At 36.2% G+C, this 144,179-nt stretch overlaps 2 protein-coding genes across 5 annotated transcripts; both read right to left on the bottom strand.

The window, feature by feature from the left end:
* Nucleotides 1-24,118: 24,118 nt before the first annotated feature.
* Nucleotides 24,119-87,735, bottom strand: LOC149564495 (QWRF motif-containing protein 2-like). 4 transcript variants are annotated; one of them, XM_089818035.1, is made up of 9 exons: nt 87,340-87,735; nt 86,954-87,164; nt 84,197-85,739; nt 47,854-48,134; nt 39,158-39,277; nt 25,794-25,910; nt 25,567-25,656; nt 25,231-25,344; nt 24,119-25,147 (listed from the first exon to the last, which is right to left on the bottom strand). In XM_089818035.1, the coding sequence occupies exons 3-9, from the start codon at nt 85,593-85,595 to the stop codon at nt 25,022-25,024; spliced, it is 2,247 nt and encodes a 748-aa protein (XP_089674161.1). In that variant the 5' UTR covers nt 85,596-85,739; nt 86,954-87,164; nt 87,340-87,735; the 3' UTR covers nt 24,119-25,021. The 4 variants fall into 4 exon arrangements, with proteins under 4 accessions (XP_089674161.1, XP_089674162.1, XP_089674160.1 ...); XM_089818036.1 differs by lacking the exons at nt 86,954-87,164; nt 87,340-87,735 and adding an exon at nt 86,061-86,747 and having other exon boundaries at nt 25,231-25,338; XM_089818034.1 differs by lacking the exons at nt 86,954-87,164; nt 87,340-87,735 and adding an exon at nt 86,163-86,457.
* A 39,045-nt stretch (nt 87,736-126,780) lies between these two features.
* Nucleotides 126,781-127,087, bottom strand: LOC149564496 (S-adenosylmethionine synthase 1-like). The gene has a single exon (XM_089816190.1). The coding sequence runs from the start codon at nt 127,021-127,023 to the stop codon at nt 126,781-126,783; it is 243 nt and encodes an 80-aa protein (XP_089672316.1). The 5' UTR covers nt 127,024-127,087.
* Nucleotides 127,088-144,179: the final 17,092 nt, after the last annotated feature.

Consider the following 144,179-nt stretch of genomic DNA (forward strand, 5'->3'; position numbering starts at 1 on the left):
ATGAGCTGCAAGTAAGTTTATTTGAAGTAACATAATTCAAGAATCTCCATCGAGCAAGGTCCTAAACTACCCAAAAGACTCATGATGATAAAGAGAACCCACCTGGCCATACAATGTGGGAGAAGGGAAAAGATGAAAACACGATGGAGATACTTATCACTTGAGGAAGAAAGGACCAACTAACTTGACCACACTAAACACAATACAAGCTAATTTCCACTTTGCAAAATTGGTACATGGTGAAAAGTGGGGCAACAATTGGCTCTAAATGGGGACTTGGGTAGAGTATGCCCAAGCAAGGAACTTAGAATCTCTGGTTTCGCAAAAGAATATAAAAGGTGACAACACAACAAAAACTAAAACAAAACAAGGAACAAGGAAAAGAAAACAGAAAGGAGAAGTCTAACTAAGACACACACAAGACACTAAGCCTAACTATAGTATAGTACAAGGGTTACCTATTTTCAATTTGCAATTTGATAGAGCTTGAGATCTTGACCATTATAAGTCAGGGGTAATACTTCACCATCTTCATATGCCAACTTGAAAGAATTGTTTTTGAATGCCTATTGAATTCTAAATGGACCTTTCCATAGAGCGTCAAACTTATGCATTCCTTTCAGAGCCTTTCTTTTGTCCCAAAGTAGTACCATGTCTCCTACCATAAATTTTTGAGGTCTTGTTTTCTTATCAAAGAGCTCTTTCACTCGCATTTGGTGTTGTGTAATGTGGTCTACAATTTTCCTCCTTTCTTCTTCAAGTTTTCTCAAATATAGAATTCTCTTCTCTAGACCATCCTTATAAACATCATCTTCGATTACTATTCTAAGTTTTTTTGTGGCTAATTCCAGAGGTAGAGGCAAATTTGCTTCAGTTCCATAAACCAGTTCAAAAGGGGATATACCAATTGCCCTCTTGGGTGTTACTCTATCTGTCCAGAGTGCCTCATGGATCTTTTTGTGCTACGTCTTATGATTACTTGAGACTAGCCTCTTAACAATATTAATTAAGTTCTCATTGCTAGACTCTACCTGTCCATTCCCTTGAGGGAAATAATCAGATGAATGACCAAAGGTGATCCCATACTCAAAACAAAAATTAGTGATTTTGATTGAAGAAAAATAAGATGCATTATCCATCACTAGTTTAATAGGAACACAAAACCTGACCAAAATGTTCTCCTTTATGAATTCGCACACTACCTCAGAATTAGTCTTCTTGTAGCTTTAGCTTCTACCCATTTAGTGAAGTAGTCAGTGGTAGTTATTATATATTGATGACCAACACTAGAATAGGAGTAATCGGACCAATGAAATCAAGGCCCCATTGTTGAAAAGGCCCTTCAATGATAACAAGTCTCAGTGGTAGAGCAGCTAATTGAGGGTGTCTAGAGAACATCTTGCACTTTTCACACGTTGCTACCTAGGCATATGTGTCTTTAAACATCCCAGGCCAATAATAGCACTACCTTAGTATTTTAAATGTTGTGACTGAAGAAGAGAAATGTCCTCCACAAGCTTTCATCGTGAAATGACTTCAACAGCTTTTCTTGTTGTTGTTTATCTACACACCTAAGGAAAGTACCATCAATAGCTCTTTTGAAAAGCTTACCGTCCTAGATCACATACTTAGCTGCTTTTAGTTTAAGGTCTCTTCTTTGATTTGCATTTAGGCCCTCTAGACATTCACCATACGTTAAAAAGTAAGAGATATTTTCAAACCATGGATCGTAGAGACCTACAATTAACACCAATTGCTTCTCACCTGATTCTTATAACTCTCCAGTGATTTTTTTTTTTGCAATTGCCTTGCATAGAGCATTCCCTCTTATTAACTTGGTAGGTTTAATCTCTATATCATATTCTTGTATTTTTGCTACCCATGCTCCTCTAACATTGCAACCTATATCATGTTGCATCAATACACTATTTAAAGCTACATCTAGGACAAAAACTATTGAATGTGAATGCAGGGTATAAAACCAAAAAATTTCAAGAGCCTTGACCACTGAAAAAGCATGCTTTTCAATTTGTGAATATTTGAGTTCATGGTTCTTTAAAGGTATGCTCATAAAAGAAATAAGGGCGTGTACTCCTTCATCATTCTCCTGCATAAGAATAGCTAACAATATATGTTCAGAAGCATAGCAATAAATGATAAAGTCTCACTTATAATTTGGATGGCACGGTACCGGAGCATTAGCAATAGCAGTTTTTATATCATGAAAAGCTCGCTTTCCTGCCTCATTCCATTTCAAATTTGAATTCCCCTTCATCATGTCCACTATATGTTTAGTAGTTTCCATGAAATCAAGCACAAATCTTTTGAGAAAATTCACTTGCCCAAAGAAAGATTTAACCCCTGTTTTGTTTGAGGGTAGGCTCAATCTTTGAATAGCTTCTACTCTTTTAGGGTCAATTCTAATGCCTTCCTGGGACACTATATGGCCAAGGAGCTTTCCTTTTGTCACATAGAAAATTGACTTATTTGGGTTGAGAGATATTCCATGCTCTCAGCACCTTTGTAAAACTTTCCTCAAATCTTCCATATGATCTTTTCTTTTTCTCGAGAACACAGTGAGGTCATCTAGGTATATGACTATGATTTGGTCTTTCAAATCAGCGAATGTCTTACTCATGCACCTTTGGAATGTAGCACCAGCGTTGATAAGTCCAAAAGGCATTCTGCGATATGTAAATGTACCCCAAGGGGTAGTGAATGTCGTCTTATGTTGGTCTTTCTCTTCTATTTCAACCTGACTATAACCTGAGAAATTGTCAAGCATAGACATCATTTCAGATCCTGCCATTGTTTGCAATAAATAGTCCATATTAGGAAGAGCAAAGTTATCTTTCAGGGATGCTTGATTTAGGTTGCAGAAATCAACATAGATTCTTATTTCTTTGTTCTTCTTTTTGACAGGTACTATATTGGCTATCCAAGTGGAATGATGAATGGGATAAATAATTCTTTCTTTTAACATCTTATCTACTTCTCGAAAGATGGCATCAGCGACTTTAGGATTATAGTTCCTTTGTTTCTGCCAGAAAGGGACTACGCCAGGCTTCAGTGGAATTTTGTGTTTTACCTTCCCATTTATATATCTTTTCAAATCTTCATAGCTCCAAGCAAAAATATCTCTATATTCCATAAATAGATTCTTTGTGGCCTCTTTCTCTTCGAGTGAACAACACTTCCCAATGTTAATCAGTTTGGAATTATGAATATCTCCAATGTTAACTCCTTCATATTCACCCATTGTTGGCCCCTTTTCTGCTCTCTTCTATTTTATGTAAGCATCATGTCTATTAAACAATTTTTCTAAGGCCACAAAATATGGGGGAATAATGTTACCTTTCAACTAAACTTCCACATTTTGGCTCTATTCTTTCTCTGCATCAAGGCTTTAATGATTACTTCCATTGGATTCTTGCTCAAAGCTAAACTTGTCATTCTTAAGGAACATCTATAAACTTTTATCATCATTGAAAACTTGCCATGATTATGTGTTATCTAGAATGGCAGATTGATACACAATTTTGATCTGGTACTTCTTGTCTTGGAAATCTAGGTGAGGAAGTAATAGGGAGGCAGAGACAGCTAAGGAATCAGCTTTGGTATTCATCTCTTTTGGAACCGCTTCAATAGAGAAGGCATCTAGACCTTCAATCTCATCCCAAACTCTATTCTTGTAATTCTTCAGTATGTGATTTTTAACAAAATACTGCCCTTTTACCTGCTTTACAATAAGCTCTACATCACCTTGGGCTTTTAAAATCTTTATTCCTCTTTCTTTTGTTGTTATTATTTCAAGTAATAAGGCCTCATATTCTATAGTGTTATTTGTATTCCCAAATTCTAATTTGAAAGCCATAGGTTCAGGTTCTCTTTTGGGGGATATCAATAATACACCAGCTCCAGATCCTGAAGAGGCATAACTTTCATCAAATTCAAGCGTCCATATGCCTGGTACATCTTTATTTTCATTGGAAACTTTATCACTTTGATTTTTCATCTATTTGTTCTTTTGGGTATTCTTCAGTAAACAACATATAATTTCCAAATTCTAATTCTTGATATGGGATCTGAGCTTTAGGATCATCTAATTTCAACACTATGAACTTTTCCTTTTCTTCAAGTTCTAATTTGACTTTCTTATTTCCAATAGGTATTACTACTTGGGACCAGTCTAGTTTTATTTCTCCTCCTAAGTCACGACAAAAACTTCTACTTAACAGAAGTCCATAGCTTGTTGGGATATCAGCTACTAGGATAGCCAATAGGAGCTTCTTTTCTGGATGTGAAGCTAAAGCTACCTAAGAATATTTAATCTATCCAAGGGAACTTGTTTGGCATCCATTGAATAGCATCTTCCATGCACTTTAGTAAGATTGAGACCCAAAGCTTTAGCTACAAAATAAGGCATAACATTATCAGATGCACCTGAATCTATTATACAATTACTGAGTTTACATCCATTGATGTATAATGAGATATAAAAAGGTTTAGGATTTTGCCCAGGAGAGGTTGCTAAAACTGTGGAATCTTCTTGATTAAACAAATAGATGTCAAGGTTTCATCTTCTTTTTCAACCATTATGTTACAATTAGCATCTGATGTGTTTCCTTTAAATCAGTCTACCAGTCTTTTTAATTCGGAAGGATGTGACTTTAAATAATCAATAGTGGAAATTTGAATTTTTGACTCTTCAAAAAATTGAATGAAATCAAAGGATGTCTTATCCTTACCTATTTGTGAAGTAGATGCTCCTTGATCAGTATGTACATTGCTCGTTGAAGGACTGAAGTCATTCTTGTGAGTGTGACTAGAGGTTTGATTCTTTAACCTTTGTCCACAGGTAAGCACTATGTATAAAGTTCCATCAATAGTTGTGTAACACTCACCTTTTGATTCAGAATTTGATTTGTATTCTAAAAATAAATTTCCAGAGTCGCCATTTGAATAAGAATCAGGCTCTGAACAAGGAGCCGCAGTGTTTAATTCATTAGTAGATAACAACTGCATCATACGGGCAATCTCTGGACAATTCTCACTTTCATGATCTATGGTCAAATGAAAGACGCACATATTTCCTTTTTTCGATGCTGCTTCAATTTGCAACCTAGGTGAATTTTGATAATTCCACTTAAAAGAGTTATTGAATCCGAGTAATTGCATGCTTCTTCATTGCTACTAGTTCATTAGACAACTTTTGAATCATCTCTTCTGATGATGTGGTATTACTAGAACTCCCTTTAGTTTGAAGTTCTCATTTCCATTTTCCCACAAAAATTAAATCACCCTCACATTCAATCGCTTTCTTTTGTGCGTCAGCTAGATCAGTGGGATGTGCTCTTCTCAGATCATAATTGATATCTAGAGGCATAGCACTAATAAAGAAAGTTTTTAAATTACCAGGTGTGGGTCTATCAGCAGTAGGAATTTTGCTATTAATCTTATTGAATTTGGCAACGAAATTCCCCATGCTCATAGTTGGTTGCTTCTTAATTGAAGTCAACTGTGTTAGCAAGGCATGTTCATCTTCCGTAGTTTTTAATCTTGTCTCAAATTCAGTTCTCATTGTATCCCAATCAATTATTGAGCTGTCAGCTAGATGATAAAACCAATCTGTTGCACTATCTATGAGGGTTTCTACAAACAATCTTACAGCAACATCTTCATGTCCCACTCCTAAGATATGAGTAGCCGCAAAGAAAGCTTTAATGTGTTCATTAGTAGTGACTTTCCCATCACCTAAAAATTTAGGAAAATTCTTCCTTGAACCAGCCAAGAGTGGATGGTAAGTGTTTAGCACTAACGGTCCTATTGCCACGGCCCATGGAGCAGCCATAATTGTTCTAGTAGTATATAGCGAAAAATTAACAACTGGAGGGCCAGTAACTCTGTGAAGTGCTAACACTTGACAAGTGGAATGTGAAGTGTTGGCGTCCTAATTTCTAATAGGGGAAGGGGGTCTACTCTAACTTTTACCTTCACCTTTCCTCTTTGGGACGTCTAAAATAGGAAAGCCAAGCTCTGTAAGTTTATCAAAGGTAGGATCATGCCCACCCTATTCCTTGGTACTTCTGAGGAACCTAAATTGTTCCAAGATGTTGGGTCTAGTTTATCTCTAAGCTTATTGTCTGAATTGTCTTTTTGCTCTCCAGATATCTCTCCTTTGAATAGCTCTTTCCAAGGCTTCAACTCTTCTTTCTTCTTCCTCTAATACCTAGCTAGCGTTTCGATAATGTTCAGTGTTCCTTCTGTGTCCCCAAATGAATGTGTTAAGGGATGAAATTATGTCCTCTTGGTCGTCTTGAAAACTAAGGTTAGGTTGGAGAACTGGGATTATGTTTTCATGAGGTAGTACCATTTTCCTTCATGACATAGGCTTTTTGATCAAGCGAATGGAGTCACCAAAATTCTGTTGGTAAACAGATTTTTTCTTTGGATTTGACCCTTAAATACCCAAAGTTTCTAAATAATATCTAGTTACAACAGTTGAAAAGCGCTCTGTAGATAAATGGGCTTTTCTCTGAGTTAATAGGTACAACTCCCTATGATAGATTTTCAGTGAATTATGTTTATTCCTATCATCTAATTGAGGGTGTGTTCTTAACCTGAGAATAGTAGAGGTATAACCAAGCTAGACCTAGGCAAGATCTAACTCAGACAAACAGAAGTTTTTAATAATCTATTTGGTTTTATGCATCCACACATCTTATGAATTCACAAAACTTCCCATGAGCTAAACTACAAAAATTGAAATCTATACTTTATTTGCTAAATTGATAACATTTAAAATTCCTCTCAGAACAAACAATGACAATACTTATTGTGTTAATTCATTGTATAAAAAATAGGGGAAGAAAAACTCTATTTCTTCCTCGTTCCAATCCAAACCATAAGAGAAAGATACAAACTTAAAGCCAACTAAAACAGAAATAACCAATATAAAATACACTCAATTGTCTCTGTAACAAGAAGTATTTCACACCAAAAAAATTTCCAACCCCTCATTAATCATTCAACTTCATATATATAGAGTTTGAGAGATGATCGTTACAATAGGAATTTTAATCAATTCATCTTCTGAGGATGACAAATGGCAAGATGCCAGTTTTTCGTATTACAAAATTTACAAAATTTGCAAAGTTTACAATAGAAAATGAAAAGGGGACGTCAACTAATTCACTTGGACTTCTTTCCTTTTTCATTTTTCACTCTATACGCTTTCGTAGCAACTATAATTGGAATCATTTCTTTGTGATTAGGCACATGTACATTACTGAATCTTACGAGCCACTTCGAATACTCTCGAGCAACCTCCTTCACTACATTTAGTTGACTTGTCAATTCTTCAGCAGCCACGTGTACGCATCCACCAAGCGTATGTAGCTCTGTCACTCTATTTTGACTGCTTGAAGCCATTCCCGATAGGTTACTCAAGTACATGGAGAAGTTGTTCTTCATTACTTACACTCCAATAAAAGCTTTCCCTTGACCGCTAGTTTTTGGATCAATGTGTAATCCTTTCATCAGTTCAAATGCCCTGTCTTGAGTTATCTTCACTTTATCTCCTATTTCATTGAGTCCTTCTTCAGCTTCTTGAATCATCTCTAGCTTGAATTGCATACCCTGAAGCCATTCAAATAGAGGCTCAATTCCTTTCTTCAAAATTTTCACTTCAACTGCCTCCTTTGCCTTCATTTGGATGATCATTTTCAAGAGGAAAATGCACTCATCATATCTTTCCTTCTCCGTGGCCAAAGTGTTGTGATTAGATATGATATTATCCTTCTCAGTTTCCAATCAAAGGATAACATTCCAATTTGATCGATCAAAGCAACTCCATCTGTATTGAGTTTCTCAATCCATTCTTTTCTGATCTAGCCAAAATGCCTATTTTTCAGAAGTTGTGAGATGAAAGCTTGCACTTCTTCTGCTGTAGGGTTCTTAGTAGCAGGCACACCAGTAATGGTTGCCAATGGGACAACTAACTGCCTGATAAATCTTTTCAATTCTTCTATCTCGGCCTTCATCTTGATTTTTGACAATTTGAGGCTCTCTAGTTGTTCTTCTATCACCTCATTACTTGATCTCCATAGGCCCACCTTCGTATCATGTCTAGCTTCTCCAAGATCAATTGAATGTAGATTGAAATCATCAAGCGTCATGTCTTCAATTCTCCCTGCTTTGTTTGGCTTTGTTATCTCCTTGGTTAAGTGTCCTGTTTCTGGATCTTCGCCAAGTATTGATAGACACAGTATCTTTTGCAGGGATACTCTCCTCTTTTCTCTTTCTCTTCCTTTCTAAGGTGTCTTCTAGCCAGGACTCTATACTAATCACTTTAGAAGCAGCCCCAAGTGACTCTATACTGAACATTTTCTTCTTCACTGAAGTCACTGCCACTGTAGTTGCAGAAAAAGGACTCTTTGGATCTTGAAAAAGAAGCCTAGATGAACTCAGAGCTTTCTCTTCCCCTTGAGTTTCCTTTGTAGCTTCATCAAATTTAGTGGACTCACTGCTACTGCTCTTTTCATCCTCGATCTCTACTATCTGAATGGGGGAACCAGTTGGCTTCAAAAGAGGAGCGCTTGCAGATGGACCAGGGCTATGATGAGGAGATGGAGTTGGAGTAACATGAGGAGATGGAGTTGAAGTAATGTTAGGAGGTGAAGTTGGAGTAATGTGAGGAGGTGAGACTAGAGTAGTAATACCATCTTTTGGCTCTTCAGTCCTCTTTTCTTCGGTGCTAGCTTGGGCTCCAATAACTGGTAGAGGACCACCCTGGCAAGTTGGAGCTATTGAAATGTTTTTCTCCGAGGGTTGATCACCTCCTCTTGCAGATTGAGCAGGTCCTTGAGCAGCTGTAGTTGTAACACTGGGTGTGGCACTCTGAGAAGAAGTAGGAGTAGCAGCAGCTAGAGAAGCTTTAGTCTTACTCTTACTCTGGCCCTTTTTTGTTGTCCACTCAACCCATTTCCTAGTCCTCTTGATGATCTGAGCCATCATAACATCAAAATCTTCCTCTATGTCCACATAGGGTTCAGAACTTATAGGAATATTACTTAGTTTAGTCAAATATGTATTGTTATACATATTTTTCCCATCATCTTCTAGCCCTTCCACATCTAAGTTAATGCCATATGTCTTTATTTGATCCACTGTCAATCTAACAAAACCCCTATCTCAACTCTCCAACTCATCTTTACAATCCGCCCAGTAATCTTCTATGGTAGTTACATGCTTGATTACGCTTCCAATTTGAAGCACATCTCTGGCATATCCATTAGGATCAAACATGGGCCTTACCACTTCATATTCTTCAAGTCTATATTTTTTCTCGAATTCCTTGAGCATGTTCTTAGCATCGGATCGAAACTCACAACTGTAGGCCCCAACTTTCATGGGGAATTCATACCCCTTCTTCCTCAAACTAGCACTCAACGTGTTCACTTGAATTGCTTGCCTCACGATCTCAATGAGTACAATCATGTCATTCGAGTATCTAGGAAGCTTTAGAGGAAATCCATCAAACGTTGCAAGAAGAAAATAAGACTAATGACCACCATTGCTTCTGGACTGAATCTCCACTTCGGATATCCTTGGAGTTCCTTGCATATTCTCATTGTGAATGCATCATTTACCCGGATATACTCCGCATAATTATTCTACAACTGCAAGCATGGATAAAATTTATAGCTTTTCACATCTTCAGGAAAATTCTCTATTTTGGGGAGTCTCAGCCACAATTGTAGGGAAGCCAACATATATATCAAGAAAGAAGACATATAACATGATTTGTAGAACTTAGCCGCACTGAGAGCCCTAGACAGATGTTCACTTACCTCATACACCCAATCAACATACTGTGTATCTGAGCAAATAATTTGCACCAAAAAGAAGTATTGTTCTACAAAATTAAGGGCTTCTACCTCACCTTTAAGTCGATGCAAGAGGACTAGAATGTCTACAATCTTAGGCTTGAGATCAGTGCCGAAAAGGGTTTTAGGGACCTTACTCTTAGCTCCCCTTGGCTTTTGGAACCAAGTGTTGTAGTTGATGAACGATCAACCCCAAACTCCCAAGAATCACCTACATGCAAACACTTGTTACAGAAGAGAGAAGCAAAAAGCTATGGAGGCAAGAATTGCCAGATCCATAGATGAGACATTCTTGATGAGCAAAAAAAAAGATTGCTAATATCAATAATGAATTCTCAAGTTAATGTTTACAATGAGAGATCATCCTTATAAAGGAGATCGAAACCCTAAAAAAGGTCTAACGTAGATTGCATCAAAATAATTAATAAAAGAATTAATTATTAGATGTTTAAAGTTTAGCTTAAGCAACTATAGTTAATTAGGAAATATCTAATTACTCTAACACCCCCCCTTAAGATAAACTTAGGGAGTAGCTAAAAACCTAGAAACTACTACTAAAAGTAGAAATGGGTCCCAACAAACAAAGCTTGATGAGGTACCCAAGCACAACCAAATCTCTGTAAAGAGGAGAAATAGAAAAAACCACATGGGAAAAACTCTACTCCAAAAAGAGATGGAAAACATGCTGAAAAGAAACTAGTGAAGAACTAAAGAAGCCTCCAAACTAGGGAATGTCCCAGAAGATAGGAACAAAATATGATCATGAAGAACATCACTGAAGCATGTAGAAGCTGCAAAGCTCTGTCAAAAGTAACTACTACTGATCTGAAAAACCTCCATTGAAATAGAACCTGACCAGGTAGAGAAGACTATAATCTGCATTGAATTAGGAGGCACACAAAGGCAAACAACTAAACTCGAAGATACAGATGGCATGAAACACTAAAGCCTGAAGAGTTGATCAATCGAACCAAGGAAGCATGAGAAACAACAGTAGAATCCCCCCTAATGTAGACAGGGAGAGGTGACAGGAGAACTGCAAGTCAAGGAACCACGATCAAGATGCACAAAAATAGTACATATGTGTGTACTAAGGCGATCAATCTCAAACACGTCATGAGGCTAATGTTACGGAAGGGACACTCACTGGACAAAGAAAGATGGAAAACTAAGGCGAACATCAACCCCCCCATGGCACTTTATATGAGTAGTGCATGTAAAATAAGGCACAAGACATAAGGAATTCCAAAAATATAATAATCTCTACGAGTGTCCTTAGATGACACTGCTCGAATCAAAAGGCAAACAAAGGCAAACAACTAAAACGAAAATATAGATGTAGTATGGCACTTTATCTCAGTGTGTTTGCAAGAATGCATACAAATGATGTCTAAATAGACTAGAAGAGACATAAGACTAGTACAATAGATAGTACAAGTCATGACAAATTATCTGAAACAAAAAAATCGATCGCCAAACTTGAAACAACCAAGTTATCCATCAGAATGCAAAAGTGCAAAAGATTGAATAGAATGTGCTTGGAGTAGAATCTGAAAAAAAATGACCAGCATCACTAAAAAGAGGTTGGAAAGACCTTTCCAACGATATAAAGAATTCCCAAATCGAAGATCAAATGCTCAAGATATGTCTCCCAGAGTGCAAAACTAAACTCTGGACTTTGACAGTAGAAAAAGCTATCAAAACAGCATCAAAATTGAAAACTAACTATACCACTATGACGGGCTCAAAACCAACTTTCCGTCAATATCTCATTTGCAAAAAACAAAGTTTGTATGCCCGAGCTATGAGCAAAAAACCAAATGTAGGTCCAAACAGAGATCGAGGAAGTGATAGGAAGTGGTGATGCAATGCTATCATGAAGCTGACGTCAGCAAATGACAAGCCCAAAGTTGACGGTCAAATGGCTGTCGAGGCAAAAAGATGCCAAAAAATGACCCTTGTTGAAACGAAAGTTCAACCGCCAAAAACAAAAAGCCGAACACAAGGCTGGTGTCGAATTAAAAACCGGTGGCCAATAAAAGTCGTGTGTTTAGAAAAGATGAACTCCAAATCCAAGAAAGTCACACAAAGACTACCAAACTCCAAGTCACAATTACTGTTTTAATGTGGTTGGGTGAAAGGTAGTGTCAGTATAATAGATGCAACTAGAGTTGTGACTGGGGTATAATGCCAATCAGATGCCAATCACCAAAAAATAAGTAGCAGTTATCTCCAAAAAACTGATGTGAAAATACCTAAATCATGCTCAATCAGAACCATAAAATCTCTGGTCGAAAAGAGCTCCAGTAATCATGCGAATTATCAAAGAATATGCAGTCCAAATCATGGTGCCAAATCACCATGAAAAATAGTACAGCCACCAATGGAAGGAGAAATCGTTGTTAATGGGAAACCACCAAATGTAGACAAAACTGCCCATGAACAAAACACCATCAAAAGAGGCAGAAAACCACCCACTGAAATATGACCCACATACTATGCAGTACGCCAAAGGCTCTACACTTGTCTTTCACAATGATAAAAATTGCATGCTTTGCTGAATAGAGAAGTTTTTCCTCTCCACTCAAGGTGACATGTCACTCTAACAGTAGATGCATCCATCAATTTCAACAACCTCCATGCCGATAACAATAATACCAAGAAACATCAATAAAAGTCATGCCCAAGATAGCAGATTTTAGAGTCCTCTCCACATTATTCGCCGCCATTGATATTTCCAAAGCACAAAAAGCGCTGGAAGTACAAAATACAAACCATCCTTCAAAATAAAGCACGCACCATGCAAAAGGAGAGGAAGGCGGTCAAAAGAGGTTTTCGGGGCACGAAAAGTGTCGAGAACTACATAGTGATGATTTCGGGCGGAGACACCAAGACAATACCTGAAACAAAAAACACACAAGCTTCCTGCAAAAATGCAGATCCCAAACTTGGCTTAGAAGCCAACAAGCTTAAGAAACAAGGACGCTCGCAGAATCACAAGAAATCAAACTGCTGCAAAAATATCTTCATCGACCAGCAATGAAAGAGCACTTCGAAGACTCCAAATTAAAACTGCACAAAGTTAAGCCTCGAAGGCTAGGCACTTGAAATTCCATGCATGTGCAGAAGGCCCAAGATAGGCCCAAGGCATGTGGTAAACCAGCCAAGGAAAGTGCTTCACCAATGCATAGTGTGCCAAGTCAAAGCGAAAAAAGCTATGGAGCTGAGGGACTCCAAAAAATTGCAAATTTCAATACTGGAACTGTAGACCCCTGTAAAACCAGTCCCAAACTCCCAACTAGTTCACCATTTAGAGCCACAAACTGAAATCACAAATCACATGCCAAAATACATGTAGAAGAGAGGAAGGCAGCCGGAAGAGGTTTTTGGGGCATGAAAACCAAGTCTACCCACACCATCATTTCCTATCTTAGCAAACTCATCCTTGGGTCAAAATGAAGACTAACAAACAATAGGCAGCGGCCTGAAAAATGTCTAAACATGGCTAAACATTCAAACAAACAATGATATTGAAACTGTCACTCATAGTGAGAGATTCTATGTGAGAAACCAATCCAATAAAGTCGAGTCCACCATAGACACATAGACCAAAAACATCGATCTGCTCCAAAAAAAAAGGGCCAGTTTGCTTGCAAGTACAAACTTCACCTTGTTTTGTGTGTCTAGGTCAAAACGCCATGGGTGCAAAAAAAAATTTGCCTCACATTTCAATAGCATCCAAACTAGATGTATTTTATATGGAAATGGGGGTTTTTGAGCACTTTGAGTTCAACAGTGATATCCATTTTTGCTCAAAGTGCCTCAAAAATCAGTAACCCCCCAGATCCAATAAAAAAATGTTGAAAGCTCAGATCTAATGCCAAATCTCTCATGAACATAATAGGGGCATGAAGATCTAGAGCTCTGATACCATGTTGTAGTTGATGAACGATCAACCCCACAGCTCCCAAGAATCACTTGCATGCAAACACCTATTACAAAAGAGAGAAGCAAAAAGCTATGGAGGCAAGAATTGCCAGATCCATAGATAAAACATTCTTGATGAGCAAAAAAAAAGATTGCTAATATCAATAATGAATTCTTAGGTTAATGTTTACAATGAGAGATCAACCTTATAAAGGAGATCGAAACCCTAAAAAAGGTCTAACCTAGATTGCATCAAAATAATTAATAAAAGAATTAATTATTAGATGTTTAAAGTTTAGCTTAAGCAACTAGAGTTAATTAGGAAATATCTAATTACTCTAACACCAAGAACTCGTGATCTCTTTTCACCACACCATCTTCTTTAGAGAGAATTCAAACATAGCTCCTCCAATTGTTAATTTAGATAACTACTCTCATTCTAGAATCCGCAGGCAGTTCACTACCGCTTACCTATCAATTGAGATTAGCATTGTTTGATCTAGTAGTAAGATTTGTTTTGTATCCAGATTGTAATGATTGATGCATTCAATAATCAACTCTGGAGCTTGTATTGCTACTAGAAATTCGACTGCCTCTACTAATCTACTTCCTCAAAGTTTCTCCGTTATGGGGTGAATTGGCTCTGTCCTCAGTCTCCTTTTGAAGTCTTGCATGTGAAAGAAACGGAGTGAAGTGTCTGTAATATTCTACCATGTTGACATAACTCCACCCAGCCCATCAAAACCAGTAAATCTCTTGGCCATCTTGTCTGATATTGAGGTGAACTGAAACTCAACAATTGCAAATAGTGCCAAGAGTAAACCCTATAACTCTGAAAGTTTTTGAGAGCACTATTCAATACAATGGCATAACAGTTTAATAGAGAAAGCAGTAATTTGAAAATCTGTTATGCTTATATTTATATAAGAACCCTTAATCTGTTTGTTGATTTTCATGATCTGTGCCACACAAGTGAATTTAAGGATAAATTCGTCGAATTAGTAAATGTGAGGGTTCTAACGGAATTTTTCCCTATCTTTTCACTGTTCCCGTTGGCCCAACGATAACTTTCTTTAATTACAGACTTACTTTCCCACTTTTACCCAATTTCGAAGAAATAGAAACAGAGTACTCCTTGGCAAGAAATCTGCCTGACTGGATTCTGTTTAAAATACCTTCACAAACTCAACTGATTTGCTTCAATTATCTTTCCCAAAAACATCTCATGATCAATTTATACAATTACTATGCTTGTAGGAATGATTTTCCATTACATGCGAAAAATTGTTGTCGAGGGTAGAAAGTCCGTGGAGAAGGCGATTTCCACTTTTTCGCTTTTGTCCTTGTTTTACTTTCTTGCCCTAATCACTTTACTTGAAGCCTTTGGAAAATATAAAAATGGCTTCACGAGTGAAAAATGGGACCCACTAACTCACTTTACCCTTTCACAAATGCCTTTTCGAAAAACTGACTTCTTGGTTTGAAACCCGCCGAGGTGAAGTTTTTTTTGAGTTTTCCACCAATCTTTTTTTTATCATCTTAGTGAGTTTTGAATGATTCTCGACGTGTAAACATGGAAATACTTGAATGATTTATCGATAACATAATCTGCCTCTCTTTATTTAAGCTTGCAAACCACATTTGTAAATCTCGGCGGAGTTTCACCTTAGGAGTGTGAAAACCCGCCAAGGAGAAGACGAAACTAGATTTTTCGTCAGTTCTACATTCTTTATGTTCAGAACAAAATGAATTGCAAGTAAGTTTATCTGAAGTAACATAATTCAAGAATCTCCATCAAGCAAGGTCCTAAACTACCCAAAAGACTCATGATGATAAAGAGAACCCACCCAGCCATACAATGCAGGAGAAGGGAAAAGATGAAAACCCAATGGAGATACTTATCACTTGAGGAAGAAAGGACCAATTGACTTGACCAGACTAAACACAATACAAGTTAATTTCCACTTTCCAAAATTGGTACATGGTGAAAAGTGGGGCAACAATTCGAAAAAAGTACTCTGTATTATTTTATATATTTGTTCTATATACATAACTATAAAATGATTGTTAGGAAAGAGCCCACAACACATTGGTAAATTGTGAGACTCTCATTGGGGAGGTCTTGGAAATAATCTAGGCTTTAGCGGATTATCTATTAAAAATTTATAAAATGATTGTTAAATTTAAATCATTTTTTTGTCATTTCATTAATTTTTGTAGTTGATATTGTATTAGCATAGATTTTGATAATTTTTATTAAGCCAATACGGTTAGGGTGAGAACTTCACTTCCAAAATTAGTTTTTATGATAGAAATGTTGTAAACCCTTTTCCTTTTTTTATTTTGTGATGATGTAAATCCTCATTTTTAAGAAATTTTAGAGTTTCTAGCCTTTCCTTCCTTTCCCATTTGCAAGTTTCTAATTTTTTATGTATATCTATTAAAAAAAAAAGGTTTTAAAAGGTCCTATAAAATATATTTCTAATATTTCAAGTTCATTATCTTTATCCAACTCTAGAGAGAGAATTTGGCTGGCTAGGATTGTGATCTAACTATTGCACCTACTTTACAATATTAAGTATAAATAATGAGAAAAGCTAATTGACTGGTTGTTGAAATATCCCAAACGGATATTGACCCAATGTCTTTCTCAAAATATCATTCTAAACATAAACATATGATGTTGCATTATTAAAACCCAGTAATATAAACCATAAGAAATATCCCCAATAGATATTTATCTAGTTTCTTTCTCAGAATAATATTCAAGATTCAAACATATGAAAATACATTACAAACCAACATATATAACCAGTAAACTCTCATAAAATTCCTTAAAACATGTTATTGCATTATACAACAGCAATACAATAACTGACATTCAAAATCCAATCTTAAGCACTATTTTATAGTCAAATTGGAACACTAAGAGAAGAACCTGTATGCACACGTGAGACATGTGATATGACATCTCCATGAACAATGGGTTTGCATCCACTATCTACTAGCATGAGGGGCTACGTCCTCACACTGGCTGAAAGCTTAAGCTTTTTGAATAACACTCGCAAGAGAGAAACTACAATTTGAATCATAAATCAAAATATGCCTAAATGAATGAGCCTCTCTCCTTTTAATCCACAAGGTTGTAACTCTTCAACTCCCCTCCTAGCTTTTCGTCTTATCCCTCCTTGTCCTTTTAACCCACCTTTAATATTAAATTGCCCCTTTTTATTCACGCTCTCATAGGCAATTTTAATATTATATGAATATGTCTTTAAATATTCTAATGTCCCAAAAGGGGATATTACAAATCTTCTCTCCTCAAGATTGCTTGTCCTTAAGCAATCAGTACCAAGATCCAATATGAATTTGCAAGTAGCTTTGTAGCCAATCTGAAAACAAATCCTGTCATACTACGAAGCAAGGTATCAAACTACAACCCATCCATCAACCAAATCCCTAGATCCCATGTTAATCTATGAAATATCGTTACATCTGTAGATTGTACAACTCTAACTATCATCGCATTTAGTCTCAAACTGAGTAGAACTACAATAAAATCCTCAACAAGCCATAGATACATATAGTCAATACCTAGATCCCAAACCCTATTGTCATGACTAGCTGATATGATGAGATAGAAATGTACCCAAGAGCTATATATGACCCAATAGGTGGTGATGACCCAATCTAAATAGATGATGCAAGAAACAAACTACTCAAAAACTAAAAACAACACCAAGGGCACATCAAATACCAAATTGTCATCATTAGTCTGGAGAACCTTTGAGTACATAGGTTCTATGGGTAAGAATGAAGCTGAAAAACCATCCCCTATGATTGAAATATAATTCTCATCAACTCTCCACCAAGATCTATTCAATGGTTGATGTAAGAAATCCATCAACTCTAGTATGGGTTGCAATCCAAAACCATATTTGGACTAATCAAATGACAAGCGACAGTAGTCAATTCACCACTCCCATCTTTTGACCAAGATTCACCGCTAGGAACTATAACTAGATCCAAATTTCTCAAGTCTATATCATCCTCTTCATTGCAATCAAAAGGAATGCCCTCATTTATCTCAAAAAGAGGATTATCGGAAGTCCAATCAGAATCCACTTCAAACATGGGGTTGTCCATAAGTTGAATGTGATCTAAAAATTTGATACTTGGTCTTTTGGGATAGTTGTCCAAGTCATAAGTCTATTGAATACTATCAAGTTCCTCAATTACTTCTTGGAAAGACTCCTACCTCTCTTCACCCTCGTGCTCCTAAAAATTATTTGTGATACTAACCTGATCTTCTGCTTCTTGAAAAGCAATCTGAGTATCATCCAATGTCTCATGAGCATACTTAAGCTCCTTGTTGAGCTTCGTAATCTTATTCCTTTCTTTATTCAACTTATCAACATTTATTCCAACAACCTTAAGTATATAATCCCTATCAGAAAGCTTTGCAAATAATCTAATTTCAAAGTTTCAAGAGTTGTTCTGACAACCTACAAATCAGCAACAAGTCAATCTCTTTCCACTCTCCTTACAGCCTTCCTATAGAGATCCTCAATCATCTTGTGAGTACTATCATAACGTACCAAAGATGCCACAACCATGTCTTCACTAACCTTTAGTTGGTTCTTTAAGACATGCATCTCATTATTGTCATGTGATACAACTTAACTTATTATAGTGTCACCTTGGACTATTTATGGAAGTTAATATCATGCGTATAAGAAACATCTAGTTCATCATACAAGGACTCCAATGTGATATTACCTTGAGTACAACTCGCCTCATCAACATGTTTGTCAAAGCTAACCTCCAAATCACCAACATAGAAACTTGTATGCTCCTTATCCACATCTAAAATCATTGTATCTACATTTTCCCTTGTGCTAGTGTGAATTTCATTTGCACCCTCTTCATTATTACAACTCTCACAAATAGGATCGGTGGTACTAGTGTCCTCAAATGTCAAGCAAATTTGTGTCTGCCTCATAAGAATTCCTTTAACTTGTAAGCCCTTTGAATTCTTCGCTATCAACTACAAAACTTTCTTCATCACCACATCATTGTAGGTTGTTGTAGGAGACATTATTCACATGATCTCATTGAGGCAAGAAGAAACCATGAGGTTAACCTGTTTATCTAGATGCTCCATAAACCTGGGCTGGACCAAGGTCACCATTGAGGGTTGTAAGATCCAATTTAAAAGTCTACAATCTGCCTACTCTACTTGGGTTAGATAAGCTTCTATCTCTTCCAGTTTGGAGAGAACATCATTTGAAGACTTCATTCGTTCTAATTGCAACCCAAGTATCTATAGCCAACCCAATTATTTTACTTTCTACAAGTTTCTTAGTTGAGGGTTGTTGAATGTATTGTTAAATTCCTTTGAAAAAAAAACTTCTTTTTAGATCTTCCATTTTTCTGGAGTTTGAACTCCACAATTTTATCTATTCTATTCTTTGTAATCTAAATTCTTTGACTTAGAGTCACAATGATTTATATGAAATCCCAACACTTACTGGTCATCCGAAATTACTTCATGGATTTTGAATAATTACTTCATGGATTTTGAATACTAAATATATCCAAAGTTGGGTAGATACTTGATTCAGATTATACAGAATAACACTTCTCTGTATCAACATGACATTACAGACTTAAGTAATGACATACTTGTTCTAGATGATCGCAGTCCCTGATAAGTGTTGTGTTGGCCTTGAGGCTTAAATGTGGCATTAAGAAAACTCAACATAGGGCCCCAATTATTCAAAGTAGGCCTCTAAATATCCCACGCAGACCCTCTAGTGTTCAACACAGGCCCACGGAACTGAACACGGCTCAATCAAATCACAAATGTTGCCTCATATGGTGGACGATAGCCTTCCTCCTACATTCAGTTCAAACCCCAGTCTGGAAAACACAGGGGTGTGAGGTATAACCACGCCAACAACAATCTTGATGCCAATAATCAGGAATTTGGCATTCTCAAATACAGTAACAGCTCTAACAAATTGAAGATGTTGGACATCCAAGATGAAACAATTATTGCCACCAAATAGGGAATCGTTTAGTAAAATTATGAAAGCCCAGGTGTAGAATACTAGGCGTCTAGATGCAACAATGTTAATACAAATTGCATTTTATAACAATGACAACATTTACCAATCTTCTAGCATCAAACCCTTCCAAGTTGCAAGCATTGTTCACAATCTTCCAATAGATGATAACCTTGATAGTCAAACTCTAAGTTCATGGAGCCTCCACCATTTTCAAAGAACTACAACTCATTTGAGAGCAATTTAACTATTCTTCATATATACCATCACTCAGTCGTACCAAGATAGATAAATAATGAAGTCACATAACCTATATATGAAACTCTTCACTGTTATATATTTGACCTTCCAAAAATAGCCTCTAATATTAATAGAAAAAGCACACCATCATGCTACCCGTTCAGCGTCTAATAAAATTACTCCAGCTATGCTTCAATAAGCATAACCATTCAATCCTCTATTGAAAACACCAACCAAAAATCTCTACTACCAAAAATAAACTTTATTTGTTGAATATAAAAAGGGTGAAAACTGATCCATTACCTTGAACTGACAATCATCAAGGCACTAGGTAAGACACATCGGTCATAACTTAAGCCACCACAACTATCAAGAAGACCCAATGCCATGTCATCACAAACCCAATATGAGGAGTGAATATCAAGCAACTCTTTTAATGGCAGGGAGAAGAGTAACCAATGACATATAGATGTAAATATGTGAATGATAAAACAGCTTGACGTCGGGCACCATAACACCATGGACTTGTGCGGAGACAATAACAAGAAGGAGTTGATTTACCTCACATGTATCTTACTGAGCATACATGTTTTTTGTTCTTAACAAGATATGAGTTATACTGCTTCTGTCGTTTCATTTCGATGAACTCCTTCCCCTGATACTCTACCAACCATAATCGCAATAGTCCAAAAATAGTTGCCAACCCGATACTGAGGACAGAGCTTAGAGATAAAATGTCTCTATATTTGTTATACACTAGGCAATACGAACATAGCAGTTTCAAACCAACCAGAGTTCCTTACATTTCCTTTCATGCTAGATGTGTTACACATTTGAAATAATTCCCCATAAATTATTGTTGTTTCCATAACTCGGCAATCTCCACTAGTTTCCACCAATATAGCTTCCGTGGCTATAATAATTTCATCTCTCATGCATCACCAAGAGCGTTACCAAGCAATTGGGAGACGACAAATTGGAAATAACCTCTTCCCTTGCATCAAACTTATTAAAGTTTTAAAACAAAGCTTGAAGCAGGTTGATGATACAAAGCTTGTGAAATACCCTCAACGACTATTGAATGGCTACACTTAATCACCTAAGTAGTTCCCGTACGACAGAAAACGGGACCATAGAAGAACTTTTGAATCTTTCCTTCCAAGCCGAGATGACAAATATAGATTTAATCATCCATGAAATATGAAATATATTATAGTCTTCATAAAATATTTGCCAATGATAGCTTCAATCTTTAAATAATCGAAACCTTATGATTTATTCTACTGGCCAAGAGTCACTGACGCAGATATAAAAATCTTCAATGTTTAGGTTCAAACTTACTTTCTTTGAAGTTCTAATATTTGAGTTGGGCCCTTGATTTCAAATATTACTAAGTCCTTTATGCAAATATAGAAAGGATTTTGAAACCTATGAACTGCGCACTTACTTTCTCTGAGATAACCTAACTCAAATATTGGAAAACATAAAGGATCTAAGATATAATGCCTAATTTATTAGAAGAGCCTGCACACAAACTTGATCCTTAGTCAGACCCAGCACAATAGTGACTAGTCGAAAACTCTCAACTATTTGTAAATTAAACTTTAAGAGTTATTAAAAAAATTGTCTCTAAAAAGGAAATTCCAATAAAATTCTGATAAATCCCTTTTCGAAAATTGTTTTTGAACAAACTCCCCATGATAGCAGGACTTATAGCTCTAGCAATAACATCACTTTATTTCTCACAAAGAAATACTCTACTCAACCTCTAAAAGAAAACAACTTTCAAAACATTTATCAGAAAACTTAAACCATTCAATTAAACCTTTTGTAAAATATTTATAATAAACAATTTCCAATAACCACACAAGACACGACTCTGATACCACTAAAATATCTCAAACAAATATTGACCTAATTTCTTTCTCAAAATATCATTTAGAACATAAACTTATGAAATTGCATTATTAAAACCTAGTAATATAAACCATAAGAAATATCCCCAATAGATATTATCCGATTTCTTTCTCAAAATAATATTCAGAATTCAAGCATATGAAAATGTGTTACAAACCAACAATATAAAACCAATAAACTCTCATAAAATTCCTTAAAACATGTTATTGCATTATACAACGGCAATACAATAACTAGCATTCAAACTCCAATCTTAAACACATTTTTACAATCAAATTGGAACACTAAGAAAAGAACTTGTAAGCACGCGCAAGACACCTAATGTGAGGTCTCCACGGACAATGAGTTTGCATCCAATGTCTACCAGCACGAGGGGCTATGTCCTCACACTGGTTGAAAGCTAAAATTTTCTCAATAACTCTTGCAAGAGAGATTGAAACCTAAATCATAAATCAAAACATGCATAAATGAATGAGCCTCTCTCATTTTATTCCACAAGGTTGTGACTCTTCGACTCCCTTCCTGACTTTTCGTCTTATCCTTCCTTGTCCTCTTTAGCCCACCTTTAATATTAAATTGTCCTTTTTTATTCACATTCTCATAGGTAATTTTAATATTATATGAATGTTTTTAAATCTTTTAATGTCCCAAAAAGGAACATTACAGTTATCTAGATTAACTAAAAGGTCACACCAAATTGTGAAGGCTCTTGGTGAGAAACTATTCTGCAAGATATAAATGTTGTCTATTTATTGAGGACACTCCAATATTGCTATATAATTGCCCCCAGTTCTTTCTTCTTTTTTCTTGCCCCGCTTCTCTTTTTTTAAATTTGTAAGTTTCCCTTGCCCAAATTAAATTGAATATCTTGTTCAAGTTATTTCTTCTTTTTTCTTGCCCCGCTTCTCTTTTTTTAAATTTGTAAGTTTCCCTTGCCCAAATTAAATTGAATATCTTGTTCAAGTTATTTCTTCTTTTTTCTTGCCCCGCTTCTCTTTTTTTAAATTTGTAAGTTTCCCTTGCCCAAATTAAATTGAATATCTTGTTCAAGTTATTTGATATAGTATTTCATTGTGCATCATTTAATATTACATTGCTACATCCCTCCACTTGGTGGCGGGAAACCTTTTCTTTTGCTGCCACGCGGTTCATAAGAGAGATAAGAACTGCTAAATGCCCTTCTTAACTAGCAATATTTCACACTCCCGCAACAAAAGGTTGCCAATAAAAGTGAAGAGCTTTCCCATAATCAGAATGACGAAAAATATTTGATCTTTATTTACTTTTGAGTTGGTGAGACTTGTGGCTCAAACCTTTCGCCAGTAGTTATTAATTGATTGAATCTAACGGCGAAGATACAAAATTCAACGTTAGAGGTGATGTTCGTTGGGGCACACACCAGAGCAATCTGATGTATTAGAAGAGCCTTCCATATCTGCACTGACTAGGACAAACAATATAGAGAAAATGCGCGACTACAAATAATGTTGTAGTAATGCGTGCAAAAAGAACTTGAAACGCCAATTTAACAAATTAAACAAAACAAAATTTTAAAAATGATGATGTTTAATTGTATGTCTGTATGATTGATTTTCTCCATAGTTTAACCAAAGGCACGTGTGCCAGGTGATCTCATTGTGTAAAGGCTGTACTGGCTGGGCACAATGCCCGTGCATCTCGAAAATGGCCTTTACTTTTTTATTGATGGATTTGCCTGAAATTGCCTTATAATTTTTTCCTTTGATGTAACATATTGATAAAATCTGAATACATTAATCTTTACCCATTTTGAAAGAATACTGGCGATAAAGAAAATCTAGGTAAAATGTATTATACATTACATAGTTGCAGCACTTAAGAATGTCTTGATAAGGCAATGCGATTGATATACTGCTGTAAAAAGGTGGTGGAAATTATGCTTATGTTAGATGAGAATTAATATTACGAAGAGCAGATTAGTCGAATCAAGTGTGTCCCAAAATTGCAAAGAAGTAAGGAATTTAAGTTGGGCCCAAAAACCAAGCAAATTATGACGTTTAATACTTTAAGAAATTAAAGAGTGATGAGAAGAAAAGCATGGGCTAAAACGTGTGATGCTTGATAGAACTTTGCCATGCATCCGAAACATTCCCATTAACAGTTAACCCGCAAGTATGCAGATTATTAGTCATTTATCTTGTAAGTGAACATGTATAATGCACCATTCTTGATTTAAACAAACCATACTGACTTCTTTTGAGATCTACAAATTCAAGGGGGCCATGCACATATATTTTATGCATCCCTTAATGGCTCATGTTGTCGGTTCAACAGTCCTTATATTACCATGTAAACATAACCATCACTTGGTTTGTTTAAACACTTCTGAGAGAATGCAAATTCATTATATGAAATACAATTGGATTTGCCCTGTAACCCATCAATATACCAGAGCATTGACGAGCATCCTTTCTTAGCTGCTTGAAAATGCCCACAATTGCACAGCAACGAATTGGAGCTAATATTTCATTTGCCTTTGGTTTTGTCAAGGTACATATGCAATAACTGCTAAAAAAATGTAGATAAGATAGTGCTAAAAAGCACTAGTCCTGGAGGTTTACAATAGGCCCAAGTCAAAATATGGTGACAAGACTCGCAATCTTCCGAAGTGCCCCGCTTACATGTAATATGTGAGTCTCAACTGATTTTTTGAACTGAGATTTTCAGAAAAAATTGTATACAAAGCACTGCGTAATGTATCAAGATCCCTTGTAAGGTGAGCATTAGAACAAGTTAATATAGACATCAAGAATCTTATGCACAAGGAAAAGCATGCAGCAGATTCAGGCTAACCATCAAACTATGTTACACTTCTTTTACCACCATTGGCTTCAGAATGTAAGATGTCATGTCTGCAACAAACAATGAATGCAGCTTCCATCTTCCAACATTTCCACCTCAATGCAAAAGCAGCATGATTAAAATCAAAACAACTGATACAGCCTAGCATATCTCCTTATATTGGCTATTGCTCTCTACATTCAACGGCAATGACACTGATGCTTGTTCTTTTAAGTATCTAGTCTGTTTTAGCTGAACTAAATGAGCCCTCAAACTAGATTCCTCAACCTGCGGAATTAAAAACTATTAGGTCCCTGCTAAGCAATAGACAAGACAAGCTGTAGGCCAAGGTTTATGAACTTGATCATTACCTCCATTGATACCGCTGTAGTTAATAAATCTGCACATTCTTCCAGCAATGATTTCTCTTGAGCCGCCACCTCTGCAAGTTCAGAAACTAGATGGTTTATACCCTCTACCTGCAGCTAAACAATAAGAGATTTAAATAAACATCTCCTAATTATGGTTATAACTAAGGCAAACAAACAAAAGAATTATAAATAAACTGTTGTGTGGTAACAAGCAAAGAAAATTTCTCTTGCACTCAATTTAGAACTCGTAATATTTGCAGAAAGCATCGTGATGTCTTGAAATCAAATTTGATCTAACCAGTTTCAATTCAAGATTGGCATGTAGCTTAATATTACCTTTGGTAACAACAAGCGGACAGATGAACCCATTGCTTTCATCACATCAACTGCAGAACTAACAGCTTCCTTCACTGCTTGAGTGTCAGCCTACACATCAATCCAACTAATATAAGGTTTTATCAAACTGCTTCATTACATCAACCTATGGCTGCATTTTGTAATTGTATAAATTCATTTGAATAATTTGAGGGAAAATGAATGCTTTACTAAAAAGCAATGTATACCCTTGCACCCCCAGTTACAGGAAGTCGAAGAGTAGTTGCTTCCAAAGCCTCAACAGCTCCTAACAAAGAACTTGTGTGATCTCTTTCTAGCATTGCCCATTCTTCAAGATATGACATCTGCATCAGACATCAAGATTAGCTTAATCAAACTTTGAAACAACAAATATTATTTAATTATTTAATCTTATATACTAATTAGTAATTTATGTCATAAAGTGCTTCTGCTACTAATCAGTAGTGCTCCACCGTGGGTTGATTTGCAGGGTCTGGGTTGTCCCTAGAGTGGCATAAAGTTGCAACCCAGGCACACAAATTTTGAACCCTTAAGAAGGGACTCTAATACACCAAAACTCAAATATCATAAAAAAACCCTTAACACATTAATAACCAGCCATTCAAGTACATATTATCAATATGTACATGCATTCGACCAGCAGAGATACAACTATCCTCAAAATCACCACTAAAACTACTCTCTTAAAATTTGATCAAATGACATCAAAGTAATTTTGTGTAATATATTCTAAACAGCAGAAAATCAATACATCATATCTAGATACATAACATGTGTAAATTCTATATTGAAATGTATCCATTTGAAAGACCAGCATAAAGAGGAATGTAAAGGATTTGAAAACATCTCTAGAATCTAAGAAGTTACATAGGTGGGCCAACTCCACAAGCCATGACAAATATTATAGTCAAATTAATTCGGGTAAGATTGATAGCAACAAAACAGAATTATTCCTTAGTTCCTTCTTAGGTTTGCATACACCCACATCCCTCTTCTCCTGCAGCTTGCTCTTTTCAGCTTTGTAAGATCTGCAATTGTTCCTTTTCCATATTCAAGCTCTCCCTGTTTAGCTTTCTATCACTCTAATGATGGATTGCAGAGTGTGATCTGAAACGTTGATAAAAAAAATTGAACACAACCTTAACTAGGAACATTAGCATCAGCTGTCATGGATTGTGGAGAACTAATATTCTTAATTTCTTCCCGTCTCTTCCCAACTTCCCTAATCTTCCAATTTGTTCTAAGAATACCCTAGCTGCATATCTTTTTTACAGCTGCTCTATTTTTTCACTTTTCCGAACTTCAAAATCATAATTGTAACTGCATTCCAAAATATTATTCATGAATATATTGTATTCAAAGGAAAATAAGTTTCAGCCAAGACAGAAACCTAGTATATTCCAACAAACAAATCATTTTATGCGTCTGAATAACAATTTTTAGAAAGCAGATGAATCAACTAAAACAAAATTTGCATCAAGCACGTGCCCGCCCTGTTAGTGTAATCTCCCAAACTGTCTTTTTAACCTCAAAAATTATATGCATGATGTTGTCCAGAAAGAGGATGGTACAGAAAATTTTGAAATTTGCAACCATTACCTGGCTATTTCATGAGTAGCCAGCATGGTGGTTCCTCAGGAAACATGCGAAATCTAGGCCTTACCTTAGTTGCTCTTGTATGATGCTGACTAGCGTTAAATATCCCAAATCTATCATCAAAGTAAAAGTACTACTAACTAAACTGGTTATTTGAACTTGTTAACTCATTCTGATATTACTAAGCATGAAGTCGTTTCCTTGAGTGATCTACCATGGACATGTTACAAACTCTAACAAGAAATACTGAACTGCCACAAGTTGCAGTGACAGGTCTTTTAATGATTGTCTGCAGCCAACTGCAATCTTGTCTCTATGTTCGTTATCTCCAACATAGCCCCAATTATAGTGTTATTTTGTGGTAGCTGCAGGAGATATTTCTCCTGTCAAACACCTCTACATAGCTGGCCAACCTATTTTGTCAACCGGCAGCATATATATACTTATAGACGATGTGATTCACTCAATCAACATTCATTCAATTCAATAAAATATATACTATGCTAGCAGAGCAGTAGTTTGAACTTCAGCAGCAGTTTGTCTTTCAGCATTAGCATTATCATTTGTGTTTTATCCAAAAGAAGCAGTAGCAACTCAATTGTACTCTGAATTTGTTCATCTGATTAAATATGTAGAGGAGATATATTTGGCTGGGTTTTTCACCCTCAAGTAGGAGGATTTTTCCAGGATAATTTGTTGCGCCTGTGTTAATCTCTGCGCATTTTCATTTCTGACCATAAAACTAATATGGTATCAGAGAAATCTTAAGAAAATATCAAATCAGATTTGAGCAAGAGGTCAAGGCAACTTGCTAAGGTAGTTTCTCGAGAATTCAAGATAGTGATCTGTGTCAAAGTTGGAGATAGACTTGAAGGTGCATCATACTTCAATTCGTGGAAATTCACAATTCTAATTGTCCTACAGGAGAACGATCTTCTAGTTTTCATGGAAAAAGACGTATCTGAACCAGCCAATAATACAGAGAAAATTCTACGGAAGAAAAATGGCACAACAGCTAAAAAGATCATGATTGACTCTGTAAAACGCCACCTAGTTCTGATGATCTCCAAAATGAAGATGGCCAAATATATGTCCAAAGTACTACAAGGATTGTATGCAATCAACAATTCAAGTTGAACACTTGCCTTGAGACAACAACTTTATCATATCAAGATGACTAAAGGAGAGTCGGTCATGTCGATCTTTATGAAGATTTCTGAATTGAGTGATCAACTAGGCAATATTGGAGATAATGTTGATGATAGAGCTCTAGTCATGTTGGACCTGAAAGGTCTTCCTCAATCTTGGGAGTCAGTTATTCAAAGAATTAGTGGAAGATCCAAGTTGCCCAAGTTTGAATGTCTTCAAGCTGATTACATTCAAGAAGAATCCAGACTGGCAATAAGAGAAAATGGGTGAAGCCCTCACAATCAAGAAAAACACTTACACTTCAAAGCTCTGCCATCTATGGAGATGATGGTAACTGATCTTGTGGAGCTTGGTCTCGAGCATGATGGCATATGCAAAGGCTGTGCGCTTAGTAAGAACATCAAGAGTCCCTTCCATAATACTGACAGTAGATCGAAAGGAATTTTAGATCTTATTCATTCTAATTTATGTGGACCAATATTTGTGACCCCCTTAAGTGAATTTTGGTATTATGTAACCTTTATTGATGATTACTCTCAGAGGACTTGGATTTTTTTTTTTAAATCTAAGATGTCTCCAGAAGTCCTTGAAAGATTCAAAGAATTCAAGGCCCAAGCTGAAAACAGTTCAGAGAAAAGAAAGTTCTGAGATCAGATAATGAGGGGGAATACACCTCCATAGTAATTTATAAGTTATTTCGAAAGCAAGTATCAAGAGGTACTTTTGTGGTCCTTACAATCCTCAGCAAAATGGTGTCGCCGAAAGGAGGACCACATATATAGTCGAGGCAGTCAAGGAGATTATTCATGATCAAGATTTCCAAAATCCTTATGGGCAGAAGCATCCAAAACAGTTGTAAATGTTCAGGACAGGAGCCCTCATTGGATATTGGGAAACATGACTCCTGAAGAGGTTTTCACACGTATGAAACCAGAGATTAGCCACTTAAGAATATTTGGCTCTATTGTCTATATTCACGTACCGAAGGATAAAAGATCAAAGGATCCTTCAGGCAAGAAAGGTATATTCGTAGGATATAGGAAACCTTCAAAGGCCTACAAAATTTATATTCCACAACAGAAACAGACTGAGATCATAAGGTATGATTCTTTTGAATAGAAAGTTGCCTTCAAAAGATCCAAGGAAATTACTGACTGTGAGGATCAGAAGGCTCCTCAAGATATGAACATATTTCCTGATGATACTAGTTTTAACATTCAAAGGGAGTTTGACGTACCATTCAAATCTACTGATCGAGTTGATCCTATAGGACCAACTGATGCAGTTGAAAATTTTGTTGCAGGTCAGAAAAGGCCTTCTGGTCTCAACGAACTATGAAGGAGGCAGAAAATTTTGTAGCTCCTTGAGGCACTATTAGAAAATGCAAGAGACCTCAGAAGTTCGTAATTTATATGGCATTAATGAGTCACATCATTGGCTCTAAACCATGGTTACCAGGAAACCCGTCTCCTACACCTGGAGACCCGTCTCCAAGACTCCCAGTACCGGAGACACGTCTCTAGGTACTGGAGACGTCCCCAAAAAAGTTTGGATGCACGAGGTTTTGGTTGCCATCTCCAAAGTCCCCCAACCAACAATTGATGTCTCCCACCAAAAATATTGAGCATAAGGCGTCATAAAACTCCTAAATCTTATCCTCTATCATCACCCCTTAAAAATTTGTTATTACTTATATCATATATGTTAGTAATTATAATGATAGCCACTATAGTTTTCCAATCAATTTGCTTAATTGCCTCTAGAAAGACTTGTCAATGATGTATAATTATTTCTTTATTAAACAACAATTAACGTCTCCAAGTACCCCCGTCTCCTATTTTTGAAAATTAGCCGTACCAGTACCAGTACCAGTCTCCAAGGTCTCCAAGTACCCCAGTCTCCTGGTAACCTTGCTCTAAACCTTCCAATTATGAGGAGGCATCAAACCAGCAGGTACGCAGAGATGCAATGACAAAAGAATCATTCAATCATTATGATGTATGGGATCTTGTTCCTAGTCCTGCAGAAAATTTTGCAGCTCCTCGAGGCACTATTAGAGAATGCAAGAGACCTCAGAAGTTTCTAGTTTATATGGCATAATGAGTCACATCATTGACTCTAAACCTTCGAGTTATGAGGAGGCATCAAACCAGCAGGTATGGAGAGATGCAATGACAAAAGAATATCATTCAATCATTATGATGTATGGGATCTTGTTCCTAGACCCGCAGGAAAATTTCTAGCATCTTCCAATTGGCTCCACAAAATCAAGCATGCAGCTGATGGTAGCATTGAGAAATACAAGCCAAGATTTATGGCAAGAGGATTCTCTCAAAAAAGGAGGCAATAGACTACGAGTTAACTTTTTCTCCCGTTGCACAATCACTTCTATTAGATCAGGCATTGCTATTGCAACTGCTAAGGGCTGGAAGTTACATCAAATGGATGTAAAGACTCTGTAATGTCCCCTACTGGGACCTTAAATATTTTCTCTATTATATATTTCTTTTTTGGCAGATAAATTTCATATATCTCCATATTTCTCCATTTCTGAATGATTATTTCTCAATGTTAATTTTTCTCTCTATACATACATACATATATATATAGTTTCTTTAACTCTTAGTGTCATGTCCTTTCATAAATAAGTATTATATTATATTAATAATATTATTGCATAACAAATTTACTTTATATTATTTTCTGGGGTATATTTACTTTATATATTAATAATAATATTTAGTTTAATATATTATACAATGTTCATTAACTATATCATTATTAATATTATTGCAATTTTATTGATTTATAATTTAACTACATTTAATTAAATGATTCTTATTTTGATGGGGATATCACAGACTGTATTTCTTAATGGTGCAAAGGAAAACAATTCAACAAGCCATGGTGCAAAGGAAAGCAATTCACGAGTACATTTGCATTGATGAGCAAATGGATAATATCCTCAACAGCCCTCTCTCCAAAGTGAAGTCTGCATATATCCGAGACAAGCTTGGGGTTGTAGAAAACATTGCCCTTGCTCAAAAGAAAACTCAGTGTCAGTGAGATTTGGCATTTTTCTGAGAAAGAGAAATATGCTTGCACATCTCTGAAACAGAAATATAGTTTGGTATACTTTTTAATGTCATGTTGTGAGACTCCATGACAATACATTTCCCTCCACAATAGAGTGCAGTCATTGTGGACATCATGTTGAGTGACTCCGTGATGAACTCTTTGACATCTCTGAGACTGAGATGTGTTCTCCATACATGGAAGTAGACATTATGGATGTCATGTTGAAAGACTCCATGACAATATGTTTCCTTCCACAAATGGGTGCTCCGACATCTCTGAGACTGAGATGTGTTCTCCATACATAGGAGTAGCCATTATGGATGTCATGTGGAGAGACTCCATGACAATATGTTTCCTTCCACAAAGCCATTGTGGACATCACGTTGACTGACTCTTTGACATCTCTGAGATTAAGATGTGCTCTCCATTCATGGGAATGCCATTATGGACATCATGTTGAGAGACTCCATGACTATATAATCTGAGAAATATCTCCTTAGCTAAGAGGGAGTGTTATTTTGTGGTAGCTACAAGAGATATTTCTCATGTTGGCCACCTCTACTTTGCTGGCCAACCTAGTTAAGAAGTCAACCAACAGCATATATATAAACGATGTGATTTTCTCACTCAGCATTCATTCAATCAGTACAATATATAGTACGCTAGCAGAGGGGAGTTCAATCTTCAGCAGCAGTTTGTATTTCAGCTTTAGCATTATCAATTTATGTTTTATCCAAAAGAAGCAGTATCTCCTCACTTGTATTCTGAATTTATTCATCTGATTATATATATAGAAGAGATATATTTGACTCGATTTTTGTCCCTCATGTAGGATGGTTTTCCTAGGATAATTTGATGTGTATGTTTTATCTCTGCTCGGTTACATTTCTGATCATAAAACTAACATATAGGATCAAAATAATCAAATCAATATACATACTATGTATACCATCCACAATACTCAATACAATACCTTTAACTCCCAATCAATGGGATACAGACTAACATCGTAATAATCCATTTTCAAACACAATAGCATCCAATACTCCTATACCCAGTAATTCCAATCTGCATCATATTCAATGCATTAGAGTGGGCAACATTGCAATCCTTGCAGTAGACTTTGGATAGTTTGGACGATTCAGAAGCAATAAACCCTATTATATAATGTTTGGAAGCAGAAGCTTTATGTCTTGGAATTACAACATGAATTTCTCTACACAAAGAGATAAAGACTGCCAGTCAAGCCAATGAAAGGAACCAGGCATACTTCAGGCTATAGGCCATTGTGTAAGGATAAGGCTGCCCATAAGTGGGATCTGGCGACCACATTTGATGCTATCCTCGTACCAACAAAAGCAGCTGCGGTCAGAATCCCCAGCATTAGACAATGATAATTTGCCTAAATAAACAAATAGGGAAATCACTTGAAGTGGCACCAGTATCACTTAAGTCTATGGAGATAAGGAAAAAGTTACACTAGTTTCATGCTAGCAATTGGGAACAAAGAAGAATTTAATTAAAAATTAAACCCTAATTAACCCAAAGGCCAGCAGTTGTCTGAAAAAGGTTGTTATTCTTTCTAAAACTAAATATATAATGGAGATCATTCCATGAGGAGATCAATCAATTGGAAGAAATATTTATGATTTTGCTGGTAAATATTACAGTCAGAGAGCATGCAAACCCTCCAATGGAAAAATTAAGAGATCTGAGGACAGAACCCCTTAACTTCTCCTCGGTACAAAAAGCCATAACTTGTCTACATATCAAGGACAAGCATTTACAGAAAAAAAACTGCAAAATTGGGAGCAGAAAAATACCAGAAAATCAAGATAAGATTATTTTCAAAATACTGTTACGGTGAAAAATCTGAATGTTAAATAAAGTTCATGATTTCGATTTGAGTTGTACTTAAAAATGCAAATGCAATAATCATTTTATTATTAAAAATATAGTTTTAAGGCAAAAATAAGAAATGTACTAGAAAGGGACATCACAAATGGTATTAGAGTGTTGATCCTTCCAGCCTATGAGGTAAAGCTAAAATGTTGGATGCATTCCAATCAAAGAGTTGAAAGTCTACAAATGGAAGAAAACATGGATCTTATGAAAGAATAATTGTACAAACTTGGGGCCCCTAAAATCATTAATCAATATCTAAGATTGTTAAATCATACAAAAAAAATTGTTCCTTTGATGTCCACTTGGAGGCACTAGAGTACTAGTTCCCAGCAAAAGAGGTCTACATCAATATATATGAAAAATAGCCGAGGAGATTAAAGAGCAATATCAATGAAAATTGTTAATTAGTAATTGCAGCAAAAGAGAGGTAGAATCAAAATCATAAGAAATTGCTAGAACCAAAGAAGAAGAGCCAATAATGTGTGTTGCAGATGTGTCAATAATTGCAAATGGTGTCCAAGAAACATCCATCAATTTTCAAATAGCAATGTAATTGATCCATGCAAAAATGATTTGCAAGGTACGGAAACAATTGGACTATGTGCTGAGTATGTGCAAGATATTAATTATGCTGTTGTGAGGAATGATTTGTCCAAGATTGACCCCCATAAAGAGGAATTGCAAGTTTATCAAGAAAACTACATGGAAGTTGACCCAGGTGATATTTGAACTCTCTTGAGACCAGCATGACCATAGAAGAACAATGGACATATTCACCATGCCATCATGCCATGACATTTGAGGTTAAAATGGATATAATCAACCCAGGGAGTTTAATGATAATTGAAGTAAAAAAAAAAAAAAAAATTAGTGGACACCTACATACCTTAAAATCAGCTTTGCACAAAAAGTGGGATCCTAGTTTTCACAACACTACCACAATTCATCATGATGGTGGTTGCTATCAGTTTAGATGTTAACAATGACAATCAAAAAGTGTGTACTTGTTACTAAACATACAAGGTCAAAATGAAATGAGATAAGAACTGTGATATTTCTAACTCTCTAATTAGAATATTTTCAGCATGTATGAACCTCGAAACTGAACCAGAAGAATATAAAATCACATGTAAGGTCATAGATGTGTGTCATGCTTCTAACTTGCATCTTCACATATGGGAAGCTCACCATTTTGCTTTGAAACAAAGAGATAGCCATGGCATCATGCACATTTTGGGCCAATCAAATCAGATCTTTGAATGCACAGTTGTCACAAAAAGGGGAACTGATTTTCAGATTAATGATTCTTCTACTTGGTTTCAAACATGTTAAAATTGCAAGGTGCATTTGTGTTGCTTCTCTCTAAGCAGGAGATAAAACTTATTTCAAATGACGGACCTTGCTGATTTCCAATTCTTGGTTTTGTTGTTGAGTTAATGGAAAATAACTGCAAATAAATCCAAAGAGTACTGGACAACAAATTGTCCTGGCACTTCAGATGAAGGTATCAACAATATCAAATTAAATGCCTACATTAGTAGCTTGGTTGAAGAAAGTATTGTAACAACAGTTCTCTAAGAACACCATTGTAGTACAAAGTCAGAAACAAGAAGCGTTACATGGTATTAATTTTTCAATTCCTGATACGCCAATGTGTCACAGAAGAAGCTAATTACACTGAAAGGGGATCCAATTTCTAAAGATTACAATTTTACAAAGTTGATTTGGAATGCTGGTAACTTCAAGTGTATCCTGGCTTGTGATTGTTTGAGGACAAGCAATCTTGAGCAGAGTGGAGTGTACTGACCCAATTTCAAACAAAATACCATACAGTACTCTTATACCCAACAATTTCCATCTGCATCACATTCAGCACATTCAAGGGGGAAACATTGCAATCCTTGTGATAGCTTTTGGATGGATTGGATGACACGGGCAATAAATCCCATTCTCTGAAGTTTGAAAGCAGCAGCTTTATGGCTTGGAGTTACATTACGAATGTGCTTCACAGAAAGATAGACTGCAGGTGTCAGAGAATTTCCCTGCCATTAGACAATGGTAATCTGCCATCATTAACAAATAAGAAAGTCACCAGAAGTGGGGCTATTATCATTTAGTTTATGGAGATAATCCTTAACGAAAAAGTGATGTTAGTTTAATGAAGAACTAAATTAAAACTAGACTATAATTTACCAAAGAGAAGCAGTTGCGTGAGAAAGGTTGACTCTTCTAAAAAAAATAAGATATACATGGGAGATTATTCCATTACTGACCTATACAGGTACTGCAAACCATCGAATCCTTGGATGTCACGATTATGAGTGGTAGATGGTACTTGGATCCCTGGATGGCAGAATTGCCCAGTGTGGGTATAGACCCTCTATGCTTGGTACTCTAGCATATAGGTCCAGTAGCAGTGAATAGAAACCTGGTGTACTGTGGTTGTGTTGCATTGGCAATTTATTACAGATGTTCATCTGCATGTTGAGTGATCTCCATGTGCTACTGATTGTCTACATTTGTATGCATTGGTTGGCATCAGTGTAAACCTATATTTCCTTGTAGGCTTGCTTCCTTGTTTGGGTTGTGTGACTACCTCCTAGCACAGTGTGGTGGGCTTGAGGGTTCAACATGGTCGGGTGCCATGACCAGCCTTGGGGACTGACATACAAGCAATGATCAGGATCAAGAGATGCCGTGCATCATGGAATGCTTCTCTATCCCTTTACTCTTTCCTTTTGTACTTATATGCTCATGTTTTACTTCCAATTACTGTATTTCATTTATATGATGTTTATAAGTGTAATAGAGTGTGATTGACCACAATATAGTGAATCAGGTTCTCCCCAGTGTGGAGGAATCATTTATTAGGCCATATGTTGGTCTCAGCACTTGTATTTTGCGAATTCTACCTTTCTGGGCATATGTTCAAATCTCCCACACATTCATTACTAGTAACTATATTTCGGTACTATGTTTCTGCGCATTTAAAACAGATTGTTGTTCCCATGAGTCTGGGTGAAGATGAATGTTATATTTGGTTCCCTTGTGTTCTTGGGAACATTTTGGTATATTCACTTCTTGTTTTTTGTCTTCATTTGACCTGGTTTAGCTCACTTCTCATTTGGGCTTAAAATGAACCTAGTGCAGTTGGTTGTCGAGGATTGATTGTCTCCTTTTGCGTAGTCGGGCAATGTTTGCCAGCTTGATTCCTCGAAGTTCATGGCAAGTAGTACAGCCTCTTGGATGTAACCATGGAGCATCATCATGCTATTCTGGTTGGGTGTTTCTAGTGGTTTAGGAAACCTTGGCAGTACTTGTAAGACTTCCACTTGTGTTCAATCATGTACCGATCATATTGTGTGTGTCCTTAATTGCATTGCTATGATGTTTAGATGATGCACTTAATGTCTTTGATGGCATTCTTATTAACAAAAAAAGAAAGTATTAGTGCATGTTTGACCCTTTGATCTAGGGGTTCCATGGCAGGGCATTACAAAAGCAATTATCAATATAGAATCAAAAACAGTGTTTCAAGGCAAAAATAAAGAAATAATCTAGAAAGGGACATTACAAACATGTTCATCATATATTTTCAAATATTCAATTATGTACACCAATTCATCTCCATTGTCATAATCACACTAGTACTTGTTAAGCCATTGCAATCTTGCCTCTTTGCTAGCTTTAATCTCAACACACAAAATGGGTCCGGAATTAGTCATGACATATGCATTCACACTAACTATTCATCATCCATTTTCCCAAATAACTTGAATCTAGACATGTTCAATGGAAAAATTTCCCAAATTAGATCTCAATGTAAAACAAATGAGCAGGACAAAGCCCGTGATAAGTCATCTACTCCCATGCTAACAAACCTTTCTTGATTCACAAAAGGCCTATGGTACCTGTTTGGGAAACGTTTCAATCTTATCTTCATGCTTACTTTTAACACCAGATTCAAACATAAATTTGGCTAAAATAATTCATATCATACTGATGCAAAATAGAGAAACCATCAACAATTACACTCAAGCAATATCTAGGATTGAGTGAAATAAAGACCATTGGACTTTAAAAAAATCAACAATGGCAAAAAGATGAGGCTTACACTTCAAAATTTCCAAAAATGTGTCAGAAATAAAGGTATAAACCACAAGGCAAGAGCAATTTTATTACAAGAAGGATAGAGGCCTAAAGTATTAAAAGAGAGAACATGTAGTTGATTACCTTCCATAAACCAATTGCTATGGTTAACAAAACTAATATATCACTATAGAAAGGGAGGGAGGAGGGGGCAAGGGAGGGAGAGGATGAGATTTGAAATCTACTTGGCACAACCACATTAAGGTTAAATTTGAATGGTACTATTGTAGGCAAGAAAACTTACATACATCACAGGAAGTAGGTAAATCTACCATATAGGATAAGGTGGTTCAACAAACATGGTTCTTATGCTATGATTGCAGTATTCAAATCAACAATTGCACTACTTGAAGAGATATTTAACTTGGTAAGATGTAAACCTAACCTTAAGGCTAATTTATTAGAATATTTTAAATTTTGTTTACTATTTTAGTATCTTGCTATTTTTAGCTAGCTTTGTAGAATCTTTTACTTTGTTGATATCCAAAGGTATCCTCACTGCACTTAGCATAGTTGAGACTTCACCCAGCATTTCCACTAGCACCTTAACTTGGGCTTTTTTTATTGCCAAGTTGGGGTACAGGAGGGCAAGTTGATCGATGGGGGCCCAAACATACCAAATGACCAGTTTAATCAAGGCGGAGAGAATCAACTTGGTGAACTACATGGGACGAACCCTAAGTCCTTAGCCAACTATGCCACCCCTTCGGGCTCTATAGAATCTTTTATTAATGGTCATTGTAGGTGTTTTATTTATTATTGTGTTTAAGGCTTCTAATTTAAGAGACTTTAGCTCCAATTTAAAGCTCTTGTAAATTGCTATATGTACCTCGTTCATTTCATCAATTAATCAAGCAATTTACGAAGTTTCATAATTTGTTGCCATTATGATTTTTAGGGAAAATTTGAGGACAGACTAGGAAGGGGACATCACATCCAATAGCTAAAATAGTATTGATAGCCTTAAAGACAAGTAGTTTTAATAGTATGACATCGTTATTGTTTACCACTATTACTATGATTGATTGAAATGTACTATCTATAAAATATTATTTTATGCCAAATGAGAGCACCATCAAAACATGACTGCCTGCACAACTATAGGTCTAACCTTTTTGGTATTGGCGGTCTTTTATGATACCTCAATAGAAGAATACTGATGTGGCATCATATTAGAAGATGAGGATCTGAAACCTGGGTTTAAGTAGTTGCCAAATAAGCTGCTATACAAAAACATTGAGTCATTAGAAATTGACATGTATGATTTTGAAAGGAACAACACTGGGGTGCACAACTGCTGGGTCCTTTTACCTATTCACATTTCCTTACATTATAACTTTTCAGAATACAAGCACTTTAATTCACCTTAACTCTATCCAAAATCAAGGTTTATATTCTTGCATTAATGAAATGACAAGCTACTGAGAATTTACATTGAACTAATCAAATGACAAATAAAAATGAGATCTGAACTAGATCAAATCTTCATTGCAACGAGTGATCAAACATGTTAGGAAGGCAAATATATAGGGCTTGCAAGAAAAATATACACTGGCTTTCTGCATACTTTAGTGCCAAGATTTGAAAGGCTATTAAAAAGGGAAAACAGGATTGAACAAGCCTACAGAAAAATTTAAAAGCGTGCATGCTCAAATGCTTACTACAAAAATATATATAGTGCGTTGAATCTTACTTGTCCTTTAAGAATGGAAGCAAGCTTGTTCTCCAGCCTTAATTGTTGCAATTGGATATTCTTCATTGTTACGGAATCTGCCAGCTCCGAAGTAGTGAACCACACATTTGAAAGTAATTTCTGAGATAAGCAAGAAAGAGTCAGCTCCTCAAGATGGTTGCAATCAAATTAGAATTGCTAAAACCATACTTTCTCTAACCAATTACAAAGTATACAAAAGTATTGAATGCTTTAACATAAACTAAATGCCAGATTCAGCTTTCTCCATACATACTCTTTATCTTACACAAATTGTTGATCCATAAAAATCCATAAACAGAATCATCAAACTCCCTCACTTCAAGACACTTCAGAATAGGCAGAGTTAGAAAGGATTTTACACTGATGGAATCACAAAATACATCACACTGGTTGCTTCAGAAACGTCAAGGTGGTTTGGAAATATCAAGATAATTATAGCATGTCCATGGTGGAGAAAAGTTTCAAATGGAAAACTCAAAACCAGCCAACATTTGGTGTTTTTCCCATTCTAAGCAATTGGAATTCTTAATCTTTCAAGCACATCACCAACAACAAAACCCTTTTTGGCAAAGTTAAACTAGTGTGGCTAGTTGTACTCCCAATGAACTGTACAAAGTTAAGCACACAATAAATTTATAAAAAGCCTTCTTGTCACTTTCTGCATTTCATAACATAGATTAAAGAAAAACTTGAAACAAACAAAATGTGTTGACAATTGGCTTGGTACTTGGTAAAATTATCTTACTTCTTTGCAACCTCCACAGCATATCAAAGTTCATACAAATACCAGAGTAAAACCAGACGTTATAGAAAGATTGTCTGCACCCATTTCAAAATAAAATGCATGCCCCTTAATAGCTCTATGGCTGACCATTTTATGGAACTTGCTGCATTTCATCACATGAAATGGCTTGGTACTGACAGACAAATTTCTTTCTTGTACAACATGTCCATACTCTTGCCAAGTTCTAAAAAATGACAAAGCTATGTTACCAGATCTGCCAGGGCACATACTAGATCCACAATCAAGTTTGGTCCACCCGCTGATATGTACAAGGCATGGGCTTGGGGAGGTGGATTTGTATAGGGCATATCCAGGAAAAACCTAGGGAGGATCCAAGTTGCCCCAGCCAAACCCAAAATGAACCTGTCAATTTTTCTGCCCTTCTATATCTTTATTTTTTTGTTAATTTTAAAACATTGACTTTGCTGTTCAAAAATTATGAATATGACATGCTGCCCCTCAACCTTGATGGGAGAACTGACTCTAGATCTCCTTGAAGTTGTGGGATATGGAGGCAGGGAAAATTGACTTAAACGCTTCCACTTTCCAACATGTTGCACTTGAGAAGTCGAAAAGTGGGTACCCTTTTAGAGCAAGTGGCAGTAGCACTGCTTGTGGTTCTTCAGATGTTCCTACATGATTTGATGTTGATGATGATGAGTTGAAAATGATATTATTATTTGAATTTTGAACTTGAAGTTTAAACTACGAATATTTTCTAGTATAATCATTTATGTTTTATAGGGCAATAGAGTTTATGGTGATTTTGTTGATTATATGATGTTATTGTAGCATTCTAAACTTTATTTCAGATTTTAGGTTACAAATATTATAGTGTGTCTCACTTTAACATGTTTTTTGTATGCATGAATCCAAAAGAAACCCAACCCAGTAAAAATTTTGCAATATCCACTAAACCAATCCAAGACCGATCCCAGAACCAGTAATTCAGCAACACAGTAAATAGCAAATACTAAAGAGGGAAATTTCACACAGATTATGTTGATTCACTCATAAATAATAGATATGTTTTTCAATTATTCTGTGACTGTGCCAGACATGGAAGCTGCTGCATTACATGACATAGATTGACTCAGCACTGGCTGCTAATGACTTGGCACTGGCTGAACATTCTCTTTCTTGTTCATCAACCCCCAGACTATTGAAAAGGCTTAGGGACAAAATAGTAAAAAACAATTCTTACAGAAATCTTTAAAAATGTGATTTATTCCAAATAATAGATATGCTTTTCAGCTATTCTGTGACTCTAATGACTCAGCACTGGTTGAACATTCTCTTTCTTGTTCATCAACCCCCAGACTATTGAAAAGGCTTAGGGACAACATAGTAAAAAACGATTCTTACAGAAATCCTTAAAAATGTGATTTATTCCAAATAATAGATATGTTTTTCAGCTATTCTGTGACTCTGCTAGTCATAGAAGCTGCTGCATTACATGATATAAATTGAAAAAAATGCAAATCAAACATGTAGCTAATGACTTTGTTACATCCTAAATTTTTGCTTAATTTAAATTAATCTTCTAGCCGTTGAGACTTCATGTGAAGCTACTTAATCGAAAAAGTTAGTTAGATAATTGATTCATGTAAAATTGATTTATCAGTAAAGTTGTTGAGATATTTGATTCATGTGAAATGGAACTTCGGTTATTAGATATTATTTCATGTGACATGTTAGTTAGCCATTACAATGGAAATTGAAAAATGTATATCTTAGAAATTGAAATGATTATGTGATATTTTATTTATATTTCAAATTATGGAAATATGTTATTACTCAAGAACCATTTCCTTTTTGCAGGAGCACAATGAAGGGGAGGAGAGTTGCCAAAATGGGAGTTAGGAATGGAAAACCCAAATCCACAATCAAACCATCAGGTATGAAATCTAACCACCTCGATCAAGGATGAAATGGCTAGACAAGCAAGAATGTGCAAAGGATGACCATGAGCTAACCTATTAAATTATAAAATTATAAAAACTCACATAAGAAATATTACCTTCATTATGTGGATGATCTCAGTATATCTTGCAAATTCTATCATGTCTTAGTATAATAATATCGTGTCTATAGTCATACTTGTGTGGGTATATAATATGTACACACACACACACACACACACACACACACACACACACACACATATATATATATATATATATATATATATATATATATATATATATATATGTTAAGGCTACTGAAACAAGCATGAATATAAAGAGGCAAAATTAATATATTATGGCATGAATGAAGATATTTGTTGCCACCGTTATTCTTTCATTTCGAACCTTGGCAATGGTTTATTTATTTATTTATTTGCCTTTAGCGGGCACCTTTTTCATATCTCTTTTATGGCATCAAGCTATATGTTCCATTTCTTCTTCTTTTTGAATTAGAAGGCCCATGCAAACGCTTTTCCACCTCAATCATTCTTGCGTAACTGAGCATGCACACAAGTGTCTCTTTGCTTATCTTGCTCGCCTCATTAAGGATGCATTATATACGTTGCCTCTCACCCCTCTCGGGTGGTTCTTCTGTGAGGCCTCGCCCCGACCCTACGTAGCCTTAGTTGTTACTTTATCTTTTTGTTACTCACGACTCGAGATATCGAGACATTATCTGATGCTTAGAACATATTATATTATTTCATGCTGTGTGATGTTATTTTCAAATAGTTGATGTCCGTCATTTAATGTTTTATGTTTATGAATGTTGATGAATTAATTAGAACGTAGGATTAACACTTGGATTAAGAGATTTTAATAGTTGAGAATTGAGAGAAAACCTGACTAATTTATAGATGTATGTTTTAATTTATGTGAATTTCTGATACGTATACATATATGTACATGTGATTTTACGGGACTACTGATGTGTGCAATGAGTGTGCAGATATTTTAGCCGAGAAACCCTACGGAGGAATAGAACTGATCTCTATCTGTTAATTTTGGAAACCTTGTCCTTGGATCGCTCCCACCTTGGTCAGCGCAGTATTGGGCAGTGCGCCATTTTGGGAATGCGCTGGAGTTTGGTTGTAGCTTGTGTAAGGTTGGGGGTGGGTAGTTTGGGAAAGGGGTAGAGTTAGAGGTTAGTTGTTAGGTAGTATTAATTTTAGTATTAGTTTTTAGTTGTAGTTTAGGTTAGTAATATGTTAGTTTAGTTTTAGATTAGTTTATTTGTTAATAAATTTAGTTAGATTAAGAGTAAGTTGCGTGTTATAGTGTTTAGTTTAGTTTTTTTTTTTTCAAATTAAATTAGTTTAAGTTTTAGCAATATGTTTTGTTATGATTTAGATAGTTGTCATTTAGATATAGTTTTGTATTATAATGTATGTTAGTTTTTACCTTGTCATTAGTTTTTAGTTAGTTGTCATAGGTTTTGTTTAATTTTTTTTAAATTAATATAGTTTTATTTTAAGTGAAGTTAGTTAGTTAGTTTCATAATGTAACTAAGTTGTTATTAGTAGTTAGTTAAATTTTTTTAAAATTTTGAGATAGTATGAGTTAGCATGTTAGTTACAAATAGGTTTTAATTTATTAAAATTATTTTAGTTAGTAGTATATATTATGTTTTATCGTTACATTATGTTATTGATTAAATTGTTATTACTTTTGAATTAGTTAAATTTAATGTAATTTAGTTAGTTTTATCATTAATGTTAATTTAATCTAAGTATAGAAGGGTTGTTTGTCTTTTTGAAATTAGTTTTAAATGGGGAATTTGTTTAATTAATTTTCTTTTCGTATACATTGTTATTTAAGTAAATTTCGCATATCATTATAAGTTAATGTAATATCATAAACTTTTGTCTATATCAACTTAATAACGAGAGTAGTAATTTAACAATGTTAAGAACCTATACCTAAAACTGTGAGCATAACCTTATCATCTTTGTGCATTTTTTTTTTAATTTTTTTTTTTTAAATTAATTAATTAATTAATGTGTGTTTTTGCCCTCGTAGTTTGGGCATGACATCTTCCATGCATTTTTCTTTCACAGTAATTCATTTTTGTTCATGCCATGTTTTCTCTGCTCTTTCCAAGCAAGAGTGTGACCATAATCAGCGACTGTCTCTGAATTAGCCAAGCTTGTGAGATATTCCAGCATTCCTTATACTGGATGGAATTGAAAGCTTTGGTAACACAAGCGAGAGGCATATACCTAATGCCATCACATTCATATTTCCAAATCGCACTTACCGATCTCAAGTCATGCAATACATTTTATATATTGTTTATCGTGCTTAAGTCATGCATTACATTTTATATATTGTTTATCATGCTTACGTCATGCATTTTGAACTTGCCACCTTGCCTCAGAGAGAAGGCTTCTGTATTTGTTTCTCCTTGGAATCCAAAATCGGGATGTTTCAGCTTGAGTATTCTTCTTTCTATTAAAAACTTGGTATAAGAAATGAACTATCTGGTTGTCGAAAGACCTTGCCTGTGATAGCGTTTTGTATGTGAAAGAACGTGTGTTTTTCTGTCAAAGAGTGCTAACTCATACAGAGATATGGTCAATATATCTCTGAGATGGGGTGCTACTCTATATGATAAGGAAATAATCAGAATGAAAGCTTAACTCATTTATGGTTGGGATACTTAAGGTCCACGATTAAGAGATTAAGCCCAAGGCAATTCTTCTCCTCTCTTCCCAATGCCAACGCTTGCAAAACACAAGTACATCAACATCTGCTTATTCTCTGGTATCTATTTCATGTTTTCGTATATTTAATTGATGTACATAATATCATGATGTATTTTAAAATATGTATTTCTTCTTTCTAGATGTCAAGAAATTAGATACATGAATTGCAAGTGAAATGGTAGTTTTTAACTGAATATCATGTGAACCTGATAGTTGAAAAGATCGTTAGTTCCTAGTTATTTGGAAATATAATTTATTGTTATCTACTATTGTCCCTTTCATGTGAAAGAGTACAATAACTGATATAACTGTAACACTTTTCAGTTGGTTAAGATTGTGATGTTGTTTCTTCTATTTTAATGGTTAAATAGTTTTCAGAAAATTAGTATGTTACAGACTTTGCACTGGCTGAAAATTCTCTTTCTTATTCATCAACCCCCAAACTATTGTAAAGGCTTAGGGACAACATAGTAAAAACAATACTTAAAGAAACATTTTTAAAATGTGATTTATTCCAATTAATTACCACCCTACACCAAATTTTCCAAGAAAAAACCTCTAGTTTTTTCAATTAATCAGTCAACCCAACTTTTTTGTTAAGAAAAGCATGACTCAATCACAACTGATCCCCAATTAAATCGTGACTTTTTCACAAATCAAAAGCTTCGATGAATTTCAAAAAAAATCATGATTAAATCATTTATATTTGTATATAAAACCTGCATTTCAGTCAATCCTGCTCATTTTAATGCCCATTTGTTTTGTATTTACAACAGTGATTTCAGCAAAAAGGTTGAAAAACACAGTGCATCCTAACTCAATTTTCACCTAATTAAATTCCAATTAATTAAGAAAAAGTCATTGTTTGGTTTGCAAGCAATTTGAAAAGAGATTTTTCTGCTTCATATAAAGAAACATCATAAACACTACTGTGTGGACCCATCCATCAATAAATATATGCCCTTTAATTATGATCATAAAACTTGCAGCATTTCATAGCAATGATTGGGGGAAAAAAAAACTGAATATGCAGACAGCTGGCATGCTGCTGACTGAATGTTGTCTTTCCCAACCTTAAACCTCCAAATCATTGCGAAATCTTTTAAATAATCATAGACATGCTACTATAAAAGTTAATGCTTCTCCTAAATATTATTACTAGAGTATGAGTGCAGAGCATCTGTAGTATATACATAGTATATGACAAACGAATGTAGGCCATATATTTAAGAGCACCAGGGAGGAGGTTTAGAGAAAGTATTCTACAAGTCAATAAATGACTGGAAAATGGAAGCAACTGTAGACTGGCAAATGGATGCAGCCATGGAAGACTAATTAATAAAAGAGTTTAGTATATACATAGTATATGACAACAGAATGTAGGTCAAATATGTAAGAGCACCATGGAGTAGGTTTAGAGAAAGTATTCTACAAGTCAATAAATGACTGGAAAAGGGATGCGACCGTACACTGGCAAACAGAAGCAGCCATGGAATAATAATAAGTAAAATTTAACACTGGCAAACGGAAGCAGCCATGGAATAATAATAAGTATAAAAATAGCAAAGGGAGAACAAGAGACAAGAAGAGATGAACCAAACTCTCGACAAATTCAATGAAAACTACCACATTAGTTTTCGAATTGGTGAAATTCAGAGCTTAAGCAAGACCATGGAGGTTTAAACTTTTTGTGATGTAGGAGCATCTTGGGGTAGTTGGCTATCCTGCATGATTAAGGGACTTGGTGGGGTTGAGTGGACCTATTTGGGTCTTGGGTAATTAATTTTGATGTATTTAATAAGTATTGTAAGCCTTTAAAGGCATTTGGTATTTAATTTCTGTTGGAGGCCGACTTGTGGCTCTTCAAGTATTTAATGTAAGGGATATTTAGTTTGTAGCTTATTGGGCTGACTTGTGGCTTAGTTGGGTATAAGTAGGGAGTGTGGTGAAGTCTTTAGTCATTATTCACTCATTTGGAGGAGTGAGTATGGGGAATAGCTGAAGAGCGAGTTTTTTCCTGAGTCTGTGGACAAAGCGCCAAATGTGAGGCAGTTTACAGTAGGATTGTGATTATTCATCCATCTTGGAGAAGAGGAGGTGATAGAGGAGGAAACTTTGAGAGGAGCTAATAGCTGAGGCTTGGGAAACAAGGAGATTGCTTGGTGGGCTTGCAAGCACAAGTTTAGATCTTCCTTGGAGGTTTTCTACCAAAGTGTGGATCTGGACTAGCTAGGGGTTTGGATTGAATCTCGAGGGATCTTGTAGAACTATTACTTGCTTTGTATTTGGCCGTAACTAGGAAGGCCTTACAGCCCAGCACATTGCATGTAATCAGATATTTTATGAATAAGGAGTTGTGATTTGGTATCAAATCTTGCATTGTTGTTGTGTCTCCATTGTGTGATTACTTGCTGGGGGTTAGGACATCTCCTTTGGGGATTCTCCTGCCTTGCACTTCATCATTTTGGCAGCAATATTTTATGAATGGCCTGTAAGGACACCAGCAATGTATTGACTAAGTCAGCATTCTTGTGACCTTGGACCGCACATTAAAAGCCCAGAAATTCTGCATTTCTTTGGAAGGAAAGTAGAATTAATCCACACAGCCCTTTGACCACAAAAGTAAAGCTTCAAAACACTGATCTTAGACTCTGAGGATAAAGTGACAATGATAAAGGATCGTTGCAGAATGCATATAGAAGCGCACAACATTAATAAATTTGCCAGAAATGAGTGAGACAGACAACACGTAGACAGATCAGATTATAATGATCAACATTTGGAGATGATAAGTGACTAAATAGAACAAGAATCAAACAGTTTCTTCCAACAGAAAAGGATTAAAAATGGTGGGTCAGAAAGAACCAATGATGAGCTAAGAAACTATTAGCATTGTTCAACAATGAGTAGACTATATAAAAGAACAGAACAATAAAAGTTAATTATCATATGTATAGTATGAGAAAGTTACAGTAATCATTGACGAACAAAAAGGAACAGTACAAAGAGCATTAAAAAGCCGTTTCCTGCCCTACAAATACACTTTTTAGTTACTTGTAGTGATTACGATATTTCAATATTAAGTAAAAAGCTTTACTGTGAAATTCATCTACCCAAGAAAGAAAAATGCATTACAACTAGGACAGCTTAAGATTATTAAAATAACAAACTTGAAACTGCTAAATTTCTAAGATATTAAAAATGGGTATAGAAGCAGACCTCTGCAGTAACTCTTTGTGCATTCATGGCAGCTTCTGCTTTTCCATTGACAAATCTCCATTGTAACAGTCTATTGTGAAGTATGCGCAAATTGTGGGCTTCTTCCAACTGTCCTGTCCCCTTCTTGCCCTTGCGTGTGTCAAGGCCAAAGCTGAGCATAGATGAGGAGTTGTGGGAACGGGTGTGCAGAGAATTTGCCGAAGGCAGTGATGGCGGTAAACGCATTCTTGTTGGACTGGGTTGGCTTCTTGCTGGAGATGACATTGAAGCAATCACCTTACCTGGGAGATGAGGTGGAATGTTATGTGGTTAGTTTTGTCATTTTTTTTATAAAATAATGAAAGTAGCTTAAGTAGATTTATCTTTAGAAAGAAGGAAAATGAGCTTCATTGAAGGTGTTTCACACAACAGATCAAATAGATTTGTTCTTAGGGAAAATTATCTTTGAAAGCATGTAATTTCTGCCATAATCAAAAGAATCTTTGAATTTTGAAACTAATAGACATTTAATGATATATTCTGACATGCTATTCAGTTTTAAAATTAATGAAGAGGCATATGAACATAGAATCTGAAATACCATTTATCTATTACACTAAAATTTTCCTGAATATTTTTTCACTTCTAGTTTATTATTGCTTCCTACAGCTTTACCAATATCAGAGCAGGCATGTTCTTGTTAGAATATATATTTAGAATAACTATAAGTTTCTCAGCCCTTCTAGTTAGTCACCATCTTTAGGTATCTTTTAAGTAATGACTTTGTTTGAAGTCCTGTGCAAAGTCTCCTATGCACTGGCGGCAGTTGACTAAGTATTCTTAGTGCACGGGAGTAGTCTTCATCAGATGCTGAAATTACTTAAGACTGAAGTTCAAGTCTTGAATTAGAAATTTTAGGAAAAGATTCGGTTCTATTTTGAGCATTGAGTTTTTGTAAAATCAAACCTTCAATTTGGTCTTCCTTTTGTTAAGTTAAACTGTGATATAGAGTTCAAAGTCCAAGAGCAGCTGAATAGTCTCTTGAATGCATTCAATCATCTGTTCAAGCAGAGTTTATAAGTTTACTCTGACTGTTCATAATGATTTAGAAGCTGATTCTGACTGTTGATAACTCCCATGTATGCCCTATCTCAGATCTGTAAATTGAGGGCGGAAGTACAATTCACAGAGAAGTCTTCTATTTTATTTTTCAGTAGTTGACTTCAGTTAAGATCTAATGAAATCAGAGATAAAAGTTTTAGCAGTAATTCATTGATTTTTATTCTGTATAAATAGATTCTAGCATCAACCTAAATTAGTTGTTTTAATAATTCAGTGTTATTTTGTAGGAATTGGATTAAAATGCAAAATCTACTTCCCCTGAATTAAAAACTTTATCATGATATCAGACGAGTTCACTGAACCCTTCAGTAAGGAAAAGAAACCCTTGAATGGATAGTAGAGCTGCTACCCATCAGAAGGAGCTGGAAGGTTTCAGAGGTGAGATGCCCATGCTCTGTGCTTGAGAAAGGCACAATGGACCTGTGGTAATATATAAAATCTTTGTTAGGTTGCTGATCATAGTTTGGCAAAACATTCCAGCACTACAGTATAACTACTTTCAGTCTCAGATATGAAAACATAATGGAAGATTCCTCTATCTTTGTCCCATGTAAGTGTTGGGCATAGATGATGTTGTTGGAACAAGATCTATTCTAAGTTGTGAAAACAGAATTAGAATCAGGAATGTGGGTACAGTATGCTAGTACAGTGAAAAAAATTGGGAGACGGTATATTTGGATATGACTGTACAAAAATACACTAAATTTAAAAATCATAAATATATATTTTAAATTAAACACATTGATTATATATTAAAATTAAATAACAAAGTTAAAAAAATATTTTTAATTAATAATTTTATTATTAATTATTCATCAATAAAAATAGTGTAAAATATATATTAATATGTTAAATATTAATTAATTTTATTTATGAACTCTATTGTTCGCCCCTTCCCTTGGCAAAGTGCATGCTACTCTTATTAGCGACAAAATCCATGGATTGCTCCTCCTGGCCCTTCGCCTATCAAAGTGACTATTATTCTGATTTTGCATCGCTTATTCAGATTCTCATAGCAGATTCTATCAAGAAAAACTGTGGTTCTTATTAATAATGCAAAGCAATCCGTTAAGGGTTTTTAATTTTTTGTTGTTTCAGGTGTGAAGAATTACTTGTTAAGGGTTTTCCAGAGGTCAAGAAAACTAACCTTACGAATTCCACACTGACTCAAATTCCAAGACATTTCATTCCCTGAATCGGCCTTATTTTCTAGGAATTCAGTAACTTAGGACCTATCTGACTTTGTGGCAAATCAAAATTGCAGCACCTACCAATTCCACATTATTTGCTGCTCATAAGAAGACGATCTTCAAAGTAAAAACATATCACCCTTTACTAACAATTCAATAACTTAGGATATATGTCACTTAGTTGCAAATTAAGTTGCAGCATTTACCAATATCACATTAATTGGTGCTCATAAAGAAGATGGCTATCGAATCAGTAGGTACTGCAACTTAATTTGCAACAAACTCACATGCGTCCTAAGATATCAAATTGCTAGAAAATAAGGCCAGTTCTGAGTATGAAATGTCTTGGGACTGGTATGTAAACAGTCAAGGTTCATTTAGTTTTGTCAACATCTGGAAAACCCTTAACAAATAATTCTTAATCATTCAATCACTCAAATCACTGAAAATACCAGTAATAAATAATGTTTGATGCTCTAGTCATCAAAGTATGAATATCGCTCAAGAAATTTTATTACAATATAAGCTAAGAGCATGCAGATGAGGAAGACAGATACAATAGATGCCTACTAAATAAAGATTACTGAGCTTTGCAATCAAATTAATGAGTTCTCTTCTTCTTGGCAACCTTTTGTTTGTGAGATTTTTGCCTAGAATAAGCTTCCTAAGTTTGAGAGCCTATGGTATGACTCCATCTCAGAGTTACAAGAGATGTTGAGACTTGTCTACACACAGTGAGTCTGGGAGACAAAGCAACCAAGTACTCACCAAACTTGTCAAGTGTAGGGGAATCCTGACTGGAAGACACAGTCACAGTGCTGTTTGACATAAGGCAAAAAAGGCATTTAAAAGAACTACCTAAAAACATTTGTGTCTTATATTTGTCCCGTACACCCTATCAGCACACGAAAGAACAAGGAAAAGAGAGAGTATTGAGCCAAAATTGGATTGTATTTTGAAGGGTTTTTATTTCTTGTAACAAAAAATTGAGTTTTCTTGCACATTTCTTTTTTTCTTTTATTCTATTTTGTTTTAGTGGACCAAAGAACAAACCATGGTTGTGTTTGTTTTTTTTGCTGAGCAAACCCTATGTGTTTTTGTAATAAAAGATCTAATTATATAATTGCAAACCCTACAGTTTCTTATGTGTAATCTCCCCAAGTAAGTTCAACTAGTTATGCATAAATGAATCTATGTTTACTGTAATTGGATTAACTTAATTCATACCATAAAGATAGCAACTATAGGTAAATTACTAAATAAGCTATACGTAAATTGAGAAGATCATGCTATTCCAGTTATTATTCCAGTCTAAGAGAATGCTGAGATGCAATAGGTTGCTTAGACACTTAACAGCTTTCCTTAAGGTTTTAGGGATCCATGCCCTTAAGCCTTTCTTGTACGTGTGCACAACGTGCTCGGGGACGCTGATCCCTATCCTATCTTGGGAATGACCTGTTGGCTGGATTTACACAGGCCTCTCCCTCATTGCATTCCTGCTCTTCTTCTCTAGCTTAAAAATAATAACTAGTTTGAGCATGGATGTTACTTAAGGTGAATGATTTGATCTTCCTCTTGTTTATCGCATAGGGTAAGAAGTTTAACACATGTATAACACGATTGAATTCAGAACAAATACTTTATTCATGTATGCACTTGCAGATTACAATCCGATTACAATGACTACAATGATCAATCGATTATAACTCATGATTCCAAAGTCCATCTCGGACATGTATATACCTTTCTGAAGGGGTGACTCAAGGGTCACGCGCCCGTTCGGATACTACTCCACCTGTCAGCTACATTATACATTTTACCGACAACATCATCCCCCCCAAAAAGAAAGGTCGTCTCCGAATGACAATTACAAAATATCTGAGACAAATTAGCAACAAAATACATTGATTGACTAACTGCAACAAGATAGATCTGTTTCTGTCGCATCACTTTCACATTCATCCCATGCCTGCACCAAACTGGTCTCCAAACCACATTGCATCTATAGCCTCTGCTAACACAATACTATCTCCTTAGCTGACCTTGATAGCCACTCGTGTTGCTTTCTCTGTTTCCAACTCCTGGTTACATTGAGCCAAGTGTCGCCATACTGCCTTCAATTGGATGATCAGCTCCTCTCGAGCTCTCTACGCATCCACCTCATGCCCAACACCTACTCCAAGTGCCTCCTCTGACACACAAACACTCATGCCTACAGCAGCAGCTCTAGGTCTCATCAACTAGTCACACTTTCCATGACTAATATCCGCAACGACTGGGGGTCTAGGGGGCAACGCCCCTAACGGGGTCGAGGGGCAGCTGCTTATGTCTACACACAAAATTGCATCGAACACACTATTTCTATCATTTTCTTTCGATTCCACACTCTTTCTGGCAACTGCTTATGTCTACCCTTCCCTTTGGCATCATGCATTACTCATTCCGAACTGTTTCAATCTGTCGTCGGTTCTTTTTTTTTTTTGCTCTTCCACTTCCTCTTTCCTGCATACTGTTGCCCTTTTGTAATTTTGCGAATAAATGTCACATTGTTATGGCAATTACTGTTCACAAATTTTGCCGACTTCTGTACTGTACGGCTTCTACAAATCCTGTGAGCAATTTCTATGGTACGGCTTTATTGGATTCAGCCTCCCAAGTGATGGTACGGCTTTAGCTGTAACTTTCCCTACTTAGTACGGCTTTCTGTTTAGCTCTTATGTACGGCTTGCTCCTCCTGCTTCCTGGCCACAATCTGTATGGCGAAATCTGCTTCTACTTGTTTGAGACCGTACGGTCATGTAAACTTCTTCTCAACTCTTCTTAAGGCCGTACGGCTTGTTTCCATTGCTCTCCAAGTCCGTACGGGATAGGGCCATATGGTCCTTTCTTCTACTTCATTATCAGTCCGTACGAGATATGGTCATACGGTCCTTTCTTCTACTTCATTTTCATTTTTTTCCATCACATAAGTCTTGGGTCCGTACTGGCATCTAGGGCCGTACAGTCATGTTAAATTTTAAGCTTGCTTTATTATTATTTCCAACATAACTCCGTTTGAGGCCGTACAGTCGTTCAATAAGGTCGTACGATCATCTAGGGGGGTCGTACAGTCATCAAAACTCTTACTTTGTTCTTATTTCCTCACTTTGCTTGCTTAGCTTTTTATTATGTTTATTATTTTTTTAATTTTTTAATAAATTAAACTATCCTAACTTCGTTTCAAAATATACACTCCCTACATATATACATTATTTACAAACATCTTTTCTTCGTTCAACTGTTTGTCGGCGAAGGATCCTTTGGCGAAGGATCCTTTCTTTCTCTATATATTTTCAACTTTGATCCATTTACGGCATCTGGTATTTCTTTTCCGTCTAGTGTCCACAATTTAATTGCTTCGTTATACCCAACTTCCCGTATCTTGTACGGTCCAACCCATTTAACTTTAAATTTTCCAAGCCTTATTTCATTTCGTCCATTATACTTTAATACTAACTGACCAAGTTGAAATCTGTTTAATTTTAAACGCTTCTAATGCCATACCTTCCACCTGTTTTGTGCAACTTCCATGGCCCATGCTGCATAGTTCTTATTCCTTAAGTACGGCCGCTTTCGTACGAGTACCGCACCTTCAGTTAATGGTATCCGGTGGACACATAGCTCTGGTGGTACTCCGTTTAAGTCCTTATACATCCAAGCAAAAACATCCTTGTACTCCATAAATATTCTGAATGCTGCTGCCTTTAATACTGGGTTCCAATTGTCTCCTACAAAAATGTTCTTCGGATTTTCCTCATCACCCAAGTTCATTGCTTTCACTGTCGGCTCTTTATACTTAATTGGTTTATCTTTACTGAACGTATGGGCAGGTGTTTCATCCACTTGCGCTTCTCCCTCCTTCAGTTCACTATACTCCCTCGGAAACTCATGGCCTTCTTTTCCTTCCTCGATACTCAAAATATTGCAGCTCGGAAAGACCTCATAATCTTCCATTTGCCAATGTAGCAATCCGTTTACTGAATCTAGGTCATCATCAGTTGACCCTCCTTCTATTCTCAGCACCCCTTAATCATCTGGTTCCATCCTCTTTTTCCCTTCGTTATCACTCTTGCCACCACCTTCTGAGTCCGACGACGCGGCTTCTTCTCCTACCATCTGTGTATGCAAATTGATTATAAATCTCCAACCTCCCTTCTCCATTGATAGGGTGTTCCTTTTCCAATCATGCTTTATCCTAGCTTGCACCAGCCACCCCCGTCCTAGGTTGGCGTCATACCCTCTTCTCTTTAATGGAATAACTACAAAATCCAGTAAAAATGGTTATGTCCCAATTGTTACCAGCTGCGCCATTAGAGTGCCCAAGGGTTTTATCCCATGTTGATCTGTTGTAAGTAACTGAAAGGTGGGTGGCCATAGTGTTGGTTGTCCAATTTTTTTTCAAATATCTTCCGGCATCACATTCACTCCCGATCCTCCATCTACTATTGTATCTGTTAGCACCATACCCAGAATGCCCATCTCCACCGCTGTTGGATGTCTACCTGTCGTAAGTGCTAGTAACATCGGATCTGTTGCTGCTGCCGTGGCTGTTTCCTTACTATCCTTTGCTTCCTCTGTCACTCTCAAGGATGGTGTCATATTTATGATAGTCGTACGCAACTGTGGCATGGTGAGAAGATCATTTAATTTAATTGGTACTTCCGTTTGCATTATCTATTTCACCATGTCTTGTTCCGCCAAGTTTCTTTTCGAAGTTTCAGCAGTGTCTTTTACTTGTGACTTCTCCGCTCTCATTTGCTTCTCTATCTCTGTTCGGGCTTTTTGTAACCTCTCCTTCTCTTCTTCCGCATTCGGATATTTTGCCTTCCTCGCCTGCTCCCGCGTGATTGCCAACACGTTCTCATTACTTGTTTTAATACTTAATAAATTTACGCTTTTCTTTGGACATTTTGAATCTTCATGGTCCCCTGGACCACACCATCTGCACAGTAGCTGCGGCGCCTCCTTCGTAGTACATTCCCTCACGAAGTGACCCCAAAGATTACATGCCCGGCACTATATCATCGGCCATCCACTCGCATCATATTGTATTCTACTCTGGCCTCCATTGTTATTGTTATTGTTTCCACCCCTTCCGCGTCTATTGTTATTTCGATATCCACCTGAAATTGCATCATTGCCCACGTTGTTGCTACTGTTCGACGCTTCCTGCATTAGTAACACCTGCTGTTGTCCTTTTGTTTTCAAGTTAAACGGGCACTCTTTCAGTGAATGCCCCGCCACTTGGCAAATGTCGCAAAACTGCTTCTTCGGGCATGAGCCCTTTGTATGGCCATCCTCCTTGCAATCTGTGCACCACAGTTCTCCTTTTACTGTATCCAGATTCTTTTTCAAATTTTTGAATTCTTTCATCATCTGCAACATGTCTTTCTGTAGCGCTTTCACCTTCTTGTTCGATTACTCATCACTACTACTCTCCGAGGATGCATCATCCGAATCAAAGGACTTATGTTTCTTCTTCTTACTCGTCTTCTGTTCGCTTTCCAAATCCATGGCACGAGTATATGCATCGGTGTACGATGACGGTGGTACAATCTTCATTTTCTTTTTAAGAGCCGGTCGTAGCCCCTCCACGAACCACCGTTTTTTCAACCCATCCACTGGTTGACTCTCCATCTTTCCGATCAATTCTTTCAGTCGTCTGGCATAGGTTCGGACTGTCTCATTCTTTCCTTGTTTGGTGCTGTAGATTTCTGCCACTATTTCATTATCATCTCGGAGTAATCTGAATTCTGCTATAAATTCTTTTTTAACATTCTCCCATGTATTAAGTTTTTGAGGACTAGTGTCAAAAAACCAATCTATCGCCACACCCCGTAGGATCGCTGGAAATTGTCTTACACAATCATCCTCATCTATCACACCATTTGCCGTTCATATGGTTTCACATGTTTTACAATGTCTGATAGGGTCTGTTGAACCATCACCGTGAAACTTGGGTAACTTTTCTTTAGGGCCAGCCATTGTTACTTCTCTTGGGTTTTGAGGTACTTGTGTACCCGCCCTGTTCTGAACTCCCGCGCTGTTCTATGCTCTCGCACTGTTCTGGACTCCCGCGCTGTTTTGTGTTCCTGCGCTGTTCTAAATTCCCGCGCTGTTCTGTGTTCCCGCACTGTTCTGAACTCCTGCGCGGTTCTGTGTTCTCGCGCTGTTCTAGACTCTCGCGTTGTTCTGTGTTCCCACGTTGTTCTGTGTTCCTGCGCTGTTCTGGACTTCTGCACTATTCTGGACAACAGTCATGTTTCCAACAACTGCATTGTCTGGTGAAATGTCTTCAAGTGACGTTCTATTCGCTGCCTGTATTCGTTCATCCGGTGTATCGGAAACGAAGAGATCCCTCCACGCTCGTGCTCCCTCGGCACTCCGAGCCGTGCGAGTTGCTTCCCTTCCGTTCGGACACTCTCCCCTCAGCGTATACAGGTTAAGGAATTCTTCCCGTGTTTCCTCCACCAAATTCAAGCGTTGTCGAGTTTCTTCCAGCAATTCCTCGGCACTCCTCAACCTACTAGGTGAGTGCACTCCCTTCGTTTGTGCCTCTTCACCCCTTCGGTGCCCTTCGACAATCTGCTGTAGTCTCTGTCTCCGTTCTGCTTGCTGTGTTAAAATTAATATTTCTTTTGTTGTACTTAGTTCATTCTTATCTTTCACCTTATTCCGATCTTTGTTTGGCAAATTCGACATTAATCTTTATATCATTCGTTCGTTCCAGGTATGTCTAGCAATGGCGCCAAATGTTTATCGCATAGGGTAAGAAGTTTAACACATGTATAACACGATTCAATTTAGAATAGATACTTTATTCATGTATGCACTTGCAAATTACAATCCGATTACAATGACTACAATGATCAATCGATTATAACTCATGATTCCAAAGTCCATCTCGGACGTGTACATATACCTTTCCGAAAGGGTGACTCAAGCGTCACGCGCCCGTTCGGATACTACTCTACCCGTCGGCTACATTATACATTTTACCGACAACACCTCTTTTATATTTTTTATTATTATGTATAACTAAAATTGACAATATGGTTCATACCACTCTCAGAGATACATGAAGCTCTGCCCTATGATCTGAATGTCTTCCTTCCTTGCTCAGTGAAAATGACTATGTAAGAGATCTGGCCATATTTAATGTACAGTTGCAAATAATGTGTAAGTAACTTATTTTCTTATATTCCTTCCACGATGCCACTGCTTTGTGGAGTGTGCTGTAGAGATGCTTCAGGTAAATCCAGAAGTGTTTTGATTTGTCTCTTATACCTCCCAATTAGAGCAACAGGATGCTAATCTTGAGGCATATCTTTCTGTCATACCCTTCCAGCACAACCATTCATTACAACTATTAATAGTTAATTATTCATTTATTTTAATCAAGGTTGCAAGGTACTCGTACCCACACCCCTGGTAATTGTACCCACACCGCTAGTACTCGTACCCAAGTACCAGGTACTCAGTGGAGAGCATCATAGCTAAGGACTTTGATTAAGATTTTTTTTTATTTTTTTTTTAAGTTTTTTGTTTGCGTATCAGCTTGTTGTTTATCAAGCTTAATTCAATACCTAATCAGTTTGAAACTTTGATACAATATTGATTAACAATAAACTTTATCACTGTTCAAGTCAAAAACTTATCATTTGCAATATGTCATTGTCATATGATTTATGATCTTCTTGCTCATGTTTAAAGTCTGCCTAGTCTGCCTTCTCTATCATGCATGTAAACATTGATCATATATTATTATTACAAACATATAGCAAATCTGAAACTGAAAACAATGCATTACATTTGCAAACTTTATCACTGTTCTTGTTATGCATCTAAACATTTATCATACATTATTATTATAAACATATAGCAAATCTGAAACTGAAAACAATACATTACATTTGCACACTTTATCACTGTTCTTTTTTTGAAAAACCATTGTCATGACTCGGAATTTCAGATTTTCTATAAATATAAAAGTATAATTAAAAATAGAGTTTGGCATACCCAAGTACCCCCGTCCCCTATTATGAAAAATAGTTGTACCCGCACCCGTACTGGTACCCTAAGTACCCCCATCCCCGTGCAACCTTGATTTTAATGATTTCTTTACTGTGATATTGGCGGTTGCTTGCGTGGATGATCCTACGTGCGTATGAGTTAGTGGTTTGCCTGTTATCATGCCTTTTCAAGTCACTTGTTTTTGTTATTGTCTCTCAACCCGATTATCATTAGTCCTATGTCCAGCTATAATGACAGGAATTCTTGATGGCATGGCATCTGACTATGCTGTTGTCCATATATGCCAAGACTACGTTACCTAATGGTTATGAGCATATTTTTATAGCTGTAGTTGACTGTAGAAAAAATATTATTTAATTCATATATTAATTAGCTTACTAATTGAGAGTTGCTTCAGAATAATAAGAATATAATTATTATTTCTTCAAACATTTTCTTAATAATGATATTTTCAAACTGTTTAATTTATTAATTGATATGTATAATTAATATATTTTTATTGACATTCTGGAGCTCACATTATGTTAATTTAAAGGAGAGGTAAATTGTTTTCATTGCAAGAAAACTTTTAAGGGGGGATGCATTAAGAAATTGAAATACCACCTTGCACATATACCGTGCTAATCCATGAAAACATGTGCCTATTCAGATTAAGAGTCAAGTGCAAGTTCAATTAGAAAAGTTTGAGCAGCAAAAAAAAAAAAATGAGACAAAAAGAGGAGATGGCAATCATTTGTGGAGCTGACGTCCTCTTGCATTCCTGTTACATCCCAATTTTTGACCTAACTTGAAATATAGCCGTTGAGGTTTGCATGAAGTCAGGTGGCAATTTAATTTGTTATAATCTGGCAAAATGGTAAGAAAGTTAGTCGTTATGTATTCAAGTGAAGATGACATGTTAGTTGACCATTAATCACGAATTCATGGAATTAAGAAGATGGTTAACCGTTGTGATTATTTAAATAATTTATTATGATGATAATATAATTTAACGGTGGAGAATTTCCTTGTAGGGAGCATGTCAATGGGGTGGAAGCATTGTCAAAAAAGAATTAGGCAGGAGCATCACCATCACTGAGCAGATGGGTAGAGGACCTAGCGACTTGGAACAGAATACATCTGCGGGACCCACATGAGTTATTTAATAAATAATTTTATTAAAATAATTGAGTTAAAATATAAAACGTATCTTAAAGGATTTTAATTTATCTTTTGTCATATTGTTTTTAATAATTATTTATATACGTGCATTTAAATATAAAAATGATTTGGCATCTTTATATTTTAATAATTTAATAGAGTGATGCTTTCATGTTCATATAAGATTATAATAATATTCAAATTATAAAAACAATTGAATTATTATAATTTTTGAATTACAACCTTCCAACTCTCTTTCCATTATTTTATTCTTTTCATTTTAATAATCTTTGTTTATAACTGATTAGACACTTGGCATGGTTAATTGATTTTATTTTCGGCAATTCGAATTGTCTTTCCAACTCCTCTTCAACTCCTTAATCTTTTCCCTCTTTATTTCTTTTTCATATATTATTGTATTTATGATGCATTCGAAGTCTTCTTGTAACTGAAGGGAACCGAAGAGTCAAGCTCTTTCTTTTTATTAGAGTCTCATAATCATATCAATCCATTCTTTTTCCATATCATTTGTTGCTAACAGAAGCTCTCAAGACGACTAAGTTTGAATTCGATATACATTACTGCTCTTACGTCCCCAATATTCCATCATAATCTCTACTGCGGGTCACAAGATAGAAGGAGAAATCATTTGCTCGACAATAGAGCAACCTGGTTTGAAGTAGAGGTGTCACATAAGACCTCTGTTAATCATGATTTTCCTTGTATTTGTTCCTTACGCTGTGTCTGTAGTATAAGTACAGAATACCACTTTCAATATGCAATATTTCATTTCGTGTTTCCTTTTTCCCATTTAAACATCAGTCGTATTTCCTTTGTATCAATAACACATAGTAACCATGACACTACTCTATGTGTGTGTGTGTGTGTGTGTGTGTATTTATTGATTGATTCAAATTCAAGGAGTTATTAAATAGATTTAAAAGCATGGAATCTACCAAAAATATTATTGATGTTTCTTAGCCATGATAGTGTATCAGTCATGCATAAACACAGAGGTGAAAACAATATCATGAAATCCAAACACCAAGGAATTCACCAGGCAATGATGCCAATGTAAGTGAAGAGGTGTTAAACAATATAGTGGATATAAACTCATGAGCACCTGGGAATCACTGGCATGGTAGTCTAAAATGGTGAGGAGGTGTATAGAGTCTGCACAAACAATTCACATGATTCTTGCTAAGTCCAATCTGATGCTTGTTTAATCTTTCTTTACTCTCATTTCTCATTGTTGTCCCAAATGTTAGTGCTCTGCTTTAACATTTACCTTAATGATAGTTCATGACAGAACAATGCTAATTTTTATTGTTCCATGTCTTTTACATATGAGTGCATCAGTTTTTGTTATGTTACGATTTCCAACACCAAGTAAAGCATTGTAATTTTTTATTTTTTGTCACTGAGTATAATATCTATTTTCAATCAATACATAATTATAGGTCAGAGAATGAATCAATTATGTTCCAACTCTTCTCTTTTCTGATTGGATATCCATCCTTAACCGGATAGACATAATAGTTGAGAACTATATATATTCTAGTTGTTGGTTTCCTGAAGTACATAAGAGATCAATCTTCAAGTATCCTTGAGAATGCATCGTTTATGAATTCAAATAGTAGTGTTTTAAAACCTAATTGTTTAAGTGAATCAACATCAATGCACATGCTATCACAATCTTCCGAACAAATCTAGAATAATATTAACACCAAGGAATTCACCGGTAGAGAAGCCATGAAATGGTGAAGAGGTGGAGATAATCTACAAGAATGTGGAAGAGAATTCAATTATGATTAAATTAATTTAAACATTCAATTTTGGAATCTTTAAAGAACATAATCATGTAATCACAAATTGAGAAATGCCAGATGCATGTAATCCTCTTGTATAATTAACAGAATCAGTTGTTCTAAGGATTCTGAACACCTGGGACTCACCCGGTTGTGTAACTAAGGAAAGGGGTGATGAGGCAAAAGAGAGGAATCTGTAATAATATGAATTAGTATCAGCTATGACATAACAATGTTTATCATTTCTAATATGAATAAATTAATAGCTCATGCATATTCTTGTTATTGCGATCTCTTGTTGCCAAGTCGTATGGTGAGTTAATTACCAGAAAGCCCAGTGGATGGCAAGATGTCCCCTATCTATTCCAGGTAGGGAGGGCCTTTCTCGTTAGAGATCGTGTGGGGATAGGTTGTGGTCCGAGGTTGGGTGGTTAAGCCCCTGACAATGTTTAACCTCTCCATAAGTTACCAAATGTGCATCGAACAAAGATAAGTCATACATTCAATTGGTTGTCGGAAATAGGTATTATCACTTTTATTTAGGAGGTAAGATTAAATTGAATTATTTCATTGTTACCGTTATTTTACATCTAGATGCAAGAAATAGATTTAAGGAATGTTTTCATTTAAATGAATAACGAATATAAGTATATTTTCTAATCTTGAGTTACTGTCATAATTAAGTAATCGGAAGAAAAGGAATTTGAAGCCCTAATTGATTAAGTGATAGCTAGAACCCTAAACGATACAGCGGTATCAAATGCCCTAATTGAATCCGTGGTAGCGAAAACCCTAAATGATACAGCAATATCAAAAGCCATAATTGAATCCGTGGTAGCAAAAGCCCTAAGTGATATATAGTGATATCAGAAGCCCAAAATGAACCGATGGTAAATGATGCCCTAATTGATACAGTGGTAAGTGATGCCCTAATTTTAATATATAGCGGTATTTAATTGTAATCATCATTTGATTATGAGATAGCAGTTTTTAGATGATAGTCGTCTTGTGAAATTGCTATAGTGTATTTGTGAACGAACCCAGGTGGTTGCAGAAGCATCCCTAATTTGATTTCGATCTCAGTTTTCCGAGGTATGTGGTTTATAATTTCTGTAGTAATTTCATTTGATGGTATTTCAAATTTTTAGTTAAGAAATTTTGTCTAACTGATTTTAACAGTAAATCTTATTTACGTGACCATGAATGATATAACTGTCTTCCTATGAAACGAAGTAATAACTGATTTTCTATGAATGTGTTAGTTGTTAATTAAGACCCAAGAAATCGGGATGTTACAATTCCTCCATTTTGCCCATCTTCAGGTGCTCATAAATGCTGGTGCTGGAGCCAGTGCCACTAGAAGTAGCAATGGAAGCATAGGACTTAAAGTTCATGCATCTAGTTTAGATTTGTATATTTCTCCGAGCACTGTTTGAGGTTTCCAATTGTCACTTGAGAGCTTGGGTTGGAACAAAGATAAACATGGTGCACTTAAAGTGCAATTCGAGAATTTTGGTTCTATTGCAAATTCCCTTCCATGCAACCACGTAAATCATTTTTTTATTTGTTTAAAAATATATAGCTTGATCCTTTGTCTCTTGAATTTTCATATTGAGAGGTATATCATATCTAAATTTGAACTCCAATGTACAATACTTATTTTATTAGTGTTAGGCCTTCTTATTGGCAAAACATGGTTAAAGGCATTACTATTTATAATAAAGGGCCTCATTTTATCTCGAAAGGTGGCTGATGTGAAAGCCACAACAAAGAAGCAAAAAAAGATGTGGACAAAGAAAATTTGCACCATCATGGCTAATAGCTGGATAGAAAAAGTAATAGAAGATTGCTAAAGTTTCTTATTTCTTCCTGTGTCGGCTAAGTGGTGGAGAAATTGTATTCTTGGAAGAGGGATCACAAGTTCAAATCCCACAAGGGTGTAGGGTATGTACGCCTTGTTTGTAGCACAAGTAAGTGCCTCCCACAAGGAGTACAAGATAGTCCCATATTGTTGTCACCGTATGTAAACCCAAAAACACATGGCTGATATTAGGGAGTATAAAAGGACCTTTCCTTATAAAAGGATCTTTCCTTTTTCCTTAGGTGATTGTCCTTCCAAAATTGAACTGATTTAGTCATTAATATTTCTACTTTGTGCTTAATTGAATCATTGATTTGGTTTTTTTCATGGTTACCAGGAGACCCGTCTCCCCCCTAAAAGATGCGTCTCGGAGACCGAGACGCATCTCGGAGACTTTTCGCGTCTCCAAAGACCTCAAAAAAGGTTGGAGACTTCATGACGAAGTCTCCTGAAGTCTCCCCGTCTCCTAATCCAAAAAGTGAAGTCTCCCCGAAGTCTCCTGATAAAATATAAATGTAAAATATAATATTAAATAATTTTATATATTTTAGCCCTCATTTAAATGTTTTTAATGCAAAAATCTAAGGTACTATATGAATTCCGTAACAACTGCTTGGTGATGTACGTCACCTACAGGAACACGATACAAGTCTAAGACAACATATTGGAAGCTGTACAGGATTGCAGTAAAGATCCCAAATCACATAAGTTTATGCGGCTGAGGAATTAGGGTGCAAAAACTGTTGTTAGTGCATTAGAAGATAGTATTACGTATGTTACAGAAATTTGATATGCAAATGCTTGATAATAGTATTATTCCTCATGAAAACCAAGCATCTATTTGCTGATAAAGACTTAGTGATAACAGTGATAGACTAGAGGTTTTATGTATGTTAACATGAATGTATTTGGTCCCATATTTCTGTTTTTTCAAGAGGATATCATGTTTCAGTTTGATGTATAAGTCGTATTTGTTATTCGTACCTGTTTATCTGCTGTTGGCAATATCCTAGTACCAATATAAGAATCTTTGTTAGTTGAATCTGTGTAACTGGAAAAAAAACACTATTACAAAATGATTTACTCCCTTTTAAACTAAGCAATCCCAACTCTTAGTTAGAAAATAGAAATCCTAAGTGTGTCTCTGTGCATGCATCGATGTTGAATAATTCAATAATTTTCACAAATTTTTTGTAGCAATGCCAATTTGTTAGGTTTTAAAATCTATTTCAGTAATGTACTTCTGTATCTGACCGCTTATTATTATTATAATCTTTGACAGTTTGACTCTATGAATCTATTTTAATTTTTAATGTGACAACACTAGTATTATTAATTTATTATTTACTTTAGTCTTTTAGTCTTACGGTATTACTATTTTGAAATTTTGAAATTTTGTATTTACTTTAAGTATTAGACTCTTTAAGTTTAAACTATTAAAAAAAAAAAATTCCGTCTCCAAGTACCCCCGTCTCCTATTTGAAAAATTGCCGTACCGGTACCAGTACCAGTACCAGAGACCTCAAAGTCTCCCCGTCTCTCGGTGACCTTGGTTTTTTTCTCAAGTGGCACAGCATTCATCATATCTATTGATGCATTGCAAAACACAAAAATGCTAAATTCTTTGCAAAGCTTGGAAGGAAGTCTTGGTTGAGGTGGTTGAAGAGAATGTGGTGCTAGTGGTTACAGAGAATGCGGCAAATTATGTTGCTGCCGGTAAACAATGTTTAAGTAATAATATCAGATTATTGATAGAGAAAAAAAATTATTTCCTTGGTATATGGTAACTGAAATATCTCTTGAATCTCCTTTGTGCTGATGTGAATTCTCCTTGCAAATTTATGTAATAGATCTGGGTTAGTGAACTTTAAGTATGAATGCTTGATTTGGATGGAGATGCAAATGTTTAAGTGTTAGTGACTGCTGCAACTTGTAAAAACACTAATGTGTATTCCAAGTGTTTGGGCAGATCACAATACTTATATGAAACATAGAGGCATATCTGATGCAAAGACATGTCTCTATGTGGCCTTTAGTCCACGTAGGGACATGTCTCTACATCAAACATGCCCCGTCACTGCTGTAGGTTCAATGTTGTTTCATGACAAACTGTAACTACTGTTAATGTGCCGTTTCAAGGCAAACATCATCAGTGCTTTAAAGTGTCACTTCATAACAGCATTACAATGCTTCTATGACTGTCCGTTACGGCCAACATAAACAGTCATCATATGGAAATATATGTTATCATGTTCAATTAACATTTCACACAGTTTATATATCGATACTTTTAAATCGATATTCAATATAAAGATAGTAGCATTATGATTAACGTTTATTAGATATCATTCATCCTTATCTAATATATATAGATAGATAGATATTTATGTATGTCTGTATGTATGTATGTATAATCTAATAAACATTGTTCAGTAATAATGAATGTATGTATAATGTATGTATGTATGTAAAATCTAATAAACATTAATCAGTAATAATAATGTTCATTGAATAAACATAATGAGTTCAAGGCCAATATATTGTTTAGCCAATTTATCTCATTGATCAAACTTATCTAACCAAAGCTACAACATTAACACTCTGTCTTAGCTAGGGGGGATAGTTTGTATAAACAAAACATTATATTCACGTATTGTTGGAGGAATATCATCTCAACATGATATTTGAGGCAATGGTGTACTTAAGGATAACAAAATTTATCCACCATTTTAGATGTTACGATATCATCAAAAGTATGGTACATTCATGAATATCAAACATATGATATTTAACCATACTTAATATCTTCTTTGGTATGTGCACTAGCATCACATCTCGTGATGCCTACCAAAGAAGATATCTGCTCATAGCATAATCATGGATACTATGTTTCATAGTATCCACCAAGATATATCTCAGTAATATAACTTATTGTAGTTGCACACCACTTAGTTAATTACATAAAAGAAATGAACTATCATGATCTCCCATATACATCACCCATATGACATTCATCATGATAGAAGATTAAACTATTGTTAAGGTTGTCAACTTACAATAGTAACCACAGTAAAACATCCTTGAAAGATCGTCACCTTTCATGATGTTCCTACAAAATCATGTAGTAACTCACATGATAAACAAAGAGTTTAAACATAAAACATCTTTAACATTAAAATTTATTAAGACTCAACCTCAAAATATAATTATATTTTTACCATACCAAGCTTACCTCTAAAGTGATTCAATTTTATTTTGGAGAGAGGTTTGTTAAGTTTGTAACCAGATAATCTACAGGTCTAAATGTGCAGACTGCACTTAATCTTCTCCATCTAAATATCATATGAATAGCATTTAATATATTCCTATAAACCTCTTGTGATAGGCAGTGACTTCTAAAGAGTGATTAATATTTTATGCTAACTTAACAATTATGTTAGTGGCTGATTAAGTGTTAACCATTTTTGTAAATCGCCAATTTCTGGGAGAGGTTATATGTGCCGACTTAGGAAGGGACATGTCCCTTTGAGGGACATGCCCTTTATTCATGATATTTAGGAGGGTATTGTTGTAGTTTTGAGGACACACAAATACATTCAAGTCTGCTCCCTCAAGCAACAATATCCAATCGATTTATTGCAAAGATAAAACTATTTTCAGATCAGAATAAAGTTTGACAATTACTTCATATATCGAAGTTCTAATAAGTTTATTTTCAGCAATAAAGGATAGATTACAAGTTTGATCAAAGGCACAGAATTTTCAGAAACTTTACATGGTATCAAAGCTCTGGTAGTCAAACCTAGGCTTTGCAAAATTCAATAATCAAACTTCATATATATATATATATATATATATATATATATATATATATATATAACGACTACCTCCTATCTTCAATGGCATATACAATCAGACCCGAGGACAGGTTTGATGGGAAAGAACACTTTGATACTTGGAAATTCAGAATCATGATGATTCTTGAAGAGAATGATGTAAAACAATTTGTTGATAAAGCATCCAAACAACCACCAATTGAACCTCATAAATCCATCTGGAGCAAAGAAATAGGAAAGCAATTCAAATCATATTAGATGGAGTAAAAAATGATATCATACCCATGCTTACAAAACATCAAACTACATTTGATATGATGAATGCATTACGAAATGCATATGAGGTCAACAATGCAACTAGGGTTCTCGCATTGAAAAGGCAACTAAATCACACTCAAATAAAGTAAGGAGAATCAATGAATTCTTACTTCCTAAGGATTGTCAGCATTAGAGATGAACTGTCAAGTATAGGAACCATTATTAGTGACAGAATTAACACTAATGGCTATAGATTGATTACCAAATTCGTGGGAGACTTTTGCACAAGGAATAAGTGCCAGAGATAATCTTCCTGACTTCAACAGACTTAAGAACAATTGTCTTCAAGAAGAATCCAAAAAACTAACGAAATGAGGGAAACTAAAAACAAAAGATGAAGAACTTCATGTTCTTAATACAAGCTCCTATACGAGCAAGAAGAAGCATTTCAAGAAGAAAAAGGGAAATCAAAAGAATGGGAAACCCAAGAAAGATCTATCCAAGATAAAATGTTTCAGATGTGAAAAGTTTGGACATTACAGATCTAATTGTCCTGAGAATTCTAAACAGCAAGCAAATTGTACAAATGTTACTAGGGAAGAAGATACCTATGATCCTGAGAATCGTGTATTACACTCATCACTACCAAATGAAATCTCAAGTAAAGCATGGGTAATTGATAGTGGATCTTCTAGACATATAAAAGAATTCAAAGAAGCACTAGACTCTATGTCAGAAAAAATCAATGGCAAAGTTACCATTGGGGATAATTCAGCACATCCCATCAAAGGAATTGGAAATTGTACCTTGAAACTAAAATCTGGAAATTCTCTTCTTCTCAAAGGTGTACTCTACGTACCAGGAATTAAAAGAAATCTATTTTCAATTACAGCACTTGAAGATGATAGGCATAATGGTGCATTTGTGGACGGCAAAGTAATAAATTGGGCAAAGAACTCCTCAATCAAGAAAGCAAAAATTGATTAGTCAGAGAAAAGGATATTTGTATGAATTGAATTCAAAATCTAGTCGACCTATTCGAGCCTTAATTCATGAAGCTAAAGACATAAATGAAATTTGGCACAGAAGATTAGGGCATCTAAACTTCAAAACCTTATCAACTATGGAGAAGATGGTTACTGGTTTACCTAAACTCAATAAAGAACACTCAAGCATATGCAAGGGGCGCAATAGGTAAGAACACCAAAAGTCCATTTCATGATAGCACTAGAAAAACAAATAATGTTTTAGAATTAATTCATTCAAATTTATGTGGACCTATGTCTGTTCCTTCTCTTGAAGGATTCTAGTACTATATTTTGTTCATAGATGACTTCTCTAGGAAAACATGGATTTACTTCTTAAAATGCAAAGAATCAAAAGAAATCCTAAAGACATTTAAAGAATTCAAAACATTAACTTAGAACTTATCAGGACATAAAATTAAAACACTTAGAATTGACAACGGAGGGGAATACACCTCAGATTTGTTTAAAAGGTTTTCTAAAGAATCAGAAATTAAGAGGGAGTACACCGTTCCTTATAATTTGGAACAAAACGCGGTAGCAAAAAGAAAGAATAGAACAATTATAGAAATTGCTAGAGCTATGATATTTGATCAAAATCTAGACTATTATCTTTGGGCAAAAGCCTCTTGTACTGCCGTCTATATTCAAAACAAAAGCCCGTATTCTTACCTTAGAGATAAAACTCCTGAAGAAGTATTTACTAAGGTCAAAACTAATACAAGTCATCTTAGGATTTTTGGGTGTTATGTATATATCCATGTTCCAAAAGAAAAGAGAACTAAACTAGAACCCTCTAGGAAGAAAGGTATTTTTGTAGGGTATAGTGAAATATCTAAAGCATACAGGATTTTCATACCTAGACAAAAAAGTATTGAACATAGTAGGGATGTAATTTTTGAAGAAAATCTAGCATTCAGAAAAGCACTAAGTTCTGAAGAACCTTCTCCTTTGCTTAAATCTGAAAGAAATAGTGAGTCTGAGTCTCAGAGAGAGAACTTAAAAGAAATTGAAGACGAAATTCAAAATCTAACTCAAAATTCAAAGAAAAGACCACTTTGGGCCATTAAAACACTAGAGGAAGCACAAGACTTTGTTGCACCTTTTGGAACAGTCAAAGAAAGCAAAAGACCTAAAAGATTTTCTAGTTATAAAGCAAACATGATTGATTTATCCAAAACAAAAGCAACCAATCATTCTAATGCTATTAAACATATAGCTTGGAAAGAAGCGATGACAGAAAAATACCAATCTATTATGAAGAATGATGTTTGGAAAATTGTTCCAAGACCTAAAGGAAAATCTGTCATTTCTTCCAAGTGGATATTTAAAATAAAGCATGCTGCTGACAGTAGCATTGAGAAGTATAAAGCTAGATTTGCAACTAGAGGATTTTCTCAGAAAGAAAGGATTGATTATGAAAAAACCTTTGCTCATGTTGCCAGATATACCTAAGTAAGAGCAGTCCTAGCAATTGCAGCATCAAAGGGATGGAAAGTACATCAGATGGATGTAAAAAAAGCATTCATAAATGGAAAAATTACAGAAGAAGTATATCTGGAGCAACCTAAAGGATTTGAAACTCATGATCCTAACGTTTTTGTTTGTAGGCTCAAGAAAGCTTTCTATGGGCTTAAGCTGGCTCCCTAGGCCTAGTATGAAAGGATTGATGAGTATCTCACCGGCTTAGGATTCTCCAAGAATGAAGCCGATCCAAATTTGTATTACAAAAGAGATAAAGATGATATGGTAATTCTGATACTATATGTTGATGATTTACTAATAACAGGTGATGATCATCTTATAGATCAATGCAAGAAAGATCTAACTAGAGAATTCGAGATGAAAGACCTGGAACTCCTTCGTTACTTCCTAGGATTGGAAGTATGGCAAAATTTTGACAGTATCATACTTAATCAAGGGAAGTATACATCAGACATTTTGAAAAGATTTGGAATGTGGAATTGCAAGTCTATGTCTTCTCCAATGGAGACTAATCTACATAAACTTAAAGAAGCAACAGCGGAATCACCTTTCATAGATTCTACTCTCTACAGACAGATGATTGGGTCCCTTATGTACTTAGTAAATACGAGATTTGATATTTGTTATGTTGTTATGCCTTAAGCCAATTTATGTGTGAGCCAAAGGAGATTCACCTAGTTGCGGTTAAGCACATTATGAGATACTTACAAGGCACTCTTAATTTTGGACTCAAATATGAGAAGGTTGGCTTAGATTCAAATGGATTCACTAACTCAGATTGGGGTGGATTGTTGAAGACAAGAAAAGTACTTCAGGATGTTGTTCCAGTTTAGGATCAGCAATGATTTCTTGGATATGCAGAAAGCAGTCTTCAGTAGCTCAAAGCTCCACAGAAGCTGAATACATTGCTGTTTATGAGATACTTACAAGGCACTCTTAATTTTGGACTCAAATATGAGAAGGTTGGCTTAGATTCAAATGGATTCACTAACTCAGATTGGGGTGGATTGTTGAAGACAAGAAAAGTACTTCAGGATGTTGTTCCAGTTTAGGATCAGCAATGATTTCTTGGATATGCAGAAAGCAGTCTTCAGTAGCTCAAAGCTCCACAGAAGCTGAATACATTGCAACAGCAATGGCCTCTCGAGAAGCAGTTTGGCTAAGGAAGTTACTTGTGGGATTATTTGAGCAAGCCATGAATCCTAGTATTATTCATTGTGATAATCAGAGTTCCATCAAGCTTTCGATGAATCCAATTTTTCATGAGAGGTCCAAGCATATTGAAATTCCTTACCATTATGTAAGAGACATGGTAGACAGGAATTCTATAAAAGTAGAATACATTTCCACTGCAAATCAGCCAGCAAACATATTCACCAAACCTCTATCTAGAGTGAAGATAGACCACTTCAAGAGAAGACTTGGCACGATATCCATTTGTATTCTTTAAATTATTAATAAAATAATTTTATTTGTCAGGCTATTGACTGTTATGGGCTCCACCATTTGTATTCATTATTTAAGAGGTGACGATCTCTGAGATAATGAACACTTGTATAAAAGACATTATGAGAGATGACAATTTCTTAGATAATGTGCTAAATAGTAGAGTTCTACTGTAAGATCTAGATGAGTTCAAGATCATATTGTGATGTAGACATTGCTATGTCTATAAGTCACAATCTGGATTAAGGAAGAATTTTATTATTCTCCAGGGTTTATCCTGTGTTCTGGTAGATCTTAACTTAGGATCATGTTGTGATATAAAAATACCAATATCTATGAGTCACAACTTGGATAAATGAAGAACATAAATTGTTCTTCAGATTTATCCTGTATCTTATCACTAGTAGCAATAATTTGTCATATCACAGGTTTAGTAATATGACATGGTATCATGTGTTCTATGATACCACATGCTAAAAAGATTCAAACAGATATAAAGTATCAATCCTTGCTTGTTCATCTTTATTGATGTTGCTAGATATGATATCTCTCTGTATGATCAAGTTAAGAGGGAGTGTTAAGTTTGTAATCAGATAATCTACTAGTCTAAATGTGCAGACCACACTTAATCTTCTCCATCTAAATATCATATGAATAACATTTAATATACTCCTATAAACCTCTTGTGATAGGCAACGACTTCTAAAGAGTGATTAATATTTTATGCTAACTTAACAATTATGTTAGTGGCTGATTAAATGTTAACCATATTTGTGAATCACCAATTTCTGGGAGAGGTTATATGTGCTGACTTAGGAAGAGGGACATGTCCCTTTGAGGGACATGCACTTTAGTCATGATATTTAGGAGGGTATTGTTGTAGTTTTGAGGACACAAAATACATTCAAGTCTGCTCCCTCAAGCAACAATATCCAATCGATTTATTGCAGAGATAAAACTATTTTCAGATCAGAATAAAGTTTGACAATTACTTCATATATCAGAGTTCTAAGAAGTTCATTTTCAGTAATAAAGAATAGATTACAAGTCTGATCAAAAGCACAGAATTTTCAGAAACTTTACAAGGCTTAGTTAAAATATCAACAATTTCGTCATCGATCCTAATGTATCTCAATTATATGACATTTCCCTCCACCATGTCCCTAATATAATGATAGGGGATATCAATGTGTTTTGATCTATTATGAAATACTGGATTCACTGACAGCTTTATACAACTCTTGTTGTCATAGTGTTTCATTGTGTGATCCATGGATTGTCCAAACAACCCTACCAATAGTTTTCTCATCCATACTGCTTCTCGATGTTACATCCCAATTTTAGACCCAATTTAAAATGTTCATATAACCATTGAGATTCACATGAAGTCAGTTGACAGTTAAATTTGTTATAATCCCACGAAATGGTAAGATAGTTAGTCGTTATAATTTCATAATAAAGATAACATGCAAGATGATTATTTATCATGAATTTATGGAATTGAAAAGGCGGTTAGGCGTTATGATTATTTATGATTAATAACTTGTTATGGTAATATGATTTAACTGTGGAGAACTTCCTTGTAGGGAGCATGTCAAAGGGGTGGAAGCATTGTCAGAAAAGAATTGGGCATAGAAGCATCACCATCACTGGGCAAATGGATATTAATCGTGAACCACCATGGTCGAGGACCCAGTGATTGCATAACAGGATACACACATTAGAGACGCATGAGTTATTAAATAAACATTTAAAACATAAATTAATTTAATTAAAAATAATACGTACCTCAAAAGGTTTTTGATTGACCTTTCCTCCACATCATTATAATGTATACCTATGTACATACACATAGATATAGGAATAAAGTGACAACATAATATTATTTTTATAAATAATATGATGCCACCTCATAAGTATATCTACGTGCAAGTAGATAGATATAAACTATAATTATCCTCGATTTAAAAACTTCAAATCTTTTTCCACATTTATTCATTTCTTCTTGCTAAAACGAAAAAGGAACATTTGGCATATTTTATTGGCAATCAAGAGCCAAGTCTCTTCTTGGTAGGTTACGACTTCTTGGAAGCCAAAGAGACTTCTGAATACCTCTTATATTATGGAGCCAAGTGAGCAGGAAGACAACATATAACTCATCACCCAACTTCTTTTTATGGCACTTGATTTCTTCTCCATACCATCCGACTTCCTCTTCTTGGCACCTGTCTTCTTCCTATATTTTGGATACCTCTGCAGATACAGTACGAGATCTCTGAAATTTATCATTGTTATTCATTGTATATTTCTTCCACAAATTGCCATTAATGATTTACTAAAGATGTGATTGTTAATCACACTAGAGTTTGCATTTCTTCCATGAAGGGTGGGGCTGATTAATAGTGTCCAGCAAGACACCATTCTATTTCTAGATTTAACCAGGTTATGGGGTGTTTATGTTCCAAGCTTTACAATATATTTTATTATCAGATATCACTGCTTTCCAATTTACTATAGCAGTAAGATACACTCTTGTATCATGATGCAAATCATTTGCTTAAAACATTGTCTAATAGACCATTTCTAAGATAGAGTTGTTTATGATAAATAAAGGACAAGTATCCATGACATGCTATCATATTTTATTTATGCCGCTAAAAGTCAGAATCAAATGATATTTTTTTGCAAGTCTTTAAGATTACATTTCTCAGAATCACAGATTGTTATAAGTTGGAAACATATAATACTCTTATATCAGTTGAGGATCAACAGAAAGAGTTGGTTGCTCTGAGATTCAATCACTTGGGACTCACCTGACTGTATAGTCAAGAAAAAGGGTGAAGAGGTGAGAGAGAGGAATCTAAATTAACATGAAAATAGAATCAAATGTGACATAACAATTATATTATTTTAAAAGGAATCATTTGATAGCTCATGCATGTCCAATACATTTTTTGTTGTCAAGTCGAATGGTGTGATTAAGAACCAGATTGCTCAATGGCTAACCAGGTGTTCCATGTCTATTCCAGATAGGGAGAGCCTTTCTAGTTAGAGAAAGTGTGGGGATAAGTTTAAGGTCTATGGTTGGGAGGTTAAGCCCCTGACAATGTTTCCCCTTTCCACGAGATGTCAAGACGTGCATCGGATAAAGATAAGTTGAGCATTCAAACATTTATTGGTAATAGGTATTTTTACTTTTATGATATTTATATAAGTAGAAGATATGATGGATTAATTTATATCATTGAATTCTGTTATTTCCTTTAATAAAAGCAACCTTTCTTGTCAATATAATTGGTAACCATTTAGATTGGTTGACCTTCTAACTGAATATGGAATATATCTATAGGATTGTTATTTCAGTCTTTCATTTATAAGAATAATGATTATGAGCCTATCTTCTAATCGTATGCTATTGCCACAATTAGTAATAGGAAGAAAAGGAATGAAACAAAGTTATCTAACGCCCTGAATGATACAGTGATATCTGATGTCCTAAACAATACAGTGGTTTTTGATGCCCGAAATGATACGGTGGTATCAAACACCCCAAGTGATATAGTGGTATCTAATGCCCTAAATGATCCAACGGTAATTGATGCCCTAATTAACATAGTGGTATGTGATAACCTAAATGATCCAATGCTAATAGATGCCCAAATTGATACAACAGTATGTGATGCCCTAATTGATATAGTGGTAATTGATGGTAATCATCATTTGATATCGATATAGTGGTATTGGATCGTAATCATCATTTGATCCTTAAGTGGTATTTGTGGATTAACCTGGGTGTTTGCAAAAGCATTCCTAGATTGATTTCGGTTTCGAATTCCATGGTATGTAGATTTTAATTTCCAAAGTAAATTCATTGATGGTGTTTTCAATTGTTAGTTATGAAATCTCCGTTTAACTGATTGTAACCGTTAATCTCATTCAATTGAACATAACTGATATAACTGTCTTCCTATGAAAATGAAGTAGTAATTGTATTTCTTTAATATGATAGTTGTTAATTAGGACATGAGAAAAGTATATGTTACACTGGAGCTACCATGGATGTTGCAATGTACTCGGCTTCAGTAAAGCTCCATACAACTGAGGATTGCTTTCTACTAATCCATGATATCATGGCTGATCCTAAACTGAAACAGCACCCTAAGGTACTTTTCCGATCAACACTTCCAGCCCATTCTGAGTCTGAATATCTACATTATCATATTTTAATCCCAATCCAATAGTACCACATAGAAATCTCATAATGTGATTTGTTGCTACTAGATGTATTTTCCCAAGTTCACACATTCACATAATAATTCTTTGAATAAATGCTTCGCAAGATGATGATAATCCACAGGAAGTTTGGATCCAGCACTTATCCCTTGAATAAATGCTTCCCAAGATGATGGCAATCCATTTAGAGCCAGCATTGATATTTCTTTATCAATGCTAGTAGCAACAAAACACATTATTTCCTTGGGTTGTGATGGATAGAAGAACACCCAAGAAAACGCATTATTTAGATGTATTTTCTTGGGTTGTGAACAATAGTTGCTATTGATCCCTCGGTTCCGTTATTCTCGTAAAGTAGGGCATGATGGTTTCTCCTTTATTCATCTTGACATGGTGGAATTGTTGTTTCAGGGCTAGGGGCCTAGGGCCCTACTTGTATTATTTCTTTCATACATGTTCTCAAAAGTTACAAAGATTTGGTATGCTGTCTCTAATTTAGATATCATTGGAACTATGTGGTCTTTCACTGCATTCACTAGGATTTTCATTACCATATTGTTGTTCCTTGTCCATTGAATTTTCTCATTTTTGTCATCAGGTATAGGTATTGCCTTCTCTACAAATGAGTTTAACTCTTTTTCTCTTAGTGTCATGATTACTCTGAATTTCCATGACGCAAAAAAATCAAGGTTCCCTCGAGTCTGTCTTTGAATCTTACTCCATTCACCATTTTGTTTATATGGACTTTATACGCATGATTTAAATTCTCTTATCAATTCAATCTGATTTGGATCTTCTTTCTTATGCCTGCTCTGATACCATTTTAAAGTAACAATATCAGATTATTGATAGAGATAAAAAAAATGTTACCTTGGTACATGGTAACTAAAATATCTCTTGAATCTCCTTTGTGCTGATGTGAATTCACCTTGCAGATTTATGTAAGAGATCTGTGCTATCGAACTGTAAGTATGAAAGCTTGATTTAAATGGAGATGCAAATCTATAAGTGACAGTGACTGCTGCAACTTGTAACAACACTGATAATTTCTGTGTGTTCCAGGTGTTTTGCAGATCACAATAAATATATATATATATATATATATATATAAAACATAGAGGCATGTCTGATGTAGAGACATGTCTCAATGTGGCCTTAGACCACATAGGCACATGTCTCTACATCAGACATGCCCTGTCACTGCTGTAGGTTCAATTAATCATTTCATGACAAACAGTAACTACTGTTAATGTGCCATTTCAAGGCAAATATTATCACTGCTTTAAAGTGTCGCTTCATAACAGCATAACCTGGTTTAGAATAACTTGGTTTGCAACCAATTTCATCATATTACAATCTGTGCTTCAAGCAAGGGGAGCTTTGAGATGCATGCTAGTTAGTGAAAAGTGGACTTCATCATCATATGCTAAGACTAATGTAGAGGTTGATGTGGCAGATTTGATTTTTGATGAGCAAGGCTTTTGAGTATCACTTGCGGACATACACATATATAAATCTAATACTACATAATATCTCTATTCATATATTTTTTTATATGCCTGTTCAATAATTGCAATTCATGGAGCCTTTGGTGGTTCTACTAAGGGAGAAGCTCAGAATGGGCTACATATATAAGAGAATGGATATAGCTGAGGAGGCAATTTGATCCATTTATGCAAGGGTTGTTAAGTATTGCCCCATTGAGAAATCATTGATAGGCAATGCCACCCCCAACTTCACAAGCCTCTACATGCAAACACTTATTTCCTCCATTTGGCATTCTAGTTCTGCTTGATTTCAAGGCAGATGATGAGGTTTAGAGTGGGCTCTACATAGTCACAGAGCAAATGATGCTTGATTCTAGTACCGAAATGCCAATAGTCACTAAGATTAAGAGCTTTAGAGTTGCACAAGGAAATGTTTTTGCATGAGATATAGGAAAGGCAACTCAATTGGCATTGCAGCTAACTAAATATCTTTTAAGGGCATAACTTAATTTTTTTAAAGTGTTTTCCTATTTTTATTATTATTAAACAATAAAACTTAAGTTGGATAAAAAATTGATGTTTTCCTTTTTTCTCATCTTAGATTCATGGTGGGAAAGATTTGGTGCTAAGATACCAAATCTTTGGAGGATTGCAGTTCAAGTATTGAGCCAACCATGTAGTAATTTGGGTTGTGAGTACAATTGGAGTATATTTGAGCACATACACTACAAGAGGCACAATAGGTTGTCAATGTACAGGTTGAATGATCTCATCTATGTTCCTCATAATATTCGCCTTCACCATAAACAGATATTGGGCACTGCCTTATCACTCATCACACTACAGGAGATTGATTCACAATCTGATTGTGTCATTGAGGCTAAGAATCCTATCTTTAGAGATGACGGCCTCAATTGGGTTGGCCAAATGGATAGAGAGGCAGAGGCAGTAGGCATGGCAAAAGAGTTAAAAGCAATAGTAGACACCTTCAATGTTCATCTGAAAATAACTGAGACATGGGCAAAATGTCATGGCTATATCCTCATCCAAGACCATCTTCAATAGCCAAACAAGAAGGCCAGGTGATGTAGGCTCCTCATACCCATAGACTTTTAACTTTGGTTTTGATATTTGTTTGGAACTTTTGATGCCATAGATTTCATATTGCATGAATTGTGTATGCATTTCATGATACTCATATATCTGATGTGTTATTAGTTCCTGCCTATGGCAGGAAACTTATGCAATCGCTTAGTTCCATATTTTTTATTTGACTAATTTGACCATCCAATAGCAATATAGTATTTAATTGTATTGAACTGAAACTTTGAAGTTAATTATTGATATTCATTTTTAATAATTAAAAAATATGAATTTCCATATTTTCAATTGATTGGAGCAATAAAAAAAATCAAATTTTCTACATAAAAGTATAAAAATCCTAACACGGTTAAAAAACAAAAACAATCATAACACAGTTAAAAACCAAATATAGATACAATGAAATATAAATATAAGATTTAACTATTAAATATCTCTATAAATACAAGATTTAAGTATATTTCATTATATCTATATTTAACAGTTGAAAAACAAATATAGATACAAGTATATAAATACAATGAAATATAAGATTTAGCAGATTTAAAACAATTATAGTTTTATATGTACCATGTAGCATTCCCAAACTTTAAGAACGTGGTGCAGGGATTGCCTAGCATCAACATTGACAATTGTGCACTTGGCAAGCACGAGAAGGATACTTTTCCTAGCAATGAGCATTGATCAAGGATGATGCTTGATCTAATCCATTCAGATGTATGTAGACCCATGTCGTCAGATTTCATATTATGTTACATTTACTATGTATCTTTTATTGACAATCTTCAAGGCAATCCTGGATTTACTTCATGAAGAATAAGGATGAGGTCTTCATGAAGTTTCAAGGGCCCTCATAGAAAATCAGACAAAAAAGAAAAAGGGAATATCAAGGTTTGACAAAAGAGAAATACATCCAAAGAGCTCAACAGTTTTTGCAAGGGAGTAGGATTTAAGATGGAGTTGGCAGTACCCTACAATCTTCTATAAACTGGAGTTGCAAAGAGTAGGTTCATCATTGAGATAGCTAAATCCGTGATTCATGATCTAGATTCACTGATGTATCTCTGGGAAGATGCATGCCTAACAACTGTCCATATCCTAAACAGGTGTCCTCACACAGTAACAAAGGACAAGACACCAAAAGAAGTATTCACAAGTAACAAACATCAAAAAGCTCATCTTCATGTTTTCAGCTTATAGTCGTATTCCTGATGCGAAAGGGACAAAGTTGGAACCTTGTCGTTTGAAGGGTATCTTTGTAAGATTTAGCAAAACCTTGAAAGCTTGCAATATCTAAATTCCATCCCAGTAGAAGATAGTTGCAAGCAGAAGTGACAAATTTGATAAGATACATGTTCCTCTAAATCTCAAGTACCTCCAATGGTGATTGAAGATGTAAAAGAGCTTGCTGCTCAGAAATTGATCTGCTGAAATCAGAAAAATTAGGTTAAATTCAGCAAGCTTCCAAAGGTGTCGAGGGTGCCTCTTTTCCATCCAGTTCAGCTAGAAAGCCTAAGTGATACACCCAGATACTACAGATGACACAAAGGAAGTTGGAACTCCTATCTTCAACTCAAATAAGCCATCTCTCAAGAAATTCGAAACTTATGTGGGATGAATGTCATCTATCATTAATGTGAGACATTCTAGTTTTAAGGAGGCAGCGGGTTAACAAGTTCAGCAGGATGCCATGATGGAGGAATACAATTCCATAATAAAGAAAGATGTATGGGAAATGATACCTCAACCAGGAGAAAAGTTGGTGATTGACTCTAAGTAGTTATTGAAGATCAACCATGCAACAGATGGCAGCTTAGAATAACATGAAGCTTGATTCTTGGCTAGATAGTTTTACAAGAGAGATGGAGTTGACCAAGTGGTTACTCTTGCCCCAGTTGCCAGGTATATCCTTGTCAGATTGAATGTCTTTAGCAGCAATCCTTGATTGGTAATCATATCAAATGGATGTGAAAACATTTCTCGATGGATTGATTGAGGATAAGTGTATATAAATCAACCAAGGAGCTTTGAGGTGCATGAGCGTGAGACTCATGTTGCAGATTAAAGAAGGCACTTTATGGTCTGAAACAGGTACCTTGTGCATGGTACTCTAGGATTGATGAATATTTTTCAGATTTGGGTTTCAGTGAGACATGCAGATCCATATCTTTACTATTTGTTTGATCATTCTAAATTGCTTGTTTCAGTCCTGCTTGTTGAATATCTGATACTTTCAAGAAATTTAAGGAAATTTAAGGAAATGCATAAAATGGTGGAAGACAAAGTTTGCATAAGACTTTGATATGAAGGAAATTGGTTTGATATGCTGAAAATATGCACTTGAAATTCTGAAGTGATTTTAGTATATGGAATAACATCCCATTACTAGTAGACTTTGATATGAAGGAAATTGGATTGATATGCTGAAAATATGCACTTGAAATCTGAAGTGATTTTAGAATATGGACTAACATCCCATTACTACTCATACAGTAGCAAATTTGACATCATTTGTTGACTCTCATTCAGATTAGATGGATTCACTTGCATATAAACAATTGATAAGCACTGTAATATGATTGATAAAAACCAAGCCTGGCATTTGTTTTGTGGTCCACATCTTCAGCCAAATACGGTGTAGCCTAGACAAGTTAATTCAGTTAGCAGAACATGTCCTTTGGTATTTTAAAGGCAAAATGCATTTTGGACTAAGCTATGATGTTGATGAAGACCGCTATATGGCTTTTAAGGTTTTGATTGGGTAGGTCTTACTATTGATAGAAAGAGCACTTTAGAGTGTTACTTTAATTTATCTTTAGGAATAGTTTCCTGGCAAAGATTTCTACAGCACTCATTTAAACAGAAGCAAAATGTATGGAAGCTAGCTCTGCTAGTTGTGAAGCCATCTAGCTTCAGAAGTTACTAGCCCTTAGATGACAGATCATACTTTAAGTTTAATGTTAAACACTAGCATGATATAATATGACAGTATAAGACACTCTGAAAACCCAGTATTTCATGATCACTCGAAGCATAATGAGATTAGATACACCTTCGTGAAAGACATGGTGAAAAAGGAGCAGTGATTCTGCAATGCATTCCAACAGATCAACAAGTTGTTGATACCTTGAATAACCCTCTTTTGAAGTGAGGTTTGGGATAGTTAGAGAACAAATTGGTGTGATAGGAATACTTTCCTTGATAAGAGGTGGTGTTAGAATATGTATCTCAAATAAGTTTCTGAGCAGTTCCAGTTAGGCACCCGCTTTAGATATCTTTTAAATAAAAAATGTAGTACAAGTCTTCTGCAAAGTCTCCTATGAACCGGCTGCAGTTTCTTCTTGGAGTGCAGAAATGAGCCTTATTCAAATGCCCGAGATCTGCTGCAAAACCTTTCACAGAAACCCAAGGTTGACCCCTGATGCAATTCTCGGGAGAAAAATTAGACCTGCGATTTTGCAGACAAAAATGCAATTTGCAGGCAAAAACAGTGTCAACAAAACACTTAGTCTGGAAAACTTTGATTTTTTCTTTAAAAGAAAAAAATTGGTTAAAAGACCTTGTAAAAATTCTAAAAATTTGAAGGACGATATCTCATGGTTAAAAACTTCTGGAAATAAATTCCAATTGTGAAACTATAAATTTTTTAAATTAACCCAAAAACCAACCTACCGGCTCTGATACCATGAAATGATAAATGATTGAATTTATTATAATTGCAAAGGAGACTAATTTGCAAAGGAATCTTTGACCTAGAATTTTGCAGACAAAAACGTAATTTGCAGGCAAAGAACAGTGTCAAGTTCAACAAAACCCTTGGCCTGTAAAACTTTGATTTTAAAAAATAAATTGGTTAAAAACCTTCTAAAAAAATTCTAGGATATCTCATGATTAAAAAAACTCCTACAAATGAATTCCAAGTATAAAACTACAAATTTTTTAAATTCACCCAAAAACTAATCTACGGGCTTTGATAGCATGAAATGATAGTCAATTGAATTTATAATTTTCAATGACTGTTAACCATTACATTCATTCTCATGAGAGATGAGTTCTTGTGATACTAGTGAAACATGGATTAATGAGTTTAACTCAAAAATTACACAGTTGAATTGACTTGCTGTGGAAAATATCTCCTACTTATCATAAAACATGGATTAATGAGTTTGCCTCAGAAATTACACAGTTGAGTTGACTTGCTGTGGGAAATTTCTCCTACTTATCATGAAACATGGGTTAGAGTTTGCCTCGAAAATTACACAGTTGAATTGACTTCCTGTGGAAAATATCTCCTACTTAGCATTTAATGGGCTAAACGGGCTCTCAATAAGTGATTCTTAAGGCACAAAACTTGCTGAAGGTTTTGCAAAATGAGCTAAGTTGGTTTGCCCTGGAGGAAATTCCATGGTCAAGCACGCCTGAGTTGGAGTTGTATTAGGATGGGTGACCTCCCCGGAAGGCCCATTGCATACGGATGCTAAATGTTGTGTTCATTCTCATAAGAGATGGGTTCTTGCGAACACTAATGCAACATGGGTCAATGAGATCAACTTGATAACTACAACGTTTAACTGACTTGCTGTGGAAAATATCTCCTACTTATCAACTTTGCATACATCTTTAGCATCAGGCATTCAGTTTTTACTTTCTACTATTTCATGAAATCTTGAAAACAATAGTTCATAAGAAAGAAAACTTAAACAATCTCAAATGCTAACATGGTCAAGCTCCTTTAAGTGTTGCAAAGGGAATGATGTGTGAGTCAACTGAGATTGCTGCTATAGCATCTGTAATAATTTCTCCCGCTCCAATTGCATCAGTTTCTTTGGAGATGACCATATAAATAGTATTCTCCTTGTATTTGGAGCATTTGCAAATTTTGAAGATAATGGCTTAGCTAGGCCAAGTCAGCTTACTGAGCCGAATCAGGAAGTAACTCGGAAAAGTCAACATCAAAACTTGGTCGGCACAAAGATAAGAGAGGGAAAACATTCATCGACTCAGTTTTTTAATACAATATTTGCACAAACATTTTCTTTCTAGATGTTTTTTTACTGTATTTTATATTCAAATATAACGCATCCAAGGATCCCTAATCACCCCTAGGATAATCACGATAGCAGGGAATCCGTGGACATTCCACTTTATGGGGTGTGTCACCATCTAATGAGAACAACCCCTTCTGTTTTTTCCATCTAGGTATATTAAGAAAATGGATGCCGGAATGTTATTCAGAATAGTAGGATAAATACGACAGTTCTACAATGTGAAAATTTACAGACACCACTTTCACAAAGAATTCCATAAATAAGAAAACAGTTGAAACAGAAGATAATTAATCAGGGATGGTGGAAGATCCAAATATGGAGCAAAATGGTGAAGAATATAAATGACAAGTTCAGAGGGAATGAACAATCATTTGGCAGCAATTTCAAAAGTAAAGAGGGATGGGGAGCAAAAAGATTGACCCCGTAATTGGACAATTGAAAAAAAATGCTTTAACACAGATAAAATACCTTGAGCGAAAACTTTATTAGGATTGGATGGTAATAAAGAAAAGATACACAATGAAAACAAGTTCTTGTTACAAGTACCTAAGAAGCTCCTCTAATTAGATGGCGATAAAGAAAAGAGAGAGTGTAACATAATAAAACAAGTTCTTGTTACAAGTAGATAAGAAGCTTCTCAATTCTAAGCTAACTAAAGTTATCAGAGGTCGTGAAATTAAAGATGATGAAGCGGAAGGCAAGAGCAATATTATTGAAGTCTGAGGACTGTAAAATCAAGGTCAAGCTGTAGATGATCCAGAACTAACAATCGAGATTGACAAGAAAAAATGAAAAGAAAAATATATAAAACCACCAACAAACATAAGAACACAAATAAGAGTCAATGACATAAAATAGCATCAACAGAAAAGGTGGCAGGTTGGCTGATACTAAGGAAGTGTCGTTGGGTAGCATGTGAGTCTCTTCAGGAGAAGAAACTTGTCAATGTGGCTTTCAAATTGAGGAGAAAGAACAAGGATGTAGATAAGAAGAGTAACGCAATAAACAGCATCCCTAATGATACCATTATTTTCATAGTGTTGCCCAAAGTTGAGTTTTTAAATAGTGAGGTTGAAATGTTATATGGTTAAAAGTTAAAACAGATCAATGTATTGTTCAATTAATCAAGGAGCATTTAGGAAATATTCTGTCTTTGAAGAATTGGAATGCTCCTCAGGTTGTTTTAACTCTAGCATCTTGCAGTTTCTCGATGCATCATAGTAGGAGAATATGTTGAATTTATGATCTTACCTGGAGAGCTTGGATGCTGTGTTCCAGTAAATGGTGATGACACCTGCGATCGATTTGCAAACCGTGGGGATGCCGTTGCCCTTTCTGGTCCATTGATAACTGAACCAGTTGATGGTATAACTTTTAAGCGTGCTGCTGACTTCAGGAACCCAGATGTTAAATCAGAATCTGGCAACGATGAGCGCAGTCCTGAAGATCTATGTAATCGATTATTGGTCTCCTGCCAAAACCGAGCAGGGACAGTAGTACCTCTTCTTGTGCTAACATTGCCCCCAGAACCACTTCTATGATTAGAACCAACAGCTTCTTGAACTAAAGAATTTCCCCCAGAGGAGACACTCTCAGTGTCATCAGAGGTAATGTCACACGGTGGCATTGTAGTAGAAGTGCAAACAGAAGAAGGTGACAGTTCCACTTCTTGAGATGGTTGTACCGTTTGATTAGATTCATCTGATTTACCTGAATCTGAAGTCTCTGTGAAACGGTGATCAATTCCCTTTGATGGACTCCTGAGTCTTCCATCGAAAGAAACCCGCCTGGAAGCTGTGGATGCCCCACTCTCAACAGGACCCTCATTTATAGACCGCTGAAAAGCCCTATTTACAGCAGCAGACCTGGGAGTTCTTGTTGTACCCAATGTAGACTGGCCCTGAACTAAGAGAGAAGAAGCTCTACTTGTTCTATCTGTAAGATCCACACTTCTAGTCATAGCATTTATCACCTTTGAAGTGCTTTTCCCTGGCCAGCGCTGCTGATCTGGTTTTGAATGTGAATTATCCACAGGCCTAGCATTTTCAGTTTCCCTGCTGGGTCTGCGGGGGGTTTTCTTCCTCTCAGGAGTCCCCTTCCTCTCGGGAGTCCCCTTCCTCTCGGGCGTCCCCTTTCTTTGTAAATTTGTAACCGAATCCCCTGTTTTTTGAACAACATTTGCAGCGGACTTTAGCGTATGATCCCTAGTAGAGATCGAATCCCTCTGCATGGATACTGATAAACTTCGAGTTGAAGGCCAGAGGAGGCCCTCTGGACCCCGCCCTGGTGTGCGCTTGGCTGCTTCAACGAGTCCATTGGCTGCTCTGGAGTCTGAAGTGGGAAATGGAGATGGCCGTCTTCTCTCAGCTGACTGCGCTCTTTTTAAAGAAGAAGTAGCTTCTGGTGTTGTAATGCTCCGACCTAAAGTGGGTGAGGGAGATGGGCATCTTCTGGAAGAAGCTGGAGGAACCGCAGAGTAAGAGGTTGTGGCGGTCTTGTACCGGGATGTCACTTCCCTGTTCTTGGGCTTGCGAGGAATACCATTATTTTTCTCGGACAAGGCTAATGGGGCTCGCCCATTCTCCTCCAATTTATGTTGTTGATGTTGCTGCTGAACCTCAGAAGCCGCAGCGGAATATGCCGCTACCATGATCAACTGTCAAACCATGCTCCTCCTGGCCGCATTACTACCTACCCCTCACATCACAGATCATTATCTTTATCCTGTCAAACCCTCATCAGACCACCTGCAATTCAATTCCGAATGATCTTAAGGTTTCCAATGTCGTCGAACCTGCATCCGCAAAGACATAACGAAATTATATTTAGGTCAATGGGACCGTAAATATAAACTTTGAACAACGTGGGTAAAAACATATCTGTGGGCATCAAAAACAGAAAAAATAGGCATCAAGCATATTTCCAAAATGCCCAAATCCACAAATGGTGTCTCAGAGCTGCCTAAGCTAATCCTTAACGGCATAAAACATCTACCCAGCTATAAAACATGTATCTCCGTAACTCCCAAATCTCCAAGCACGGTCTTAACATTAAAAATTATACGCACAGAAATTAAATCCGTAAAGAGCAAAATAATATAATTTGGATCAGGGACCTGACAAATTGGGCATTCCCAATCATACGCGCATGACAACAGCGACTGCCTGAACCAGCATTTTGAGAGGCAATGGAAGACACCGATGCAATGAATTTTCACCTGTTAAAACTAAGATCCAGGTGGTGCCTAGCACTGAGAACAGGAGCAAACAGAGATAGAAATAGAGGAACCCTGAAAAGCCGTTAGAATAAAGGTAGAGTGCAATTGAAGCCCAGTTAAGATGCGGTCCGAAAGAAAAAGCAAAGCAGAGTAACCCAAATGTAAAGGATGCGACGCACATGACAAGGAAGCAAAGAAACAAAGCCAAAGGGATTAATAATACGAGACTTCTATGTTGCGAATGGGGGATGTGGGAATGGGGGATGTGGGTAAACAAGCCTTTTCTTTGTTAAACGAGAAATAAAAGACATTCACGGGACTATAATGTGTCCAGGCTGCAGAGTTCTGACCAAACAAGAGATTGGCCTAACTGGGCCTCACTTTGGACTGACCTATTTTTACTGCTAAGATGAACAGTAAAACTTTTGATAGTAATGCACAAGGGGTGCTTTGAACAGTGTTCCCGTAAACGGGAATCCCGCTGCAAATTCGTCCCGAGATGGGAGCAACCCAGATCCCGGTTTTTCTAGCAGTAAAATCGAGGTGGGTGTGTGGGGTTCTGTTGTGGGTCTAAGCTCTCAGGCGGGCCCAAGGCTCCACAGTGCATTTATGCTCTTTCAATATGATCAAAAACCAAAACAAAACAAAACCCAATTTTTTTATTCAAATAATCGACAACAAACGAACCAACAGGCAGGGTAAATCTAAAATATATATCTAAATGATTTAATAATAACGAACAAACCCAAAGGCATGGCAAATCTAAAATATTCAAGTTTGAAGCCTATTACCGAATAATGGAGGCGAGGCACCGCAATGCACGTGGGGAGCAGAGACCTCTGCTGAGAACCGCATATAAAATTCTAACATCAAATGCCGTGGGCCTAGAGGCCTGGTGGATGGCGATGGTCCCTTTTCTTCCCTCTACTACTTTTGTGGACACAAACTTAAGAGGCCTATTTTGAGGGCAGAAATTAGTTGAGACTGGGAATTCACACAAAGCTGAGATGTAGGAAAGATTTGTGTTAATAGAGTGGTGTGTAAAATACAAGTGTGATTTAGATTAATTCATATTTATCTTGCGAATGGATTTTATGGGAAATTATTTCATGTTTGGACGGTTGAAAGAAAACAAACGAGGAGAAAAACTACTCATTAATGGGAATCATTCTTTAACCTGTAAGATCTTGTTTTGTGTTTTTGCGTAGCGATGCTTCACTTTACTGATCTGCGAAAAAAAATTACATTTCTTTTGGGTTTTTGAATAATATTTAGCTTAACTTGCAGACTGCTCGCTGTTTTCATGTTGATTTTTGGAATTGCGACCCTGTGTCTCGCTGTAAAATGATCGGATGTAGGAGATAGAACACAAAGAGATTCATTGGCTGTTAAAGGATCTATTGCGCTGGGCTAGTAGACTTTAGAATCGTGGTTATATATCATTATCATACTCTGAATCATGAGCCGGGCATCCGACAACGGCAAATTTCTGCAAAGGGTATTTAAACACTCCGCCGAAAGAGGGAAAAGGCGAAGGATTCCTTCGAAGTACTCTGCCCGTTTAAGAAAATGACATTTTCTATATCCTTAATAAAAAGGTTTCCTTAATCACAGAAAAAAGTCCTGGTCGTTAAGGTCCCCCAAAACGGTTGAATATCGTGGATTCAATCAAAAAAATACATTTATTTATAAACGTACCCTTGCATTTATTTATTTATTTATTTATAAACGTACCCTTTAATTATTTGCTTACTTAAGCTTCACGAATAGGTTTGAGGCTTTCCTTTTTATAAGTCCACGGCCATTGGACAACGCTCACTTATGTTCTGTCATGCCGTTAACATCACTCCAACCGAAAAGTTAAAGACCCAAAAAAAATATCGTCCTCAATGAAAGCAGTGTTCTACTTATATACCTTATTAAGCCTTCAGAAGAAGTAACAAGTAAAATTTGACATTTTACTGCTCCATAACCATTTGTCCCCTGTATTAGGTATAACCTTTAAAACAAAGTTTTGACGAATTTTGTTTAGCAACTACCCCCTAGACGGAAAATTCTGGGGAATCTACCAAACTCGTTTACCTGATAGGGCCTCTAAAAGTTTGCTCGAAGAATCCGTCGAATCTACCAATGATTATTCTTTAAATTTCCAAAACCTTGTCGAAAATTCCAACCAATCTACCAAAGGTTTTTCCTTCATTTTCGTGACAAGCTACACTACGTGAAAGGGCGAAATTTCCACCATTGACTCCAACTCTGAAGATATAAACATTTTCGACTTTTTGGAATGTCAAACAAATCTGCTACAATATCTCTAAACGTACATTCAATCTGTTAAAGACAGCTCTCTATCCCAACATTTGTCAGATTAAACAGTTTTTAGAGGATATTTTGATCCTATTTTGGTCGAAAATTTATCCAGAAAAAGAAAAACAGCTGACTTTCCAATACCGTGCTGAATAATCTCAGATTACGCATTTTCATCTTTTCTTTCAATTTTCAAAAGCCTCCGGAGCTCGAAACCAGCACAAAACCCTCCATTTTTCCCATATTCGGTCTTCCAACAGCTCTGAACTGTTCTTCTAAAACAAATTAATCTGTTGTATGTAGATCCAATTTCAGATTAGTTTAGGAGCGAAAAAATGTGCTAAAAGCTAGATTAGGTCTCTGCGAATGGCTTTCAACTGAAGTATGTGCATATTATTGTCGAATTTGGGTTAAGAACGGCCAAAACCGGTTTAGACGGCATAAAAAGTTCAGAAAACAAATCTGCTTGTTTGGGATAAGTTTTAGCTAACCAAAAGAGCTTACATTGAAGAATGTGCACCTTTGTTTGGCTCGAATTTGAGCGAAGAGCTGCTCAAAGTTCACTCAAAAACGATAGAGGACTACGGGAAGAGCTTTAATGTAGAGGAATGTACATTTTTTTCCCTTAATTTGTGTTAAGAATGACTCGAAATTCTCTGAAAAAGAATAGAAGGCCGTGTGAAGGGATTTAAACAGAAGAAAATGCAGTATTTAGCGCGGGAAGGGGTTTAACTAGAAGAATATGCAGTAATTGGCGCGCATTTAATCTGAAACGACTTTCCTGGAAATGGTGTTGAATCGTGGGGAGACCTCAATTTGTTCGCTTGCGATCAAAGATAAGCCGAAACTGGTGTAGATTCTAAGGGGCTTGCTTGTCCATGAAAATCTTCAATTGATATCCGAGTTGTTGAAACAGCAAAAATATGGACAAATTGTCGGTGACAAGGGTTTTAAACCAGTTGCGAGCTCGTAAAGGAAAAAGGTTCAAACACTTGATCTGATATCCGAATCGTCCTAACCTGAGATTAAGGACGTTCTTAGCTCAAACTTAGCCAAAAGAATGCGGATTAAACTACTCGGGCATTCTTGCACAATCCGTTCTCCTTTCCAGCAAATTTTGAGTCGGTATCAGATCTACTTCTGGCCAAACGATTCGTAAACACGCAGATCCGTTAAGCAAAACCCTTTTCCACGCAAATTTCTACTGGATTAGCTAGCACTCGTTAGATTATTTTAATTTTTTTTCAAACGCACTACAGAGTAAATTTTTGCAACAGGCCAAACATCTTACAATTTAACATCCATTTTTTAAGATTTTTACACTCAGTCCACATTGCGAAAACTGTGCATTTTTGTACATTGTTCCACAACAAGTTGCATTTGGATCCATCTGTGATTTCATCGCTCCTTCATCCCAAGCACATTGCCAAATCCTTCCAAGCCTCGCCCACGACTTGAAACGAGTTAATAAAAATTTGCCTCTGTATTTTAATGTATGTTTTTATAGATAAAACAAAATCTGAGAAATATACCAGCGTATAAATATTTTCCATTTGGAAAAATAGAAAACCAACATAATAATGTCAAGAGAGTACCTATAATGTTACGAGAGTAGCTATAATTTCAATATTTTTTTATTGCTTGGGCTAGAGAGTATTTAGATTTTATTTGAAACTCTAGTTCTTCTAAATATTTTTTTGTTTTATTTTTTATGAAATTTTATCCATCTTAAATTAGAAAAGATGAGTTATATGAATGTTATAGTTGTTCTATTCTTGAATATTTTTTATATTAAAGCAACCAAAAAACAAAAGGGCGTTGGTTCTTAAGAACAAAACCATTTAAGTCATCGTAATGAAATTAAGAGAGTACCTATAATTTCAATATTTTTTTATTGCTTGGGCTATAGAGTATTTAGATTTTATTTGAAACTCTAGTTCCTCTAAATATTTTTTTGTTTTATTTTTTATGAAATTTTATCCATCTTAAATTAGAAAAGATGAGTTATATGAATGTTATAGTTGTCCTATTCTTGAATATTTTTGATATTAAAGCAACTAAAAAACAAAAGGGCATTGGTTCTTAAGAACAAAACTATTTAAGTCATCGTAATGAGATTTATATCCATTTTTTCCTTCTTCATGATCTAGAAGCTACGGTGATGGAAGTGAGGGATAGAATGAAGAAGGGGAAGAAATTCACTATGCTCGACCAAGGGCTCATTCTCCATCATTATAACTTTCACCTTGCCCTTTGTCCTCCCCGTAGTATTGCTTTGCAGGATGCCTTTGACCCACAAAATCCACCAAGGCTTGTTGTGGCGGTTGTTCTATGGCCCCCACTCCTTAGTCGTCCCCATCCTTCACACCCTTTGGAAACTCATGAAAACAAAAAGCAACTTGAACAAAACCCAAATTACTACCAAAAAGCCCAAAATTGAACATAATGTTGAGCTTGAGCTAGTTGATTCTAAAGAAGATAATGAGAGAGGTCACAAGTGATCGAGTAAACTGTCCAATAGTCATGTGAGGCAGAAACAGATGGCTTGTAGATCTGTAGGTTGGTAAGGAGCATTTGGAGTCAAGGACCAGTGAGAAAAAGAAGTCAAGAAGGAAGGAGAAGGCAATTAGGAATAAATATGTCAAGGAGGAGGAGGAAGAAGATGATGGCACAAAAGAGGAGAAATTGAACTTGGTGGTGGGGGAGGATAAAAAGAAGATAGATGTCGGTTGGGACTCAACCCATGTGTTTGTGAGTTTCACTATGAACATTGTTGATTTCACTTCCTCTACCCACCCTATCACTGAGACCACCGATAACACCTCCCCGACAACTACTACCTCCTTGGTGAGGACTTGGAAAATTGGAAAAAATAAGATTTTACCTAACCCCAATGTTTTGTAGGCTTGTGATGCATTGCAACCTAAGGGCAATGTGCAGGTTGTCAGGATCTAGAATGTACCTTGGAGAATACCAGCTATGATATTGAAGCACTTGAGGTCCAATTTAATGCTTTGGACAAGTGCTTCAAGACCTTCTCAAGATTTGTAGTGAAGGGGACACATGCGGCAACTACTACGTTATAACTGCTCCAGCAAGAGAAGGTGGATGAAGGTCTTGGCATGAAAAACTCTAAGAAGTTTTATTGTTTCTTGGTTGATTATTGGGCTATGGTATTGCTGGCAAGGAAGGAGAAGGATAAGGCCAAAAATTAGGCCTTTGTTATTTTGTGTTTTCTTTAATATGATCTGGTTTTGTTGGGATGTTCCAGCTACTAATATTCTAAACTAGTCGTCTATGGCCTTATGGGACTTTAAGAACTTTTCAAGTAATTTTAGATCTTGTGTTTATATTATTGTTGTTAGAATGGACAATGTTTTAGTGAATAGTATTATGGTCATTATTGTGTTAGAAATGAACTTCGTTTGGATGTGCAAGTTTGGTGGGGAGAGGTTTTTGATATTAAAAGATGGGGTTGTGAACAATTTTACCATTGTTTTGCTCTTAAGGGTCATCCCCCTTATTTTTTGGTTGCTTTAATATATTAAAAAAAGCAATGGATAAACCATTCATAACATATTGCCAGCATCTAAATAACCAGGATATTCACAACCCCGTCCCTTAATATGGGTATGTGCAGGATCATGGTCAACCAAACTATGGCCTTAAGTGGCAGTGAAAAACCAACAAATCAGGGTTATGTCAACTTGACACATAATTTTAAAGTGGTTATGGACTTTATATCAAAAAGTTTTAAGAAAATAATCTATAGGAAATTGAATGTAGTTTCTAAACTACTAGGCCTTATCAGGAGAAAAAAATAATTGATTGGTAAAAAGTTTGAATTTTAATGCAGTACTACAAAAATTTCAGGGCAAAAATAAAGAGTAGGTGTATGTTTGACCACCTTAATCAAAATCAAATGATAATATTTTTTTAATATAATTATAGATATGAAAAGTAGACTCATGCCCGGATATGATGCATATTTTTCGATATTTTTATTCCAAATAAATAATTAAATATGAATTTTCTACCAAAATAATTTTGAAAAAAAAGAAGTCCCGTGTCTGACCACCTTAACTAATAGAAAATTTTACCAAATTTAATTTTTTTTTTTTTTTCTTATACTGAGCGAAGCATAGAATGTGACGCAACTTTTAGATTTAAAAAATGTTATACCGTTTGAAAGTTATAGCTATTTTTCAATCAGTATGTCAATCAGCACTTTACAATAATCTTCATCGATAATCAACTAATAAATACTTATCGAACTCAGAATTTGACAAAAATTATATTGATGGAATCTCAAGAGCGATATTAAAGAACCCTTTTCGTTTCATTCAATTTCGATCAAAATAACATTGTTAGACGGCTACCCGAAGTCTGAGTATCACTAAAACCCTCTTCAAACACATCTTTTGGGTTGACCGGGAAGGGTTGGTAAATACCAAGCCTAATCGGATATCCGATATGGCTCGGTGAATTTTGCTGAAAATTTTGAAATCCAACCCATTTTGGAGGGAAAATCGGGTTTAAGAGTTATAGCTTATGATTTATAAATTATTTCAGTTATATTACTATGTAAAGATGTATATATATATATATATATATATATATATATATATATATATATATATATATATATATATATATACTAACGTAATGTAAAGATATAAGATATAATCTATTAATATATAATAATATATTACGTTATTCTTATTATAATCTATAAATATAATTTATATTATTATTATTTTTACTAAATATAATAACGTAATATGTATGTATGTATGTATGTATGTATGTATTATATATTATTATATTAATATGTATGTTATTAATATACATAATAACGTAATATTTTTATTAAATATAATAACGTAATATATATATATATATATATATATATATATATATATATATATATATATATATATATATATATATATATATATATATATATATATATATATATATATATATATATATAAAATTATATTAATATGTATGTTATTAATATATATATGAGTCAAAGGGGGTCATAAGTTGACCTATGACCCCTATGACCCCCTTTCACCCATTAAATGACAAAATATGTCCCTAGGGGTCCTAGGACCCTTAGAGACATATTAGAATCATTCTTATAGGTCGAAGGGGGTCATAGGTTGACCTATGACCCCCTTCGACCCATTACATGACCACATATGTTCCTAGGGGCCCCTAGGGACATATTAGAATCGTTTGTATGGGTCAAAGGGGGTCGTAGGTTGACCTATGAACCCCTTCGACCCATTACATGACAACATATGTTGCTAGGGGTCCTAGGACCCCTAAGCACATATTAGATGGACCCCTAGGGACATACGTCGACATGTAATGGGTTGAAGGGGTTCATAGGTCAACCTATGACCCCCTTCGACCCATAAGAACGATTCTAATATGTCTCTAGAGGTCCTAGGACCCCAAGGGACATATGTCGTCATTTAATGGGTCAAAGGGGGTCATAGGTCAACCTATGACCCCCTTTGACTCGTATATATTAATAATATACATATATCTTAATAACATACATATTAATATAATAATATATATTAATAACATATATATATATATATATTACGTTATTATATTTAATAAAAATATTACATTATTATATATATTAATAACATACATATTAATATAATAATATATAATACATTTTATATATATATATATATATATATATATATATATATATATATATATATATATATATATATATATATATATATATATATATATATATATATATATATATATATATATATATATATATATATAACATGTTACGTTATTATACATATATTATATTATTATACATTTTAATATAATAATATATAATACATATTATATTTAATGAAAATATTACGTTATTATATATATATATTAATAACATACATATTAATATTTATAATAAGAGTGATTCTCATATGTCCTTAGGGGTCCTAGGGACATATGTCATCATGTAATGGGTCAAAGGGGGTGATAGGTCAACCTATGACCCCCTTTGACCCATATGAACAATTTTAATATGTCCCTAGGGTGGTCCTAGGACCCCTAGGGACATATGTCATCATTTAATGGGTCGTGGGGGGTCATAAGTCACCTTATGACCCCCTTTGACCCATATTAACAATTCTAATATATCCTAGGACCCCTAGGGACATATGTCGTCATTTAATGGGTCGAAGCGCTTTGACCCATAAGAACGATATATGATCTCTAGGGACATATGTCATCATGTAATATGTCAAAGGGAGTCATAGGTCAACCTATGACCCCCTATGACCCATAAGAGTGATTCTCATATGTCCCTAGGGGTCCTAGGGACATATGTCATCATGTAATGGGTCAAAGGGGGTGATAGGTCAACCTATGACCCCTTTTGACCCATATGAACAATTCTAATATGTCCCTAGGGGTCTTAGGACTCCTAGGGACATATGTCATCTATGATTCATTTAGGTCCTAGGACCCCTAGGGACATATTAGAATTGTTCATATGGGTCAAAGGGGGTCATAAGGTGACCTATGACCTCCTTTGACCCATGAAATGACAACATATGTCCGGACATATTAGAATTGTTCATATGGTTAAAGGGGGTCATAGGTTCACCCTATGACCCCCTTTGACCCATTAAATGACGACATATGTCCCTAAGGGTCCTAGGACCCCTAGGGACATATTAGAATTGTTCATATGAGTCAAAGCCCTATGACCCTCTTTAACCCATTAAATGAAGACATATGTCCCTAAGGGTCCTAGGGGACATATTAGAATGGTTAATATGGGTCAAAGGGGGTCATAGGTCACCCTTTGACCCATTAAATGACGACATATGTCCCTAGGGGTCCAAGGAGCCCTAGGGACATATTAGAATTGTTCATATGGGTCAAAGGGGGTCATAGGATGACCTATGACCCCCGTTGACCCATTAAATGACGACATATGTCCCTAGGGGTCCAACGTCCTCGAACCCCTAGGGACATATTAGAATGGTTAATATGGGTCACCTATGACCCCCTTTGACCCATTAAATGATGACATATTAGAATCATTCTTATGGGTCGAAGGGGGTCATAGGTTGACCTATGACCCTCTTTGACCCATTAAATGATGACATATGTCCTAGGACCCCTAAGGACATATTAGAATTGTTCATATGGGTCAAAGGGGGTCATAGGGTGACCTATGACCCCCTTTGACCCATTAAATGATGACATATGTCCCTAGGGGTCCTAGGACCCCTAGGGACATATTAGAATTGTTCATATGGGTCAAAGGGGGTGATAGGGTGACCTATGGCCCCCTTTGACCCATTAAATGATGACATATGTCCCTAGGGGTCCAAGGACCCCTAGAGACATATTAGAATTGTTCATATGGGTCAAAGGGGGTCATAGGTTGACCTATGGCCCACTCTAACCCATTAAATGATGACATATGTCCCTAGGGGTCCTAGGACCCCTACGGACATATTAGAGTTGTTCATATGGGTCACAGGGGGTCATAGGGTGACCTATGACCCCCTTTGACCTATTAAATGACGACATATATCCCTAGGGGTCCTAGGTCTTAGGACCCCTAAGGACATATTAGAATTGTTCATATGGGTCACAGGGGGTCATAGGTGACCCATTAAATAATGAAATATGTCCCTAGGGGTCCTAGAACCCCTAGGGACATATTCGAATTGTTCATATGGGTTAAAGGGGGTCATAGGGTGACCCATGGCTCCCTTTGACCCATTAAATGACGACATATGTCCCTAGGGGTCCAAGGACCCCTAAAGACATATTAGAATCGTTCATATGGGTCAAAGGGGGTCACAGGGTGACCTATGACCCCCTCTGACCCATTAAATGACAACATATTAGAATTGTTCATATGGGTCAAAGGGGGTCATAGGGTGATCTATGACCCCCTTTGACCCATTAAATGACGACATATGTCCCTAGGGGTCCTTGGACCCCTAGGGACATATTAGAATTGTTCATATGGGTCAAAGGGGGTCATAGGGTGACCTATGACCCCCTCTAACCCATTAAATGACGACATATGTCCCTAGGGGTCCTAAGACCCCTAAGAACATATTAGAATTGTTCATATGGGTCAAAAGGGGTCATAGGTTCACCCTATGACCCCCTTTGACCCATTAAATGATGACATATGTTCCTAGGGGTCCTAGGACCCCTAGAAACATATTAGAATCATTCTTATGACCTCCTTTGACCCATTAAATGATGACATATTTATATACTATTAATACTATTGTAGCATAATAATAATAATAATATAAATAAACACTAAATATTAATACTATTATATCTACAGTAATAATAATAATACTATTATAGCTATAATAATAATATATATATTAATACTATTATGGCATAGTATTAATATATATATTAATACTATTGTAGCATAATAATAATAATATAAATAAACACTAAATATTAATACTATTATATCTATAGTAATAATAATAATACTATTATAGGTATAATAATATTATTGATACTATATATTAATACTATAGCTATAATAATATATATATATATACTCTTATAGCTCTAGTACTATATATTAATACTAATAAACCAAAGTCAGTTTCCCTCCAATAATTATTATAATATTAATACTATTATAGCAAAGGTTGTTTTCCCTCCAAATGTCATTGGAGAAAATCGGATATTTGATTTCAAATCGGATATCCGATATTGGATTTTTCCTGGCACTAATTTTCAACATATCCATGTCCTTGTAGACTCAATAACATCACTTTTTCAAAAAAAAATTCACGGGTTTTGCAAAAAAGTGCATTTTGGGGGCCAACCAATCGAAAAAAATTTGAAAATATAACCTTAGGTGTTCGAATTTGTCATCTAAATGGGGAGTAGCAGTCGTCGAAAGGATAAACACAAAAGGAAGATATCCAATTAAGACATTGAGACATATAGGGAAAGAGACAAAATGGAACACCGAAGAAAAAGACAAGGTATGCTAAATATCAGTCAAGTTGACAATGAATTAGTTGAAGGTGAAATCATAGAGTCAAATAATGAATATGTACAGTTGGGGAATGAAAATGTACCTATTGAAAACGATAATGCCGAAATTGAAAATTTAGAGAATGAAAATTTTGAAGATGAAATGCTACCAAGTCATAATCCAAATTGCATAATTGACCATGTCAAAAATGACAATACAGAGGAACCTAATGCACAAGAACGTTACATATCTCCTAATTATAATCGACATGAAGGTTCTAAAACACCAAAATGGATAATTGAAATTGATGAAATGATTATTACTAGTTTGGAAGGGAAAAAATCAGAAAGAACCATTCGGTTATGGGCTTCAAGACTATATCAGATGTTTTTTGGCAACAAGACAGTTGTAGAGCAATGTTAGCTTTTCATGCACTTATTAAAGATGCAAAAGATGAGACCTATGCTTTCCAAATTGAAGATTCGTGTCAATAAAAAGTTGGAAAGAAATGCCATTATTATGAAGAATCTTTTCAGTGCTCTCAATAGCATTGGAAAAAATAACAGGGAGAAAGATAACAGAGTTGCTCGTAGGGTTATTACAACCTCTTTGGTAAGTCATCATTTGAGAAAGGGTAGATATATGAGACAAATTTGTATTGATTTGAATCTAAATCGTACTACTTTGAGAAGAGCACTTAGTCGACGAGAGAAAATTGATGATCCTCTTCAAAATGAAACATGGGCATTTGGTGGTAGACTTCCACGTTTTGATAAGAAGCTATTCGATGATGTGAAGGAAGAAATTACACAATTTTGGCACTCTAACTTACAAGTATCACCCAATGCTAAAGATGTGTTAAAGTTGAGAATTGGCATCAGAGACCGCACGCCCCATCCTAAACACTGTTTGGAGGTAAGTCAAACTATGTTGTTCAAACAATTTAGAGAGAGTCATCCAAGTCTTCATATATCACAAAGGGCTTTTGAATCTTTGAAGCCATTTTATTGTGTGCCACTCAAAATTCGAAATACATGTTGTTGCAAATATCATGTTGAGTTTTCTGTGCACTATAAATTATTACGCTCCATCCGTTCTACTTTGCATAGTAAAGAAATGTTGAAGGATTGTGGTGCTAGTGAGCTTCCAAAATCATCAAGAGACTTGCTAGATCAACTTTTATGTCATAGAGTTGATGGTTGTTTCTTTTATAGAAATGCTTGCTTAAATGAGAAGTGTTCAGAATGTGTGGCTTATCCAAGTTTGACACATGTTTCCATGTGGGGTGCGAACAAGATCTTGGAAAGAAAATAGTGAAAAAAAAAGTATATGAAATGGTGAAATACACATTGAAGAGTGGAGGTGAGAGCCATAGATGTGAATTGGTTGGAAAAGATATCAATGTGGCTAGTTTTGTTTCAGATTTCAAGGAAAATCTTTTTTACAAGTATGCAAGACATAGTCACAGGTCTCAGTGGTTGGATGAGCAATTTAGAATGTGCAAGGAGACTTTTCCCATTGGCACTATTATATCAGTTGTTGATTTTGCTGAGAACTACACATTGCAACCTCAAAATGAGACACAATCTTAGTATTACAACTCTATTCAGATTGCTATTTTTGTTCACATAACATACAGGCATGCCCCTGATAGTGCGGAAGATAATTGGAAGATTATTAGAGAGTATCATTTTTATATGAGTGATGATAGATCTCACTCACAAGTTTGTGCAACATTGTTTTGAGAATTATTTTGATTTCTTACATGAGCATGCAATTGCTATGGATAGACATATCATTTGGTCGGATAACTATACAAGTCAATTCAAGAATGCTCGCATGTTTTATTGGTTGTGTAGGATGCACGTAGAGAGAGGGGTGCCTCATATTTGGAGTTTTTTTGAGTCCGGCCATGGAAAAGGGGAACATGATGGAGCGGGGGCATGTGTGAAGAGAGCTTTAATCAAGGAGCAACTGAAGATTTCAGCAACAGAGCTTCGTGATGCTCGTAGCATTGTTGATTGGTGTAGTTTAGCATTATCACAGGGGGGGACTCTTGATTCAGTGGTACACAGGTTCTTTTGGTTGGTTGAGGAAGGGTCTGTAGCTGATAGATTAGATTGTGTTACAGTGAGAGATCCATAAAAAATGCATTCATTCTGGAACTCTGATTCTAATACATGGACCATTTGGACATGACAGCTAGCTTGCTTTTGTCCTAGTTGTTTTCAGTGTGATTGGGATCACTGTGAGTCAAGTGAGTGGGTGGACACATGGGCTCCACATTATCTTACTCCATTGTCTATCATACCCTCTATCAGAAATGATGACATGGAAAGTTCACTTGAGCATAACCATCTATCATATCTATTTCAGCCAGGACATGTCTTTGGATTGGTTGCACCACAAGGGAATGATGAGAAATCTGATTATTGGTTAGCACGTTGTGTAAGAGGTAAACAAAAACTTGCACAACCAATCACAGATGATGATGGATTCACATATCCTACTGGTTCAATGGTTGTCATTGGAACATGGCTGCGGACATACATGCTTAGAAGGAATGGAATTCCTGCATTCGAAGACTATCAGAAGCACAAAATAATTCTCATAAATTCGCATCTTATTAGAGCAACAAATGTAAAGTTGTTGAAGCATCAAGGAAGACCAAAAGTAAAAGAACTTTTTACTATTGCTAATGTTGATCATGAAACCCTATTGGAGACCCTAAAACAGAGAGAGGACCCTATTGGAACACTCGACTAGGTATATTTACTTCTTATGTTATTTTCTTCATAATGATTCAATGAACTGATGATTATCTTGTTTAATACAATAAGTTACTAATTTTTTTATGATATTGGAATGTAGGTACATCATGAAGAGTTGTGGGGGGGGGGGGGTGTGGTATTGGGGAGAATTCTTAAGATTTATGATGTATTATGATGTAAAATGTGAACTTTTTTTGTATATGGCTTTTGTAATAATGAAAAAGACAGGTTAAATTAGTTTCACATTCTAATTTGTATTTTGGTAGGTTCTTTGTAAGGAATTATAAGAGGAAGATATTGAACAAGTTCTTGCAAATCATATTTGCATTTGATACAAGGCTATAAGGATAATTCTAAGAGCATTTATAACTATATGAAAGATAATTGTTTGCGGATATCTTATTACAAATTTGGTTTTTTCCTTATTTGACATAAAGCTGACATTATGATTATTAAAACTATTTTATCAAACTAATCAAATAAGAAAAATCTAGAATGTACGGATGAACAATTAGAATACTTGATCTCTTCCATTTTGCAACCAATCATGGCATTTGAAAGCATAAAGAGTCATAATATTGTATAATGTTTTGAAAGACTTTCATATTGAAAAGTTGTAAGGGACCATGAGATTTGAACTTTAGTAATGTCTAGGTTTGCATAGGGTAAACGAGTCATTAGATAGGTCCTAATAAGGTCTCATAATAATCTCAAGTCATTTCATAAGTTGAAACATTCAATAAGTCACTTAAAATTTAGCTTATTGCTTTAGAAAATTCAAATCTTGAATGTAACGGCTACATGAGCATTTTGGAAGGAAACTCCATAGTTTAAATTTTATGAAATACAGGAAACACTAGTGCAAAGCACCTAATCATTTTTATTTTCTTGATGTAATAAGGTCTACGGATAGATCTAATGATCTCCCTGTGATCATCCACATTTGTAATGGGCACAAGACCCCATGGTGCAACTATAAGCCTTGGCCATCAATTGGTCCAATAAAGTGGATTTTTGGTAAATTCCATATTTTTTAGTTAAGTCCAGATGTTTAGAACATTATTAGCGTCCCTAGGAGTTTGTAGAGTCTATTTGCAATAAAACTTGTCTTAGCACAAAAATTGCAAAAAGTTGCTTAGCAACTTTTGCAATTTTCTTGACAACTTTTCAAAATCTAACTCCTAACGGCTAGAACTATTTGAATTTTCAGTGCCATTAGCTCCAAGTGGGTGGGTGAACCCTAGTGACACCCTTGTTCCAGCCACAGAGACCCTTTATCGTCCGTGGCCACCCCGTACCAAGGAGTTCCCAAGGTTCTCTAAGTGCATTTTGAGGTCGATCTTCTAAGGGTCATACCTCAGAGCTCGTGAGGGCGATCGATAAACTATTGAATGCTATAGGACAGTGATGTTGAGGCCTAAAATAACCTATCTCATTTTCAAGAGATCACATTCTGTTTAGATTCGGCACAGCGATCTCGCTCGATGCCAAAACTTGTAGTGTGTCTCAGTTCATAGGTGCACCACAGCGTAACTTTGAAACCGCTGATCATGGCACCAAATCATCAGTGCCATTAGCTCCGGATGGGCGGGTGAACCCTAGTTTTACCCTTGTTCTGACCACGGAGACCATCCATCATTTGTGGCCACCCCGTACCGAGGAGTCTCCAAGGTGCTCTAAGTGCATTTCGAGGTCGATCTTTCGAGGGTCATAACTCGAAGCTCGTGAGGGCTATCGATGAACTATCAAATGCTACAGGATAGTGATACTGAGGCCTAAAATAGTCTATCTCATTTTTGAGAGATCACATTCCTTTTGGATTCGGCACAATGATCTCACTCGATGCCAAAACTCGTAGTGTGCCTCAGTTCATAGGTGCACCACAACGTAACTTTGAAACCGTTGATGTTGGCATCAAATCGTCAGTGCCATTAGCTCCGGATGGGTGGGTGAACCCTAGTACACCCTTGTTCCAACCACAGAGACCATCCATCATTTGTGGCCACCCCGTACCAAGGAGTCTCCAAGGTGCTCTAAGTGCATTTTGAGGTCGATCTTTCGAGGGTCATAACTCGAAGCTCGTGAGGGCTATCAATGAACTATCAAATGCTACATGACAGTGATACTAAGGCCTAAAATAACCTATCTCATTTTTGAGATATCACATTCTGTTTGAATTTGGCACAACGATCTCGCTCGATGCCACCACTCGCAGTGTGCCTCAGTTCATAGGTGCACCATAGCGTAACTTTGAAACCGCTAATTTTGGCATCGAATCGTCAATGCCATTAGCTTCAGATGGGTGGGTGAACCCTAGTCACACCCTTTTTTCGGCCACGAAGACCATCCATCATTTGCGGCCACCCCTTACCGAGGAGTCTCCAAGGTGCTCTAAGTGCATTTCGAGGTCGATCTTTCGAGGGTCATAACTCGAAGCTCGTGAGGGCTATTGATGAATTGTCAAATGCTACAAGACGGTGATATTGAGGCCTAAAATAACCTATCTCATTTTCAAGAGATTACATTCCGTTTGGATTCAGCACAACGATCTTGCTCGATGCCAAAACTTGCAGTGTATCTCAGTTCATAGGTGCACCACAATGTAACTTTGAAATCATTGATATTGGCATCGAATTATCAATGCCATTAGCTCTGAATGGGCAGGTGAACCCTAGTCACAGCCTTGTTCCGGCCACAGAGACCATCCATCATTTGCGGCCACCCCGTACGAAGGAGTCTCCAAGGTGCTCTAAGTGCATTTCGAGGGTCATAACTCGGACCTCGTGAACACTGTTGATGAACTGTCAAATGCTAAAGGACGCTGATGTTGAGACCTAAAATAACCTATCTCATTTTCAAGAGATCACATTCCGTTTGGATTCGGCACAACGATCTCGCTCGATGCCAAAACTCGCAGTGTGCCTCAGTTCATAGGTGCACCACAGCGTAACTTTGAAACCATTGATATTGGCATCAAATTGTCAGTGCCATTAGCTCCAGATGGGTGAGTGAACCCTAGTCACACCCTTGTTCTAGCCACGAAGACCATCCATCATTTGCGGCCACCCCGTACCAAGGAGTCTCCAATGTGCTTTAAGTGCATTTTGAGGTCGATCTTTTGATGGTCATAACTTGGACCTTGTGAGGGCTATCGATGAACTGTCAAATGCTACAAGACAGTGATGCTGAGATCTCATTTTTGAGAGATCACATTCCATTTGGATTCAGCACAACGATCTTACTCAATGCCAAAATTGGCAGTGTGCCCAGTTCATAGGTACACCACAACGTAACTTTGAAATCGCTAATCTTGGCATCGAATTGTCAGTGCCATTAGCTCCAGGTGGGTGGGTGAACCTTAGTGACACCCTTGTTCTAGCCACGGAGACCATCCATCATCCGCGGCCACCCCATACCGAGGAGTCTCCAAGGTGCTCTAAGTGCATTTTGAGGTCAATATTTTGAGGGTCATAACTCAGAGCTCGTGAGGGCTATCAATGAACCGTTGAATGCTACAGGACGATGATGCTAAGGCTTAAAATAACTCAGAGCTCATGAGGGCTATTGATGACTTGTCCAATCAAGTCTCTTAAGTTGAGATATTTTGAAGTTATGTTGAAATTGAAAAGTTGTAGTATAAGGATAATAACAAAGTGAAGTGCTAGTTATCAAAGATTATGAATCTATGAATGACTTGGTGGTTGGGGATAGAATCCATGGTTGAGGAGTGGAGTCCTTAACTATGTTGAGATTAGATTTGAAGCCAAGAGTTAGTTTCAAGGTTGAAAGTGGAGTTTAAAATAAGATTTGGGGTTATCTGAACCTTGTGTAGGAGATTAACAAGTGTGTTTATGTAATGATAGCACTTCAAATTATACATTGCATCCAAATTTGATAATAAAGGTTGTTAAAATGTTATTAAAAAATTATTGCATTTGAATCGAATATTTCAAACATAATCAAAATTAATGATATTTCATAAACATGAACAATACACATGATCCACGATAAATTGAACAATACTAGATACTAAATTAATATGTATATCATTGTGCACATAAATGACAAAAATATATATATCAAAATACATGTATCCATAGACAAAATTGTACACAAATATATATCAAAGATCATGTATCCATAGACAAAGTACTCAAATATATATCAAAATACATAAATCCATATACAAAATGTGGTTGATCATGCCATCAAAATGTGTATAATATCAATGTTTCTGCATACAATGTGGCATATGCCATCTCAAAATGTCTCATGATGCATCCTACGGAAACTATACTATCCTAGGGTGCTGTTGGATGATCAAAATGCAACCTCTTTGCTGCACTAGATGGATTGGATGCCTTCTACATAAACAAAAAAGGAAAACCCAAAGTTAGACTACTAAATTTATATGATTCTATGTAGCTAACATTGAATTACTCAAATGCATAATGATCTTTTTTGTAATGGAGCTTAATACTATCAAAATTTCATAATAAATACCTCTCTCGTCGACCTCCTGTGCCGGTTAGGAGTCCTCTTGTATGCCCTCGGCAATGCTAGTACCTCTGTGATTGTGGGCTGTATATGTTCAAATACCTTTGTCAGATGAATTTACAATTTAAACTATAAAATTATAATTCATAGCATGCTAAATTTATAACATATTTAATCATGAATTCAAACTACAACTTACTATTGTAGGCTCCTCCTCAGGAGTGAGTGGTCGTGTCACCAAATCTACATAACTCCCCTGTCGGACCTCATGTGCACTAGGAGTCTCCTATGAGATACAAAATAGTAGTTGTTAATATCACGGAAATCAGTTTTGAATTTATTTATGAAGATAAGGATAATAAAAAATAAATGATACTTATACATACAATGGGGCTCTCAGTGCGAATGGAAATCCCTGATGGTTTACGACTCGAAATCTATACAGGCTCATCACCAGTAGTGATGCCCTATATACAATAAAGAATGTAATTAAATGGGATTACGACAAACATTTTACAAGAATGCATCGATATTTAATCAAATAGAAAGCGCCTAATTACCTTTCCTTTGTCAATGCGTGCTGGCTCAGCCTCCGCACTTTGTCCCTCTGGGACAGGTGCTACTTGCAAGATAAAAGAAAGATTAGCAACCATATATGCTACAATATAAAATAGAAAAAAAAATGTGAACACAACATAATGTACCGTAGATGTCTCAAGGCCAAATCAAATAGCCGAGAGCATGGCATCATCAATCTGTCTGAGCTCCTCCTTGATCATCAACTAAACGTGAATGAAGATCACATACATATAAAAGTCAATATGGCTTAAAAATTAAAATTACTCTATTATAAAAATTAACTTTAAATCACATATGTCATAACAAAAAATATATATACATGTACCGACACCAAAGGAGTCCATGCCTCTGCATTCCCCTCCTCTCTCGCATCAGGGTCTATTGATGAGTCTAGAAAATGCCTTTATTTTGTTATGTTTAAGATACTTTGTGATACTCCATTTATCTTTGTTTTAACACTTATAAGCCTATGTTTGATAAACCTTTGATGATTTATGGGGTAGAAAAACTATGTCATCTTTTGCCTAAATTATATCTAATATGCAGTATTTCATATAAATATCCAAATGTGCATTCTTATGCTTGAATTTAGTTTGATGAATGTTTATTTGCAAATATGTCTTATATCATAACTAACCTGATGATAAGGATTAAAGGATGAGTGGAAGAATCCAGAAGTTGGTTGCCGACAGCATTCAAGGAGAAACGAGCATCAAGGAACAATCACGAAAAGGAAGTTATAACCACTCCAGGAAACATGGCAGTGAATAAGGAGGAGTTTTTACGAGCCATTACCTTCTCTGCATTTACGTTGTAACAAGCGAATGCCGAGATTTCATGGCTCCCTCCTCAATTCCGTTATCCTTCCTTTTCGCTTTCAGTTGTTCTCCTATATTCTCTCCTGCGAACTTAACTTAGGATAGTTACTTTTCTGTTATGTAATAAAGAGTAGATTCCCTATATATGTCAGGATCGACTCTTGTGTGTGAAGTTTTTTTTTAAGTTTTAAGTTTTTGGTTTTAGATAAGTTTTATTGAGTAAGAGAGAACACTGATTCACAGTTTGTTGCAGTTGTGTTTTACAATTCTGAATCATGTAATGACTGATTAATGAAATGAATTAGTTCTCTTTAGCTTCTATCCTGTGTTGGTAGATTAGAGAAGCCAACCAAGGGGGCCCACTTGGAAGGTGGATTAGATTAGGATAGAATAGATTCATTTTACTAGCATTAGTAGTAGTTTAAGTAAGACGTAGCTAATTAATTCCTTCCTGTAGCATCACACTTCGTGAACGTTCCTACAACATTTGAGAGAACAGTCTAGTGGATGAGTCAAGATGGAATCTCTGTTATCTTTTCATTGTATTTTCAACATTCATAGATTCAGTAGTTTCCTTTCCACAACAGTAGTGTAGTTTCCTTCCTTTGCATTTTTACTTTCCTGCAGCATAAGCATAATGACTCATCAAGGTACCTAGTGCACATACTGTGCCAACCATTTCAAGTATATGTCCTTTGGTTGACAATCTAAATGCACCTCATGGTAGGGGAAAAGTAGTCCTTATCTTGAATAGATTATTCCTAAGCCAGGCCTAGTGCATGACTATGGAACACCTATTGTGAGGCGGTTCATTTTTGGCACCATTGTCGGGGATGGTGTCAAGCTAGGAGCATTTTTGAGTCATAGTTTTTAGATTAAGTTCTTTTTACTAGTGTGAAAATTTTAGTTGCATGCATTGAAGAGGAAGACGACGAGATGAATATGGAAGATTTCTTCCACAAGAATTTGTTAATTTGAATGAAGAAGTTGAAGAAGAAGTTGAGTTGCCCTTTGAAGACGCAAGTCTTGTTTTCCCCACAGTATCATCATCAAGAGCTGAATCCCTAGATATATCTGGTCTCCAACCTTTCACTGAAATATTGACCAATCTTCTTGATAACACTACCTCGAATCCACCAGTTGTTAATCATCCAGTGCCTAACATTCTTTTTCAGCAGCAACTTCATAATCCAATCACACCAGTCATGGCACAACCCACTTTTCCATTTCCACTTCCAAGTCTCATAACCAATGCCAATCTTAAGAATATACCCCCCACTGCTCTTCTGAAGTTCTATGGCCTTGCAACTGAAGACCTTGATACCTTCTTGTTTGAGTTCAACATCCTTTGTCGTAGTTTCGACTACAACACTGATGCCCATAAGATTAAATTATTGCCAACCACATTGAAAGAATCAGCTTTACGATGGTTGATGGGCTTAGGAGCCAATGCAGCTGTGAATTGGGATGAAATGCAAGCCTTGTTTTTGGAAAAATATAAAGAATATTGCAAAGCATCTGGCACAAGAGGAGATGATATCTTTAGGATATCACAGAAGGAGGAAGAGACATTAGAAGACTATGTTTCTCGATTTTTATATACACTACAAAAGAATCCTCAGCACACATTGTCTGAAGATTCCCAAAAACTAGTCTTTCTAAGAGGAGTGAATGAAGACTGTTTGGAAGCATTAGACCTGATGGCCGGTGGAGATGTATATCAAGCTCAATGGGATGACCTCAAAAAGATATGTCAGAACTACTCAAGGTCAACCATGAAGAAAGGTCAAGGACCCCGTTCAACGGTTACAAAAGGAATTAGTCAAGGTATTTCAAAACTTGAAATATCCAATTTGTTGTCAGATTTCAAACAAGACATCAGTACTGATGTCACTACACAGTTGGATACAATGACTGCAAAGAAGAAGCAAAAGAAGGATTGCCACTGTAAATTGGTTGCAAGCATGGAGAACCAACATCTTCCAACTGAATATTTAAAGATAGGTGGGGATGATGAGCAAGTATTCTTTGTTGCTCAACGCTGACCATGGGCTGAACGTTAAGGTATGCCTCAAGACCCCTTGCAAAATTCAAATTCATATGGTAATCAATGGAAAAACCGCAATACCCAAGGTCCTCCACAAAACCAACCTAATTGGAATAATGCTGGGCAAAATAACCCACAATAGTCTCAATGGTCTCAAAATTTCCAACAACCTTGGCCTAACCAGTAGAATAACCAATGGCCCCAGAACCAGTAGAACCAATGGCAACCACCCCAAGGGAATTGGCAATCTCCAAACCAATGGAATTGGCAATCTCCAAACCAATGGAAGGGATCTCAACAATGGCCTAACCAAAATACTGGTGCTCCACAATTACCCCCTCCAGCTCAACAACCAACTTTAATGCCACCACCTGCAAATAGTGGACCTCAAAAGCAAACATAGCTACCTGCACAACCTTAGCCAAATCCAAATAGCAAACCACAGCAGCCCATGTATAGTGTTGATACCCAACAGTACCCTACTTATGCCCTAGATGTCGCAGATATACATTTAAGATCTGGAACGACCTTACCAACACCAAAGCCACCTCTTATAACTGAAGTATCAGACTCTCCTGCAGCATCAGAACCTTTGGTTGATGAACCTGTTGACCCAATTAATGTTACCATACCAATACCAGTTCAACCAGCAGTAGAGCCTCCTTTTCCAGACCAACTAATACAAAAGGAACCTGAACAAAGCAAGGAACAACCCTTTGACATTGTTAATCAGTTGAAGAATATGCATGTCCAAATACCTTTGTTTCAAGCTATTAAGGACATTCCTGCTTATGGAAAAGCTATAAGGGAAGCTTGTCTAAAGAAACCTGGAAGGAAGAAGAAGGATCCTACCACAGTTCATGTTGTTGGACATTTAGCTAATATCATGTTAGGAAGAGTGATTTCACCAAAATATTCTGACCCAGGGAGTCCAGTAATAAGTGTCAGCATAAATGGTCAATTTGTTAAAAATGCCTTAATAGATTTGGGAGTTGCTATAAATGTGATGACTAAAGAAACCATGAAGAAGTTACAAATAGAAGGATTAAGGCCCACACCAACTATTCTGCAGCTTGCAGATAGTTCCACTGTCATTTCTGATGGAATGATAGAAAATATTGTTGTGACCTTAGATTCCCTAGAATATCCTGTGAACTTCATGATTTTGTCCCCTAAAGTAAACCTATCTGGCTATCCTGTCATTCTAGGTAGACCATGGTTGGCCACAGCTGATGCAAACATAAATTGCAGATCAGGGAATATGACCATATCAAATGGCCAAGCAACTAAACAATTTGATCTATATCCTCCTGCACAACCATTACCAGATTTGAGTACATCTTTTTGGCCAGATTTAGGAGATGAAGAAGAAGAGATAAATTCCATAGTACAACTTATGATGTTACATAGGCAATCTTTTCTAAAGTTGCAAGAAGAAGATTTAGTAATCCAGAGCATCCTTACCAACACTTGTGTGGTAGGAAAAGATGTGTCTGAAAGCTCTGTATTAGAATTGATTACATATGAGGAGTGTGATACAAATTGTACTTTACTTAAGGAACTTGAAAATCTTTGTTCACTACTTCCCTATGAATTAGAAGGAAGCCCAATCTCTGAAATTGCTATGGTAGAATCCACTATTCCTGTTGAACTGAGTAAAGGCCATAAACTGCATGTTAACCCCAAATTGACATCTGTACAGATGGAACAATTAAAAGAATTTCTTCAGAAGCATGAGAAGACTTTTGCTTGGGATTATGGTGATATGAAAGGATTAAGCCATACACTGTGTACCCATAGGATATACATTAATGAAGGTTGTCTACCACTTCATCAACCTTAGAGGAGGATAAATCCAAGCCTTAGAGAAATAGTCAAAACAAAATTGCAGAAACTACTTAATGTTGGCTTTATCTATCCTATATCTGATAGTAAATGGGTATCACCGCTGGTTATAGTACCTAAGAAAGGAGAAAAATGGAGAATTTGTGTAGATTATAGGGAGTCGAATAAGGCTACTAAAAAGGATCATTTTCCTTTACCCTTCATAGATCAAGTTTTGGATACACTAGCTATAAAGAAGTACTTCTCCTTTTTAGATGGATACAGTGGCTATAATCAAATCAGTATTGCTCCTGAAGACCAAGACAAAACTACATTTACCTGTCCATGAGGTACTTTTGCATACTGTGTTTTACCATTTGATCTTTGTAACGCTCCTGCAACGTTTCAATGGGCTGTAATTAGTATTTTTGCTGATATATCACATGATTGTATGGAAATCTATATGGATGACTTTACAACATTTGGAGTTACTTTTGAAGAAGCAATGATAAATCTTGAAAAAGTTTTGGTAAGATGTCAAGAACATAATTTGGCACTAAATGGTGAAAAGTGTTTCATGCTCATGCAAGAGGGTGTGGTACTCAGTCATTTCATATCTACTGTAGGTATACAAGTAGACCCAGCTAAAATTGAGGTAATTCAAACATTACCCATACCCACTAAATTAAAAGATATCAGATCTTTTCTAGGACATGCTGGATATTATAGGCATTTTATAAAAGACTTCAGTAAAATAACCAGTCCCTTGTACAAGTTGCTCACAAAAGAAGTTGAATTCAATTGGACACTTGAGTGTGATAAAGCTTTCCTGCAGCTTAAGCAACTTTTGACCACAACCCCAATTTTACAAGGCCCTGATTGGAACCTACCTTTTCACATATATACAAATGCTTCTGATTATGCCATAGGTACAGTTTTAGCACAGAAACACTCAAATCTTGAGAATGCCATTTATTATATCAGTAAGAGTCTTCATGGTCCAGAACTGAATTACACGGTGACTGAAAAAGAATTGTTAGCAATAGTCTATGCTCTAAATAAATTTTGGCATTACATCACAGGTTATCCTATCTATGTTCATACTGATCATGCATCAATCAAATATCTCATGAACAAACCTGCTATAGCTGGTAGGTTAGCAAGATGGTTACTATTGTTATAGGAATTTGACATAACCATAGTGGATAAGCCTAGAAAAAAAAATGTCGTAGCTAATTATTTGTCAAGAATCAATCATCATGATACTGACACTACTCTAGTAGATGATGCATTTCTAGATGAAAATTTGTTTCATATTGTTGTTAAAGTTCCATGGTATGTAGATATTGCTAACTATATTGCAGCTAATAAGACACCAATGCATTTTTCTTATAAGGAGAGAAAGCTGCTCATATAGAGAAGCTTCCATTTCTCATGGATAGACAATTTTCTGTTCTATACTAGACCTGATCAAGTTATGCGCAGATGTGTAAGAGAAGATGAGACATATGATATTTTGCATGCATGTCATAATGAGCCCTGCGGAGGACATTTTGCAGCCAAAAGAATAGCTTTCGAAATCTTAGCCACTGGTTACTATTGGCCTACCCTTCATAAAGATGCAATCAATTATACAAGGAAGTGTGACCAATGCCAAAGAATGGGTCGCCCAACCAAAACAGATGAAATGCCTCTGAATCCTCAAGTGGTGTTAACACCATTTGACAAATGGGGAATGGACTTCATCGGTCCTATTGATCCTCCATCTAATGGGAATTCTTATATTCTGGTTTGTACTGACTACCTAACCAAATGGGTTGAGGTTAAGGCTATGAAGCATGCCCGTGATGAAAAAGTTGTCGAATTCCTGTATGAAGAGATTTTTACACGCTATGGAGTTCCTAAAGAATTGGTTACTGATCAAGGCACACAATTTACTTCCAACCTAATTTCAGAATTGATGAAATAGTATAACATCAGGCATCGCAGATCTAGTCCTTATCATCCATAAGCCAATGGACAAGCAGAAGTTACCAACCGTGAGCTGGAAAATATTCTAACTAAAAAAATCCATTTGCATCGTCGGGATTGGACTAGCCATTTATAAGAAGCTGTTTAGGCTTATAGAACAACTTGGAAAACCACTACCGGATTCACACCATTTGAGCTTTTGTATGGGAAAGTGGCAATGCTTCCAATTGAATTTGAACACAAGACTTTAAGAACAGCCTTGACCTTAGATATTGATCTTCCTGCAGCACAAAGAGAATGCCTCTTGCATCTTAATTCTTTGGATGAAATGCGCAAGACCGCTTTAGAACACACTGAACTAGCGTAAAAATAGAGAAAACACTGGCATGATTCTCATATCCTCAACAAACAATTCAAAGCTGGTGACTGGGCATTATTGTATGATTCTCGCTTTAAGGATATGCCAGGGAAGCTGCAGACACGATGATTAGGACCATATCAAATCATCCATGTCTTTGACAATGGAACAATTCAACTAACCACAATTGATGATGTGCCTTTCAAAATGTTGATCAACGGTCATTGACTTAAGCTTTACAAACAGCCTCAAACAAAAGTCGAATTCATGCAACAGTTCGAACAACCGGATCCAACAACAACTCAAGTATCTCTTCCTACAGCAGAAGGTGAAAACCTTCAGCCTGCTCCTCTTCAACATTAATTCTAATTTGTATGTCCATAATAATAACTTTATGTTCGCATAAAGTCCATTTTCTTTTCATGATATTTATTTCCATTCATATCTTAATCTTCCATCCACCCATCCCACTCCATTTCTTAATCTTCCATCCACTCACTTTCTACATACTTAAGTTTTTGTGTTTTCAATCAAATCTGCACATGCTGATGGATGCTGTCGTTTACATTATTTTTGCCACCTTTTTTTGGAGCATGTGACAATCCACTTGGCAGGTATAAACGTTTTCAATCTATTATTCATTTATAAGTTTGCAGATTTTGTTAATTATATATAATACTGCATAGTCTTTATAATTACGGCGTATTCCAGTCCCTCACCCATACTAGTCTGACAAGTGAGGACACTTGTTGTAAATTTAGCAGGGGGCAGGGGAGTGTCGTACTATCCAATGATATGTTTGATTAACTGTGATGATTTTCTAAAATCTTGGCATTACTCTTTAGTTAATGAGAACTTTTTGCCATAAGTATGCCATGTCAAGTGTTGTACTCCCACTTTCTGAATGAATTTTCCTTGTTCGTGCCAAATTTTTCATGCTAAGCCATGATATGACCTATTTTTAAAATTTTGGCATTTGAACCATGTTTTCGGATGATTTTCATGCAAATTCATGATTTACTTTTACCTAAAGTTTAATTATGCCACATAACAATTGGTTATGGCAATTAATGTTCCCAAAAAGAAGCGATGAAGCGTCTGAGAAATAACGCAGAGTTTTGAAGTTTGCATTTAGAAAGGGAGAGAGAAACAGAGTAGCAGAAGAAGTATCAAGAAATGGGAGGAGGTTTACAGAGAAAAGAGCCGATTGAGCACATTTTGTTGCTGTCTGACGTAGAAGTAGTAAGAAGATTCAATGCATGTGGGTGGTTAGGTTATTGTTTGAATTTAACAGCATATGATGAAGAAGTGGCTGTAGAATTCACCAGGACATTTGATGAATTTGAAGCTTCTGTGTGGGGTTTGACAGTAATTGCAACAGAAGAACGAATTGCAGAAGTAACAGGGTTACCTCTTGTTGGAGAGCATTATTCGAGCTCGCATGACGCTAGGTCAGCAAGGGCCCAGTTCACTACCCCACATGACCCTCCATTGGATGTTACAAAGCAGGGGTGCAAGTGATTGTCTTTGCCGCCTCCATACCCTGACCTAGCAATGCATGTCATCAGGTATTTTACTTGTGAAGGTAGATTTTCTCACTTACATGCACACCGTTTTAAGTTGCTTAGTTGTATAAGGCACAATATTGCCGTGAATCTTTCATATTTTCTATATAATATGCTCTGTATTAGTGTGGAAGAGACTCAAAAAGGGAAAGATAATTCTGTCATTCACCATGCCTTGATTAAGTTTTTAATAGAAAGGTCTCTTAGGGATGTATCCCCTTTGACATGGGATGACTTTGTGAAATTTAAAACCCTACAACCCCAAGTTGACCCTAGTGAACAACAGGGTGAGGAAAATGTAGTTCCCAGTAGTGAGCCTACAAAACAAAATATTGAGGGAGCTGAAACAGAAAACGCACAAGGGATTGAACCAAAATTTGCTTTCACTCAAGAGAATGTGCCTCCACCTGAACAGGACATCCCCAAACCCACTACTAGTCAAGCTAAAAGGAAACAGAAGTCACCAGAAGAAATCACTGCTCAACAAAAACCTAGTCCTGCAGTTAAACAACAGAAGAAAACAAAGAAGGTTCCTGCAGCAGTGATACCGAAACAGAAATGTAGGCAAAAGACAGTAGTACAAGAAGAGACTCCTTTGCAGAGAAGCCCTAGAATGAGAGGGCAGATTTTTAAAAATCCTATATTGTCTAAAGCACCTGCTCTAGAGTCTCCTTTGTAGATAATTTCTGACCATTCTCCCCTTCACACTGAGATGACAGAAGCTTCTGGTAATCCTCCTGCAGCATGTGAGCAAGAAATTAACAAAACCTTTATGGATTTACCAGGTATTTCAAGCCATGAGAATGGAGTAGTTCTTGAATGTCATGATTTGAATACTGCCTTAGTCCCATATAAGTCAACATGGATCAATAGTTTGGCGGAACATCTATGGCGGGAACAGAAAAAGAAAAAGGATTATGAAGAGGATAATAGTGTCGTCACCTTGCAAAAACTCATTTTCCAATTATATGGATAGCATTTATTTGCTGAAGCACTATGGAAAGAGGAGAAGAAAAGAATGAGTAAGATCATAACATCACAAAATGAGGAGATTGAAGAATTGAAAGAACAGCTAAAAAGATAGAAACAGCGCATGGAACATGTACTTAAATTAGCTGATCAAGCTCTTGCTTGTAGACCACCTCCTTGAGTATATGCTTTTTTTTTGGAAGAACAATATCTTTTGTTTCAGTTGATGTTAACCCTCATAAATGTAAATGCAGAATTCAAAACCGCACAAGAGTTTTATGGGTTGTATCAAACCTTACCACCATGGCAGCAAAATCTATTATGTGAGTTGTATATTCATAATTTTGTTATTCCTGTAGAAACTGAGTGGAATCCTTTGCTCTATATAGGAGATGTGCATTTGAAAGCTTTAATGTCATGGATGTCTAATGAGGCAAATTATGACAGACAACTGGTTAATTACAGAGATGAGGAGAGAACAAAACCTTTACCCTTGAGGGCAGAAAGTAAACAACCAAAAGAAATGCTTCGAGACTAGTTTACATTAACCTATGGGAAGAGTAATCCAGAAGTTAGAAAGAAGGTATTTGCTGCTAGAGCCAAAGTGTATGCCGAATATGAAAACTTGCCCTACTTTGCGTTCCAGAGAGCTATGATCGAAGTAAGAGGTAGATGGGCACGGTTACCCGATTCTCTCAAGAAATCAGAGCCACACAGTCCTATTAATTTGGAAGCAACACTATATAGAGTTCCAAAATATTTAGAACTGGGAAAGCAACTAAGGCCAGAGCTATGGTGTCCTTTAACCATGCAACCTCCAATGCTTTTATGGCCCCTGTATGATATTGATGTTGACAAACTTGATAAGTTACAGGAAGACCATAGGCGAGAAGTATGGGAAAGGACCAGAGGATTCTATTACACCTTCAAGAGTAGCAGAAAGGGAAAGACAGAAGTGGGGGAGCTCAGATCTTTGACAAAGAAGTGTAATGCTTGAGGACAAGCATTAGTTTAGCAGGGGGCAGATGATGAGTCTAGAAAATGCCTTTATTTTGTTATGTTTAAGATACTTTGTGATACTCCATTTATCTTTGTTTTAACACTTATAAGCCTATGTTTGATAAACCTTTGATGATTTATGGGGTAGAAAAACTATGTCATCTTTTGCCTAAATTATATCTAATATGCAGTATTTCATATAAATATCCAAATGTGCGTTCTTATGCTTGAATTTAGTTTGATGAATGTTTATTTGCAAATATGTCTTATATCATAACTAACCTGATGATAAGGATTAAAGGATGAGCAGAAGAATCCAGAAGTTGGTTGCCGATAGCATTCAAGGAGAAACGAGCATCAAGAAACAACCACGAAAAGAAAGTTATAACCACTCCAGGAAACATGGCAGCGAATAAGGAGGAGTTTTTACGAGCCATTACCTTCTCTGCATTTATGTTGTAACAAGCGGATGCTGAGATTTCATTGCTCCCTCCTCAATTCCGTTATCCTTCCTTTTCGCTTTCAGTTGTTCTCCTATATTCTCTCCTGCAGACTTAACTTAGGATAGTTACTTTTTTGTTATGTAATAAAGAGTAGATTCCCTATATATGTCAGGATCGATTCTTGTGTGTGAAGTTTTTTTTTGAAGTTTTTAGTTTTTGGTTTTAGATAAGTTTTATTGAGTAAGAGAGAACACTGATTCACAGTTTGTTGCAGTTGTGTTTTACAATTCTGAATCATGTAATGACTGATTAATGAAATGAATTAGTTCTCTTTAGCTTCTATCCTGTGTTGGTAGATTAGAGAAGCCAACCAAGAGGGCCCACTTGGAAGGTGGATTAGATTAGGATAGAATAGATTCATTTTACTAGCATTAGCAGTATTTTAAGTAAGATGTAGCTAATTAATTCCTTCCTGTAGCATCACACTTCATGAATGTTCCTGCAACATCTGAGAGAACAGTCTAGTGGATGAGTCAAGATGGAATCTTTGTTATCTTGTCATTGTATTTTCAACATTCATAGATTCAGTAGTTTCCTTTCCACAATAGTAGTGTAGTTTCCTTCCTTTTCATTTTTACTTTCCTGCAGCATAAGCATAATGACTCATCAAGGTACCTAGTGCACATACTGTGCCGACCATTTCAAGTATACGTCCTTGGGTTGACAATCTAAATGCACCTCATGGTAGGGGAAAAGTAGTCCTTATCTTGAATAGATTATTCCTAAGCTAGGCCTAGCGCATGACTATGGAACACCTATTGTGAGATGGTTCAGATGTCTCAAGGCCAAATCAAATGGCCGAGAGCATGGCATCATCAATTTTTTTGAGCTCCTCCTCGATCATCAACTAAACGTGAATGAAGATCACATACATATAAAAGTCAATATGGCTTAAAAATTAAAATTACTCTATTATAAAAATTAACTTTAAATCACATATGTCATAACAAAAAAATATATACATGTACCGACACCAAAGGAGTCCATGCCTCTGCATTCCCCTCCTCTCTCGCATCAGGGTCTGTAGCCTCTGTGTGTGTGTCTAGTGTATCCTCGTCTAATACAAAATGATACTCAGGAAGATCACCTATGGGACCCAAGCAAATATTCTTGCACGTAATGCAAGTGTGAGGCACACAAACGTGTGATGAGCTAGCTGATGATGAACTGGCACCAACATCATCAACACGAGGAGGCAGGATTGACCTAGCCTAAGATATCATTAGGCTACTTAGCCTATGAATGGCTCTGATAGTCTGAGAGCTAGCCTCTATCATAATATCTGGATGCTGCACTCGAGGAGGAGGGGAGATATCAGTGGGGGGGACAAAAGTGCCAACTTTGTTCCACTGGGAAGAGGGTCTATCCCGAGGAGCTCCTAGTCCTAAGCCCATGTTGGGCTTCATGCTCCAATAGTTCACTTTAAGTTTCAACACAAATTCAGCATATAATTTTCTAAGGAAATAAAATGGTATGTCTAAATTGCCATGTGGAGGGATATCAAAGACCATCCACCAACGATCCCAAAAGTTTACACGTATGGTGTCATTTGTGCACCATTTAATCAATAGTTTGGATTTTTTTGGGTCAACTAGTAAACCCATTTTTGGGTTTGCAAAAAGGCTGGCCAAATTATCTTTGCTTATGTTGAGGGCTGCAACCTCATCATAATCCAAACCATCATCAAACATCTCGTGCATTTGATCACGCAAATGAAGAGCGGCATTTTGTTGGTTTGTAAGGGTTTCAATGTTATCCACTATGGTGTTTAACGTGGATAACATAGGAGCCAATGCGGGTACATTATTGTATGTTCTATGCAAACCTCTCAACTTGATGAGATTTTCATTTATCAAATCCTTGATTCGAGGAGGGTTTTGAGGGGGTAGAGGATCATTTGGTGGACGATTTTGCGGGGGTACTAGATCGTTTGGTGGGGGTTACGAGGAATATTATTCCCTACCTTAGTTTCTGATCAGCCATTCCTATTGAATTGCAAAACATAATATATATTTTTAAAAAATCTTAATTTTAACCTTTTTTTTCAAAAAAACCCTAGATTCAACTAAAACAAACAAAATCATGCTAAAATCTATCGAATTTAGATTAAAAATAGTTTTTTAAAAATAAAAAAATACCTTAGTATCTGATATCCGATCCTATATCTGATATCTGGTCGCGCGCTAATACTGGCCCCCAAAATGTAAGAAATAAGGGCCCGCGGGTTTGGTCTTTTTTTAATATGTAATGTTACAGATATCGGATATTCGATATTGAATCGGATATTCGATCACCTGCATATCTTATATTTTATATATAACATATAACATATAGCTTTGAAATATTATAATATATTATATTATATATATATATTATATTACATTAATATATATTATAATATAATATATTATATTATATTACATTACTATATATTATAATATTAAATATTATATTATATTATTATAATATAATACATTATAATATTATATTATATAATATTAAATAATATATTATACTATTATAATATAATGTTTTTATATTATTGTAATATTATAATAATAATGTCATATGATTATCGGATATCCGATAGATTATCGGATATCCAATATTATATCGGATATCCGATAAGGCTCGGCTTTTCCTTCCAGGCTTGGTACCTGGATAGGTGGAAAAAAGTTAGAGCGGATTTTGAAGTGCTTTTAGAGGTGTTCAAACTCTATTTTTTTCACATCACCACTTTTTGGCATACCATGATCCTGCACATACCCATATCAAAAATGTATCCCTACGGAACTTGCACAACTAGATCAATTTCTTATCTAACATAATAATAACCATATTACTAGTCACTAAAGTATTGTCCATCCTAATAACAATAATATAAACATATGATCTAAAACTACTTAAAAAATAAAATTGAAGTCCAATAAGGCCATAAACAACTAGTCCATAATATCACTAGCTAAAACATCCCAGTAGAACTAGAGCATAGTAAAGAAAACACAAAACAAAAAAGACATAAATTTTGGTCTTTCTCTTCTCCTTCCTTTCCAGCTAGACCTTTGCCCAATCATCATCCAAGAAACTACAAAGCTTCTTACAGTCCTCCATGTCAAGATCTTCATCCACCTTCTCCTATTGGAGCAATTGCAATGTAGTAGATGTCGCATGCATCACGTTCACTACAAATCTTGATAGGGTCTCGAAGCCACATTCATCACCTTCACTGAAAATCTCAATAAGGCCTTAAAGCACTCATCCAGAGTAGTAAATTTTACCTTAAGTGCTTCAATATCATTGTTGGTATTCTTTAAGGTACCTCCTAGTTATTTGCAACCTACACATTTGATTGTAGGTGTCACCGCATCCTAAAACTATAATACATTGGGGTTAGCTAAAATCTTATCTTTTTCACTTTTCCCAGTCTTCATCGAGGAGGCGATAGTGACTGGGGAGGCGTTATTGATGGTTTGAGTGATAGGATGGGCAAAGGAGATAAAACCAACTAAGCTCATTGTAAAACTAGAAGACAAATGGGTAGAGTTATGATTGGCCTCCATCTTCGTTTTATCTTATCCCAACACCGATTTTAAGGTATCCTCTTTTGTAACATCATCTTCTTCCTCCTCCTCAACAATTCTATTCCTAACCACTTTCTCCCTCCTTCTTGGCTTCTTTTTTTCACTATCCCCTAACCCCAACTCCTCCTCACTAGCCTCCAACTCTCTACTAGCCATTTGTTTCCTCCTCACATGACTCTTGGTCAGTTTACCTAACCTCCTACGACCTCCATCATTATCTTCTTTGAAATCAACCAGTTCAACCTCAATAGTGTGTTCAATTTTAGGCTTCTTAACACTAATTTAGGCTTTGTCCAAATTGTTTTTTTAATTTTTTAGAGTTTCCAGAGGTGTGGGTGGTGGACATGGCTAAGGAGTGGTGGCTGCAAAACATCCACCACCAAAAATCATTGGTGGATTTCACAAGCCTGGGGCATCTTGCAGAGCAATACAATAGGGTGGACAAAGGGAAAAATGAAAGTTATAATGATGGAGAATGAGCCCTTGATGGAGAATAGTGAACTTCTTATCCTTCATCTCTCTATCCCTCACTTCCATCATGGTAGCTTCCAGGTTGTGAAGAAGAAAAGAAGGGATAGAAATCTCATCATGATACCTAAAATGGTTCAGTAAAGGAAAGTGATAAAATTAGCACATACCAAATCTACCTTCTAGCATTAGATATTTCATAGTCACAAGACATACCTCGTCCCAAGGTTTTTGAAGGTCCTCATAACTAAATCCACCTCTATGCTTAATCGACTCTTCATCCATGTTGAAAAAACTTTCAAGGTTTTTTACCCTCCATGAAAAACTAGTAGCCATCATTATGATTTCCTTGTTCACCTAGAAAGTAATACACCTGACTCTCTCGTTAGTGGAGAAGAGTTAACAAACAAAGATGAGCAGTTGTCATCATGTCTCACCGTAGCCTTCATGAATGAATCTGGACCCCCTTCCTTCAACGTCATCTAGGTACAAAGTCTTCTCACATGGTAATTAATTTTTGATGGTTTAATTCTCACCATATCACCACTCATCTTCGTCCCCTATTCAAAATCATATGACAACTTCAGATTGAAAATATTAATTAAACCTTTACTCTAGAAACCCAACCTTAGAGAAATATCACTTGCAGATTACCCACAAAGCCAAAAATTTTGATATAGAAGTGTTTTAAGATGCTATAATTATTACTCATAATGGTGGGGAATTATTGAACCCATTGCTGATGAAGCCATGTGTACAAACTTTCTTACTATCAATCATCAACTTTACTCGCCTTTGTAAAAAAATGTGTTCACTAATCCAATCCAAAAGCTTACTGTGAGGGTAATAAATATTTTGATTCAATTTCCTTCTGACAAAATCTCTTTTAATCATTTCTATAACCCTTACATAAATTATCATAATGACTTCATAAAACAAACAACAAGTTACTTTTAAATTATTCCTTCCTCTCACATCCAAGTTTAAATTTGAATTCAAAGCCGTATTCCGATTTTAAAAAAAAAAAAACACTTTTAGGAACTAATAAGGTACCCTTGTCCAAACAGTGACCATCATTCCCTATGTATATGCATTTGTTCCCTTTCAATAAGGGATTGAATAGTTGTAGGTAAACATGGCATTTGCCTCCAGCATCTTATTCCTTGGGCTTGTAGCCCAAGGCTACCCAACACATCTATAGTAGAATTCCCTTCCCTATAAATGTGTTGTATGTTATACCTTTCCATGCTAGTAAGGAGGATCCATATGTCTCTAATAATACCAAAGATAGACTAAAATGGCTCCATATTCCCTTTGACAATTTCCACAATAATCCTTGAGTCTCATTCAATACAAAGGTGTTTCCATGCCAGACTAACAACAAGTCTCAAGTCTGATTACAACGTTATAGCCTTCGCCATATTGTTGGATATGCTGCCAAAGTTCCCCAAATAAGTCATCAACTGATAGCCAAGGGAGTTTCTAACCACTCCCCTACTTGCAACACATTCATATCTCACAACACCATCAAAATTCAATTTCATGATTGGTTGGGTGGGAGGTTCCCATTTAGTATTTTTTTCTTATAGTAGATTTGGAGTTGTCATAAACCTTGAAAGCTTCTAGAAGATTCCAATTTAAAGCCACATTATGATTGCCAATAGATTAGGGGTTAGGGGGAGCCCTCCACTTACTATAGTTGATATTTTTCTTTACAACTCTGTAAATGGTAGTAGTCACCACTTCAATTGGATGCTCCTCCTGTCTTTCCATATCCTCCAGCAAGAGGGATCATTTTCCATAGTAATCTGACCAGAGGGTGGTTAAAGGGGCACTACTAGTTGAGGGGATTATTGTAAGTCATTAAAAAAAAAAACATCATAGAATTTTTTTGGAGGACCATAAACTAGATCTCTCTAGAAAAGGGGCAAAGAAGAATAGTGTGAAGAATATCTTCCTCCTCAGCCTTGCAAATATAGCACTTGTTAGGGTTTAGAAAGCCCCTTCTTAGACTGTTAATAGTCAAAATATTTCCATAAATCTAAGTCCAGTAGTTATTCCCAAAAATTCTCCAAAATTGGGGGGTTAGGTCATTTTTCAAAAGGAGGGGGTGTTTTGATTTAACAATAAATTTCCCATACAATTTTATCCTCCTTTAAAAATTACATAATTTTGTTAGTCTCAAGAATGTCAAGAAGTTCCACAAGTGATTCAAGGTTCCCACCTTTCCAATATCTTCTTCCACTAGTGACATAATCACTAACTTTCCCTACGTAGTTTAATTTTAGTAAATCCTTGAGGTGACCAAATTTACTCATTATTATTGGTTTGCCTCCAAGCCAGTTATCTTCCTAGAATAGCACTATGTTCTCTCTCCCAACCAACCATCTAAGACCCTCCCAGAGAAGACTTTTATTTTTAATCAAATTATTCCAAATTTAGAACATGAGGGCCAATCCTTCTCTATTAGGAAATATGCAAAGTGGGTGTTACTAAGATATTGTACCTTCGTAATATCTCCTCATCTAGATTGATTCATATCCAAGTGCCACCCAATTTTAGATATTTGGGCTTAGTTAAGGTCAGGGACCTTTCTAACACCCAACCCATCTTTATCCTTGGGCTTGCACACTATGTCCCAATTCACTGAGCTTATTCTATTTGTTTCTTTAATACTAGTCCAAAGAAAATTTCTTTGGATTATTCAAAGTTCTCATGTTAGGATATATGTGACATAAATAACAACTACATGCAAACATAACCAATATCAAAAAATAATAAATTACACAGAAGAGAATACAAGACACAAAGATTCAATGTGGTTCACTCAATCCTTGGTTGCGTCCACCAACAAGAAGTCTAATATTATTAATATACAATGATTACGATCAATAATCCCTTATAGATTAATACCGCCACAAGAAGCTATAATCTTATCATATATTATGAAATCCCTAACCATGAGTCATTTTATACAAGCTTTTTGTTGCTTACAAAATTAGGGCTAGAATAATTTGTCCAATAGAAAAATAGCAGCTGACATTTTTTGCAATAGTAAATTCATTTTTGGCTTCAGTGGCACCGCCCCTAAAAAACCCTTGCGGGGGCATTACCCCTTGACCCCACCCTATATGGCGATAAGGAGCGCACTTGGAACTCTGCCCCGAGTCCCCACAAGGGATGTTGCCCCTTGATTCCATCTTTGGGTGCTACCCCTTGTCCCCATTTTGGGGCGTTGCTCCCAAACCCCCATAGTAATGATCCAGGGGGGAACCACACCGAATAAAGAGAGAAATTAACCTTCAAGTTTGATTAGGCTCCACATCATAACAATCTCCCACTTGGAGACTGATCAGACTTCACAATAATAACCTCCCACTAGGAGACTGATCATAGCACTATCAAACCTGTAGCTCCCACTAAAATAAAAAACCACCCTGAACTATGTTGTTCTTTTATTATGTTCATTCTAGAAGACCAACTGAAGTTGAAGAGGAGTTCAATTTCTCCCTTCTTACTACCTTGGTAAGCATATTTGTTGGATTATCACTTGTATGTATCTTCTCTAAATTTAATTGTCTATCATCTAAAACTAACCAAATGAAATGGTACCGCAACTATATGTGCTTTGTCTTTGAATGTAGAGCATAATTATTTGCAAGATGAGTGACACTTTGACTATCTGTAAACAAGTAATTACCCCTATATGGATGTCCCAATTCTTCCATTAAGAACTAAAGCCATATCATCTCCTTGGTAGTCTCTGTAACAACAACATACTTTGCCTTTGTAATGGATAAAGTGTTAAACTTCTACAACTGAGAAATATAACTCGTTGTTGTCCCACCAATAATAAATACATAACCTATTGTACTATGTTTGGTATGAAGATTTCCTACCAAATTTGAGACAACATAGCCCTGTAAATTAGTAGAAGAGCCGCCGAAATGTAAAACACTTATTGGATGCTTCTCTCAAATATGTGAGAATCCATTTGATTGCATTCCATTGCTCAATCCCTATATGACTCATATACCTCCTAACAACTCCTAAAACATGTGCAATATCTGAGCTAGTAGATACCATAGTGTTTTCAAACTTTCAATCCATCCCTTTTGAGCTTCTAGCTTGATATGTTTTCATTGCAATTATATTTAGTTTCTTATCTAGATAATCCCTAGGTGGCTTTCTTCTCATCAAGCATCCTAAGGCTTTACCTTTGTTTCTTTTTCGAGGTTTTCCCACTCCACTTCCCCTTATACCTCCATGCAGGATTCTTGTTGTTCTACTGCATTAAGGTCTTAGGTGATCTAGGTTTAAGTAGGTTGTTGTCTGAATGTCTTCCTGATGAGAAGAAAGTCTTATTTGTTTTACAACTTTTTTGCTACCTAAAGTATGATGCAGAGGCTTCTAATAACCCCTTAAGGAACCCTATTCAACTCGAGGATTCGACAATGTCTTGGAATCCCTTCAAGGAACTAGAGTTCAACTCAAGGTTCTATAAGAAGTCTCCGACTTTAGGATATCAACCAACGCTCCTCTATAACAGGTTCACTGCCCTCCATACGTGTTAATGATAATCTTCCTGCCAGTAAGTCCTGCATCTCCATGGGGGCCTCCAATTACAAACCTCCCTGATGGGTTCAAGTGGAAGATCGTGTTCTCATCAAGGTATTTCTCCGGTATCACGGGTTTTATGACCTGCTCCTTGAGATCATCAGCAATTTGATCATTGGTAACTGTCTCATCATGCTGAGTGGATATGAGAACAGTGTGCACACACTCAGGAACCATGGCGCCTCCTTCATTACTGTATTCAATGGTGACCTGAGTTTTTCCGTCAGGCCTCAACCAAGGGCAAGTACCATTCTTTCTGACCTCGGTAAGCTTTCAGGATCCTGCTCCAGGCACACATCCAAGAATATATCAAAAGTTTGATCGCACAGCTTATCTGGGTGCCCCTCGTTACGGACTCAAAAGTAAACAAAAAAGTATCCATCTGGTGCAAATGCAGTTGCTCCAAATCCCCAAGATAGCAAAGGCAATAGCAAAGCGGGAGAAAACTACAGAGTCGACAAGAGATTTTATAACTCAAGTTCACCCTCCATCATCTCAATCGAGATTGATAAAAAAAAGAATCGTCCCCAACAGTAATGATACAACATCAAACTTCACACAGCCGACTTCATCAAAATATTGAATACGAATTCTTGAAACCGATTACTATTATCTTCTTCCACAAAGAATCAAAACTGACTACATAAAAGGAATGACAGAGAATTGTTAAGGAGAAAAACTCAACTAGACTAAGACATTATCACAAACAATTCTCCTTCATTACAAACTGATCTACAAATTACAAAAACAAAAATGGATGGCTCCCTGGCTGTCGCCAGAGAGCCCTCTCGATGCCTCTTCCAACCTATCTTCTATATATCTCCCTATCGATTCTCTATCTGCCTTTTTATACATGATTGTATTCGTATCTCTTTAGATATTCGTGGTAGGTTGTAATGGCTAGTTGTAACCGTTTCTCAATGATTTATTTATTAATAGCTAGTTGTGGCAGTTACAAAGAACATTTTCTATCATGATATCCCATTTTCTTATCGGTTACAAAGGCCCACTTGGCTTATCACTAAAGATTTGATGTCCTTACATTTTGCATAATAGTTTAGGCAATAATGATATGGGAAATTCCAAATTTCATGGGTGCCACTGCACCATAGTCCCCAACTTTGAAATTTCCATGTCCCTATGGAAATGTCTTCACTTGATCGATGCCTCTGCTACTTCCATTCTTTATCACTTTCGACTGTGACTCTTTAGACTGACTCCCATCAATGGAGTTCAACTGGTTGCCAGCAAGGTGCTTCTCCCAGTCCATTGTCCACTCCTCCATGCTTCTCACAAACACCAACACTTTGTCCCTCACTTGGGAGTCCCTCTTGCCTCTCTCACCAAGACTTTTGGCGACACACAAAGGACCATCTTCTCTGGCCCTAGACCATCTCCTATGGCCTTCACCTAGTAGACCTCCACCCATCTACAGCGAGTGAACTAGCACCTGCAACCACAAAAACTTCACTAAAAAAAATCATATACCCAACTCTGCCTGGTGTAGATTGCCTTCTACACACTCAGAATCTTCTGAGCTCTGATACCAATTTGATGCAGAGGCTTCTAATATCCCCTTAAGGAACCCTATTCAACTCGAGGATTCGACAATGTCTTGGAATCCCTTCAAGGAACTAGAGTTCAACTCAAGGTTCTATAAGAAGTCTTCAACTTTAGGATATCAACCAACGCTCCTCTATAACAGGTTCACTGCCCTCCATACGTGTTAATGATAATCTTCCTGCCAGTAAGTCCTGCATCTCCATGGGGGCCTCCAATTACAAACCTTCCTGATGGGTTCAAGTGGAAGATGGTGTTCTCATCAAGGTATTTCTCCGGTATCACGGGTTTAATGACCTGCTCCTTGAGATCATCAGCAATTTGATCATTGGTAATTGTCTCATCATGCTGAGTGGATATGAGAACAGTGTGCACACGCTCAGGAACCATGGCGCCTCCTTCATTACTGTATTCAATGGTGACCTGAGTTTTTCCGTGAGGCCTCAACTAGGGGCAATTACCATTCTTTCTGACCTCGGTAAGCTTTCAGGATCCTGCTCTAGGCACGCATCCAAGACTGTATCGGAAGTTTGATCGCATAGCTTATCTGGGTGCCCCTCGTTACGGACTCAGAAGTAAACAAAAAAGTATCCATCTGGTGCAGATGCAGTTGCTCCAAATCCCCAAGACAGCAAAGGCAATAGCAAAGCGGGAGAAAACTACAGAGTCGACAAGAGATTTTATAACTCAAGTTCACCCTCCATCATCTCAATCGAGATTGATAAAAAAAAGAATCGTCCCCAACAGTAATGATACAACATCAAACTTCACACAACCGACTTCATAAAAATATTGAATATGAATTCTTGAAACAGATTACTATTATCTTCTTCCACAAAGAATCAAAACTGACTGCATAAAAGGAATGACAGAGAACCGTTAAGAAGAAAAACTCAACTAGACTAAGACATTATCACAAACAATTCTCCTTCATTACAAACTGATCTACAAATTACAAAAACAAAAATGGATGGCTCCCTGGCTGTCGCCAGAGAGCCCTCTCGATGCCTCTTCCAAACTATCTTCTATATATCTCCCTATCAATTCTCTATCTGCCTTTTTATACATGATTGTATTCGTATCTCTTTAGATATTCGTGGTAGGTTGTAACGGCTAGTTGTAACCGTTTCTCAATGATTTATTTATTAATAGCTGTAAGGAAACTTGGCAACAAAGAATATAACCGTTTCCACATAACCCATAATAAATCTAAAATAAACACAGAATTAAAATCCACATGCAAGAGAATAGACAACATACCCACAAAATTGTGACACAAGATATACCCTGGGAAACCCTCATTGAGGGAAAAACCCAGCCTCCAAAAGCATCCATCACCATGTATTATTCAGCAAAAAATACCATTGCCATACAACCATGGAAGCCTTCATGGCCATAGCCACAACCGAGCAAACTATGTGAACAAGCATGAATCCACACATCCCATGCCATGCTTCCAACCTTCACAAATGCTCCCTTGGCTAACCTGTCAAGCCTTGTCCCGCTCGACTCTTGTCTTTCTCACTCTTTCTCTCTCTACAAAAACTACCCTTTGTGGCTGCTTATATAGTAGCAAGTCCCACAAAACCACCAAGTGGTATTACATAAACCATGTGCTACCTAACCCACTGACCTCAAATTTAATATTGGGCATTTAATTCTTTTTTTCTCCAATATTAAATAATTACATAAAATATTATCACAATGTTACAATAGAACTCATCAACAATATTCCATGGGAATCTTTACATGTTGCACGTCCATCTAGGTACAACATTACATAATAAAATAAAAATAATAAAATAACAATATTATGCAATGTGTGCAACACCCATTATCTCAACAATCTCCCACTTGTTGTATACATTGCATAGGGTCAATCCGTAGCCACATAAACGAACAAGGGAACAATCCCTCCTAGCACATCCACCATCATGGATCAAAATACACCAAGTGCTCCATCTTGGTACCCGCGACAAAATCAAAGTATCCAGCATCTCAAACATGAATGATCTCACCTCCTATTATGCCACTCCCACTGGACATACATAGAAGCCATCCAAAGAGAAAACCACCCAACCTGTCGCATTAGAAGATCATAAAATCCTGTACCAACTAAAATTACAAGCACAAAAACCTGATCCAAAGGTAATCACATGTATCCGTAGTTGTCAAAATATCCATAGCTGAAATAGCACCCACAGCAAGTGCCAAACCCATCCAACTATCCATACCTCCAAAAAAGGTATAACAAGTGAATCTCATATCACCGACATATCCAATCTATAACCTGCAATCACAAGCCTCAAGAGCAATACCTGCCACATATATACCAAGAAGATCCCACTGCAAAAGATAATGTCAAATCTATAACCAATCCACTCAACACATCTAAAAGAAGTGAATCCATGTAGTATCAAGGACATCCACAATACATAATCCAATATCCTGCAAAAACAACTCTCATAACAAGTCTCCAATAGTCTCCCAAATTCTCCACAACCAACAGAGAAAAGAGATAAAGAAATAACCATGTCATCTCTCACATGACATACATGAGCACAAACCAGTGATCACAATCTCTAACCAATCTCAAATCCAATGTAGGAAAAACTGAACATCCAAGAAGATTACCAAGACCAGAGAAACCATGCAAATCATAACCTGTATCATGTCCTTCTACACACACCTCTAGATGTAAACTGTGCAAGTATGATCTCCTCCATAAAACCCCAACAAGAAGCCTCAACAACACCCAAACCATACCATATAACTCATCATGGATGTAAGCCTCTCACAAGAAGATCAAACTCATAAACCCATTCCTAAACCATGGAATAACCATTCCTAATCCAAGGAAAATGCCCAATATAAAACCATCTCCCAAACTCAACCAGCATAACAACATATGCACATGGAGATAACCAATGCTAAAACCATCTCTCAAATGAACCCTCCAGAACTAACTCATGTACCATAGCTCAAGATCCATATCCATGAAAGACAAGCATAAATATAATGCAACTGAGAGAAAAAAATGGGCTATACCTCTCAAGTAGCAAACCGCCGAGTAGACCAAGAGTGGGGAATGAGAATGCTCATCAAGATACCCAAGTCTCCAACCAAGACTCATCTAAGAAAAATCTCCTCTCAAGTCCATATCAGGTGACTGCCCCCTCGGACTTCCTGCTGAAACCATCAACCGTCCCAACAAATACTTCTCTAATCCAAGAGAAATCAACATCACCACCATCTCTAAGTATCCATGAGCACCTGTAACCAATCAATCCATGCCAACTCCAAATGCAACATAGCAATATCATGAAGTATCCAGCTTATGATCAGTGTACTCAATACCAAGAAACTAAACCAAGATCAATGTCAAAGTTCCAACCATGGCCTCAGGAACATAATTATGACAACATGATCTTACCATCTCAACTAAAGAGATAACATGCTCCATATGAACACACTATAACATGTCACAACTCTAAACGCGTATCAAGAGTATACCATGACATAATAATGAAACCATCCTCACACCAAGGATAACATGCCAAATAAAAGCATAAACCACACCTTTGCCAAGAACCCTGTGAGTCCTCAAGATGCAACCATCTCCACACACCATGAAGAAAACCATCTCCACATACTAGGAAGAACCATCTCCACATACCATGAAGATAACCAAGAACTCCATGAGTCCTCAAGATCTAACCATCTTCACACACCATGAAGATAACAAGTGCACCATGCAAATGTTAAAGATGCTTCTGCAGCAACAGGATCTAAGACAAACCTCCAACATCTACAAACACTCAATAAATATATCAATGCCAACAACTCCCACTCAATTGTGGTACCAAGTCATCTATGACATCATAAAATACATCTCCTACTTGAAGATCCAAACCAAACCAGGAACTAATCCTGCACTGTCACCCCATCACTGTCACAAGCTCCCACTAAAGCGTGTATCCAAGCTATCCATGAAATAATGATGAAAAACCATCCTCTAACCATGAGAATCAACCAAGGCATCAAACCATCAAAGAACTCAAAGTGCACATCATGAGTTCCTCAAAAGAAACCAAATAACCATGATCCTCAACCAAGAAGATATACCACCATAACCAAATCAGAAAATCCAAGCTAATGAACATCAAAGATGTACCTGTATAACCAATCATGTCATGCCAAAATTCATGACACCATGATCACATCCATGAACTGAGCATCTGACTCTCAATATGTCCAACCTGTCAACATAGTCAACCACAATCCTCCACCATGACTGTACCTGGTAACAACATCTCATCCCTTCTACATGAAGAAAATAGTAAATCATGTGACTTAGGGCATAGACAACCCAAATCCAAACCACCAATCTGAATATGCATCAATAATGAAAGATCAATGGGCAAAGACAACCCATAACCAAGCCATAAATGCAACCTGTAAGTATAGACCGCTTACAACACTACACAACTTGTAGACCCAACAAGTCATTATGCATATCCAAACCAAACATTGATAACCATATCATCATGAGACCAATCTAAAATATGATCTGAGTATACAATGACATCAAATCTTAAATCTCTAATGCCATAAACTCATAATGTTACCATAGTCAAAATATACCTATAAACTGTTCAGATCAATATATCAACAAATAAATCATGTCAAACTTGCACCAAATCTGAACCAATGTGTAGAGCTCCCCAAGAGCTTTCCGTGACTACTCGAAGTCCAAAATCCGACTCCGTATGCCCAAGTTATGCCCTAATCCGTGCTCAAAATAAACAATATCTAACTTTAGGGCTTTGAAAACCTGACAAAATTTTAAAATCACAGAACCAAACCTATGCCAAGTTGTAGTGCTCTAAATTAGCTTTCCAACGCCTATAAGAACTCTGAAATCCGATATTCTGAGAGAAAGTTATGGCCATTTTACTAAGATAGTCTTTTTACCATTTTCAGTACGATTTTTCATTTTTTTTTTTTTTTCAGTGACGAAAATTTCGACGGGATTAAATTTGATGGCCATCATGAGCTGAAACTAAAAAATTCTTTCATTTCCTCTGAACATGGCCAAACTAGGGCATATTATATATCAAATTTTATGAAAATGTTGACCCGGATCCAATGGTGAGGTCTGTTTTTACCCAGGAGGTCATTTTTGCAAGCTACCCCTCAAAACCCTCATTTAAATGAAACATCCGAAAAAATTCTTTTCTCCAACAATTTCACATGCCCAAATATTTTAACATCCCATCATAACAGCAAACCCAAAACCCTTAGATCTGCAATAATTATTCCTATATCTTGCCCTTTTCTTTTATCCTCTCATGCATTCCCATGGATTCAATCTAGGGTTACAATAATAAAACCATAGCTCTGATACCAATTGTAGGGCCCATTTGCCATTGCACCAAAAGCCATGACTGTTAGTGAACATGGAACACCACATAATTAACCACCTGTGGGCAGGAGAGCACGTCGCATCACCCAAAAATCTCCCCCTCGACGTGCATACCAGGTGCTTACGTGGGTCGGGAAGGCACCAGGGAGATTTAAACCCATGACCAGGCCAAAACCAGGCTCTGATACCACTTGTAAGGAAACTTGGCAACAAAGAATATAACCGTTTCCACATAACCCATAATAAATCTAAAATAAACACAAAATTAAAATCCACATGCAAGAGAATAAACAACATACCCACAAAATTGTGACACAAGATATACCCTAGGAAACCCTCATTGAGGGAAAAACCCAGCCTCCAAAAGCATCCATCACCATGTATTATTCAACAAAAAATACCATTGCCATACAACCATGGAAGCCTTCATGGCCATAGCCACAACTGAGCAAACTATGTGAACAAGCATGAATCCACACATCCCATGCCATGCTTCCAACCTTCACAAATGCTCCCTTGGCTAACCTGTCAAGCCTTGTCCCGCTCGACTCTTGCCTTTCTCACTCTTTCTCTCTCTACAACAACTACCCTTTGTGGCTGCTTATATAGTAGCAAGTCCCACAAAACCACCAAGTGGTATTACATAAACCATGTGCTAAAACCATGTGCTACCTAACCCACTGACCCCACATTTAATATTGGGCATTTAATTCTTTTTTTCCCCAATATTAAATAATTACATAAAATATTATCACAATGTTACAATACAACTCATCAACAATATTCCATGGAAATCTTTACATGTTGCACGTCCATCTAGGTACAACATTACGTAATAAAATAAAATAATAAAATAACAATATTATGCAATGTGTGCAACACCCATTATCTCAACAATAGCTAGTTGTGGCAGTTACAAAGAACATTGTCTATCATGATATCCCATTTTCTTATCGGTTACAAAGGCCCACTTGGCTTATCACTACAGATTTGATGTCCTTACATTTTGCATAATAGTTTAGGCAATAATGATATGGGAAATTCCAAATTTCATGAGTGCTACTGCACCATACTCCCCAACTTTGAAATTTCCATGTCCCTATGGAAATGTCTTCACTTGATCGATGCCTCTGCTGCTTCCATTCTTTATCACTTTTGACTGTGACTCTTCAGACTGACTCCCATCAATGGAGTTCAACTGGTTGCCATCAAGGTGCTTCTCCCAGTCCATTGTCCACTCCTCCATGCTTCTCACAAACACCAACACTTTGTCCCTCACTTGGGAGTCCCTCTTGCCTCTCTCCCCAAGACTTTTGGCGACACACAAAGGACCATCTTCTCTGGCCCTAGACCATCTCCTATGGCCTTCACCTAGTAGACCTCCACCCATCTGCAGTGAGTGAACTAGCACCTACAACCACAAAAACTTCACTAACAAAAATCATATACCCAACTCTGCCTGGTATAGATTGCCTTCTACACACCAGAATCTTCTGAGCTCTGATACCAATTTGATGCAGAGGCTTCTAATATCCCCTTAAGGAACCCTATTCAACTCGAGGATTCGACAATGTCTTGGAATCCCTTCAAGGAACTAGAGTTCAACTCAAGGTTCTATAAGAAGTCTCCGACTTTAGGATATCAACCAACGCTCCTCTATAACAGGTTCACTGCCCTCCATACGTGTTAATGATAATCTTCTTGCCAGTAAGTCCTGCATCTCCATGGGGGCCTCCAATTACAAACCTCCTTGATGGGTTCAAGTGGAAGATGGTGTTCTCATCAAGGTATTTCTCCAGTATCACGGGTTTAATGACCTGCTCCTTGAGATCATTAGCAATTTGATCATTGGTAACTGTCTCATCATGCTGAGTGGATATGAGAACAGTGTGCACACGCTCAGGAACCATGGCACCTCCTTCATTACTGTATTCAATGGTGACCTAAGTTTTTTCGTCAGGCCTCAACCAGGGGCAAGTACTATTCTTTCTGACCTTGGTAAGCTTTCAGGATCCTGCTCCAGGCACGCATCCAAGACTGTATCAAAAGTTTGATCGCACAGCTTATCTGGGTGCCCCTCGTTACGGACTCAGAAGTAAACAAAAAAGTATCCATCTGGTGTAGATGCAGTTGCTCCAAATCCCCAAGACAGCAAAGGCAATAGCAAAGCGGTAGAAAACTATAGAGTTGACAAGAGATTTTATAACTCAAGTTCACCCTCCATCATCTCAATCGAGATTGATAAAAAAAAGAATCGTTCCCAACAGTAATGATACAACATCAAACTTCACACAGCCAACTTCATAAAAATATTGAATACGAATTCTTGAAACCAATTACTATTATCTTCTTCCACAAAGAATCAAAACTGATTGCATAAAAGGAATGACAGAGAACCGTTAAGAAGAAAAACTCAACTAGACTAAGACATTATCACAAACAATTCTCCTTCATTACAAACTGATCTACAAATTACAAAAACAAAAATGGATGGCTCCCTGGCTGTCGCCAGAGAGCCCTCTCGATGCCTCTTCCAAACTATCTTCTATATATCTCCCTATCGATTCTCTATCTGCCTTTTTATACATGATTGTATTTGTATCTCTTTAGATATTTGTGGTAGGTTGTAATGGCTAGTTGTAACTATTTCTCAATGATTTATTTATTAATAGCTAGTTGTGGCAGTTACAAAGAACATTGTCTATCATGATATCCCATTTTATTATCGGTTACAAAGGCCCACTTGGCTTATCACTACAGATTTGATGTCCTTACATTTTGCATAATAGTTTAGGCAATAATGATATGGGAAATTCCAAATTTCATGGGTGCCACTGCACCAAAGTAACTATGTTTCCTATGGATTCCAACCCATTCTATTGGCTATTCGTCTTTGGCAAACTTTATTAAGAAAGATTCTGAAGAACAGAGTAACAATGGCATCTACAAATATATGTCTAGTTGATTCATGATAAAGACCAAGACAAGCAAATATATAAAGCTAAGAAACTCTTAGATCAAAGATCTGAAGTCAGAATTCAACTATATGCAAAGAGATGAAACTTCATGTTTTCAGTTGCTCATCCTCTAGAAGAAAACATTTCCTAATGTGTTTCCAAAGCTAAGATGACTCATGCTCTATTCAGAAGATTTTATATGTGTAGTGGGACCCAGGCGCAGTGTTATAAAGAAGTTAATCTGAGCCCTTGGTACACATCACTAAATGATGAATCCACAATCAACAATTCATTTTGAGGATATATATAAAAAAATTGGCCAAGGTAGAGGCAAATGTGTCAAAATACTTCTCTCTTCGGAAAAAGAAGGTCTCAATGGTGCCTTTCCATCTAATTAAAACATTCAAGGTTTCCTTTCTAGAGGACTAGGAGGAAAATAATTCTAAGAACTACATATGAGGATATTCTGCAGAGATGCTAGAAAGATGCGTTTGGTGAAGTCAGTTGCAAGAGTCTGCCCCTAATACAAAGGAAATCAAGTATAGGTAGAGAATACATTCTATGACTTTCCCAAAATTAAGTTGTGAAATTGAAAAAGAAAGCCCTTTGTGCAGAAAAGAATGAAATAAAGTGCCCAAGGTGCCAAAGGAGTATTTCTCACATTGCGATCTGAACCAAAGGAAAAGGCAAGCTTGTGGAAAGATAAGTCTAAGATATCCTACTTGCACATAGGAAGTTGTGATAAGAATCCTTGTTCTAGATTCTAAAGAAAAGAAGGGAGTTTCCATTAGGCCAAATTCAATTGATTTAGTAAGTGGCTAATATTGCTACTATATGGGATTTAAGTGAATGATATGATCATTAGATTTATGAATCTTCATATGGGTGGAAGTGGAAAGTTTTAAATAGTCATTAACCATCAAATTTATTATAAATCCTACCCTTACGAACGTTGGTTGTGATTTATTTCATTCATGTGGTGCCAACGTTTGGATTCCCATATCTATATGATTGGATTTTTCCCAAACATAGTTTTTCATTGTTTTAAAAACTATTTATTGAGTAGTTATCCCCCTTTATGAAATTGTTAGCTAATGAAAATTAGAGCAACAAGGTATGATCATTTGATTGGTTTGGAAAGTGAATTGAAGAGCTTCTCAAATACCTCATTCAAATTTTACGATTTAGGCAATTTGCAGAAAAGGTTCAACTCTTAGCCGATTCACCCAATAACCCAAACATTGAAGGAAAGTAGATTAATTGAAGCTATCGAATTCCCCATGGCCATGCAAGCACCGAAACTAGCAAAGGAATGTATCAAAAAAAAAAATCTAGAGATAGAAAATATTGCTACCTAATTAGTCTATTATGTTGTCTATAAACAAAGCATTGATGCAATCTGCATTTGGCATTCGAGTAAAAGAGGAATACCGTGACATTGACTTCTCATCCTCTGCATTGATTTTCAATGAAAATAAGACCCTAAGAAGAGAAGACATGTAGAGAACTTGGTTCCAGACACCTCGTTCCAAAAAGAATAAAATGCCAAAGACTATTTTAGAACTAATTTAAAAAGAGAGATTGTGGACATCCTAACACTCTTGCTAAGATTGAAAGAAAGGAAGGAAATATTAGATTTTATTGAACATTAATTTTTTGGTACATGCCATATGTGTTGATGGAATATAGATCAATTGGGCTCAGATCATATGTGAAGAGCTTGTTTCTTGGCTAGGTTTAGCTAAGGCATTCAGGCAATTCTATATATCTTCATACTTGATATATGCCTTAGCCACACATCATCTCTAGTCAGGCCTTCCTAATATCAAAGATTATGATGAAAATAGGAATGTGTATGAGTTATATCCCCACCTACAGTTGCAGAGGAGTTTTGAAGGATATGTAAAGGTTAATGATGCCTTTATAATGAGGTTGTGTCGAGAATCACAAGGTTACCCTGAGCACAAATTTTCACTTGAGGCTATATTAGTTGTGGGCCAATTCGGATGTTGTTTCATCCAATTCATGTCTTTCTCCTACCTAAGGATCGATGCATTTGATGGTTTCCCAAAAAGGCTTCCTGGTTATCCCAAGGACAAGGTTGTTCCAATGCAAAGAAGATAGCCGAGATTTCCTTCCCAATAGTGGTAGGACCTTATTCCTATGCTTCTAGATCTGATGCCTAGGATCCAGTCAAAATCTTTGATAGTGAGATTAGATTGATTGATTATGAGGTAATAAGGCCTCGTATTATCTGGTGAAATTTGTGAGAGATCATTTGAAGCTTGGATATGCTCACAGGCATGTCCTAGATATTGAAGACTACTAGGTCGGATGTTATGATGAATACCAAACCAAGGAGAGATATTGGTCCAGGCTAATATTAGATCAAATTAAGTTGTATAATGGTATTGTTGATGTTTCTGATATTGCAAATGATGGCTCCTACATGCATCCCTCAACCTATGAGCAAGTCAAGAAGACTCCCATTGTGTCAACTCTACCTGAAGGTCCTCTTCTCAACACAATGGAAGTCCTGATGCATGGAATCATCAAAAGGATGGACAAGTGGGTGGAATGGACCAGAGTGTGAAAGAAAAGAAATGGAAGTGCAAGTTCTACTAGAGGAGTAGCTTTCAGAATAACTCAATCAACTACTACTACATCCACGACTGCTACTACTTCAACATCAATTGGTCCAACATAGTCTATCGGTGGAGGAGGAGACCAACCTCCTGAAAAGAATATTCAAATTTACTCCAACCTATGGAGGATGATCTCTGCCAGACACAAGAAAGGTTGGTGATGATGAGAAGAACAAAGAGAAGGAACAAGATAAGTCAGTGGCTAAGCCCTCCTCCCCTGTGCAAGTCATCGACTTGGATGGTGACAATAATCCCCTAGATAGTCAAGAACAAGAGGCATCTTAGCAAAGTGATACTCTAGCCCTCTTAGTCACCAAGGTAATTGCTTTTCCTACTAACACCCAGAGCAAGGAGACACCCCCAGTGGCATGGAAGTTCTTTGATGCTACAACCCTACAATCAACAATCAATGTCCTTTCAACTAAGTCATGGTTTGAAGAAACTATTGATTGGAAGAAGCGAAGATGTGAAGAAGTTTCCCCATCCAAGGACCCCATTGTGTAAGCAAACTCATTTTAGCCAACATGAAAGAAGGAAAAGAAGCAGAACACTATAACGAATTTGGCCACTAATTCTTCTATTGGTCATATACTAGTAGAGATTGCAGAACCTCAGAAGGAGGGAAAGTTTCATGAGCTAACTACAAGTGATTTCCAGATTAGAATTGTTGACATAGGCATTCCAATGCATGGTTATATGGTCAACATATGGAAATCAACAAATGAGAAGATCAAGGATAGATTGGAAGAACTAAGGGTAGATAAAGAGGTACCGAAAGCCTTAAATAAGGAATTGATGGAGTACACCAAGGCTGCACTTGGAAGCACCTCTACAAGCACATTTGACCCAAGTGCAGAGGAGAACAAGAATCTACTACTAAAGCCACAATAGGAGAGACAATTTGGTCAAATTGGTCATGCCTGGATTGATTGAATGAAGGCCCAAGGTCCTCTTCTCATTGAGAACCTTGGGAACCTACTGCTAGATACTGAGAAATTGAGAGAAGCAGTGTCCAATCATCACACCTTAATGCACAAGGCATTAGATTGTCTGACAAAGAAGTTAGCCTTTTTGCAGGAGGTAATTGATATAAAAATTAATGTTACCATGACCCATGGGATTCTCAAAATAGGTCAAGTGTTGCATACAGTATCATATTTCACCAATAATGGTCAATTGATATATATTGAATGAATGAAAGCTAAATTTATGGCATTCATGGAAGAAGCTATTGATCCATTAAGCTTCTAGATGTCAAAGATCTCAGAGCTTTCAACAATAGATTATGTTTTGAGGCATGCATCAGGGAATCTCTAATCAAAGATGTCCAGAGTTGAAGAATTGGTAGAAATGCATGATTACTAGATTATTCAAGTTGATAACATTCTCATCCTAGGTGTCAAGGAACTCAATAGTGTAACTAATGCAATGAAAGAATATAGGGTTAAGGCTATGACCCCAAAGAAAAATTGATGCTCTGACACTCTCTTTGACAAGTGTTACCTTTTCTCTTTCTCAATTTCTAATATTGTAGCCATTTTGGCATTCTTCTCAAAGGCTAAAGTTTTGTAATGGATGACCCTCCTGTCAGTCCTATTATTAGATTGATTCAAAGATACTCTATAGTGTAATCATTAATGCAACTGGCCATTCCTATAAAGGCCTATAAATGAAACTTTTTGAGGATTAGATTGATAAATTATTATATGGGAAAACCCCTATAGCTAGTACTATTGTGTGAGAATCTATGTCTGCATCTTAATCATGTGATTCATTTAAGTTTTGTATGGTGCTTGTGATGAGATATGATATTAATGAAAGCTGAGAGATTGCAAATAAACTTGGTTTTGTTTCTTTCTTTTTAGTGGTTGTAAGCTTTACTCCCTTTGTTACAATATTTCTTATTTCCCCCATTCTATACAAGTTAGTTTATTCGCATTCCATTGCTAGGTGAGAAGTTTGAGATTTGGTTAATGAAAGTGATTGAGTAGGAAGTAATCCGAGTATTGTCAAATCTCAATCACTCAGGCAATCCAAGTATTGTCAAATCTCAATTACTTTGGCAATTCAGGTATTGTCAAGTTGATCATACTTTCCCTTCTTATGTAGTGTACATTGGTAGATAGTTCAACATTGTAGTTTCTTGCATTCAAAGGATAGAATAGATTGCATGATAGATGTTATATGAGCTTAAAAATTACTCATGCACATTCATGTTTATGGAGGTTGCAAGTTGTCATTTAAAATTGGCCTAGATTACTTGAAGTGTTAAGTCAATCTAGATGCACCTCTCTTGCTCTTTGGTTAAGAGCATAACCCTCAAACCGACTAATATACTAAAAAAAAATCATTGCAAATCTCTACACTACAAGGGAGTTGTACCTTTCAATTTAGGGGTCTTTGATAGATTACAATATTGACCCTTTATGTCATTAACCGTCTTATTTTCTACTACACTGGACATATTAGAAGTTAAGGTATCAACCAAAATCCAAGGAAGACAAACTATTAACCAACACATAGCATACATTAAGCTCCCTATAGGTGAAGCATTAGGTACGAGGCTCTTCTTATGTCTTTGGACACATTTCCTTAGTCAATTTTAAATGACCAAGAAAAGATGTGCTGACAGCTTTGGCCTTCTCCATAGAGAAATGTTGCAACACATTCTCAATATAATCAACTTGAGATAATGTTAGTTTTCTATTCTTCTTATCTCTACAAATTTTTATACCAAGGATTTGCTTTGCTGCCGCCAAATCCTTCATAGAAAATGAATGTGCAAATTGCTCTTTTAACCCCTTAATGTGATCCATGTTAGACCCAACTACAAGCATATAATCAACATATAAACATACAATAATGTAGCTATCATCATTCAACCACTTAAAATAAACACAATGATATGAATGCCACCTAATGTAGCCATGCTCATGCATAAAATTGTCAAATTTAAGATATCATTGTCAAGGTGCTTACTTCAAGCCATATAAACTTTTCTTCAATCTACACACCTTACCTTTGAAATCAAATCCCTATGGCTATGCTATATATTTCTTCATCCAAATCACCATGAAGTAAAGTTGTTTTAACACTAAGATGCTCCAAATGCAAATCTCCAGTAGCCACAATACTTGAAATAGTGCAAATAGAAATCATTTTAACAATAGGAGAAAATATATCATCAAAATAAATGCCCTTTTTTTGTGCAAATCCTTTTACAACTAACATGGATTTAAATATTTTATTACCTCCATTATCTTCTTTCAACTTGTAAACCCATTTATTCTGTAGAGCCCTTTTAGTTGCAGGAAACTTGCATAAATCCCAAGTCTGATTTTTGAGAAAGGAGTCCATTTCTTCTATCATTGCAGACTCCCACTGAATCTTTGTATCTACCTACACAACTTCATCATAATATTTAGGTTCACCAACATCTACTAATAAAATAAAATAAAAAGAGGGAGAATTTTTTTCAAGAGGTCTACTTAGCCTTGTTGATCGTCTAACATTCATTGTGGTGTTTAGTATTTGTTGTTGTGGTTGTTGTAGAGCATCAGGGAATGTTGGAACATCATCCTTTTGAGTATCATCCATCACTACATTATCATTTTTCTTCTTCTTATGTTGTTGCAAGGTGTCTTTGTACAACACTTTATCAATGATTATGACATCCTTGCTTCTTGCAATTTTAAGATTTTCAAAATTCCAAAGCCTATAACCAAATTCATTAATGATATATCCAAAAAATACACATTTCTTTGATTTTTCTTCCAACTTGGTTCTATATTTTTAATATATATGTGCAAATGCTTCACAACAAAAGGTTCTCATAAAAGAATAACTCACCTTCTTACCAGTCCATGCTTCCTTTGGAATACCACGACCCAAAGGTGTAGAGGAACCTCTATTGATCAAGTATACAATAGTATTGTCAGTCTCATGCCTCATCCCACATGTTTAAGGCCATCCCAACATGCAACCTCATATTCCTTGCGCACTCCATTATTGTCATGTTCATGTGTTCAACCACTCCATATTCTTGTGGAGTCCTTGGAGTAGATTTTTGTCTATGAATACTATTAGTGGAACAATAATCTTTAAATTATTTGTTGCAATACTCACTACCATTATCAGATATGAGACATTTTAATCTTTTACCAGTCTCATTTTCAACCAAGTATTTCCATTTCTTAAAATTTTGAAATACATCATATTTATGTCTAAAGAAATAAACCCACATTTTTCTAGTTGCATCATCAATAAATGTAACATAATAATGAGAGCCACCAAAGGAAGATACTTGAGATGGTCCCCATACATTTGTATGCACAAATTCTAATTTCTTATCTTTCTTTTCCTTCCCACTCTTCACAAAACTCTCTTTTGTATCAACCTTCCTATTCCTTGCATCTTTATAAATGTAACAGCTACTTCCAAATATTTTGAATAACTCACATATGGTGTATGACTATACTAGAGTTCATATGGTGTCTTTCTTGTTCCTTTAACTAAATTGGGTTGAGAGTGTATACAATAGTGCTTATAGATTCTCTCTAAAACATTTGTGTAACTTCCTTTGAATTAGCAGTGTTCTAACACAATAAACAATCAACTCATTTCTTCTTTTTGCAATTCCATTATTCTATAGTGTCCTTGATGCAGATAGTTGTTTCTTAATTCCATTATCAACACAAAATTTAGTGTGTTCATTAGACATAAAATTGCCACCTCTATTAGATCTCAAAAATTTTAATTATATACTAGTTTCATTTTGAACTCTATCTTCATGCCATTTGAACATTTGAAAAGCATCATATTTCAACTTCAAAAACAATGTTGTCATCATTCTAGAATAATCATCAACAAATACATAGCTATCTTCACAACACCTCTCAACTCTCATTGAACCACACAAATGAGTATGAAATAACTTCAAAATCTCATTAGTTGAATGTGTTTTTCTTGAAAAACTAGACTTAGTCATGTTACTGAGTTGACATTTCTTACACATAGCATTCTTAGGTTTATGCAAATTTGGTAAGCCTCTCACTTTCTTCTTTCTACTTACTTTTACCATATTCTCAAAGTTAACATGACACCATTTCTTATGCTACAACCATACATCTTCAATTTTTGGAAAAAAACATGTACTAATAACAGGGTCTAGGTAAAATAGATTACCTCTTGTTTACACTCTAGTACCAATCAATTTCCATTATCATCATAGGTTTTTACTTTTCTATTCTAAACATCCAGCTTGTGACTTGTATTATTCAATTGTGCAACTCTCAATAGATTATACTTTAGTCATTGAACCCAATATGCATCCTCGCATCTAATTCCATCATTTATCATCAATGAACCTCTACCTTTCATAGGACATGGAATATTATTTCCAAGTTTAATAGTTCCACCTTTATACTCATATAGCTTATCAATCTTATTAATATCACTAGTCATGTGATGCGAACATTCCCTATCAATAATCCATGTATCACTTTTACTAACATTAAAAATAAGGGATTCTTCTTCCTTATACATTTTCTCATTTGGATATTCTTTAACAATAAAATACACAACTTATCTTCCTTCCTTCTCATCACCAATATCTGACTCAATGTGCTCTTCCTCAAAAATATAGCATGACTTCTTTCCTTTCTCCTTGTAGTCCTTGTTCTTTTTGTATATGTGCTCATTCTTATCATTTTTTGTCACTTGTGTTCTTATTAGGACATCTAGCAGTAATATGACCAACTTCATTACATTTATAACATATCAGAGACAACTCACCTTTGAACTTTCCTTTACCTTTGCGTAGCCTCCTTGCAAGAAGTGCTTTAATCTCATCTATTGTTGGAATTCTTTAGAATAATCGAGGGGGGGGGGGGTGTGAATCAATTATTCAAGATCTAGATGTCCAAATAAAGATTTTTCACAATTCAGTGAGCCCATATTACATTCTTAACCATGCATGCATTCATTTTGTGTTAACTAAAATTGATATGTTACTGTTAAACTATCATGCAGAAATGTAAATCATAAAACACAACACATCCATCAGTACACTTGACACAATGATTTAATGTGGAAACCCAATTTTGGAAAAACCACCAGTAACATGCTACTCCTTTCTCACTCTTCTAAAGTGATGCCCTGTTAAAGGCCAACTGTGTTAGAGGTTACAACGCACACTATTAAATATCACCCGGTTAAGGGATTTCAATCACCCTATTAAAAGTGAGCCTTGTTAGAGGACTTTAGGCCATTCACTTGGAATACCACCCTATTAAAGGATTTTCCAATGACTAGTAAGTCAACCTTTCTTCAAAGGATTTACCCTAATCTGATACAATTGTTAAAGAGCAACAGTAGAGTTTGATCTGATACAACTTACAACCTTACTTGCAGATTACATATCACTATTCAGTCCTCAATTCTGCTTGGCTTCCAATCTTTACAGTTCTAAGAACTTGTTCACCCTTTCACCCTTAAAGTAGTCATCCTTCTCTAGCCTTC

This window comes from Cupressus sempervirens, chromosome 3, assembly GCF_028749045.1.
Source record: "Cupressus sempervirens isolate cs-2001-9-10 chromosome 3, ASM2874904v1, whole genome shotgun sequence".
Classification (NCBI taxonomy): domain Eukaryota; kingdom Viridiplantae; phylum Streptophyta; class Pinopsida; order Cupressales; family Cupressaceae; genus Cupressus; species Cupressus sempervirens.

Bases quoted from the DNA above. Each gene is read 5' to 3' on its own strand.
- LOC149564495 (XM_089818035.1), bottom strand. From the start codon at position 85,595: ATGGTAGCGGCATATTCCGCTGCGGCTTCTGAGGTTCAGCAGCAACAT. The intron at 25,657-25,793 runs GTATACATTGCT...ATTGATGTGTAG, and splicing joins CTGTAACTGGGGGTGCAAGG to GCTGACACTCAAGCAGTGAA. The intron at 25,148-25,230 runs GTAATGATCAAG...TTAATTCCGCAG, and splicing joins CTACAGCGGTATCAATGGAG to GTTGAGGAATCTAGTTTGAG.
- LOC149564496 (XM_089816190.1), bottom strand. From the start codon at position 127,023: ATGGTTCCTGAGCGTGTGCACACTGTTCTCATATCCACTCAGCATGAT.